Source organism: Chenopodium quinoa, unplaced genomic scaffold (genome assembly GCF_001683475.1).
Source record: "Chenopodium quinoa cultivar QQ74 unplaced genomic scaffold, ASM168347v1, whole genome shotgun sequence".
Classification (NCBI taxonomy): domain Eukaryota; kingdom Viridiplantae; phylum Streptophyta; class Magnoliopsida; order Caryophyllales; family Amaranthaceae; genus Chenopodium; species Chenopodium quinoa.
In genome coordinates, this window is record NW_018742385.1 from 803,336 (window position 1) to 930,196 (window position 126,861).

A 126,861-nucleotide genomic window follows, 5' to 3' on the forward strand; every position below is an offset into this window, starting at 1 on the left:
ATGTTAGTGTGTGCAAGAAAAGTGTGACAAACAATTTTCGCAAAAATTCCGTCATTTTCATTATTGATGGAGGGTATCCGACTCTCTCCCCCAAAAAGAAAAAAGGAAAAAAGGAAAAAAAAAATCGAATAAAATGTCGGGTGTTTGGAATTTAAAATAAAGTCCAAAAAGAATAATATAAATTAAAAATAATAGCTATATTTAATTAATTAAGAAAAAGGATAAAAAAAGATGTTTTGGAATATTAAATGGAGCCATAATGTCATTAACCGACTCGAGTTTAATATTAAAAACGCAAGTTGAGCACGCGCGGCTGGTCTGGCAACTTGGCGCCAGCTGGCGCCACACTATAGCGTGTGGCGCCAGGCGCTACACTTAGCGTGTGGCGCCAAGCGCTGGCGGCTGGCGTCAATCACGGGATTTTAACACCAATTGACGCTGATACCGTATTTCATCCTGATTAAAACTCTTCGCAATTTGTGTACAAATAGCCCCCTGCCCAGCCGATTCTTTTCATAATTCCAGCGAATAAAATTATTCTTTGCTTTAGAAATAATAACCATGTCTTTAGTCACAAAAACCTTCACCCAATATACTCATGAATGGTGTCGATCTCTTAATGCGAGGGAGAGAAAAGAATTAGATTTATTTCACTTGGGGGGAATTTATGGCATCAAAGGGGTAGATCTTGACTTAGATTTCATACATACCGCTCTAGAATTTTGGAATATTGATACTCATTGCTTCAGAATAGGGTATGATGAGATTAGCCCTTTGCCGGAGGAATTTGGTGCTATCTTAGGCTTCCCTGCAATAGACCTTATAGAAATCCCTAGAATATATGCATATTATTATAAGGATTTTGAGCGCTTCTTTAATTTGAAAGAAAGGGATTTATCAAAAATAGTAGATGGCAACATAGTTAATTTGAAAGAATTTGCACGCCATTATTTTGAAAAACCTCTTTCTGAATCTTTTCATATATATAGAAGAAGGGCGATCCTGTTTTGCATGCTTAATCAATTTTTTCTTAGTAGTGGTAAAAATAATGAGGGCCAATCAATTATAACCACTGTTTTAGAACAAATTGAATCAGGGAGAAATCCAATGTCATTGATAGTTGGAGAGACTATGATTAGTCTGGATGAATTGAAAAGGGACCCAAAAGCGCCTTTTCGCGGCTCTCCAATTTTATTACAGGTAGAAAAATAATATTTTTAATTACAGAAATCAAAAAATATATTTTTGTATTGTAATAATAATTTATTTGTATTGCAATTTTTTCACAGATGTGGCTAATGGAGAGGTTAGGATTAATTAGCCCTCCGGACGATATTGAAAAGTATACTCCCAATTGCTTCGTGAGAAGGAAGAAGCGCATCCCTAAAATTGGGCGCCATGGGTGGAGAAAAGTCTTCGAATCACGTGATTTTGCTATCAAGTGGGTCGTCCCATGGTGGAAAATAGAAAGGATGGTTGGTGTTAACAAGCAACCTTTCTGCCGTCTTCCCAGCTTTTCTTGTGTAACTTATTATTACCCCTGCAGGGTAAAAAGACAATACGGCTTGCTTCAGAATATTCCTTCCGGGGATCTTCGTTCTCCCTATGAGTACCCTGTATCTCAAGAAGTAGATAGATTTGATGCTTACTGGAGCGCTAGACCTTTATGGGAAGTGATTACCCAAAAGGTTCCTCCTTCTTTGCCCAATGATGTAAAGAAGTGGCTGCTGAAGAAATCTTCGATTGATCAGGGTAGAACCGATGTGAAGAATCGTCTAGGTGACAGGGTGATTCCTACCAAGGAACGCCTAGGTGCAAGAATTGAATTCAAAACACCTGCAATGCCTAGGAAGAAAGGTGCTACCAAAGACAAAGGGAAAAGGAAATCTAACACCACAAATAAAAAGGCTTGGGTGGAAAAGAAGCATGGAGTGTTAGCTGAAGGGGAGACCATCTACTCCAAAATTGAATGTAGGTCCTCTAAAGGATGCCTACTAGCTAAAGTTATGGATGAGGAGGAGGAAGCAGACAAAAATTGGAAAAGACCTAGAAAAGAAAAGAAAGATTAAGAGCATTGCTTAGCTTTAGATTTATTAGACTTAGATTATTATTTTTATTTAAAGTTAATTTATTTCAGCTTTATTTAAATTCCATCAATAATGTAATTTTATTTTATTAATGAAATTTGAGCTTTCAATTAAATTGTTTACTTTAAATTTATTTTATTAAAGCAATGAAAACCGAAAAAAAAAATTAATTTTACAGAAATTCTTCGAGTACGGAAGTCGAAAATTTTCCGAAAAATACCGAAATTCGCCCAGAGTTTATTTCCGAATTGGCGCCAGTTATTGGCATTTGGCGCCTATCATTTAAGTCTAGCGCCAGGCGCCAATTCCATCGGCTGGCGCCAAGCTCTTCTTTGCGACGCCGATGATTCGCCGATTTTCTGTTGACTTTTTAATTAATTCTGGAAAGCAGAGATGTCGAAAATAAAGTGGCCGCACCCGTAAAGGGTTTCCTACGTATCCTTTCTTAAGGAATCAGGCCGAACGTAGCTCTCTTGAGTATCCTACTCAAGTAATTATGGGTAGTATTTCTTAAGTTGGTCAAGATTTGTCATGTTTGAGAATTCATTGCCATCCATATCAGTTAGTTTTGCTGCACCTCCTGACATGATTGTTTTGACAATGTAGGGTCCAGACCAATTAGGTCTAAATTTACCCTTGGGTCTAAAACATTTTTCCTTAGCGCTTTTAATACCAAGTCTCCTACTTTGATATTTCTTGTCTTGACCTTCTTATTAAAATTCCTAGCCATACGAGTCTGGTAACACTGAGTGTGATGTAGAGCTTCTAGTCATTTTTCGTCGAGTAGAATCAATTCTTCGTATCTTGCCCTAGTTCATTCAGCTTCATCGAGTTTACTCTCTAACGCGATGCGTAGGGATGGTATTTCTAGTTCGACAAGTTGTACGACATCCATTCCATATACCAAGGAAAATGGCGTATTTCTGTTGACGTACGGATTGACGTGCAATAACCCCACAATGCGAAGTGAAGCTTGTCAGGACAATCCTTATAATTTTCCGTCATTTTCTCGATGATAGTCTTTAAATTTTTATTAGCTGCCTCGACTGCTCTGTTTGCTTGAGGTCTATAAGGGGAAGAATGATGATGTTGGATGCCATATTTTTGTAGCAATTCTTCACATTCGGCTTGAAAGTGAGTTCCATTGTCACTTATCATTTCATGTGGGACTCCATATCGACAAATAATATTTCTTTCAATAAAGAGTGCTACATGTTTTGCAGTGAGTTTAGCGTATGATTGCGCTTTGACCCACTTTGTGAAGTAATCAATTGCTACTAGAATAAATTCGTGGCCTCCTGTTCCTGGGGGAGTGATTTTGCCAATGATGTCAATTCCCCATGTAGAGAATGGCCATGGCGACGTGTAGGTGTAGAGCAAAGATGGAGGGATATGTTGTAAATTGGCATAAATTTGGCACTTAGGGCATCTTTTTACGTATTGATGGCAATCCCTATTCATTGTAGTCCAATAATATCCTTCTCGCACTATTTTCTAGACTAACATTTTGCCATTTACATGAGTGTCATAGATTCCTTCGTGAACTATTCTCATTACTCTTTGTGCATCTTTCTTTCCTACGCATAGGAGAGCTCGACCTTTAGGTACCCTTTTATGTAGCTCGTTGTCTATGAGTACATATTGAGAAGCCAAAAGTCTTAATGCTCGCTTTGCTCTTTTGTCAGCATGAGGAGGGTATTCTCCATTGGTGACATAATTGAGTATATCTGTGTACCACGGTTCTTCTTCTTCTTCTTCTTCTTCTTGGACTAAATCGTCGTCTTCTATAGCCTGGATATATGCTGGTTTGTGCCCTTTTTCTATAGTTAGAGGCATTTGCTCGATTTCCGTGGGAATCCTAATCATTGAGGCTAATCTTGCTAAAGCATCGACAAATTGGTTTTCCTCTCTAGGTAGATATGTATATTCTACCTTGTCTAATTGATCAGTGAGCGTTTCCAGGTAGGTTTGATAAGGGGCTAGACTTTCGCTCCTTACTTTCCACCTTTTAGATATCTAATTGATGATCAAAGAAGAGTCTCCGAATATCCTTAACTTCTTTACTCCCAATGCCAAAGTTGTTTCAAGGCCTACCACGCATGCTTCATATTCAGCAGCATTGTTGGTAACGTCGAAATCAAGCTTTATTGAGATTGGAACGTGCTCTTCTTTAGGTGATACTAGTAGTACTCCAACGCCACATCCCTTTTGGTTTGAGGCTCCGTCGAAATACAAGGTCCAAGTATCATCTTCAGTAACCATTAAGTCTTCATCTGGAAATTCATTGTCTTGTATTGGCGTCGAGTCTTCTATTGGAAAATCTGCTAGAAAGTCTGACACCACGGATCCTTTAATAGCTTTCCGTGGCATAAACCTTACATCGAACTGGGCTAGATTGACTATCCATCTTTATATGCGTCTATTGAGTGTAGATTTCTCGAATAGATACTTGAGTGGATCTAATCGGGAGACTACGAAAACGGTATGCACCAACATGTAATGTCTTAATTTAGTTGTGGCCCACACCAAGGCGAGGCACAATTTCTCGAGCGGTGTATAGCGTGTTTCGTATTCGAGCATCTTTTTACTTAGGTAATAGATTGCGTTCTCTTTGCCTTCTACTTCTTGTGCTAGCATGGCTCCCATTGTCTCTTTGGTAACCGTCAAGTATAACCTAAGAGGTATTCCGGGAAGTGCTGGTGCTAATACGGGAGGATTTGCGAGATAGGATTTGATCTTTTCAAAGGCTTTTTGACACTCGTCATCCCATTACCGGTACATTCTTTTTGAGCTTCTTGAAGATTGGTTCACATATTGTCGTCAGTTTTGATATGAACCTACTTATGTATTGCAATCGGCCAATAAATCCTCGAATCTATTTCTCAGTCTTGGGCGGTGGCATTGACATGATTGCTTTAATCTTGGTTGGGTCTACCTCTATTCCTCTAGAGCTTATGACGTATTCCAAGAGCTTGCCTGAGGTGACTCCAAAAGCACATTTTGATGGATTCAACCTCATGTTATATTTTCTTAGCCTTTCGAAAAATTTCCTTAAGGCTAGTTGATGTCCTGGACGGTTTTTTGATTTTACAATCATATCGTCGACATATACTTCGACTTCTTTATGCATCATGTCATGGAGTAGGGCAGTTGCTACACGTTGGTAAGTAGCACCCGCATTTTTTAATCCGAATAGCATTACCGTGTAGCAGTAAGTGCCCCATGGCGTTATAAAAGTTGTTTTCTCCATGTCTTCTTCTTCCATGAGAATCTGGTTGTAACCTGCGTACCTATCCATGAATGAGAGAAGTGCGTGATTTGCCGTGTTATCTACCAGAATATCGATGTGTGGCAAAGAGAAGTCGTCCTTTGGACTTGCCTTATTTAGATCTCGATAGTCGACACACATCCTTACCCTTCCGTCTTTCTTCGCAACTGGGACGACGTTGGCGACCTATTCGGGGTATTTGGATACCTTGATGAAACCTGCAGTTATTTGTTTTTGAACTTCTTCTTTTATTTTAAGTGCTACGTTGGGTTTCATTCGACGCAACTTTTGTTTTACGGGTTTCATTCCTGGAATTAGTGGTATAGTGTGTTGAGCTATTTCTCTGTTAATGCCTGGCATATCTTCGTATGACCAAGTAAATACATCGATAAATTCTTTAAGTAAGTTAATTAAATCGGTTCTTTCTTGTTTATTCAATGTTAATCCAATTTTAACTTCTCTTTTATGAGTTAAATCATTCGAGATATCAACTGTTTCAGTCTCTTCAATTACCGGTGTTTTCTTTTCGAGTGTTTCCATTGCTTTAATAATTTCTTTGTCTTTTTCATCGTTAGCTAACCAATGCTCGTCATCTTGGGTTAGGGAGGAACACAAGAAGTAAGAAGAATGAGAAATATTATTGTACTCTGAGATCATTACATCAAAGAGTGATATGTCCTCAGGGACTGGATCACTAACTATCCTAGGAGAAGCAATAATAGGGGGAGGTGTTACTACTAAAGACTTAGAAGATTCTAAAGGGAAAGACTTTGACTCGGACTCTGACTCAGATGACTCCTCAAACATCGGTCCCTGTCCTGTCGTGATTGATATCTTCCTTCCGCTTAGAGTAGTCACCTTGATAGTCTTGCACCACCCTTGTAGTGATCCTTCAGCTGGAGTAATTAGCTTCGAGGGATCGAAGTTTTCACTTGGTAGGACTGTTTGAATGAGCGAGGAGTTATCTTCTTCATAAGTTGGCTCATTCTTTTCTCGCCCAAACAGTAATCCCATGATGTTAAAGTCAAAGCATGGGGGTGCTTTCTCTTTATGAACAGGAGTTGGGATTTCATCAGTGAAGTAGCAATCCAAGAAAATCTCGAATCCCGGTTGTCTTATGCCGTTTACAACAAATGGCTCGGGAAATTCATGGCATGGATAGTCCTCTCCTTCTTTTATGAACTGACCATTAAGCGTAAGAGGGTACTAATCCATTGGAATTGCTTTCTTTTGAATGCGAGCGTCCCTACGTGCTTTCAACTCTTCCTGGGCTCGCTTGAGATCTTTCCGAGTCGGTTCAAAACCAAGTCCGAAAGTATCTAACTTAGGGAGGCCAGGTGACTCCAACGGTTTTGCCATTCCTTTCTTCTTTCCTAAAGTCATCCCAGGAAAGTGTCCTTGTTTCTTCAGCATGGCGTTGACAATCATGTTGGAATGAGGGTCATGGAAAAGAGGGGTCCTTTCATCCTCCTGGATTAAGGAGACTTCTTCGTTAAATCCCCATAAATATTCATCATCTTCGTCGTGCTCTACGTTAATGATTGGATTCTCTATGGATTTGATTCTCATAGGCGAAGCATCTATGGTGATTGGAATTCCCCCAACTATAGCTTTTACTTGTTGGTGGAGGGATGAAGGGAGGACCTTTAAATCATGAAGCCAAGGGCGTCCCAACAATAAGTTGAATGAAGCTTTGATGTCCACTACTTGGAAAGTAGTATCATGTTCTATTGCTCCTGCCGTTACATTTAGGGTAATCTTGCCAAGAGCTTGACGATGAGTGTTATCGTAGGCCCTTATTCCTTGTGTGGACGGAGTTAAATCTTCGTCCCTTATGCCGAGCATCCTCACAGTTCTAAGTGGACAGACATTGATAGTCGATCCATTGTCTACAAGAGTCATAGGAACATTCATCCTTTTGCAAACTACCGTGAGGTTTAATGCCTTGTAATGTTTGTCACCTTCTGGGGGTAAATCTTTGTCAGAAAAGGTGATCAAATTAATCGGACTAGGAAGGTCACTTGTGAGGAAGTTGGCTAGTCCCTCAGGAGTAGTGTCAGAATCTATCCTGATTTTATCCAAGGCATTCATTACAGCCAACCTATGTTCTCGAGATGTTGCCAAAAGTTTCTACACATTCATCTCAACTTTTGTCTTCTTAAACTGTTTAAAAATATCATTGTCTTCAATGATAGGTATAGGAACTTGGTGTATGGTTGGCATAGGTTGTGTTGAAACGGGAGGTTGCATTCTCCCAGATCTTGTGAGGACATCTATTGATGAGTCTTCTTCACCCCAAATGTCATCTTTGGTGTATGACACAGAAGGTCCTACTATGTCCTTTAGATAGACATCTTCTTCATCACTGTCCCAAACTCCATTAATGGTTGCATCCTCTTCTTGTTGAACTTGGACCAGTTTCTTTTCATCAATCATTTTCTGTACCAAATCCTTGAATTTAAAACAGTTTTCTATAGTGTGACCCCCTGATTGATGATACTGACACTAATATCTATCTGTCCTTTTTAATGACTCGAATGGTCTCGGTTCGAGAGGTTTGACCTCGCCACTCTCGGAGAGCATTTCGAACATTTGCGCATATGGGATCCCTATTGGAGTGTAGATTTTATTGCTCTTCTTGGGTTTTTCAGTGACTTGTAAGGGAAAGTGTTTTGCCTCATAAGTCGTTCTCACTAGTGTGAATTCTTTTTAGGTTCATCTTTCGGAAGTGGAAGCTCATCATATTTCTTACGGAGTTCGTTCATAACTTTGAGAGCTTCGCGTAGTAGTTGCGATACCTCCCTCATAGACAGTGTGAGCAGTTGTATATCATCTTTATTCGCCGGTTCTGGAAGGTTATCCTTGACATCGAAAAAGATCTCTTCTTCTTTTTCTATGGCATTGATTTCTTTGACAGGTCTAATGAGAGAGGAGGGGTCAACCTCGTTTTCCTCATCGAAGATAGCCAGGGTATGAGCTAGAGGTGCATTGTCAATGCTTGGCTTCTTACTGGCAGGGGGCAACGACAGTTTATTATTGTCGATTAGGTCTTGGATAGCTTCCTTAAGCTTCCAACAACTTTCAGTGAGATGGCCCCTACCTTGGTGATACTTGCAGTGTGCATTGGGGTTCCAGTTAACCGACCTCTTCTCAACTGGTGGGTCCCCAAATGGTCCAATAGGAGTTATAAGACCTTTTGCATTTAATCGATCAAATGCGGTGTCATAACTCATGCCAATAGGGGTGAAGTTCCTCCTAAATGGTTTCTTCTGTCCTTGGTTGTTCATGGCAAGAACTTCTCCTAAATTAAAGGTGCTAACATTATTTGAGTGGGAGGTATTGGAAGAAGAAGGATTGTCGTTCTTCTTTCCTTTCCAGCCACTGTTGCAGTTATTGTTGGCAGCTTTTGACTTAGCCAAGTCATCTTCAATATTGATCCCAATGTCATAAACGGCCTTGAAGGTATGGATATTATTTTGATATTTGAGATGCTTGGAATATTTTTCTTGAAGATTTTTGATGAACAGTCTCACAGACTCTTTTTCACTTGGCACCTCAATCATTTTAGCCGATGTTTCTCTCCATTTGTTAAAGAAAGAGGTGAAACCTTCATTCTCTTTCTGTTTGAGGATTTCAAGTTCTCTATGATCAGTCTCGACTTGAATGTTGCACTTGTACCTATCAACGAAAGCGTTTGCTATAGACTCCCAGGTAGAGGTCTTTTCTTTCTCGAGAGAAAAGAACCATTGTTGGCAAACGGTCTCGAGAGATAGTGAGAACAGAGAAGGGAAGACCTTCTTATCGATACCCTTGATACTCATTATTGTTTCAAATTCTCTTAAATGAAAGTAAGGGTTGTCAATTGCTCTGAATTTTGGGATGTCGTTGGCGTAGAACTTCTGCGGAAGAAGCTCTTTGTCCACCGAGACCCCTTGTGATGTAAGATCTTGAAACTTGTAGTCGCTAGACAACTTGCTTAGACTCTCTTGCATGAGGTCCATTTGTTGTTGCTTCACGGGATCATTGATCCTAAGTGCGAGAAGCTTCAGTGTCTCAGTCACGGTAGCCAGTTGGTTCTTAAGATCATTGTCTTCTTCTTGAGTTGCCATTATAACCTTAGCTTTCCTCTTACGAGCTATGGGTTTTTCGAAAAGTTGGACTTGTACGAAGAAGTTGTCTTTGATTAATCGTCCTTCCTTTCTTGACCACGCGCTGTAAATAAACCATTTTGCGTTTTAATTACTCGACTCGAATCATCTTCACTTTACGGTTTATTTTAAGGAAAAAATAAAAGGGTGTACATATTTTTAGGGAACTAAGTATTTTTTTTTTTTTGGAGGATTAATATCCGACTTACCCCCCTAAAAAAAATGACGGAAAAAACACGCACACAAGACTCTCTTAATCAATGGTCAAAGTATGTGTATAGGTGTGTGCGTTGAGTGTAAGTGACATGCTTGGACTCTTGTGCAAGACAATGGGACTTAGTGCCTAAACTCGATCATTGATTCAATTAAATATTATTGACAGCCAAAATTAACCGAATTAAACAGAAGACTGATTAATTAGACCCCAGGTGATGACTCGACCAATAATCCTAACTGTCGGCCAAGCGACAGGACTGGCGTCACACTGTGGAGCTTGGCGCCAGACGACAGAGGTGTCGTCAGGCGCTACACTCCATAATGTGGCGCTACAGCTCAGACCTTGGCGCCAGTATTGGAGCTTCGGTCTGGGACTGTTTTCGGTGTTATTAGTCAACTGGGGTATGCCTAAAGTCGTACTAGGTTAATTCCGATTAAAATATTAGACTTTATTGACTCAAATTAATAAATTAATTAATTAATTAGGCAAAGTTCTTTAAGTCATTAATTTATTTAGTCTCAACACAAGTCAACAAACGGTTAAGAGAAACATAGAATATGTAGGCACAACAAATAATGCACAATTATTCAAGTAGGCACAATATGATGCAATGAGTTTGCAACCTAACCATGGCTCTAGTTCTATAAAATTCGGGATATGGTTTAGTCAATAGAGGGTCCATGGTTAATTGTCCGGATGCACCGCGCGGAAGCCTAACCGTGAAGGGTTGGCGCGAGTGGATGGGACACCGCGAGTTTTAGAAAAAACTCGCTTCCATGGTTTGGTGAATTCAACATCTCGGATGTACCCTTTGTTGCACGGAGCGTTCAATCGGGTAGATGGATCATGAATTCCCCGAGGTTATGTCCATATGTAGAACACATATGGGTTTCAGAAAAGTGAGAAAAAATTCAATCAGGAAGTAGGATCGAGCAAACAATACGAAAACCGGTCGAAATTAGAACGCATATTTCTGGCTCGGTATTGGGGGAAATTGGCGCCAGCAATCAGAGACTAGCGCCAGCTTTTAACTGTAGTGCCTGGCGCCAATACTAGCGTCTGGCGCTATGACTAAAATGCTGGCGCCAAGCTCTGGCCCCTGACGCTACTTCCCACATGCCTCAGTAGCTTTTTGGCTCGATAAAATTTTCCAGTTTCGCGCGGTGTTATTTCAGTCCTAGTTGTGAAAGATATTTCTCAAATTTCCTATGTGTAAAATCCTATTTTTTTAACTCATTACGGATGGTCTTTCCAATGAGATCTTTTTTATGCATATGACAATAATGTTAATCAAAATTACGCACATGAAATACTTAGAACTTTTCGAGTCTCATCCACTAATTCTAAATCATTGCCGAAACAAATTCAGGAATTAAAATAGAAATCCTCCCCAATGGAGTCGCCAAAAACTGTAGGGAATAATTTCAAGCTTTAATCCCACTAGCTTAAACCCCACTGTGATCATACACTAAAGTACAGTGGCGTCCAAAAGGGAAGAAGATAGAGCAAAAGAGTCGCCAACAAGTTTTTTAGAAACTTGTAAACCGTTCACGAGGTGAAGGTTACACCCCTTAACGATCCAAGAGATCGTCAACTCCATAAGGTCTAGAACCAAATAAGGGTTCGGGGATGAAGGTACAAATCCAACCTAAAAGAGATTGAACCTTCCCTAATAATAGGCCTCTACTTTATTTTGATCGTATTCATGTGCGCTTTTTGATTAACATGCAATCAATAGGTTTAACCCTAAACCTGTTTATCTATGTTGGTTGAATTTAATGCACAAATAAACTATCATTGGCGATCACTTGAAATTATAATCACAATTTACCCTAAACAAGATTATTAATTATCTTATTAAGCGTGATTACAAGTACAAATTCCCTTTAACATGCATAAAGGTGTGATTAAGCAATGAAAAAATAGATATCAAGCAACATAATAATAAATAATCATTATAATAATAATAATCATAAATAAAATAATCATCATAAATAAAATCATCATCAAAATTTTAATAATAATAATATTCATAATCATGTTCATGTTAATATTAAAGCATAATAATAGCAAGATCCTAGGCATGATACTAACAAGATTAATAACAAACCCTAGCATGTCACTGAGCAATAAAAATCAAAGCTTTAACCCTAACATGATACTAACAATCATAAATATTAGGAAGAACATAGGAAGCATCGCAGGAATCATATTAAATATTAAAATTACCCTAGACATGATACAAGGAATATCATAATAACAATATAAACATGATTTCTACATCATAACATCAATTAAAACAATTAAAGTACTTACTTTGATGCCTCGTACCTCTTTCTAATAACAAAATACACACGTTAGTAACTTCATGGAAAATAATAAACAAACAATTAAATTAAATAATTGAAATAGAGATTTGGGACCAAACCCTCAGAAATTAAAACCTTTCACGTCTAGGGCGAAGGCAACTTCGAATATGGCTAGGTGTTTCTAGATCTTGTGAATGCGGAATTTTGTATGTGACACAAAGTTTGAAAAAGAGAAAGAAAGATGAAAGAGAGATGAATGCTAATTAAAACTGATTGTAGATCATGAGAATTAGTGAATGATTAAGAGAATTAGAGAATTAATGATTGCGAATGAAAACCGATTGTAGGTGAATGAAAACGAAGATTTTAATACGATATTTATAGAGAAAATTAGCCAAAAAGATAAAATAAACAGAATAGAGTCTGACGCATAAAAAACAGAGCTGGCGCCACCCTTGGCTAACTGGCGCCAGGCACCAACACTAGCGCTAGGCGCCAATGGCTAGCGCCAGGCCTGGTTCCAGGCGCCAAGGCCTGGGGTTAGGCGCCAAGCTTATTTCCAACGCGTTTTCGAAAATCAGTTAAGTTTACCGTACTGGAGGATAAAATCATATAATTTCCTCGAAAATGCTATTTGATTTTGATTAAAACCCCGAAAAGTCAAAAGTCAATTTATCAATGCTAATTGAATTAGGAATGAAAAGAACATTCTAGAAGATTCTAGAAGACCAAAACCATTCCTAATTCCATTAGGAATGATAAATCATATTAGGTCCTCCCCTAGATCATTGGGCCGTATATAAAGCTCAAACCGGGCCCAATTTAGTAAATTGGCCATAACTTCCTCAACATTCATCGGAATTGGGCTTATAATATATCGTTGGAAAGGTCTTTGCAAGCTCCATCCAACTACACTACTATTGGACCCATATCATGGACCAACCAAACTGGATTGGCTGTTTTCTTAAAATAAGTTTTCAAAAAACAGAGAGAAGAGAAAAGAATTAAAACTTTCCGCAACACTAAACTTTCCACACTTTCGCTTCGTTCGATTATGATTCGACGTGAAAGGTACTCATCACCGGGTTTGGTTTTGGGGAGACACATATGGGTGTCTACAGGGAGCAATATTGCACAGGTTAGCTTGATGATGTGAAGTTCGGGATTTGACATACGCATTGTCAAGAGATTGGTGTGATTGAGAGTATTCGATTCTTGTGTTGAAATTATTTATATTTTGCTATTCATCTGTGTTTTGGATTTTAATTATTGGTTTGGTTTTAAATAAGGGCCTTATATGGTTCCAATTTGTAAGCTTTGACTTATTCGTTTTTCTAAACTATGTTATTTTAAAGACTTAAGTTTGATTTTCCGCTGAGAAACTTTGATAAAGCCTTAACGTTTTAACACGTGGCAGTAACATGTCAATGGTTCTCCCCTATCTTATTTAAAGTAAGTGGTTAGGAAAAGGGAGAATTATTGGGGTGTTACATTTAGGGTTTCTCCAAAACCTTGACAGTTTAGGCCGGAAATAGTCTAATTTGTTTGGAAATTAGACTATTTCCAACCCTTTTCCTTAATTTTATTTAGTGTTGCTATTTAGTTTTCAATAAATCTACACAAGTAGCGTAGATATTCATCCGTCTCCCTATGGTGGAGTCGTTAGTTTTCGTTAGTTTAGTTGTTTGTTTGTGTTTGTTTAGGGTTTGTTTGTGTGTTAGGGTTTATCAAAAAGGTAATATCTTTTGCCCTATTGTCAGTTCATTGGTAAAGATTTGTTCGGGATCGCAGCGGTTGTCAAGTTTTCAAATGCGTTCAGGCGAATCAGATGAGAATCATCCTTACGGCTACAACAAATCGTTAGACTGTCTCTCCAAAAAGGTTGTATATTCTAGCGATGTATGTGAGAGATGTACCACAATGCAAGATCTTTTCAACGATCGTAGCTTTGACGAAGGAAACCCTAATTTGATTCAATTTTATGTATTTGTTAATCTAGATTTCATTTGTAGATGCCGGATGACTTTTTATTAATGAATTACTTTGCTTTAAAAAAAATTAAGGGATTGTGTTGATTGTTGATTCTTTTATCTAGTAACAAATTGCTATTACAAATCAATGAATAACACCTACCTTGTAATATGAACAGATGGATAATGATTTTTAATATGTGGATATTAAGGTTAGGTTAGGTGGTGGTGTAGGGAATATTTCAAGCACTATAACCCCAAGCTTGAACCCCACTGTGATCATACACTAAAGTATGGTGGCGTTCCAAAGGGAAAGAAAAGAGAGCAAAAGAGTCGCCAACAAGTTTCGGGAACTTGTAAACCAATCACGAGGTGAAGGTTACACCCCTTAAACGATCCAGGAGATCGTCAACTCCATAAGATCTTGAACAAATAGGGTTCGGGGATGAGGGTACGAATCCAATCTACAAAAGAAAGGGCTCGCCCTATAAAATAGGCCTCTACTTTATTCTACTCGTATTCATGTGCGCTTTCTGACTAACATGCAATCATTAGGTTAACCCTAAACCTGTTTATCTATGTTGGTTGAATATTAATGCACAAATAAAACTATTATTGGCGATCACTTGAATTAAAATCACATTAGCCTAAACCAAATTATTAATTATCTTATTAAGCGTGATTTCAAGTACAAATTCCCTTTAACAAGCATAAAAGGTGTGATCAAGCAATAAAATATATCAAGCAACATAAGAATAAGCATAATGATAAAAATCATGTTAGGGCATAATAAAGCTTAAATATAATAGCAAGATCCTATGAATGATACTAACAAGATTAATAACAAATCCTAGCATGTCACTAAACATTAAAGATCAAAACTTTATACCTAACATGGTACTAACATGATATTATGATAATAAAAGGCACCCTAAACATGATTCTAGAAAGCAATAAATAACATCCTAACATGATACTAGGAATTAAACAATCATAAACATGCTTTCTACATTGCGAAAAAATAGGGAGTAAGCTAATCTACTTACTTTGAATCCTCGTACCTTTTTCTAATAACAAAATACACAAGTTAGTAAACTTCAATGAAAATAATAAAGAATCAAATTAAATAAAGTTTAAACTAGATTTGGACCAAACCCTCAGAAAATATTAAACCTTGCACGTCTAGGGCGAAGGCAACTTCGAACTTGGCTAGATGTTTCTAAATCTTGTGTATGCGGAATTGTGTTAAAAAGCTAGTTTAGAAAGAGAGAGAAAAATAAAGAATAAGCTATATTGCTTAGAGAGAGAATAGAGAGAATTAGGTAATTCTTGAGGAGAGTTGATGAATAAAAACGGAGGTCGAGGACCCTATTTATAAGGAAAATAGTCTGTAAATTGACAGAATTTGATAAGGAATAAAACTACACGTTGTCGCCAGAAATTCACTCTGTCGCCAGGCGACAGGCTTGTCGTTTGGCGACAGCCTGGCTTTCACGCGCTTTCCACGCGGAATCCGATCTTTAACCAAATTTGATCTACGGAATCCGTATAGAAGATAAAACGTATCTTAAAAATAATGATATAATAATAAAATAATAATATTTTATTCCAAATAAAAATCCATCTTAAAATAATTATTAATCCTAACTCTATTAGAATTTAAAAGAACCTTCTAGAAACTTCTAGAAAGTTATAATTAATCCTAATAATTTTCGAAATAATAATTAACATTGGGGCCAACTCTAGATCATTGGGCCGTATGTAAATAGTGAACCGGGCCCAGTTTATTATTTTGGCCATAACTTCCTCAATATTCATCGGAATTGGGCTTATAATATATCGTTGGAAAGGTCTTTTCGAGCCCCATCCAATTACACTATTATTGGACCCTTATCATGGACCAAACTAAACTAGATTGGCTATTTTTAATAAAATAGAGTTGTTTTCAAAAACAGAGAGAAGAGAATTTTATAAAACTAAACCGCAACACTTGACTTTCCTCACTTTCACCTCATTCGATTATGGTTCGACGCGAAAGGGTTTTGATGGGTTCTGTAGGGAATAATTTCAAGCCTTTAAAATCCCACTAGCTTGAACCCAACTGTGATCATACACTAAAGTACGGTGGCGTCCAAAAGGGAAGAAGATAGAGCAAAAGAGTCGCCAACAAGTTTTTAAGGAACTTGTAAACCGTTCACGAGGTGAAGGTTACACCCCTTAACAATCCAAAAGATCGTCAACTCCATAAGGTCATGAACCAAATAAGGGTTCGGGGATGATGGTACAAATCCAACCCAAAAGAGATTGAACCTGCCCTAATAATAGGCCTCTACTTTATTCTGCTCGTATTCATGTGCGCTTTCTGACTAACATGCAATCAATAGGATTAACCCTAAACCTGTTTAATCTATGTTGGTTGAATATTAATGCACAAATAAATCTATTATTGGCGATCACTTGAATTATAATCACAATTAACCTAACAAGATTATTAATTATCTTATTAAGCATGATTACAATTATAAATTCCCTTTAAACATGCATAAAAGGTGATCAAGCAATAAAGAATAAATATAATCAAGCAACATAATAATAATCAACATCACAATAATAAAATCATAATCATCATCAAGATAATAATAATCATCATAAATAAAATCATCATCAAAATAATAATAATAACATTCATAATCATTATAACAATTATAATCATAATCATGTTCATGTTAACATTAAAGCATAATAATAATAGCAAGATCCTAGGCATGATAGTAACAAGATTAATAACAAACCCTAGCATGTCACTAAGCAATAAAAATCAAATCTTTAGCCCTAACATGATACTAACAATCATAAATATTAGGAAGAACATAGGAAACATCATAACAATCATATTTAATATTATAATTACCCTAGACATGATACTAGGAGTATCATAATAACAATATAAACATGATTTCTACATCATAATCAATTAAACCATTAAAGTACTTACTTTGATGCTTCGTACCTCTTTCTAATAACAAAATACACACGTTAGTAACTTCAAGGAATAATAATCAAAACAATTAAATTAAATAATTGAAAGAGAGATTTGGGACCAAACCCTCAGAAATTAAACCTTTCACGTCTAGGGCGAAGACAACTTCGAATATGGCTAGGTGTTTCTAGATCTTGTGAATGCGGAATTTTGTATGAAAAAGCAAGAAAGAATTTAAGAAAGAAAAGAATGCTAAAGAACTAATGTATGAGAATTGATGAATGAGAGATGTAGATGATAAATGATTGTAGATGAATAAATTGTGAATGAAGAGAATTCCTGAAAATTGGTGAATGAAAACGGAGCTTTTGATACGATATTTATAGAGAAAATCAGCCAAAAAAGATAATTTAACAAAACAGAGTCTGACGATTGCAAAACAGGATTAGCGCCAACCCTGGCTAGCTGGCGCCAGGCACCGGTGGCTAGCGCCTGGCACCAAGCCTGGTTCCAGGCGCCAAGGCCTGGGGTTGGACGCCAAACTGGATTTCAACGCGTTTTAAAAAATTTGATAAATTGTTGTACTGGAAGATAAAATAATATAATTTCTCCGAAAATGCTATTTGATCTTGATTAAAACTCTCAAAAGTCAATAAAGTCAACTTATCAATGCTAATTGAATTAGGAATGAAAAGAACCTTCTAGAAGACTCTAGAAGACTAAAACCATTCCTAATTGCATTAGGAATGATAAATCATATTAGGCCCTCCCCTAGATCATTGGGCCGTACATAAAGCTCAAACCGGGCCCAGTTTAGTAAATTGGCCATAACTTCCTCAATATTCATCGAAATTGGGCCTATAATATATCAATGGAAAGGTCTTTGCAAGCCCTATCCAACTACACCACTATTGGACCCATATCATGGACCAACCAAACTGGATTGACTGTTTTCTTAAAATAAAGTTTTCAAAAACAGAGAGAAGATAAAAGAAATAAAACTTTCCGCAACACTAGACCTTTCCACACTTTCGTTTCATTCGATTATGATTCGACGTGAAAGGTACTCATCACCGGGTTTGGTTTTGGGGAGACACAAATGGGTATATTCAGTAAGGTCAAGTGGGAGATTGAAAGAAATGGTGTCCTTCGAACAAGTGTATTATTCTGATAGCGGGTTCAGAATTATTAGAAAGCTAATATATTAAGTAAGGTCAAGTGATCGGAATGCCTGGGTGGAGGCCGCTTCCAATCAGTAATATTAATATAATTAATATTACAGCTTAATCTTGACTGAACCCTTCGGGTCACACCCAAGCAAAATATACGAACCAACTCGACGAATTAATTCGGAAGAAATTAATTCGTCGCCCGAGTGTTAAATATTTTAGACGTCGGTAATTCGAGCTTAGAGCGTCGAAACCGATCGTCGGAAGTCGAGTCAAAATAATAAAAGACGGGACGCGCAAAAATAATAATAAATCGACCATATTCCCAAAATATCCCTAGCATCGGAGTGCCCCTAGCATCCGAATGGTAGGGGCAAAAATGTCCTAGCAAAGGTGGCTAGCAAGCACCAAGCAGAGCCTAGCATGGCTGGCTGGTGTGTGCTAGCGCACCGTGCTAGCAGCCACGGCCAGCAGCAGCTAGCAGCCGCAGCACGTGGTGCGTGCAGCAGCTAGCTGCCGCGGCTAGGCACGCTAGCACAGCAGCAGCCGCGCCGCGCCACAGCAGCAGCTGGGTGCGGGCTGGGCTCGGGCTTGGCTCGTGGCTTGGCTCGGGCCATAGGGCCGTGGATTAAGGGGAAGCATGGAATATGGGAGCAAGTGGGAGAGGACATGTGGCACAAGGAGAGCATTGAGTGGGGAGCAAGTATGGTCCCCTACTCTCCATGTGGTCCTCACCAACCCATCTCACATGGTAATGCCACTTGTAGATTTATTATTAGTTTGCAATTTTAATTTAATTTAGCTTTAAATTAATTTGTGGAATTTCATGATCCCACATTGACGGGATAAAAATTCCCACTCATACTTTCCTCTATAAATACCAACCTTGGCATTTGGAGTGAGGTGCTTGAGTGGGAGTTAAAAAGAGCACTCCATAATTTTTGGGAAAACTCTTAAACTCATATAACACTCGGGTTTTGGTCGGACCTTGCTAACCCCAAGGTAGGGGACCTTAAAGTTGTGTTCGCCCTTTTTGTGGGTGGATTCCTTCGGAGGCGCGGCGCTTGACATGCTCGTAGCTTTCAAGTAAGAGCCCCGGTTTTTTGGCGAAGCTCGATTCGAGGGTAAGATTCATTATCTTTTCTTTGTGATTATTTATTTATGCTTTATGATTTTAATTATTGCGAGTGGTTCCTTGGGTAGGGGTTGTTTCCGCGGTGAGTCGGACTCACCAAACCCCAACAGCGGTATCAGAGCCCCGCTCGTTTATTTTTATAATCATGTTTTTCAAGGTTTATTTTGGCTTAATTTTCTGGTTTAAGTTGCTAATTAGATTAGTAGCTCGGTTTTATTTATTTTAATCCCGTTTTTAATGTCGATTTTGGCCCAGAACCCAGATTTTCGCCCAAGACTAGTGAATTTTGGGTGGAAAACGTGTTCTGGAAAGGTTTTTTCGAGGGGTTTTTGTTTTTGACGAAAAATTTTAATTCTTTTCTAACCTTGAAATTAATGGCATAAATTGTTGATTATATGGTTGATTATTTGCATTATTTTCTGCATTTTTATGTCCCCTTAAAGCACACTTACTTGGTAGTATTTGTTGCTTAAAGGTTGATTTATTTTCACATAATTGCAAACTAATTGCTTTTTTAGTGTGAAAGTTTTATTTTTGAGGCTTCCTAAGTGTTAAAGATTCAATCTTTATTTGTGATAAGTGATTGAAACTTTAAAAAACCACTAAATTCCATGTTATTTTGTGTTAAACTTTGATGTTTTAATCATTTTGAGTTGATTGGAAACATAAAGTTTCGATTTTTGTGATAGAAATTTGGTTATCTTCATGTTGGAAGATATAATTTTCAAGGATTCACAAAATTCAGATGTTGGAATTTTCATTTGAACATTAAAGTTCATATTTTTCCAACTTCCCTTTACTTTGTCAAATTCTCAAGTTTAATTTAAATTGATTAAATTGAAAGTGAGAAATTGCCTCAATTTTATGTTGCACCAAGCTAAACCAATTTAATTAAGAATGGTTCTTGGAATTATTTTGGTTATTTTCACTTTGAAAATTTTATTAAGTTAGACTTGTTTAAAATTTTATTTTGCTCTCTAAATTAGTTCTAAAATTAATTTAGAATTAATTATTGTTGTCTCGCGAAAAGGGATCAAATCCCGAGGCCGTGGCACGCAAAACGAGGCAATGCATCACCTTGGCGAGCCGGGCTGCATAGCAGCCCATATGTGGCTGCCAAGGTGGCAGCGCCGCCTTGCTTGCGGCCACACGCGCGGCAGCAGCACACGTGCGGCTGTGCCGTGGCAGCAGCTCGCGGCCGTGTGCCGTGGGTCGTGTGTTCGATTTTTGGCATGTGCGTATGCTTGGTGCGATGAGGTGACTAGTCGTAGTAAGGCTTGATGTTAATTATTTTGCCGTTTTACTTATTTTAATTAATTTTGTTTATTTTAATCAAAATTTTGGGAGGCTAGGCCTCGGGTTTGAGCGGCATTGGCAAAATTTCATTTTGACAAGTTTGGGTGCTACCGACTTAATTAATTAGATTAATTAAGGAAATGCGGAATTTAGTGGGAGCTTCAATTATTAATGACGTAAAATTATATAATCGGTTAAACAACTTTGACTAGTTTTAATTAGGCGTGTTAATCGGATTAACCACCTAGATTAGTTACTAGTGCGCGCATTGTTTAAATGCATTTTACTTTGTTTTAAATTTGTAAATTGCATGGGCCATCCACAAATAGTGAATGGATGAATGGAATATATATATTCTCTCTCACAGGTTTTATGAAATGGCAACTAGTGGGACCCGACTAGGATAGAAAATACGGACTACGTGCCGTTATGTATTTTTGTAAATCTAAATACGGTCTACGCACCGTTAAGTATTTTTGTACTTTAATATTTAGATTATTCCTAGTTGTAGACACTAGTTTTTGCATAGTTTGGTTAAGTCTTGAAGACGGCGTATCTTGGAAGACAAAGCCTTGAATTGCAAATGAAGACCTTTTGAAGATATGAAGAATTCAAGGGGTCATGCTAGTTGCCAATATGCATCTATAATTTCGCTCTATATTTTATGCTTATATATATATATGTGTGAATTATTTGTTAGATGCATGTTTTAGGTTTTCTTGATGTTGCGATGATTAGTTAAGTTCACTTATATCAACCAACATAGAAATCCTAGGTCCTTAATAATATTGAGTCAAACTTGCCTTTCCAAAACAACACTTACTAACCGGACGATGGTGATGGTAGGCTACGCCAAAGCGAGGTGCCATCACTTCTCCAAGGGGCATAAGGCACACCGGGTGTGCACGTTGGTTTTGGTTTAACTCTTTGGTATGAGTGAGGAGTCCTCACATACCGTGGCAAAAGAGATACATCGTCAAAGATGCATTAGATGCGACGATTGTCTAACCAAGAGTGGCTTAGAGCCATTAGCAAGGCAATGCTTACCCTAGAAGATTGAGTGTTTAAGACAAGCCAAAGCATGCTTAACCACTCTTTGTTTCTTCGGATCCTGGAATCGCCTTATTTTCACAAAATAGGGACAAATTTTACGTGTGAATAAGACGTTAAATAAGTATTGAAAATTTGCATGAATAAAATTCAATCTTATTTAAGTATTTTTGAATGGTTTTTCATTAAAATTCTTTCAATTGTAGAATCATGTCTTCAACCCCAAACAATCAGTTTTCATTACGCTCAATTCTCGACAAAGAGAAGTTGAGTGGTACCAATTTCCTTGATTGGCAAAGGAATTTGCGCATCGTTCTTATGCAAGAACAGAAAGAGTATGTCCTTGATGAGGAAATGCCCGACGTTCCCAATGAGGAGGTAACTCAAGCGGCCCTTAACAGATGGCAAGTAGCCGATCGGGATGTCAAGTGCGTAATGCTAGCCACTATGTCTCCTGAACTTCAGAAAACCTTCTTCGAGAAGGAATCGGCCTATGAGATCATTTCTGAGTTACAGAATATGTTTCAAGATCAGGCTCGAACTGAAAGGTTTGAAACCCACAGGCAGATCCTTGAGACTAAGCTCAAGAAAGGAGAGCCAATCAGCCCACATGTGCTCAAAATGATCGGATTATTTGAGAACATGGGAAGGCTTGATGCGGGGTATTCAATTGAAATGGCTATTGACATCATTCTCCATTCCCTTCACAAAGGCTATGACCAGTTCAAGATGAACTACAACATGCATAGCATGGAGAAAACCCTCATCGAGCTTCATGGGATGTTGAAGCAAGCTGAGCAGACGCTCAAGGATGAGGGAAAGCATGATATGCTCATGATTAAGAAGGGTAAACCGTTCAAAAGGGCAGGCAAAAGGAATAAGGGCTTCAAGGGGAAAGGGAAGAAGAACTTTGCGCCTAAGCTGAAAGCTACCAAAGATAACAAGGAGAAAAAGGTAGCATCTTCTAAGTCTGATTCCGAATGCTTCTATTGCAAGAAGAAGGGACATTGGAAGAGAGACTGCCTCAAAGTCAAGGAAGATAAGAAGAACGGAACCGTTGCTTCTACATCAGGTATTTACGTTATAGACTTTAACTTCACTAGCTCGGCTTCATGGGTATTAGATACCGGATGTGGCTCACACCTTTGTTCCAATTCACAGGCACTAAGGAATACTAGGAGGCTAGCGAAAGGAGAGATCGAGCTCCGGGTAGGAAATGGAGCAAGGATTGGTGCTATTTCCATAGGATCTCTTAGTTTGTCTTTGCCCACGGGGCTAGTTTTGGAACTTGACAATGTTTATTGTGTTCCCAACATTACCAAAAACATCATTTCAATTTCGGCGTTGGACGCCAAAGGTTTCGAATTTCGAGTTAAAGACCAAACATGTTCATTTTATCTCGATAATGTTTTATATGGTACGGCACATTCAGAAAATGGTCTTTATGTGTTATCACTAGACAAGGAAATTTATAACGTTAATAATCCTGCAAAGAAAGCTAAGACTACACAGTCTAGTCAAACTTACTTGTGGCATTGTCGCCTTGGCCACATTAACATCAAACGCAACAAGAAACTTCTACAAGAAGGTATTCTTGACTCATTTGATTTAGAATCCTTTGAGAATTGCGAAGGATGTTTATTAGGCAAGATGATAAAGCAACCATTCTCCAAGTTAGGAGAAAAGGCCGGTGACTTGTTGGGACTAATACACACCGATGTATGTGGACCAATGAGTACACCCGCAAGGAGTGGTTATCGGTATTTCATAACCTTCACGGACGACTTTAGTAGATATGGTTATGTCTATCTAATGTTGCACAAATCTGAATCGTTTGATAAATTCAAAGAATTTCAGAAAGAAGTTGAAAACCAACTCGGCAAGAAAATCAAAGCGCTTCGGATCGAGGTGGCGAATAATTGAGCCAAGAGTTCGATGACCATCTGAAAGAACATGGAATACTTTCAGAGTTGATACCTCCGGGAACTCCTCAATGGAATGGAGTATCTAAAAGGAGGAATCGAACCCTGTTAGACATGGTCCGATCTACTATGGGTCTTAGTGAACTTCCAATCTCTTTCTGGGGACATGCACTTTTAACTGCGGCACTCACACTAAATCGTGCTCCGTCAAAAGCAATGGAAAATACTCCATATGAATTATGGACAAGCAAACCGCCAAGGTTGTCTTTTCTCAAGATTTGGGGATGCGAAGCATATGTCAAGAAACTCATTTCTGACAAACTTCATCCGAAATCTGACAAGGTTTACTTTGTGGGTTATCCAAAAGAAACCAAAGGGTATTACTTCTACAACAAATCCGAGAACAAAGTGTTTGTTGCTCGTGATGGTGTCTTCTTGGAGAAGGAGCATCTCTCCAAAATGACAAGTGGGAGGAAAATCGAACTCGACGAAATTCGAGAGGACGAGCAACAAGGACAAGTTGACAATCAAAGTGCTTACCAAGCAGCTGTTGACATTGGTCAAAGTCAAAATATGCAAAGTCAACCCGACAATGCAAATGCTCAGTCCATTACCCTACGTAGGTCGACTCGGCCAAGATCTCAACCTGACAGATATCTCGGTGTTGTATTAACCGAAGATCTGGACATCCTAGTAGTGGATGGAGATGAGCCGGCAACCTACAAACAAGATATGACGAGCCCCGACTCTGCAAAATGGCAAGAGGCCATGAAATACGAAATGGACTCCATGTTTGAAAATCAAGTATGGGACTTGGTTGATTTACCCGCACGTTACACACCTATCGGATGTAAATGGATTTTCAAGATGAAAACCGACAAAGATGGAAATGTATTTATTTACAAAGCAAGGCTGGTAGCAAAAGGTTACAGGCAAATTCACGGCGTTGATTATGATGAAACCTTTTCTCCAGTTGCTATGCTTAAGTCCGTTCGAATTCTTCTAGCAATTGCTGCATAATACAATTATGAAGTATGGCAGATGGACGTCAAAACCGCCTTCCTCAATGGGATTTTGGAAGAAACTGTGTATATGACACAGCCTGAAGGTTTTTTCGACCAGAATAATCCTAAGAAGGTATGCAAGCTTAAGAAGTCCATTTATGGATTAAAGCAAGCAAGCAGAAGTTGGAATCTGCGATTTGATGAAGCCATCAGTAAGTTTGGTTTTATCAAGAATCCAGATGAGTCTTGTGTCTACAAGATGGTCAGTGGGAGTGACATCGCCTTCCTAGTCTTATATGTCGATGACATTTTGCTCACTGGAAATAGCATTCCATTGCTATAGTCTGTAAAGGCTTGGCTCGGGAAATGTTTTTCAATGAAAGACTTGGGAGAGGCTCAGTACATATTAGGCATCAAGATCTATAGGGATAGATCAAAAAGGATGATTGGAATGAGTCAGAGTACTTACATCGATAAGGTACTGGCTCGATTCCAAATGGAAGGAGCCAAGAGAGGGCACCTACCCATGTCACATGGCATAACCTTAAGCAAGAAGCAGTTTCCAAAGACACCTGATGAGCGAGAAAGGATGAGTCGAATTCCGTATGCTTCGCTTATTAGATCGATCATGTATGCCATGATATGTACTAGGCCAGATGTATCGTATGCCTTAAGTGCTACGAGCCGATACCAATCAGACCCAGGAGAGGCGCATTGGACTGCGGCCAAGAATATTCTAAAGTACCTGAAAAGGAACAAGGATAAATTCCTGGTCTATGGTGGTAAAGATGAATTGGTTGTTGAGGGATATACCGACGCAAGCTTCCAAACAGACAGAGACGACTTCAAGTCACAATCAGGATACATATTTTGTCTCAATAGAGGAGCGTTTAGTTGGAAGAGTGCAAAGCAAAGCACAACCGCTGATTCTTCAACTGAAGCCGAGTACTTGGCAGCTTCTGAGGCAGCCAAGGAGGCAGTTTGGATTCGCAAGTTCATTGATGAACTTGGTGTTGTACCCTCCATCAAGGGTCCAATAGACCTCTATTGTGACAACAATGGAGCTATTGCTCAGGCTTGAGAGCCACGAGAACATCAGAAGGTCAAACATGTCCAGAGGCGATTTCATATGATTCGAGAATGGAAGTCAGAAGGTGAAATCAGAATTTGCAAAGTTGGAACAGATGACAATGTAGCCGATCCACTTACTAAACCTTTGTCTTAAGTGAAGCACAACAAACACATTGAGGCAATGGGAATCAAGCATGTCGTGAACTGGCTTTGAATTCCATTTTATAGTGTTTTAATCAAATTTTGAACAATGTTGATGTAAAGCACCATGATGAACCATTCAGTTTTGGAGTAATTAAAATTTTCATGCAATTTAAATCACTCCGTCTCTATTTAATTGTGGTTTAGAATTAAATAATGAGTCCATTCGATTTTAATAAATATTCAAAATAGGGTACCAAGTCAATGGCTTGGATAAAGAAACACCTATTAAGTGAACATTGAATATTTTAATCGAAAATTATCCCTAATCAAGGTCATATTTTGTGGACGATTGATGACCATCAGACATTAGTGTGTAGTATGATTTGTAGCAACGTTTCTTGTGCTATGAGGATATAAATCATTTGCACAGGTATTGGTTTAGAACCATACTGGATCGACCTATGAGGATACTTTAAGAGATTTAAAAATCGTCATAAGTATTTTCTCATTATTACTATCGGAACTCTTTTCCTTTGACCATGAGTAGTGGGAGATCTCTTGTTTGAGTATTGATCCGCTTTGGTATCCACCAAACGTCTGTCGTAACTGGGGATTATAAAAACAGATATCAGGCGGGTGAGTCCTCTTAGTAAGAGAAGCTACATTACAAGACTGGAAATGTCCCCCTACTAACAATAGGGAACATGTCTTGTTGTTTACAAGGCCTCTCGAAGAGCGAGACTGTGAAAAATGCATGGCCGTGCTCAGATGGATTTTAGAAATCATCTGCTTATTAACAGTCAAACTCGGATTTCGAGAAACACTTCTGGACGTAACAGAGATGACTAGTAATCTTACTCTGTAGTTCATGAAGAGACATGAAGAGACATAGGATAAAGGCTATACACTAAATGCACACTTGTCCGGAAGGACAAGTGGGAGATTGAAAGGAATGGTGTCCTTCGAACAAGTGTATTATTCTGATAGCGGGTTCAGAATTATTAGAAAGCTAATATATTAAGTAAGGTCAAGTGATCGGAATGCCTGGGTGGAGGCCGCTTCCAATCAGTAATATTAATATAATTAATATTACAGCTTAATCTTGACTGAACCCTTCGGGTCACACCCAAGCAAAATATACGAACCAACTCGACGAATTAATTCGGAAGAAATTAATTCGTCGCCCGAGTGTTAAATATTTTAGACGTCGGTAATTCGAGCTTAGAGCGTCGAAACCGATCGTCGGAAGTCGAGTCAAAATAATAAAAGACGAGACGCGCAAAAATAATAATAAATCGACCATATTCCCAAAATACCCCTAGCATCGGAGTGCCCCGAGCATCCGAATGCTAGGGGAAAAAATGTCCTAGCAAAGGTGGCTAGCAAGCACCAAGCCGAGCCTAGCATGGCTGGCTGGTGCGTGCTAGCGCACCGTGCTAGCAGCCACGGCCAGCAGCAGCTAGCAGCCGCAGCACGTGGTGCGTGCAGCAGCTAGGCACGCTAGCACAACAGCAGCTGGGTGCGGGCTGGGTGCGGGCTGGGCTCGGGCTTGGCTCGTGGCTTGGCTCAGGCCATAGGGCCGTGGATTATGGGGAAGCATGGAATATGGGAGCAAGTGGGAGAGGACATGTGGCACAAGGAGAGCATTGAGTGGGGATCAAGTATGGTCCCCTACTCTCCATGTGGTCCTCACCAACCCATCTCACATGGTAATGCCACTTGCAGATTTATTATTAGTTTGCAATTTTAATTTAATTTAGCTTTAAATTAATTTTTGGAATTTCATGATCCCACATTGATGGGATAGAAATTCCCACTTATACTTTCCTCTATAAATACCAACCTTGGCATTTTGAGTGAGGTGCTTGAGTGGGAGTTAAAAAGAGCATTCCATAATTTTTGGGAAAACTCTTAAACTCATATAACACTCGGGTTTTGGTCAGACCTTGCTAACCCCAAGGTAGCGGACCTTAAAGTTGTGTTCGCCCTTTTTGTGGGTGGATACCGTTGGAGGCGCGGCGCTTGACGTGCTCGTAGCTTTCAAGTAAGAGCCCCGGTTTTTGGGCGAAGCTCGCTTCGAGGGTAAGATTCGTTATCTTTTCTTTGTGATTATTTATTTATGCTTTATGATTTTAATTATTGCGAGTGGTTCCTCGAGTAGGGGTTGTTTCCGCGGTGAGTCGGACTCACCAAACCCCAACACTCACAAGTCCCAACATCCACCACAAAGCCAGGCCAAGCATCAACAACAACATCTACCACCACATCTGCACCAATAATGACACCAACAATACCAAGAACGCACATCCAAGAGCCAAGTTGCAAGCTATTGGGGGGGGGGGGAAGAAAAAAAAACCTAGTCTATCTTGTGAAGTATATGTATATTTTGTAAGGGGGCTTATTTTTTGCAACATATGAAAATAATTAGTATGGTTCAAATGTTCTTATGTCAAGTATTTTTTTCAATAACAAAGATGAAAAAAGGGCATGTATATTTTGTGCACTTGACAGTTGAAATATGCAATATGAATTAGCTAGCTTTTGCAACAAATAGTTGTTAATTTTTCCATTCCAACAACAAAATAACAAGTTTAGCATTACATTGCAACAAATCAGCAAACTATTAGAGTATAGCCAATGGATGACCATTGACATGTTGGTTATCACATTTTTTTTTAATCAATTTCTCTCTCTTCTACCTCATTCATGGCCAACTCTCATGCCCACTTATGTCCATGCCCTTCCATTGGTTGCCCTCTAATTTTGTGGTCATTGATTTTATCTTTTCTACTTTTACCCCACCCCACCACTACAATTAGTAAATCAATGAATTAAATAATTAATAATAAATGATTACATTATTTAATCATCATTAATTAAATATAATTATTAATGTAAATTGTGATCTAATGATCGTTAATTAAGTAAAAAAAATTGATAAGCTGATACGATAACATATTATTTGACAATACGATAACATATTATTTGACAATACGATAACAAATGTTAAAAATACAATGATACATAGTACGTTCTAAAAAAAAGAAGGCATAATTAATTAAATAAAGATAATGCTTAAATTTCTAGATGTTTATACGATTAAATATTTAATTATGATACATAAAACGTTCTAAATAAGAAGGATGAATATTTCGATTATTTTGGAGTTGTGATGATTTTTTGGATTTTGTGGGATTTTTTGCCTTTGGGATTTTGGGTTATTCATCCCCAAAAGTTTTAATTTCACTAAGAATTACCATAAAATTTTGCTTATTAAATATAGGAGTAATAACTGATGAAAAAAGAAATGGGTTAAAATACCTTTTTTTTTATTTCTTACTAAATATAGGAGTAATAACTGATGAAAAAAAATGGGTTAAAATACCTCAAAGTTAGAGGGAAAAATTTAGAGTCGTTGGTATAATTTTTTTATTTTTTTTTACAGTTTGTATTTTAAAAGTAATTACCGTTATAAATTTTACAACGTTCATATTTTATTTTAATTTCAGACCATTGGATTCAAAATTGCAAAATGAACAAGATGTTGCAAAGTGTCACTTCCCAAGCAAGTTTACCCACCTTTCTCCACTCCTCCAATTCTCACGTGAAGTCATCAACATTAAAAAAAATCTCCGGAACCACTCTCTATTTGACAAGTGTCACAATAACATTCAATGCCCATAATTCTCAAATGGGCATGGCTATAACCTGGTCATGGACCATTTCCCCCAAAAAGTATTTTATATTATTATTTATAGCTTTTTTTCTCTCTCTTCATGACCACCCTAATTATGGGCAACTAATGGTCATACTCTTACTACTAAACTCCATAATGTGACAAATTAAACTCTGGCTCTGATACTAAGTTGTAGGGATTTGAAGGGAGTCATTACTACACTCGTAATGTCACACACAAGGCAATCAACCAACAACTCAATCTAATCAACCTAACTTCTCACACAATCAAATCACACAACCAAAACAGCAATAATGCAGTAGCAAAAATCAACAATAATAGGAACAAATGATAACATACAACAAACACATATTATATGTGGAAAACCCCTTCAAGGTGAAAGATAAAACCTCAAGACCGTTTAAGGAGTCCATCCTAACTTCTCTAATTAATAAATCAAGGGAAAAGAACCTCAAATTAATCTACAAAAGATTCACAACTCACCAACAATAAGACACCAAAATTAAAGAGCAAAAGGTGTAGAATTCACCCCAAAACAGCAATCCTGTCGAGAGACAATTTCAACTAAACCAGAGCTCAAAATAATTATCCAACTATTCAAAATGCATCCCTTGATGTCAGAAATAAGTTTTTAAAATTTGAGCACGATTCAAAGGTGGAATTCTAACAACAACTAAGTTTGTGAAAGTTGTGCTGAAAATTCTGAAAATGGGTACCCTCTAAAATCCCTCATTGTATCACTTATTATCTCTCTATTTTGTGCGCGTATTTGCTACCGCCTTCACTCACTCTTATTACCCTTAGCTTATTACCTCAAGGATTTCTAGAACAAGCTTACTCAAGAAGCCACAAGATATTACTCTAAAGACTTCCAAAACAAGGCAAACCCATGAAAAAAAACCCCCAAGGAGGACTTACAAAACTAGTGAAATGTCATAGATGACAAAATAAGTGGAGCAAAAAGAAACCCATTTTACTACCTATTGAGCAAGACCTATAACAGTTTTCCCATGGACTAATGGACAAGTCATCCTACACTCCTTAATAAAGTTGACAAATTAACTTTGAAGCAATTATGATAAACCAACTTAGCTTAAATACCAACATATATGAGTCCATAACATGTCCTCTGTACTTTGATCATCTTTAAAGATCATTATTATTCTCACCACCCATTTTACTTTTCTCATACTCATATGCACAAAAGTTAATGCAAATGAAACATTAGAAATAAAGAAATTGGTTGGTAAAATGGTAAGCGTGAGACCTAACTCAAATGATTTTTTTCTTGAGAAGGAAATGGATAATCAAAATGGGAAACTCCAAATAGAAGAATGGGGAAGTAAATTGGGACCGAAGAATTAGCATCAAATTTTCCATGGAACCAAACAATTATATTACTTGATATTAAAAAAAATATTATATGTTTCTCAAAATTGCAGTAAAGGGAAAAAATAAAGTTGAGGATGATCTAGCAAGCTCTACAACACGCCTGCATCTACCTATTCTTCTAGCTACAAGCGAGCAAGTGTACTGTGGTGCAATTGTTTCCTTGGTTAATCAACGAGCACAAAGATGTGAAATCTTCCGCTATTAATCACAACCTCTTCCAAGGCATTTATTGAAAAAAGACATCACTTCAATGTTCGACAAGATAAGAGACGGATGTAGTTAATTTTGTGACCTAATGTATTTATTTTCTCTTGTTTTTTTTTTTGGTGTTTAGAGAGCCACAAGGGCAGGTGATGAGAATCGATTCCAAGATCTCTTGGAATCGGGAGGGGAGCTCTAACCACTTGAGCTATCCCTCACTCTCTTATTTTCTCTTGTTATTATTACTTTTCTATCACATCCTTTATTTTTTCGTAGTATGGTAGTAATAATCAGGCCCGACCCTTAGCATGTGCAGCCTGAGCGGCTGCACAAGGCCCAATATAAAGGAGGGCCCATTTTTATTCTTCTTTTCTTATTAGAATGTGTAAGAGTGTAATTATAATTTTGGAAAATAAAGCTGCTAATCTGATGGCCAATTGACCAGATTGGTAAATAAAAAAGAGCCCTAGCGACAATCTAAGAAAAAAAAAAACTTATTCCGCCAACAATTTGGTAAAAAAGCTAACCATCTACAACAATTTAATAAAAATCATTAACTCCGTCAACATTTAGACCAAAAAATCTATTTTTTCCCGACAAACTCATTAAAAATTCTAATTTGATTAGTTTTTGTGTTTTTAAATTTATTTTTCTCATTTAAAATTTTGGATAAGTATGTCACCCCTTTTTTATTTCCAACCCTTTTTTAAAAAAAATCGTTAATAAGGGGTATGAAACTTAAGTGAAAATTGATACTTAACATTTTTTTTTCTTCAAATTGTTTTTTCCATAAAAAGGGTTGGTAAAAAAACAAGAAAAACAAACTAAATTAAGCATTCGAGAGTAATTTATCGGAATTTTTTGTATTTTTTTTGGTTCATTGTCGCCTGAGATTATTTTATTTACCAAATTGTCGCATAAGGTTAATTTTTTTTTTGTACCAAATTGTCGCCAGAGTAAGTTTTTTTACCAAATTGTCGCTAAGGGTCTTTTTTATTTACTATTTTGGTCAATTGACCCTAATTTGCCTCCTTCTCTTGCTCAACATTAATTCCAATCAATAAATTAATATTCCTATCAAATCTTGCATTTTAATTTCCAATGAATGAATGTCCTATATTTATTATTTATAATTTTTTTTTTTTGAAAGGAATTTATAAAATTCCAACTAAATCTATTTGAATCTTTATATTTTCTTTAAAAATTTCAAGACTCCTCCCCAAATTCAAAGAGTTAGAAACTCTATTATCCTGAAGATTTAATTTGACAATCAATTTCATATGGCTAAATTTTTCAAAATATATTCATCCAATTTCAAGCTCATTTCATCAATTATTCTATCTTAATATTCACATAATTAATAAATATTTGGGGTATTTTTTCTAATTTTCTCATTTAAAAAAATAAACGATTTCGGCAACGCTTGTTCCGTTGTTCGTCACAAACTCGACAAGAACTTTCATGTTTGATTCAGATAATATATCTCATATGAATACTAATTAGTAATTACAAATACAGATATTTCACCAAATGTCACTAAGTACTTTAAAATTTCACCAAACTCCATCGGGTTTTTCAAAATTCACCAAATGCCACTAACAAACATTATATTGTCATGGCGTGCCATTAATGAGTTCTAGCCGTTATCTATCCGTTACTGCAATTCTTGATTCACCAAATGCCACTAACAACTTTTGATTTTTCATGAAATGTCATAACGTATATAAATTATTACACAATATACCTCAGACTTAATGAGTTATAACAGATAGTTAGTTTCACCTTTTTTGAATTTTTTTTAAAGTAAAGTAGCCGTTACACCCAATTGGTTATATAAATTTGAAACTTAGAACACTCTCTATTTGTATAATCATGAGTATTGCCCGTTACAAATACTCTTTTTGTAACGAATTTAATTGTATCCATTACACATTAAATGAGGCGTTACGAATGAGGTGCATCAACATAAAGTTCTTAATTGTGTTTTTAAATTAGGTGTACTGATGTGTGTAATAGTTGTGATCGTAATGGTGAAGTGAACTATTATAATTGCAATTAAATTGGATAAAGTGGGAAATTGAACATCATTTAAGCATAATTGCTTATTGTTTAAATCATGTGCAAGAAAAATTTATTTCTCGTTTACATCAAAATGCCCAAAACATAACAGAGAATCCGTCCATAAAAAAGATACCAAAAAACACAACACACTGTTTGTTGGGGATTTTGTATTCAAACAAGGATCACAAAGAATGCAAACAACATTAACGAAAAATTATTCGAGGCATGAATGAGAGTTTACTACTCCTTTATTTGCGCTTATTACTTGTTTAATTAATTGCAGCACCATTTCCTAAGCAAATAATTAAACACCATGAAATTCATCTCAAATACTCTAAATTATTCAACATTGTTGGCTTTCAATGTTAAAAAACTAGAATGGTATAACAATATAGTCGTGCATTCAAATTCATACAACAAATTGGGTGTAACGACTAGCTTACCCCTAAAAAAATTTAAAAAAGGTGAAACTGACTAGCCGTTATAACTCATTAGGTCATAGGTATATTGTATAATAATTTATATAAGTAATGGCATTTCATAAAAATCAAAAGTAGTCAGTGGCATTTGGTGAATTAAGAATTGCAGTAACAGATAGCTAACGGTCATACCTCATTAATGGCACGTCATGACAATATAATGTTTGTCAATGGCATTTGTTGATTTTTTAAAGTGCTCAGTGACATTTGGTGAAATAGCCGTTATAAATAATTTCTTTAAAAAACATGATCACTGTACATAAACATGATCACTGTAATTTTCAAACGTACTAATGTGGCCCTCAAAATAAGATATACTCATCTCCAAAGTTAGAATTATTTGCCTTCACACAAACTGGTCAAGTAACAATGTAACATTATACGTACATATCTAACTAACAATGTAACATTATACGTACATATATATATATATATACGTATAATGTTACATTGTTACTTGACCAGTTTGTGTGAAGGAAAAGAAATACGTATATATATATACATATATGTACGTATAATGTTACATTGTTAGTTATATATGTACGTATAATGTTACATTGTTACTTGACAAGTTTGTGTGAAGGCAAAGAATTCTAACTTTGGAGATGAGTATATCTTATTTTGAGGGCCACATTAGTACGTTTGCACAGGGCCTCCAAATTTAGTCGGACGACTATGGTAATAATCTATTACTATATTATCTCTATTTTAGTATTCCGTATCTTTAATTCACATCAAGCTCCACTTAAACAATATTTCGGGGCCGTTTGGTTAGGGGTATTCATCAAAGAGAAAGGGAATTAACCACCTTGATTCCCTTTGTTGCCGTTTGTTAGCTGATTTTTCCCGTTCCTTTTACCCCTTCCATTCCCCCAAATCCTTCCAAATTCATTCCCCACCCCCCTAGTGTAGACACCCATTTGTGTCTCCCCAAAACCAAACCCAGTGATGAGTACCTTTCACGTCGAATCATAATCGAATGAAGCGAAAGTGTGGAAAGTCTAGTGTTGCGGATAGTTTTAATTTCTTTTCTTTTCTCTCTGTTTTTTAAAACTTGTTTTAAGGAAACAGCCAATCCAGTTTGGTTGGTCCATGATATGGGTCCAATAGTAGTGTAGTTGGATGGGGCTTGCAAAGACCTTTCCAACGATATACTATAAGCCCAATTCCGATGAATATTGAGGAAGTTATGACAAATTTACCAAACTGGGCCCGGTTTGAGCTTTATATACGGCCCAATGATCTAGGGGAGGGCCTAATATGATTTATCATTCCTAATGCAATTAGGAATGGTTTTAATCTTCTAGATTCTTCTAGAAGGTTCTTTTCATTCCTAATTCAATTAGCATTGATAAATTGACTTTTGTTGACTTTTCAGAGTTTTAATTAAAATCAAATAGCATTTTAGAGGAAATTATATGATTTTATCCTCTAGTACGGCAAACTTATTTGGTTTTCTAAAACGCGTTAAAACCAGGCTTGGCGCCTGACTCCAGGCATTGGCGCCTGGAACCAGGCCTAGCGCTAGCCATTGGCGCCTGGCGCTAGTGTTGGTGCCTGGCGCCAGTTAGCCAGGGTTTGCGCCAGCTCTGTTTTTTATGCGTCAAACTCTGTTTTGTTTATTTTATCTTTTTAGCTGATTTTCTCTATAAATAACGTATTAAAAACTCCGTTTTCATTCACCAACTCTCATCAAGATTTTCTTGATTATTCTCTCTCTTTCTCTTTTTCTAAACTAGCCTTTTCTCAAATACAAAATTCCGCATTCGCAAGATTTAGACACACCTAGCCAAGTTCGAAGTTTTCTTCGCCCTAGACGTGAAAGGTTTAGTTTCTGAGGGTTTGGTCCCAAATCTAGTCTAAACTTTCTAAATCTCTCTTTCAATTATTTAATTTAATTGTTTTGATTATTATTTTCCATGAAGTTACTTACGTGTGTATTTTGTTATTAGAAAGAGGTACGAGGCATCAAAGTAAGTACTTTATTGATTTATTGATATTGTGATGTAGAAATCATGTTTACATTGTTATTATGATATTCCTAGTATCATGTGTAGGGTAATTTTAATATTAAATATGATTGTTACGATGCTTCCTATGTTCTTCCTAATATTTATTCATGTTAGTATCGTGTTAGGGTTAAAGATTTGATTTTTATTGCTTAGTGACATGCTAGGGTTTGTTATTAATCTTGTTAGTATCATGCCTAGGATCTTGCTATTATTATTATGCTTTAATATTAACATGAACATGATTATTTTTGTTTAATTGTTATAATTTATGATGATTATGAATATTATTATTATTATTTTGATGATGATTATTTTATTTATGATTATTATTGTTTTCATTATAATTATAATTTTATAATGATGATTATTATTATGTTGCTTGATGCTTATTATTTATTGCTTGATCACGCCTTTTATGCATGTTTAAAGGGAATTGGTATTTGTAACCACGCTTAATAAGATAATTAATAATCTTGTTAGGGTTAATTTGATTATATTTCAAGTGATCGCCAATAATAGTTTATTTGTGCATTATATTCAACCAACATAGATAAACAGATTTAGGGTTAATCCTATTGATTGCATGTTAGTCAAAAAACGCACATGAATACGATCAGAATAAAGTAGAGGTCTATTTTTAGGGCAGGTTCAATCTCTTTTAGGTTGGATTTGTACCTTCATCCCCGAACCCTTATTTGGTTCTAGACCTTATGGAGTTGACGATCTCTTGGATCGTTAAGGGGTGTAACCTTCACCCTGTGAATGGTTTACAAGTTCCTAAAACTTGTTGGCGACTCTTTTGCTCTATCTTCTTCCCTTTTGGATGCCACCGTACTTTAGTGTATGATCACAGTGGGGTTCAAGCTAGGGGTTAACACTTGAAATTTATTCCCTACAATTTTTGGCGACTCCACTGGGGAGGATTTCTATTTTAATTCCTGAATTTGTTTCGGCAATGATTTAGAATGAGTGGATGAGACTCGAAACGTTCTAAGTATTTCATGTGCGTAATTTTGATTAACATTATTGTCATATGCATAAAAAAGATCTCATTGGAAAGACCATCCGTAATGAGTTAAAAACATAGGATTTTACACGTAGGAAATTTGAGAAATATCTTTCACAACTTGGACAGAAATAACACCGCGCAAAACTGGAAAATTTTATCGAGCACAGAAAGCTGCTGAGGCATGTGGGAAGTAGCGTCAGGGGCTAGAGCTTGGCGCCAGCATTTTAGTCGTAGCGCCAGAAGCCAGTATTGGCGCCAGGCGCTACAGTTAAAAGCTGGCGCCAGTCTCTATTTGCTGGCGCCAATTTCCCCCAATACGGAGCCAGAAATATGCGTTCTATTTTCGACCAGTTTTTCGTATTGTTTGCTCGATCCTACTTCCTGATTGAATGTTTTCTCACTTTTCTGAAACCCATATGTGTTCTACATATGGACATAACCCTCTGGGAATTCATGCTCCATCTACCCGATTGAACGCTCCGTGCAACAAAGGGTACATCCGAGATGTTGAATTCACCAAACCATAGAAGCGAGTTTTTTCTAAAACTCGCAGTGTCCCATCCACTCGCGCCAACCCTTCATGGTTAGGCTTCCGCGCGGTGCATCCGGAAAATTAACCATGGACCCTCTATTGACTAAGCCATATCCCGAACTTTAGAGAAATAGAGCCATGGTTAGGTTGCAAACTCATTGCATCATATTGTGCCTACTTGACTAATTGTGCATTATTTGTTGTGCATACTCTATGTGATTTTTCCTAACCGTTTGTTTGACTTGTGTTAAGACTAAATAAACTGATTAATGACTAAAGGACTTTGTTTAATTAATTAATTAATTTGAGCTAATAAATAAATATAAAATCGAGTCATAGTTCCTTTAAGTCAACCCGGATTTTTTTATTCCCGTATACTGCACAAATGTCAACTTGTTTTGGTCATAGCCGGAGTTCTAGGAAGAACTACGAGTCTTAAAACCTATGGATCTGTAGCCCCGAGTTTTATCTTTAATTTGGCGTTGGTTTCATCCAAATCATAGTCACAGATAAAAAGTTATTACTAAACTACCACAGTCTATCCAGTTTAATGCATATACGTGAAGTCTTAACTTAATCTTTGCTTGAGTCTAGTCATATAGTCTAGCCACATGGTCATGACACGAGTCTTAACATGTCATTTAAACTCACTAGTCTTAGCAAACACTTTGATTACACATCACCATAACCATGTCTTAGGTTCATGCATGAGTCGGTCTTTTCCGTCATTTGAGTTGGGGGTACATTCTATTCCTAATTCTTCATATCTCTCCATCTAAATCTTCTTCACATTCTCTTCCAATCTTTCTTCACTTCCTCCTTCCATTGCATGTTGAATAAATTTTGAGTCAAATAATTAACAATAAATATCCCCAAATTCCTTTTCCACAGTACTTGGTCGAGGAGAGAAGGGCAATTAATTAAGGACAATCTCTTTATTCAAGTCTCACTTTTTGATAAACCAATTCGTCAAAAGAGGAAGGCTAAAAAGATAATGGCAACTCAAGAGGAAGTCAATGATCTTAGGAACCAACTGGTTACCGTGACTGAGACACTGAAGCTACTCACACTCAAGATCGATGATCCCATGAAGCAACAACGAATGAACCTCATGCAAGAGAGTCTAAGCAAGCTATCTAGTGACTATAAATTTCAGAGCATGAGTTCACAAGGGGTCTCTCTGGACAAGGAACTTCTTCCGCATAAGTTCAACGCCACTGACATCCCTAAATTCAAGGAAACAGATAACCCTTACTTCCATCTAAGAGCTTTCGAAACTATAATGAACATTAAGGGTATCGATAAGAAGGTTTTCCCCTCTCTATTCCCACTATCTCTTGAAACCGTTTGCCAACAATGGTTCTTCTCCTTTGACAAGGAGAAAACCTCTACCTGGGAATCGATAGTAAAAGCTTTCGTTGATAGATACAAGTGCAATATTCAAGTTGAAACCGATCATAGACAACTTGAGATGCTAAGACAAAAAGAGAATGAAGGTTTTACTTCTTTCTTTAATAAGTGGAGAGCACTACTAGAAATAGGCAAAATAGTGACGGTTTACTTCCGACGGACGGTTTTTTCCGTCGCAAAATTCAAAAATTACGACGGATTTTTTTCCCTCGCAACTTTACGACGGATTTAAATATCTACGACGAATATTCCGTAGTAATTTTGCGACGGAAATATTTTCCGTCGTAATTTTCTATTTACGACGGAATATTTCGTCAAAAATATATTTGCGATGGAATATTCCGTCGTAAATAGAAAATTACGAGGGAAAAATATTCCGTCGCAATATTATACGTTTTTTAAAAAAAAACCCAAATTGGGGACTAAACGGCTAAACCTAAAAAATCGAATTAGGAACAGAAGAAAGAGAAGGAGAGAGAAAGAGAGAGGGAAAGAGAAAAAGGGGCATCCTCCGTCGCCAGCCATCCCGATTCCGGCGCCGGTCGTCACCAAACTGCCGCCGACGAAGACCAAAACGAAAGGAGGACGAAAAGGAGAAAGAGAAAGAGGTCGAGCCTTCGTTTTCCGGTGACCCTCCGTTGACGCTCCTGGTTGTTGCCGGCGCCGCGTCTAAGTAAGTTGTTTTTGTTTTTTGTTGTTTTTTTTATTTTTTTTATTCGGTTTTTTTTTTAAAACACATTCAATTGTGCAGCCTTCCTTGACACCACAACCGCAGCCTCCCTTGACCACCGCAGCCTCCGGCCTCCTCCCTTCCCTCGCCGTGGCTGAAGCAGTTGGTAAGTTGTCCTTTCCCCAATTTTTTTTTTAATTTTTTTTTTTTAATAATAAACCCTTATTTATTTAATTTAATTATTGTTTTTAAATATTTTGTATGTAGGATTTGTACAATTTGTCAAAAAGAAGTGCAGATCTAAAGGTTAGTCACATTACAAACCCTAATATAATGTGTTTTAGTTTAGTTTAGTTACTTTTTTTTGTGTAAGTATGTTAGTTTAGTTTTCATTTTAATGTGGTTTAATTTAGTTTAGTTTTACTAAAGTATATTAGATTAGTTTAATATTATGAAACTTTAGTTTAGTTTATTTTAATATAATGTGGTTTAATTTAGTTTAGTTTTACTAAAGTATATTAGATTAGTTTAATATTATGAAACTTTAATTTAGTTTATTTTAATATAATGTGGTTTAATTTAGTTTAGTTTTACTAAAGTATATTAGATTAGTTTAATATTATGAAACTTTATTTTAATATAATGTGGTTTAATTTAGTTTAGTTTTACTAAAGTATATTAGATTAGTTTAATATTATGAAACTTTAGGTACGTTTTGTTTGTTTTGTTTAATATGATGTATGTTAGATTACTTTAGTTCATTATAATCTAGTTTAGTTTTGTTTAGTTTAATATAATGTTTCTTACTTAAGTTTAATTTTTTATAATGCATGTTACTATATTTAATATTATGATATGTTAGTTTAGTTTGGTTTTGTTTGGTTTGATTTGTTTATATTAATGTTAAGGTTTTATGATATGTTTTTTTATGGTAAGTTTAATTATGATATATTTGTATAATTTTTTGTATGTTAGTTTAGTTTTAATATCTTTAAAAAAAATCATTTGCATAATCATATGCCTAGATACCCGTTCAAGGCATACACATTAGGAGTATGTCTTATATAGTCCCCGGTTGGGACTGTCCTTGTACGTTTATTCTCACTTAGGTGGTGAATGTATTCCTTTGTTTTAATTCTAAGGAAGATCCTTGCTTGTCATTTCTCTACAATGTTCTCTAGGTACATATATAGGTGTTTCTAATCGCCTATATTGTGTACTCGGGGAACTGTAGGAAGATGCTGCCGGATTTTCCATAGAATTGAAATTCTGGCATACATTCACTAGTGAGATTGAACGTACAAGGATGGGTTAGGTTGGAGTGATAAGGACCCTTGGAAATCATTTCTCTTCTCATTTGCATTTCCATAACAGTTTGATCTATAATGAATATATATTGTGCTTTTATGACTAATGTGATTAATGGCATATGTGTTAGTTGTGTAGAACTTGTAATCATGAAACGAAAAGAACGTAGCTGGATGTACGAAAGGAAGGTTGTGAATTCTATTAATCCCGAGTTCTTGAAGGGGGTAGATGAATTCCTTAAATATGTGGAAGATCATCCCGAGAGTAGCAACCCGAATGAAGTTAGGTGTCCATGTTTTAAATGCAAAAACAAACGTCTCTGGGATCCAGATACGGTCAAACTTCATTTGTATCGCAGCGGTTTTTTACCTAATTACTACGAGTGGATGTGTCATGAGGAAGGGTTTCCAAGAACTCGTAGAAGGGAGTCAAATGAATATCGTGAAATGGTTTTGGATGCCTTTGATCAGTCTCAAGATCAAGGCCATTCCAAAGAGCCACCTGTTTCATTAGAGGAGGAGCCTAATGCACAAGCCAAGCCATTTTTTGATTTGTTAAGGGCTTCTGAACAACCGTTGTACAAAGGGAGTTCATTGTCTGTGTTAGAGATGGCTTCTAGAATCACTAGCCTAAAGTGTGAGTATAATTTGCCGCACAGATGTGTTGATGGATTTTCTTCTTTGGTTAATGAAGCGATTCCTAACAACAACCACATGGCCGAGACATTCTATGAGGTCAAGAAAATTGTTAAGGGGTTAGAGCTGCCCCATGAAAAGATTCATGCATGCCCGAAAGGATGTATGTTGTTTTGGAAAGATGATGCTCAATTATCTACATGTAGGGTCTGTGGCAGCGACCGATACAAGAAGACTTCTAAAGGTAGCTTAGTGCCTTTGAATGTTCTATTTTATTTCCCTATCACACCTAGGTTGCAAAGGCTTTTTGCAACTAAAAACATTTATAAGGAAATGACATGGCATGCTAAAAATCCTCGAGTTCAAGGCACAATGGCACACCCTAGTGATAGTGAAGCGTGGAAACACCTAGATAGTTTCTTTCCTGAGTTTGCCTCTGAACCTCGTAATGTTCGACTTGGCCTATGTACGGATGGATTTGCTCCACATGGTCAGTTTGGGGGACAGTATTCATGTTGGCCTGTCATTTTGACCCCTTATAACTTGCCTCCGTCAATGTGTATGAAAAGACAGTTCATGTTTCTTTCGTTACTCGTTCCTGGTCCTAAAAACCCTAAGGGCAACTTGGATGTTTACATGCAGCCGCTCATACACGAGTTGAAATAGTTGTGGGAAGTTGGGGCAAAATACTTACGATATTTCGAGAAAACAAAATTTCAATCTTCGAGCAGCCATCCTATGGACCGTTAGTGACTTCCCGGCTTATGGTATGTTATCTGGTTGGACCACAGCCGGTAAGAAGGCTTGTCCATATTGCATGGAGAAAAGCAAAGCATTTTGGCTCGAATATTATGGTAAGGTTTCTTGGTTTGACTGCCATCGTCAATTCCTTCCGACAAATCATCCTTTTCGAAATAGTAAAAATGCATTTTGTAAAAACAAAGTCGAAAAAGGTTCACCGCCTCACATCATGTCAGGAGAGGAACTTTGGGAATGTGTGAAAAACCTCCCGAAAGCAACAGATGGCCCCGAGGCACTGAAACGTGTCAAGAATGCAAAAAAAGGATGGTTCAAGCAAAGCACTCTATGGGACCTTCCATATTGGAAACATCTGCTTGTTCGTCACAACTTAGATGTCATGCACGTTGAAAAAAACTTTTTTGATCAGTTGATTCACACTATAATGGACGTGAAAAAGCAATCTTGTGACACCCCATCATCTCGGAATGACATTGCTAAATAATGTAAACGGCCCCAGCTACATCTTCAAGAGGATGATAGAGGAAAAGAATTCATGCCAAAGGCTCCATTTGCTCTTGACAAGGCTCAGAGAAAGGTTTTGTGTGAGTGGGTCAAACAGCTGCGGTTTCCTGATGGTTACGCTTCCAATTTGAGCCGATGCGTTGATTTGCAATCAGGTAAGTTACATGGAATGAAAAGTCATGATTGTCACGTGTTCATGGAGAGGTTGTTGCCCACTACTTTGAGATAATTGCTCCCTACCCATATATGGAATACAATTACAGAGATAAGCCAATTCTTTCGCGATTTATGTTGTTACACAATTACAGTTAGCGACATGGAGCGATTGGAAAAAAACATAGCTGAGATCTTGTGCAAGCTTGAGAAGGTTTTCCCCCCATCTTTCTTCAACTCCATGGATCATTTACCAATTCATTTTCCATATGAGGGCAAGTTATGTGGACCTGTTCAATATCGGTGGATGTATCCTTTTGAAAGGTAAATCAAAGGTCCTTTATCAACTCTTACTTTCATCTCTTTCATTGATTTCCGTTACTTATACTTCTACGGCTACATAAACATAATTACAGAAAATAGGCATGGTTTAGCCATATAGGCCAAATTTTGATAATTTTCTATGAGTTAGGGTTGAAAATTGACATATGTGCTTATTTCTCTTAATTTCTATCCTTAGGCACTTAAAAGTATGTTATATTGGAATGTTATAGAAAGAACGAGTCCATTTGCTTGAAAACTTAGAAAATAGGCATGGTTTTAGCCATATAGGCCAAATTTTGATAATTTTCGATGAGTTAGGGTTGAAAATTGACATATGTGCTTATTTCTCTTAATTTCTATCCTTGGGCACTTAAAAGTATGTGATATTGGAATGTTATAAGAAAGAACGAGTCCATTTGCTTGAAAACTTAGAAAATAGGCATGGTTTTAGCCATATAGGCCAAATTTGGATGATTTTGGATGAGTGAGGGTTGAAAATTGACTTATGTGATTAGTTCTCTTAATTTCTATCTTTAGGCACTTAAAAGCAATTAATATTGGAATGTTAGAAGAAACAAACCTTACATTTGCTTGAAAACTTGGAAAATAGGCATGGTTTTAGCCATATAGGCCAAATTTGGATGATTTTGGATGAGTTAGGGTCGATATTTGACATATGTGATTATTTCTTTTAATTTGTATCCTTAGGCACTTAAAATCAATTGATATTGGAATGTTAGAAGAAAGAAACCTTACATTTGCTTGAAAACTTAGAAAATAGGCATGGTTTTAGCCATATAGGCCAAATTTGGATGATTTTGGAGGAGTGAGGGTTGAAAATTGACATATGTGCTTATTTCTCTTAATTTCTATCCTAAGGCACTTAAAAGTAATTGATATTGGAATTTTAGAAGAAAGAACGAGTCCATTTGCTTGAAAACTTAGAAAATAGGCATGGTTTTAGCGTTATAGCTCAAATTTGGATGATTTTGGATGAGTGAGGGTTGAAAATTGACTCATGTGCTTAATTTTCATAATTTCTATCCTTAGGCACCTAAAAGTATGCGATATAACTCCATATTGTTGGTTGTTTTTTTAACAATATTTTTTTTATCTTCAATAATTTGTAGGACACCTACCAGAAGAAGTTGAAGAAACAAGGAGTCAGGGGATTCAGAAGAGTCCCAATGAGTTGTACTGGGAGTCGGTGGGTGGGCGCAATAAGAAGGGGCGTGTGAAGGGACTTGGCCAAAGTGCAAAGCTCTACTATGGCAAACAGGGTCGAGGTTCCCGTTCTTCACAGCAATACACGTCGTCTGTCATTTCTCAAATGCAAGACCAGATGGAACACAGGAAGCAAACTCTCCAAACTCAAATGGAAGCCCGAATGGCTGAAATGGAGAGGAGATACAAGGAGAGTTTCGATGAGATGATGAGTCGTCTCAACAACAACGACTCATGTTCCACCATTCATCCTCAGCATCGAGACCCTAGGAACGACCCGGGTGGTGGTGGAGCAGGCCAGGGTTTCCAGGCGATTGCGTAGCTTAGCTTTAGTCTAGCATAGAATCACTCTAACCTAGCTTTTGTTTGGTATAGATACCAAAATGTGGACTATCTTTTGTACTAGGACATAATTATTATATATATGTACATAACCCTAATTTCGTAGGTTAGTAATTAATTTTTTTAAAACAACAATTTTAGGACTCAATATTTAGTTTTTTTTTTTTTGTCGATTTATCATTAAAAAAAATTCAGGTTTGAAAATGCAGAAAATTACAAAAATTTGTTTTGGGCTGGAAATACAATTTGCGACGGAATATTTCGTCGTAATTTACATATTTGCGACGGAATTTTCCGTCGCAAGTTATAATTTGCGACGGAATTTTCCCTCGCAAAATATGATTTACGACGGAATTTTCCGTCGTACAAATATACATTGCGACGAAATATTCCGTCGTAAATTATAACTTGCGACGGAAAATTCCGTCGTAAAATTATATTTTGCGAGGGAATTTTCCGTCGTAAATTGTATTTTGCGAGGGAAAATTCCGTCACAAAATATATTTTGCGAGGGAAAATTTCGTCGTAATGTAGCTTTGCGACGGAACTTTTTCCGTCGCAAGTTTGCGACGGAACTTCATCAAAGGCCAATTCCAAGTCCGACGATATTATTTCCGTCGTAAATTCCGTCGTAAAGTTGGTTTACGACGGAATTTCCGTCGTAAAATGGCCATTTTCCTACAAAGGGTTTTCCGACAACCATTTACGACGGAATTCCGTCGTAAACCAACTTTACGACGGAATTTACATAGTTTACGACGAACTTTTTCCGTCGCAATTTTGCTGTTTTCTTGTAGTGGAGAAACTTTCGCTAAGATGATTGAGGTCCCCACCGAAAAGGAGTCTGTGAGGATGTTTATCAAGAATCTCCAAGAAAAGTATTCAAAGCATTTAAAATATCAACATAATCTGAATACTTTCAAGGCCGTTTATGACATCGGAATTGAAATCGAAGATGACCTCGCAAAGCAAAAAGCTACTAACAATAGTAACCACGGTGGCTGGAAAGGAAAGAAGAACGACAATCCTTCTTCTTCCGAAAACTCCCACTCTAGTAATAATGTTAGTACCTTTGACAATAATGGTGTCTTAGCCATGGACAATCAAGGATCTAAAAGGAAACCCAGGCGAGAGTTCACACCCTTTGGAATGACCTACGATGCTGCTTTCGATCGTCTCTATGATCGAGGATTAATCAAACCTATTGGCCCTACCAAGGATCCAACACCAGAAAATCGATCTTCGAGATGGAATCCCAACTCTTATTGCAAGTACCATCGAGGGCGCGGTCATACTACTGATGAATGCTACAGGTTTCAAAACCTCATTCAAGATCTCATAGAGGCGAATAAGATCCCATTGCCTCTAGCTAGCGAGAAGACTGGATGATGTCGGAGTAAACAACACAAGACAAAGGCGAGCTTCAACGACAAGATTTCATGACCTTTTTCATTTTTTCCTTTCCCCAATAAGTCTAGCATAGGCACCTTTTATTTTCCTTTAGATTAATTTTGTAGTTTTTTTCCCCTTTTTAATAAAATGAGCATTTATTTCCTTACATATGATCATTTCATTACATTGCATTAAAACATATATATATATATATATAATAAAAAATAAAAATCATTGTCGAATTAAGCACAAGGTATACCAATGATTTAAGGCACCCCTTGTAGCTGCATCATATGTCCTTTCACCTTTCAAATATGCAATCCTTTCTTCATAAACCACTTTGAGCCTCGTCTAACGATAGACCTTTCTTTTTTCAACCTACATCTACCTAACCTCGGGATGGGATTGTGTGTAACTTATGCAATTCTAAAAAAGAGCTTGAGTAATTCAAAAGATCAAAATAAAAATAAGCAAAAATAAAATAATCATAAAAGTTTACAAAAGGGCAAGTGTTCTAATGTCTTTGATATAAAAATATCTTTGATATGAACACGTCTCATATTGCGTCTCTTATCGAGTGCTCGATACCGTGCCAGAGAAACATGAATGCCAAGTGAGTGATAGACCGCATGATCGGGATTTCCCACACTTACTAAAATAAAATAAATGCTAAAGCAAAAAGAGCTAAAAAAGAGTAGGAACTCAAGCATAAAAATATAAAGATTCAAAAGCGAGGTTGCACACCTTGGGGGCTTATCTAGGGTCTTGAGCCTTTATCCCTTCTTCTTCAAATCTTTAGCCTAACCACGTTACAACCCTTAAAAAGACCTTCTTGAGTTATACACACTTGTGCGGGGTTCGGCTAGAGCTACGTTCGGCCTGATTCCTAACGGATACGTAGGCAACCTCACATCGAGGTGCGGCCGTAATAAAAATGCATTCATATTCACATTCACACACTTACACCATGATCATATCAAGGGATCTCCTATGCTCATCCCTATCTACTTAGAGCTAGACTTGGGGGCTTGATCCCTACATCATTAGCTTACCTAGCCTAAGAGTCACTATCATTTGACTCTTCTAAAAATAATATCTTTCCACACACTTAGCTTTTGCGGCCTAGCTTTAGTGTCAATTTCACACACTGCACAGATACATGACCAAATATACTTCCCTTAGGAACCCTTTGTCATGAAATCTTAACATTGAAGCATGCCTTGTCATATCAACATCACATCACTCATCAATCATCATTGCATCACAAAGTATGAAGTACTTAGCCTCCGTGTCTAAGTTACCCAAATACTTTCATCATGGAGTCAACCATTGAGATAGCCTAGGATGGATTAATCCTTGCACCTTGAGAGATAGTAACAAACAACATTTGACTAAACTCATTCAACATGCATTTTCAAACTTTCGATTCTTTTTTGCGTCTTTCTTTTTCGGGAGAAAGTCGGTACCCTCCACAAAAATGACGGAAAATTTTTGCTTTTTTGCATTTTTCGAGTCGCACGATCACATTACAATGCACACACGAGTCATGTACACATTGAGTCATGTCATGTCATGTCATATCACTTTGATTTGAGTCTAACACATGTGTCATTTAACTTTGAGTCGAGTCAACCTCGAGTCAATCATATCGAGTCAAGTTTATACCTTGAGTCGTGTCAAGTCGATGAGTCAAGCAATGCTAAACCTTAGGTCAACCCCATGATGATTAAAGAAATTGGCAAAGTTCTATAGTCAAAATAAATACAAGTGCAGCGGAATAGGGAAGACCCTATCACAGCGTTCGGCGACAAAGTCAATTCTTGGCGCCAGAGATATTTCAGCAGCAACAGAGCTCGAAGCCTATCAGAAAGGTGATTTCGACCTCATACAACAATTTCGGGTTCCTTGGTACGCCAGTTAGCCCCTATAAGCAATTTGACATGATTAAGTAGTCAGTTTGATTACAATCGCAATAAGTGGTTGACCTGATGAAAGATCGTCTCACTTAGATTAAAGCGCTTAAGAATAGGCTCATCACGGAAACACCGACATACTGGTTTTAGCGGAAACAAAGTTCAGGCGAGCTTTAGAGATCGACAAACGTTGGTCTTCAGAATTTTTTCTTCAGAATATTATCGCAACAAACGTTCAAGTATTGAAGCTCTTTTGTTCAGAGACGCGTGGACATATCATCAAAGATCTCCTATTTTCAAGCTCTATTGTTCAGAGACGCGTGGACATAACAAAAAAAGGAAGCTCTTTGTTCAAAGACGAGTGAACATCGAAATAGCAAGATGGAATTCACTAAGATTGTGGAAGTTGTCACCAAAGATTTGAGAAGATAGCACGAGATGGGCGGTCTTCGATGACATTCGCTAAGATTGTGGAGGTTGTCACCCAAGATTTGAGAAGATAGCACGAGATGGGCGGCGTTTGCTAAGATTGTGGAGGTTGTCACCAAGATATGAGAAGAGCGGTTCATGATGAGGCGGTCTTCGATGACTTTTGCTAAGATTGTGGAGGTTGTCACTATGATTCAAGAAAAGGCTCGAGATGTAGCAACATTGATCGACGGCGTTCCCTAGATTGCGGAAGATCGTCAAAACAAGCAGCAAGATGGCGTTCCATAGATTGTGGAAAGTTGTCAAGAAGTAACTGAAGGTGATTCCCTTGGACGTGGAATATTATCAAAGCGGAGGAGGATCGTTTCAGGCGAAGCAATCTTCCAAATTTGGAAGCAGTTACAGGCGTAGCGGTTTTCAAGCGGGATGACATTCTCTAGCTTGCAGGAGGTCATCAAAACAACAGTAAAGCGGCAGCAAATCGATTACTTTCAGAGACGTGTGCTCGACGGTGCAAGATACGCATTTCTTAACTCTCTTATCTGTTTAACTAACGCTAGTTTTGCAGGTATTGGCGTTACAAGAGTGATTTAGGATCGCAGAACGTTCTGAATCATTCTCCGTCCCTATCGCTACTTTGACTTTTGTTTTCGAAACTTGCGCTTCTCCAAACTCAGTCAAAGTGGGGGCTTCTGTAGACACCCATTTGTGTCTCCCCAAAACCAAACCCAGTGATGAGTACCTTTCACGTCGAATCATAATCGAATGAAGCGAAAGTGTGGAAAGTCTAGTGTTGCGGATAGTTTTAATTTCTTTTCTTTTCTCTCTGTTTTTGAAAACTTATTTTAAGAAAATAGCCAATCCAGTTTGGTTGGTCCATGATATGGGTCCAATAGTAGTGTAGTTGGATGGGGCTTGCAAAGACCTTTCCAACGATATATTATAAGCCCAATTCCGATGAATATTGAGGAAGTTATGGCCAATTTACCAAACTGGGCCCGGTTTGAGCTTTACATACGGCCCAATGATCTAGGGGAGGGCCTAATATGATTTATCATTCCTAATGCAATTAGGAATGGTTTTAATCTTCTAGATTCTTCTAGAAGGTTCTTTTCATTCCTAATTCAATTAGCATTGATAAATTGACTTTTGTTGACTTTTCAGAGTTTTAATTAAAATCAAATAGCATTTTAGAGGAAATTATATGATTTTATCCTCCAGTACGGCAAACTTATTTGGTTTTCTAAACGCGTTAAAACCAGGCTTGGCGCCTGACTCCAGGCATTGGCGCCTGGAACCAGGCCTGGCGCTAGCCATTGGCGCCTGGCGCTAGTGTTGGTGCCTGGCGCCAGTTAGCCAGGGTTTGCGCCAGCTCTGTTTTTTATGCGTCAGACTCTGTTTTGTTTATTTTATCTTTTTGGCTGATTTTCTCTATAAATAACGTATTAAAAACTCCGCTTTCATTCACCAACTCTCATCAAGATTTTCTTGATTATTGTCTCTCTCTCTTTTTCTAAACTAGTCTTTTCTCAAATACAAAATTCCGCATTCGCAAGACTTAGACACACTTAGCCAAGTTCGAAGTTGCCTTCGCCCTAAACGTGAAAGGTTTAATTTATGAGGGTTTGGTCCCAAATCTAGTCTAAACTCTCTAAATCTCTTTTTCAATTATTTAATTTAATTGTTTTGATTATTATTTTCCTTGAAGTTACTAACGTGTGTATTTTGTTATTAGAAAGAGGTACGAGGAATCAAAGTAAGTACTTTATTGATTTATTGATATTGTGATGTAGAAATCATGTTTACATTGTTATTATGATATTCCTAGTATCATGTGTAGGGTAATTTTAATATTAAATATGATTGTTACGATGCTTCCTATGTTCTTCCTAATATTTATTCATGTTAGTATCATGTTAGGGTTAAAGATTTGATTTTTATTGCTTAGTGACATGCTAGGGTTTGTTATTAATCTTGTTAGTATCATGCCTAGGATCTTGCTATTATTATTATGCTTTAATATTAACATGAACATGATTATTTTTGTTTAATTGTTATAATTTATGATGATTATGAATATTATTATTATTATTTTGATGATGATTATTTTATTTATGATTATTATTGTTTTCATTATAATTATAATTTTATAATGATGATTATTATTATTGTTATGATTATTATTATGTTGCTTGATGCTTATTATTTATTGCTTGATCACGCCTTTTATGCATGTTTAAAGGGAATTGGTATTTGTAACCACGCTTAATAAGATAATTAATAATCTTGTTAGGGTTAATTTGATTATATTTCAAGTGATCGCCAATAATAGTTTATTTGTGCATTATATTCAACCAACATAGATAAACAGATTTAGGGTTAATCCTATTGATTGCATGTTAGTCAAAAAGCGCACATGAATACGATCAGAATAAAGTAGAGGGCTATTATTAGGGCAGGTTCAATCTCTTTTAGGTTGGATTTGTACCTTCATCCCCGAACCCTTATTTAGTTCTACACCTTATGGAGTTGACGATCTCTTGGATCGTTAAGGGGTGTAACCTTCACCCTGTGAATGGTTTACAAGTTCCTAAAACTTGTCGGCGACTCTTTTGCTCTATCTTCTTCCTTTTTGGACGCCACCGTACTTTAGTGTATGATCACAGTGGGGTTCAAGCTAGGGGTTAACGCTTGAAATTTATTCCCTACACCTAGGTATTTCCATTCCCATTCTCTGGCCACCATCACACCACCACATCACCACCGGTACCTTCCTACCTACCAACACCACCGGAAAACCAGCCCACCTTCATACCAGACCCTCGCCGCCCCTCCCCTCCCCTCGCTGCCCCTCCCTTGACCATCGCCGCCCCTCCCCTCCCCTGCAAAACATCTCACAACCCCCCGTAAAACCCTAGAAACCCCTCCCAATCCCCGTAAAACCGTCGCCAGCCAATCCCTCCACCCTGGAAACCCTAGCGATTAGGGTTTTGAGGGTGGTGGGAGGGCCGACCGACGGTTTTACGGGGAGAGGGAGTTGATTTTAGGGTTTTGCTGGGCTAAGGGAGGTTTTTTCGGGGGAGGGGAGATCTGTGAGGGCGCGGGGAGCAGCGGTGAGGGCAGGGGAGATGCGGCGAGGGGCGACGAGTGGTGGAGGAGGCGCGATGAGTGGTAAAGTGGCTGGGTGGTGGCTAGAAATTGTGGGAAGTGAAGCAATGTGGTGGTATGGTGTTTGGACTGGTAACATTCCATTCATTCCATTCCTTTGTTATTAAAAACAAACAACATAGCAAAATTGCGGGATTTTCATTCTATTTCGATTCTTTCCCTCTATTAATTCCATTCCGATTACCCCGTCAAACCAAACGACCCCTTACTCAATTCAACTTCCTAAAAGTTAATTAAGGTGGTAATGACTAAGGCCCTATTCACTTCACCTTAAAAAAAATAATATTCAGTAGAAATAATTTCAGTTTAGGAAAAATTAGTTTTTTTTAGCAAAAATAATTTCAATTCAGTAAAAATAATAAAAATAATTTCAGTTCAGTAAAAATAATTTAAGTTCAGCAAAAATTATTTCAGTTCAGTAAAAATTATTTCAGTTTAGTAAAAATAAGGTGAATTGAACGGGGCATAAGGAATACTTAGGGGTGTAAATGAACCAAGCCGATCAATAAACTACTCGGGTTGAAGCACGGTTGAAGCTCGTTCATGTTCGTTTTTTTTTATTTATTTATTTTTTTTTTTGAGATTTTCATATGTCAAAGTACCAAGCTCGTTTATTACTAAACTCATGCATGGAACGCTCAACTCGTTTAATAAACGAGCCGTTCACGAACCGTTCGCGAACATATAGCATACTAAATGAGCCGAGCTTGAACATATTTTTGAGCTCGCTTGAAAGCTCGGGATCGTTTTCGGACTCGCCTAAGTTAATTGAACTTGAACATGAACAAGGTAGTATTCGGTTCGGTTCGGTTCATTTACACCCATAGGAATACTGTAAAACTTTTGACAGTTTCTTGTTGATCAAGCCTAATTTGAACTCTATAACAATTTTTTTTTCAATTTTTTAATTTAATTATTTTTTTTTTAAAAAAAATTTAATGTTGGAAATATATATTGAGCAGTCATTAGGCAATAAACACACGTTTCCTCTTCACTGTGTTCTTCAATCTTTACTCTCTGAATTCCTCCGTCTAAGCAGCTTCTCAGCTTTCTCTGCTCCATTGAAGCTGCTTCATAGGTTCGATGTCTATCATAATCATCGAATTTCAATTTTTCATTCTACTTTTAATCGTCAATTTTATTCAATTTAGGGTTCTTCTAAGGTTGATTGATTATTTATTGAATTATAATTTAATTACTGAAATGCTAGAATTTTGCTGTTCATTTTCGTTAGTAAGAAGAGTTTAATTTGATAATTTAGTCAAGTCTTTTGCTGCTTCAGGTTTTCAAGCAAACCCTAAATTTTCGACGACCATTTGCGATGGCGGTGAGTTTCTAGATCTTTAATTTCATTTCATTAACTTCAATTTTGTTCTTTGCAACAATAACACGAATTACCATTTTTGATTGGATCCAGATTTAGAAAACATAAACTGCCGATAATAAAACCCTTTTTGCTTTATCTAATTGTCCTAATTTTAGGCAGTATATCACCAAATTCGAAATGGGTATATATTCAACTATCCGATTCTGTTGTTTATGATAAATTTATTTAGCTGTAGCTCGGAATTAATTGTTAAAGTGTCTATACCCAAATTCGAAATGAAGAGGTCGGAATAAAGGAGGTTGCAATGTAGCTTATCAGAGAATAAACTCGTATTTGTTGGGAGGGGAAGGGGGATGGTAATCATGTAGTTGCATGACTTGTATTTACAATTTTGGAGCTTAATTTGTTCTTCGTGGTTGTAGATGACTCGGTAATTGGGTGGGGGGAGTGGGAGGAGTTGGTTGATAAAAGTAGAAGGGTTAAGTTCACACGTCTCTCTGGGAGGGGAAGGGGGATGGTAATCATGTAGTTGCATGACTTATATTTACAATTTTGGAGCTTAATTTGTTCTTGGTAGTTGTAGATTCTAAGACTCGGTAATTGGGTGGGGGGAGTTGGAGGAGTTGGTTGACAAAAGTAGAAGGGTTAACTTCACACGTCTCTCTGGCAATTCATCTTCTGCTCCTTACTCCAAGTGTCTATGTTGGATACTCGATACTTGGATACTTCCACTTCGTATTGGACCTAAAACATGCAAAAGGTTCATAGGATAGCCGTGTTTGATTTTTCTGGCCAATTTACATAGTTCACCACTATTTGATAAGTGATGACCTCTTCCAATTCAAGTATTTTGCTAGATTGCCGGCTGACTTGTTTATTTCTACAATTTAACAGATGTTTTTGCACTTAAGGTTTTTTCTTTCAGTGTTCTTATGTTTGGATGGGGAGTGGGAGAATAAAATTAGAAGCACTGTTCAGTTCACATGTCTCTCTAGCAATTCACTTTCGTCATTATCTGATGATTAATATATTTTTTTCTCGTGTTTGTATTATATGGTTAGTTGAATTACACTGATGTATCCTTCCCTTTTGATGTCTGTGGGTTCTGACGGGGGTTGGGATTTGCTTCATTCCAAAAATATAGAACTAGGAAAGCTACCCCATCCTGTAATTGGTTTGCAATCATGGAAGTTACAAAACGTAGCTTGTCTCAAACTTCTACAATGAAGCCTTTTTGGTGATAAAATGAGATTTATGCACTTAATTACATTCTTTTTTGTTCCCAAAATCAAAGTTTTATGTATTGGATTTTTGGTGATAAAATGAAATTTATCATGCTTCCTTTCTTTGTTTCATTCTCCTTGTTAACCTTTTGACCTGTTCTCTTATTGGACTTTAATTTGCAGGACAATCAAGGCAATCTGGAAGCACAGATAGATGCATTATTGAATGTCGAAAAGCAAATGAGGCTTGCTGGAGATGTTGCTGGAACTAGAAAAGCTGCGTGTGACATTCTGCAGTTATGCTTTGAAGCTAAAGCCTGGAAAACCTTGAATGATCAGATTGTTGTTCTGTCAAAGCGCAGAGGTCAACTCAAACAGGTACACATTGTTAATTTTGATGTAATGACATTTTTCTAGTTGTTTGCTTAGTGTATATTGTACTTTAGTGAATTTTATCATGACTGAAGCAGCTATAGTCATAGTTATGTAATCTTTGATAATATCTGTGGCTCTGTGCTATAAATGTACAATTCTGTGAGTCAGACGGATTTATCCTTAATCTGAATATTTCAAGGTTAAGTGATATCACATTTTAAGTGATTAAGTATAGCTAATACCATCCATCTTTCTATAAGGATAAAATTTTCCTTACCCCACTGGTGCCTAGAATGTTTCATTCTTGTTCTGTTTTTGTTGCTCATTGAGTATATACCTTGAGTTGCAACATTGGTGAATTCTGTTGTAGCATATCCCTAATCACATTTACTGGACCACACTATGTTTCCATATTGAACCTAACTTGCTATTCTGCTAGATTGCCTAGATATGCACTTTTGTTTGCAAAACAATGCGTAGAATACTAGAATCAGGTGAGAATTCTCACATTTATCAGGAATAGGAAGCTTGTTAACTGTGATATTGAATATATACATAAGAAATTAGAGAAAGCTTAGGCTCTACTCTCTAGACCTTAGCACTTTGTTTGGATAGAAAGAAATGGAAGGAAAAGAAGAGAAGAGAAAGGGAGGGAGACCAATTCTCTTGTTTGGGTAAAAGATTGGGGGAAAGAAGGGGAAGGTGAGGGAGGGATCCATTTTCCCTTTCTCTGTATAAGCATAATCCCTCCAAATTTGGAGAGATTTGGAGGGAAAATGAAGCTCACCTTCCCCTCCCTTTCTTTTCCCTTCCCTTCCTCCTTTTTCCCTCCCCTTCCTTTCCTTCCTTCTTTGCTATCCAAACAAAGTGTAAAAGAAACATAATTGTATAGCAAAACTGCTAAAGTTAATGTTAAAAGGGTGTATATGAGCTTTAATTAGTAAAAATGATTCAAGTTTAGTAAAAATCAGTTTTAATCAGTAATTATCAGTAACTATAAAGATCAAACAACATATTAAATCAGTGAAAATTCGGTAAAAACCCTGCTTTTGTTAGTCAAAAGAATGTTATTTTAGTAAATAGGAAATAAAATTTCTGCAAACTAAGGCGAATAGAATAGGGCCTTCGATATAATTTGTATAACTAGAAGATTAATTTTATCAGTAGGGGTGTGTTACCTCCAGTAGATTTTCTCTCGCTACAATAAGCATGAGCCTCATATGAGCATTATAACATCAGCTGCACTACTGCCTTACTGCACAATTTTACCTTTTACAAACTTCTGACAGTAACTAACTATTTTATGGATAAATTATATTGTCTTAGGGGTCTTGGATTAAGCCATCACCACTGTAGGCCTAGTTTTGTTTGCAGCAAGCCAGCAACTGACTTCTTACTATTGTATCATGTTGATATTCTTGGAATTTTTACTAAAACTGTGTAGTTCATATGGATTTATGATTTATAATTTTTATGGTTCACCAGACAGAAATCAAACTACATAGTGCACTATTCTTTTCTTAGTTACCTACCTTTTAATTTTGGAGTCATCATTCCTTCGTGAAGCATTTAATCAGGAGGTTCCTTTATTTACAGGCTGTGACAGGAATGGTGCAGCAAGCCATGGGTTACATTGATCAAACACCTGATCTTGATACTCGTATAGAGCTCATTAAAACACTGAATAGTGTATCTGCTGGGAAGGTAACCAGATATTACCATGTTGAGCTTGTCTTTTGTTAATATTTTATCTTTCATTTGTTTCATGTCGTTTTCGGTTTGTTACAGATATACGTTGAAATAGAAAGGGCACGTTTGATCAAGACCCTTGCTAAGATTAAGGAAGAACAAGGGCTTATCGATGAAGCTGCTGAATTGATGCAAGAGATAGCGGTAAGTGTAGTTGCTTATGTGTATGACTCCTTGTGTATTTCTTAAAATATGTTTCAGGACTATTTTTTTTGGTAAAAATTGCGTAATTGATCATCATTACACATATTTGTGATACTGCAGGTTGAAACCTTTGGTGCAATGGCAAAAACTGAAAAGATTGCTTTTATTCTTGAGCAAGTAAGATCCATTTTTCGAGTTTTGTTGGTTCCATTATCTCTTCTCCTGGCAGTAATAGTTTACTGTTGGAGATAAATGTTTCTACTTTATTATTTTAGCTGTGTTTAAATGTTGATGATGAGTTAAAATTTGGAAAATTATTCTGTTTTGCAGGTTCGCCTTTGTTTAGACCGTAAAGACTTTGTTCGGGCTCAAATCCTATCCAGGAAAATCAGTCCCAGAGTTTTTGATATTGATCCTTCAAAAGAAAAGAAGAAACCTAAGGAAGGTGATGCCATTGTAGAAGAGGCCCCTGCTAATATTCCAACATTGCCAGAATTGAAGCGTATTTATTACGAATTGATGATTCAGTGAGTTCAAGATTCTCTTTTATGGAGTACTTCTTTAATTCTGTTCTTGCTAGGACATCTGTGGGGTTTGAATTTTTTTGATTTGCAGTAATTGGTTTTTTTTTTCTTTATCTCTTGGAGATTGAATGTAAAAATTAGTTTCATTTCTCAATAAGTAGATTTTGCCTGGCACCATGACTTGTTTTTGGTTGCAAATAGTCAAATTAATGTACTTTCTTCTTGAAATCTTGTGCTTGGAAAATTTCTGTGCGTTCTGTTGTTTCTTTCGTTGATATTTGGGGATTCTTTTACATTCTTTGAGAGATTAAGATGGTAGAGAGAATAGACTAATGGCATAATTGGAGCCGAAGTATAAATTAAGGGGTAAAATTTATGGGGTGACTTTCTAGGCTAATTATCCTGGAAAAATTCTATTTTTTCCATAAGCTTAGTAGACAGCCATATATTCCTTTTATTCCCTCTAGCCTCTAATCTCATTCTATCATCACTCCATCACATTAGTGTGGTAACTTTACCACCTAATTCCACACCCAGTTGCTTCTTTTTGTCTCTCTCTGCTATCATTTACCTCTACATCTCAACCATCATCCTTTCTGCAATCTAAAATCACATGCACCATCCCAATTTTCTTACGCCCCAAGACTTTTTATGGAGATAAAAGTTTAGATCGCAAAATAGAGAAGTTGCTTGCATCCTTTGGAGGCTGTTCTAGCCTCTTAAGGTTCCGTGATGACTAGAACCTCTCTAGAATCTTGTTGCTGGTGAAAGCACTTTGGTGTCAACTGTCAACAGTGTTGATAATTATTGAAATTGCTTTGGGGGAAGCTACTTGTAGAAAAGTGAGATGCTGAATTGAGTGGAAGAATTGATGTTGGGAATGGTGGAAATTGGTGTGTTGGGAGGATGGAGGGAGTGTTGGAAAGAACTCAAAGAAGAATTATTTCTACTTTTCTAGGTGGGAAGAGTGGGAAGAGTTTTCCTTCCATACAAGTGAACTTAACAACCCGTAATTATATTTCTCAGTTCATACACCTGAAGTATCCAAAAATACTAGCCCTTGGCATATAAGTATATAACCCCCTGCCCTTTTAAGGAAAGCTGATCAGGGAGGACAATTGAAGAATCTTATCAGTCCATCATAAGATTCATAACAGAACTATCACTCTCTTGTCATAGGAAGAGAACTGCCCTTGCTTATTCAAATCAAGCTTAAATTAATATCCTATAGTGTAATGGGTTGTACCAAAATATCCTTAAAATAGATTGGTTATTGTTATGTTAAATTTAAGGTTGCCATACTCTACTAGCACGACTTTTTTTTTTTTTTTTTTTCCAAAACTTTTCTGGTGTTGCTTTTGTGTATTTTGTAATCTCTCTTGTCTAGACTACTATGGGCATGGTTGTTTTTTGTTTGATTACCATATCTATGCTATTGAATTGGTTTTTTTTATTCTTATTGTTGTTTTGACATTTTTAATCGGAAGTTGATATTCTGAGGCCTCAATGAGTTTCTTTTGTTCAGATACTACAAGCACCACAATGACTACCTTGAAATATGTCGATGTTACAAGGCTATCTATGAGATCCCATCTGTCAAGGAAGAGCCTGAGCAGTGGACTCCGGTAAACAATGCTTCAATATTACCATGCTGCACTTTCTTGTGGATCTCAAAGTTTATTAATATGGTATTTTGTGCAGATTTTGAGGAAAATTTGCTGGTATCTGGCTCTTGCCCCACATGATCCAATGCAGTCAAGCCTTCTAAACTCTACTCTGGAGGATAAGAACCTTTTTGAAATCCCCAAGTTCAGGTATGTCATTTACTGCCTAAATTGTTTTCTTCCTTTTCAGTTATACTTCTGAATATGTATGTCACATTGTGGTATGGGTTCTTTTGATGTGTTGCTGCAGGTCACTATTGAAACAGCTCGTGACAATGGAGGTTGTCCTTTGGACCAGTCTTTGGAATGAATTTGAGGGCGAATTTGAGAATGAGAAGAATTTGCTTGGAGGCTCTTTAGGCGACAAAGCTGCTGAAGATCTTAAACAAAGGGTCATTGAACATGTAAGCTTTTCTACTATCGATCTATATTACCTATAATTCTCAGAAAATAAGGTTGATATTCATATTTCGGTTCTTTGCTCTCCTTGCAGAACATACTTGTTATTTCAAAGTACTACTCAAGGATCACCTTGAAGAGACTGGCAGACTTATTATGCCTTAGTATTAAGGTTTGTTGCCATTATGAGCTTGAATCACTTGCACATCCTCTATAATTTCTATCTTGAACTCATCTAGACACATAAGACAACTTTTTGGGTGGTTCTGAAAATCCTTGTATAAAATTGATGTTTCAGTCAGCAATTCTCAGTAATTCTGATGGCAATAATGTTTAATATGCTAGGAATGCATGTTGCATGTATTCTTTAAATTCTTTAAATGGAATTGGGAATATGTATATGCTCTAGGCCTAAGTTAAATTTAAATTTGGGCGTTGGTATTTTCATGTGCTTGACTTAGGTTAATTGAACTTGCAGGTAACTTGTCCACTTTGAGTCTTTGACATGATTTTGTGTATGCCGTCTTTTCTCACTCTGATCTGACTTGTACATGTCTCAGGAAACGGAGAAGCATCTATCTGATATGGTTGTATCTAAGGCTTTGGTGGCAAAGGTAGACAGGCCAATGGGGGTCGTATGTTTCCAGGTAGTTAAGGACAGCAATGATATTCTCAATTCATGGTCAATGAACTTGGAGAAGCTGCTTGACCTTGTTGAGAAGAGTTGCCATCAAATACACAAGGAGACAATGGTTCACAAAGCTGCTCTTAAAGCTTGAATGAGAGAATGACCGTGTATGTTCATTCCAGGTTTAATCACTAGGGTTGTGAAGAAATAGCCGCTTCTTTGTAATGCTTTTGATCCTTCTTTGCTCTCTCAGTGATATAGCTGTTCTGCATACTTAAAAGGGTACATGTTTAGGCGGCTATTAGCTCTGGGATTCATGAGCCTGATGCTGTCAGGTCGAGTAGCATGTATCGTGTGACTTCCAACTTGTCTAATATTCATTGTCTACGAACATCCAGGACAAGGAGAATAGATGTACTTCAATCTCATGGAATTTGATCAGCTATTGTTTGTTTGTTTATTTATGATATTTCGGTGACAAGTAATTAAATTTCTTTTTACAGCTTTTTAATTGCAAAAACAATATGCAACAAAATATCATTCAGATTTATGCTCCTTGAATATTAGTATAATTTTCCAAATTATTGGGATATGCTGATTTATGCTAAATAGAGGTGCAGCTTAGAAGTTTGATTTTCCATGTATGGATGCATATTTTGGGTTATTGAGTTGCAACTGGTTGTATTCGAAGACTTTAAAATCAAAACACGAGTTTGTATGTCAAAAAATGGTGGGAGAAGTGAATCTACCAAAGCCCCTGGATTTCACAAGGGCCCGATAAACAATCGATGTTTAGGCATAATGATCTCCCTCACCATTTAACTTTCACCTTGAATAAAGTACTTAACTGCATCCCTCTGATCTAAGTTTTTAACAACCAACTTCCCAAGCCATACAAGTTACCATGCCTACTTCCAATTTTTATTTCTCAAAAACTTGAACACAACTTATTTCACCGAAACCTGTACGGTTGTAAACAATTATTTCACATAAACTTGTACACATTCTTTGCTAATTGTAGCAAAATCTTCATATTGGAATGGCTGTAACTTGATTCTCGTATGACTATTGTTTAATTCACCTTACAAAAATGAATGGGATGCAAAAAGAGGCCACTTGGATAACTGTAGGTTTTTGTTTCTTTATATAATGGCACTTTAACTGCCAATTTGTGTGATTTTTCAAATTTGCAGTAGGCAATCATGTCCAACATTAGTTAGAAGTATGATCTGTGGCTTTATTTGTTTTTTTTTATAAATGAGGATAAACCCAAATCTAAGGTGATTTTTAGAGCCAGTAGAATCATTTTCTGAACAAGTATAAATACATATATGCACCTTTTTATTTGTTTAGTTCACATATCTCAAGGGTAATTTTGTTTACAAAAGGAGCAAGAGGTTTGATACACAGCTCCTCTAGGATGCTCTGGTAAAGACATACGTAATCCTGGAAGATAAGTTTGCTGGATAGCGTACATTTTATTGAAGCTGCAAATCACCGGACTGCCAACCAAATTGTGCAACAGACGGTTCCCTATCGAATTCTCCCCTGCCTGTCACAAAAAACATGTCCAAAGCTAGCTTCCGAGTGATCAACATATACTCGAATACAATGTTATGATACATGATGCAATGCTATAAACTATAATTGTATTTCTATGATGATGAATACTTGATGATATTTACAAAAGTACATATAAAAGATAGGTTTGTAATAACGAATGTGCCTAGTTAATTATGTCAAAAACTTACCTTTAAAGTTGATGTTCTGAAAATTCATCAGGTAAGTAGACATGAGACTAAGGTTACATAGTATATACTGAATAACAATCAGATTAGAATCATAGTAAACTTACAGAGCTAATTTAACAGTTCTAATTTTCAGGGAGCAGTGTTCTTCAGGGAGTAGTAATCAGAATTAGCCTGGCTAGGACCAATCAAGAAACGAGCTAAATCGAAAGGGTCGTAACAAGGAGATCAACTCAGCCCAACTTGGCCAGCTCAAGCTCACAATATCCTCTAAATGAAGATCATAATCATCATCACTATCATCAACATTATGCCCATAATCTGCAGCTTGAAAATTATTTCTGACGCTGTTATTTTTATTACTCGAACCTTGCTGTAATGGGAGCTGGTAACGACATACAGGACACGTATTGTTAATTTGAAGCCAAGACATAATACAATCGGAATGGTAGAAATGGTTGCAGGCCAATTTTCTTATTTCTTGGTTCATAACAAAGTCTTCTTTGCAAATTGGACATTCTGAGTCACTGCACAATGCATCAGCTGTTGCTCTGACGTCTGTCATACACGAAGTAGTATTGTTCTCTGCAGTTTGATTCTGAGGCATCTGATCAGGCGGCTCTTGTTCTGCTATCCATGACAGTGCATTTTCTTGTGGTGATACAGGCCTTGGTAATGGTCGCGAAGAGGATATGTGGGTGGTGAATTGTGGCCTCAGAGTCAGACGACGAGGAGAAGACAGATTAATGATCTGAGCCATTGTGTCTAATAATTGAGCAGCTGATGCAGAAGTGGCAGAGGATCCTGCTCTAAATGATGATAGATTAGAATTCCTTGAAACGTCGATTTCCTGGCATACAAGGTTATAGCAAAGTGGGCATAAGAAATTGTGTAGGGGGTTGGGAGAAGCTGATGCAATCCTAACTGTTCGATCACAGTGACTACACCAGAAGAAACGATAGGTTCGTGTTCTTCTAACTCCATCGATCACAACCCGAGGCCTGTTAATCAAAGGCATGGTTGATTATTAGGCCTGGGTTGTGATGAAATGGGTGAAATTAATGGAAGAAGAAATTTGAGTTTGGTGTTAAGGAAGAATTAGGTATTTATAGGTCATGTGAAAGGAATAAAATGGTGAAGAAGAATAGAAAGTTAGTTTTTGTATGACTTGCATGCCAATCTTGTTGATTTAAGCAAAGGATGAGTAATCTACAATAACAAGCAACTATTGTTACATAAAAAAGCCTTCCATTTAATTTTGTATATTCCATCCATTTATTTATCAAATATGCCTTAATTCCTCCCTATTTATAAATGTGTGTAGTATTTAAATAAATAATTTGTATATTAATTAAATGATTTTCCCTTTTTCTTTTTCTTTATTACTCCGTACTTTTCTTTCCCTTTGATTTTTGTTTGTTTCCCACCAATTGAATATCGCATTTTTTTTATTGGTTGTGAAAACCTTAAGGGCATAATAGGATCTTTTACATGCTCTCAAGAACTTCTCCATTGTAATCGTACAACATTATCAAATGCATTATGGAGTAAATTATTACCTCTATTTCTTGTTAAGTGCAACAAAGGAATATTTTAAGTTTCACAAATAATACCTTTTTGTTACACATAATAAGAAATGGAGGTATTAATATAAATAAATGGGTTGTTTGGTAGAAACTATGAAGTGGATGAATGTAATAGAGTGTTGAAAACCTGTAGAATGACACCAGCCTGATTTAAAGTTATTAGAGTAAGATAGGTCTAGAACCAAAACAATGGGTAGACAACAGAGATAGCATGTAGGTACATTATTATAGAATTCACATCATACTCACCTAAGTTAGAGAGGGTACGGACATGATTTTGGTGGATAGTGGGAGTACGGATATCAAAAAGTCATTTTCGCCACAAATATTAGGTAGGTGGTGGATTTAAAATCATACTCGCCTCTTATCCACTCACTTGGACACCCACCTACTCATCCAAATACCCAATTTTCACCTTACTTTTTTTTTTTAAATTTTATTTTAAATTTTATCTTAATTTTATTTTTATTTTATTTAATTTTATTTTTTTACTTATAGCTACCCACTTTTTGACAATCTCTTACTATTTTAAACTTTTTTTTAATGGTATCATCCACTTTAATTTTGTTCATATTTATGCATATTTTTTTTAAGGAATAATATTTTGTTAGTATTTAGTTAATGACTGAATGTTACTCCCTCCATTTTTAAATACTTGCTCCACTTTTCATTTTCGACCGTTTTTAAATACTTGCTTTATTTCCTTTTTTGGAAACCTTTTACAATATTTAATTCATTTCTCACACCTAGTGGTCCCAACATAATACTCTCTCTCCTCAAATTCTTCCACTACTTTTGTTTTTTACAATTTTTATTCTCCAAACTACCCCACTACCTCCAAATTTTATTACTTTCTCCAATTTCGCCTAAAACTCCGTGCATGGAGAAATGGAGCAAGTATTTAAAAACGGAGGGAGTATATGATAATTGATGATGTTATATTGTTTGATGATTAACTTTTTTTTTTTACCAATAGCAATTAAATACTGAGTGTGCTACTACCTCTGTTTCACATTTCTTACAACTTTAAAGGGTGCACGGACTTTTAGGCAATTTTGTTTGTGAGTGTAAGATAGAGAGAGAAAAATAGGAATGCATTATGCATGTGATGAGGAGAGAGATATAGAGAAATGACAGCCTAGAAAGAAATGAAAACATTAGTTGAAAAATAATGTGTTGCATCCATTTTTGGCAAAAGTTGCAAAAAAATACTTCCTCCGTTTTCTTTTACTTGCAACACAGCTTTGTGGCACGTGGTTTGAGGTCGGGTTTATGTAATGTAAACGGACAAATTTTTCATTATAATTTTTACAAATGATTCTTAACCCTATTCTAATTTTCGTGTAAAAATTATATTGATAAAATCGCTCGTTTACCCTCACTAATCATCTCCTAAAACTGCGTACTTAAAAGGTGTGTTGCAAGTAAAAGAAAACGGAGGAAGTACGAAATAGAGGTACTAAAAAAAATTACAAAGGAAAAATAAACAAACAACATTAAAAAAAATTTCACAATTCTTAACAACAGTTGTGGCTGTAGTTTAGTGGTTAGAATTCCACGTTGTGGCCGAGGAGACCTGGGCTCGAATCCCAGCATCCTTTTTTTTTTTTTTTTTTTAATAATTTATTTATTTATTTATTTATTTTTTATATATAAATCCATCGTTGACACTTTGTCAACTTCAAAAACCCCAGAAATTAGTCTTCACTCTCTCTATCACTCTCCTCCTCCTCCTTAAACTTCTAATTTTGGTTCCTCCTCCTCCTTAAACTTCTAATTTTGGTTCGTAGATTCACCTTCATTACATTCCACAATCTAAGGTATGATCAATATTTAAACCGAATTCTATTATACATTCGCATGTACCTCACTATGATTATTTATTTTTAAATTAGCTCGAAATGAAAAACTAAGCCACTAATTTAGACTTGGGTATATGTGATTGTATAATGGACATCGATCAATCCCTTCTATTTACATTTTTGCATCTTTATTGTTTCATTTCATTTTCGATCTGAATTTTTTCAATGCATGAATTTCGATTTGTTTGTTGTTTTTTAATGTTAATTAATTTAGTTTTGGAATTATTGAAGATGGGTTTTTGTTGATTTAAATGTAGGTTAAGAAAAATTGTCGCTTTCAATTGCAGTTTTTCAATTTTTTCTGGGTTTGTCTGGTTGTGCAGAAATTGATGATGTGAATTTGGGGAAATAAGATATAAGAGAATTGAAATTGAGTAAGATGTTAATAAATTGCAGGGATCGCATAGCGGAGTGGATATCGCATTAGACTCCGAATCTAAAGGTCGTGGGTTCGAATCCCACTGCGATCGCCTTTCTTTTTTCATTTTTTTGATATGATAGTACAACTGAAAGTTAATTGTTTGCGGTTTTTTTGTGGGTTTTGTGTAGGATGGAGGACAACAGTAGATTGGTAAATTTATTCAGTAGGGTGTTTAGTTTAATAAGCAGTATAAGATGTGATATAGTTTAAGGCATTATCTATTTAATATGGAGTTATGCTGCTGGTGCATTTTTAAAGGATTGAGTATGGATGTCGTTTTGACTGTTAAGTCGGCTGTCTAGTGTGACAGATTTGAATTTGTTCGGTTGACTTTGGAGTGTGCGCGCTAGATTTTGTTCTTAAACATAGGTATTGAGATTGCTGTTAGGTAACATGAGTGAATTGGTTGTGTAAGTTGCGTTGAGGGCTTGAGGCTACTCCACATGCTTAATGTGTAAGTAGAATAAGTTTATAATTATGCTGAGTGTATACATGATGTAGCTAATTAGACTGGCTTATGCTAAGTGTTTTAGGGTGGTCTGAAATTGAGACTCTAAGTGGGGTTTAACATTGGATTTTATTGGTAATGTTTCAAGTGGGCTATTAGATATCATTCATGTGTTTGGCAAAGTATTGCAAAGTTTAGAACCGGAGATATAGACCTGTGTCACATCTTTCTGTAGTCCATGCTCACAAAGAGGCTATACATCATGGGTATTCTCATTTGATCTTTGGTTTGAACCCTAGGCTGGAGGTTGAGGACCAAAAATCTATTTATTTTGTGGTGTTATGTTATGATGAACCAGAGTATAGGATGTTGCTGGTCCTGTTATTGTGATATAGGATTAGCTGTTTGAGTTGGCTCACACTGATACAGGACTATTTTGTAGTCTCAAGTAGATAATTTGAACTATTAAAATATGACTCCTGAAATCAGTAACTTTTCATTGAGGCCAACACAAGGTTTAGTATTTCACATTTGAGGTAAAAGGTCCAAATTTTTACTACGAGGTGCTAACTTGTTTTCTGTAGACTGAAACTCTAGGCTTATTCCATTGTATATGAGAATTCTGGTGTCAAACCCGTTTGCATGTTTTGACTTATATGAACACTTGACGTAAGATTTTATGAAATGACCAGTGAGCAGGCAGTAGCTTATCAAAGGATCCTTGTCACTGTTTAAGAAATGACAATTTAATATATTCTGCAATATGTAACAAAAACTGGCCTACTTGGCTCTTTCTTTGGCACTGCAGTGTGGTTTAAGAATTTTTGTTTGATGCATATGGATCCAAAAGATGTGTAATAATGAAGGGTCACCCTTCATGGTTTTGCTTTCATCTGTTCATTCCGTAATTGATGGCTACTTCCTGTTAGACCAGGGGAGAATGTGAGAACTATGTGCATACTTTGTTGAGAAACAAGTATTATGCATATTAGCATACCTTTGTTATCATGTAGGATTACATTTTTCAAGTGCGTACTTACTCAGTATCTGCTAAATAAATATTATTCATGGTAGCTACCATGCTAAATTTTGGTTAGACATGATCACGACTGAATTCCTTCTTTGGTCTTATTGCAGATGTTTGACGATCAGATGCTTGGATTTTTGGCCAATTCACTTGGAATCAGCTTGTTCATGCTTGTCATCGCTTACCATTATGTAATGGCCGATCCCAGATATGAAGGCAATTGAAGATATACAGTGTTTATGGAGGCACTTAACAAAATCTATATTTGATAGGTTGTAGATGATTTTTAATACAGTTTGGGTTCGTATAATGCATACACTGTCATGTAACCTTTGGCTGAAGACAGTTTTGATAGATAAAAAGATGGCATATCCTTCCTGACCTGTTATGCCTTTTAATACATGAAGCCAAATTATTGAATGTGTTGTTGAACACTTTCACACTTTCACAGCAAATTATTGCAAATCAAATACATAAAGCTGTGATCTCAATTGTTTTGATCTTCTCTCTCTGAGTTTCCAATCAAAACTGTAAATTTATGGTTGGCCACCAAAACCTTCCATCGCAGTTTAAATGTTTTTTCCTCTAAAAAAATGTACACCGATGTATAAACATGTTAAATACAAATATATAGCATAATTAGAGAGTAAAAATATAAGTAAATAGTCTTGCCTATTTTATAAGATTTTTTCTTAGCATTATTTCAAGTGAATAATTGGAGTGAATCTACCAGAAATGTATCTGGAAAAACTTGGGAGAAGGATAATTTTTTTTGGTATTATTTACGATTTTTTTTTTTTGAAGCCATTTATGAAATAATTTGAAATTGGAAAAATCCCATTAAATCTTCCTACAATTTATAAGACACATAAATACATAATGCAGCAGCTGAGAATATTCATCATTGCGAAAGCATATACTATCCTTTTGAGACTAGATTGAAATTCGCATATTCAAATTCGCATATTCAAAAGTATACTGAAACAAGTGAACTATTTCAAAAGAAGCCAAAAAATTAAACATAAGTGTGGCCTGAAACCTGCATGCCTTTATTTTGGAAGCAACTATACCATCCAATCTGGAACATTTTTATTTCCGACTTCTTCCACTGTATACAATTTCTATACACGAAAGATATAACTTCTGTTCATCAAGAAATCGTCAAAAACAGGTGAAGATTTTACAGGCTACCAACCAACTCTTTTGTACAAATTAAGGCCTTCCAGGCTATGAAACCGAACAGTCAAAACAATGTATAGCAGCAGAAGGAGAAGGCCGATAATGATGCTTTTCAATACCTTATCACATTTAATAAATTTGAAGTCATCAGCACGGTAAGCAGGATGGGATGAAACATTCTCAGCCTCATATCCTATAACTGGTCCAACAGCATTACTCTCTTTACCAATAGAGTTTGAGCATCTTGGGCACGAGCAGTCACCGCCCAGGAATGAAGGAAGCACCTGAAGATACTCTGACAAAACCTTTTGGTAGTCCTCCCCCAAAATTCGAATTTTCCGCCTTGTTCCTGGTCTCAACACCAGGTAACAGCACAAAACAGTAGAGTTATTAACTCAACTGCAGATAGAATTTGATTTCCTTCTGAATGAAAAGAAATTGAAGCTGAAATTGTTCGATTACAACTCAAAGGTAATCCACTGAGACCAAACTCAAAAGTTATCCACTTTTTACTTTTTCATTAACAGGCCATAGTTGTCAATAATTTAACCCAAATGCTACAGTCCTCCCCCATCTAAGGGGCATATGCAATCTAACTCTTGCAATCAGTCAAAGTGAAAAATCCTTGATCGAAATAGTATTTTCATAAATCAATGACACTAATATTTACAACAGTACATAGGTAAATGCTCACTTTCTGAAAACAGAAAGGAGAATCTGTCGTGTATGCCCCATTTCTCAGGTGATCACACTTTTAACCATTCCAAATTCAAATTACATAGTGTGGCCTAGTAACTAATTAAAGTCTCAATCTTTGTATTTTACATATGTATTGGTAAAATAAGATTTTGAGTAAAACTTCATAACGCATTAACGCATAGCTTATTTTTCCTATAACAATAACCAAGATGAGTCCTTTTATCTGTCTTTTAAGGTCTCATTGAGATATAGGCCGTGTTGGCCTTCTACATCCCAATCCTCATATAAGAGCAGTGGAATTCAGAAGAAGGAGCAGTAGCAAAATCATCATACCTGTTGTCCCACACTAAAACATATAAACACTGAATCCCTGGAAATCCTAAATATTTTGTATGAATATGTGCATACTTGCAAAGTTAATTGATGCAATAGATAGTTGGCATAAAGGTTTAGACATATCCCTTCCTTGCCACTGATTGTAATGACTGTCTCTTTACAGTACAAATAGCAGATACCCATACTTCAGAAGTTCAGATTATAATAATCTGATAAGTGTATGGTTATAATAATCTGACAAGTGTATAATGTAATAATGACACTGGAAACCATACATAAAGCATAGGAAGAGATAATGGCATGAATAACATCAGAAAAGCTTACTTGAAAAAGTGTTTGTGCAATCACACGAGCGATGGGAGGCAGTCGAACAACAAATAAAGCAGCAAGCCGATTTGGATAATGGTCTTGCAAAAGCATAGCACAGGATCTCATCATGTGTATAGGGAAACCAAATGGACTTAATCCGTCACAGTCCATCAGTACTGTGAGTACAGGATCTTCTGCATGAACTAGGTGGAGAATCCCATACTCTATCTGAGAAACTAATCAAGAAGAAAAAGTAAGCAATCAAAGTTAAAAAAAAAAAAAGAAAAAAAAAAAGAAAAGAAAATTGCAGTGCTGATAGTATATATTCCAAATGTCCCATGCTATTTGCATGGTGTCGGCCTATTGTTTATCCCTTAATGTGCCCTAGGAAATTGACTTTGCCCCATGTCAATTTTGAACAGTTTGGGATGTACTAAAATGAATTTCCAATCACACGTTATTGCCATAGGATTTTGCTTGAGTTATTCTAGGCCAACTAGCTACAAGAAATAATATCTAATGAAAAATAAAAGCAACATGTGAAAGTCAAAAGAATGTTTTAAGTTGCAAGTCTTGCAACCACTTCTTCTAGGCTAGACATGGGTATTAAATACAGCTGTGTATCAAGATCCTATACAGTAATTCTATACCTCAAAGACGCTAAGGCACTGTCACTAAGTTGGACACGCAGGAAGAGCATGTCACTATAAAAATAAAAAATAAAATAAACAGACAGTACAGTTTGTTTTTAGTATCGCAGCATTAAAGGTATTGCCCGTATAGGAGAAGCATATTAAAAAGAAGAGTAAATAGTACAATGCTGAAATCAAATTGGAAAAAGAAAGTAAATGGAGGAACTAAAAATTGACCAATCATGGTATCTTTTTATAATCAAGGGAAACAGGGAAAATGTTAACCACTTAACCTTACTTCATCTAACAAAAAAGTTGCCCCTTTCTTATATTACCATATAATCTGAGCTAAAACTAGAGGCTACAGCCGAGCCCACCCCCACCTCCTCTCTCCTCACAATTCTCTCCTCCATTTATTTTACACGTAGTTCTAAAATGAATAACATTAATTGGTTGATCATGGAAGTACCGAAGTTCTGTTACAAGGTGGACTAGATAAACAACTTCCTCCATTTTGTGGGATATAGAACTACCTTGATATGTGTTTTTTTTAATGGAGTATAAATAAGCACATAATGGAATAAAATCAAAGTATCAGACAAAAACAAAAGCAACTCAAATTTGTCAGTGTCATACAAATATATGTGGAGTACAATATATGTTTTAAGTTCAAACCAACTATTCTCAACTTTGAAGAAACTCTGAGAGCCTGTTGTCAATCAAGAAAGGAAAAATATATTGCGCTACACAATAACAAGCATTACTATGTTTTATATTCATACCAAGTACTTCAGGCAAGCGATATCTTTCCCCAGACATCATAAAAGAGCATGCAGCTTGAACACGAACAATCAAGCAAGGGTGTCTCTTAATATCATATCCATGCCAAAACACCATCTCCGACGATTCTTCAAGCTCTTGCACCGACATAAACCTATAATTTTGCCTCCAGCTGATTGTTCTTTTGACCGAAGATAAGAATCTTGAGAAATCACCTTTCGCAACATGATATAATCTACGAAGGTCATCCTCAGTAATCCTGCAGAAAGGTTACATCAACATTTTTATAAAAATCTTCCTTGTTACCTAAAATGGAAAATTTTCCCACTCAAACATGTGAAAAGGACTCCTTCGCTAAATTTATTTCTTTCACACTCTCAGCCCATCCTACCAAACTCCTAAATGTGTGTGTCCAAACCTAAAATGAAGATTATTTGAGGACGGAGGGATTACTTTGTATGGCAGAACATGCAGCACAGTTGCAAGTCTTGCAACCACAAGCTCGTCAACCATATTATCTCAATTTATACATTACAATTCTACGACAATGCTTTCCCTACTCAATTTGGGTTTAAGCAGATCTTTTATGAGAGAGAAAAATAAATAAAATAAATAAACACTTCTCTTGAGGTAAACTTTTGCCAATGACTTATTCTTTCTCCAACATTTTCCTGAAAATGGCATATCATAGTTAACATACTAAAGCACCGTTTGGTAATTTGGTTCATCTGAGTTTGTTTAAATTTATATTATATTGTCTGAACTTTTTTTTTTTTTTGGTGTTTAGAGAGCCACAAGGGTGGGGGTGAGAATCGATCCCAGGATCTCCTGAAACCGGGAGGGAAGCTCTAACCACTTGAGCTATCTCTCACTCTTTGTCTGAACTTATTTAAACTTACATTATTTTGTCTGAACTTACTTTACCTGAATTTACATGATATATTTGAATTAATATGAAATTTTTTTAAAAACTTAAATATTCTGAACTTATCTATATGTACTTTTTCTTAACATGTTTTGTCATCTCTAAGCCACCTTAAAAAACAAATAGAAACACAGCCACAGCAGCAACAGGATTGAATATGCACGTCAGCCAAAATGGAAAATTTTGGCAATCAATGGTCTTTCAGTTTTGAGGGTAATGGAGGTTGAAGGTTACAGTAGTCATGATAACATGGCGATCTTTTAGCCTTGCACCATGGTTCAGGTTAAAGCAGAACCCCATATGCACGGCCATTTATAGGAAAGCCATATTTATTAGTACAGAATCAATTTATTTCATGACTATAAGCAAGTTGTTTTAATACCACTAAACTCAAATAATTGAGCAGGAAAGCAAGAAAGAAAGAAAGAAAGTAAGATGCTGTATAAAAGATTTCTCTTTGAAGCCTAGGCACTAAATTGATAGTAGGAACAGCTACAAAACCATAAAAATATCATAAATGAAATGTAATCACCTCTCTGGCAGAACAATTCCCTCCTTTTCTAGCTCAGCAAAAAGTTGCAACATCCATTTCTCCGGGGCTTGAATTTCAATTACTCTGCTGTCAGATATCATAAACAAAACAAAGAAGGTGATGAGTGTAAAATGGAAAGTGTAAAGATAATTTTGGGACGACTCCAAAATGTGAAAGAGAGAAGATAGTGATGGAAAATCATGGGATGGAGAAGTAACCCTTTGAGAGCTAAATAGAATATAAGTATGATGAAAGTCAAAAGTAGATACACATCCGAATGATATCCGAAAATTTGCAACATTGATCACCTTGAATCTGATGCTACATTGGTCAAGGAATCAGGTTGTGGATCAGTCCTTGGCTGAAAAGCATCTGAAGATTCTGAATTTCCTGGATCTTCTTCAACATTGTCTGATTGATTAGAGAAGGGTGTCGCAACTGAGAGAAGTAAAAGTGGTCTCGATAAAGCCTATCACAAAACAACATGATTGTAGAAAAATAAATCAAAACAAAGAAAATCAAATCACACCTATATGCAAGAATAACTAATAATTAGCAACTTTCTGTAAAAACAAGTAAAAATCAGCATCCCAAGGGAAAAGCTTTCACCTTACAAGAGATAAACAAACATTGTTCAATTTGCTCACTATGAGTTACTCCCCTACAAAAGCCATTAAATAATTTCTCTTCAGCATATGGGTTCATGCTTGGGGATGTGTTGGTACAAGCACTAAGGAATTTTTTCAACATTCAGTTTACCATTCAAAGTTCTTCAATTAAACTGTGTGAGCCTAAAAAGACTTTTTAAACAGACTCATCCGGTCATCCCTTTGTCTTATTTCTCCCTTTTTCTCTTTTTAAGTTCCTTGGTTTTCTTGAAGATTTTTTTTTTTTTTTTTGTTCTTTTTAGCCTATTTCTCATACTGCGAGACTGATTGCAAGAATGACCAATGCCAACAGCCCAAAAATTCAAAGTTATCTCCGTCAAAAGAACTGTTGTTTAAGAATAGCAGAAAATATAAATAAGCAAATATGCAAGAATGCCACCAATGTGACAATAAATCCTTTTGATGCACCTGATATCGTATTGTACTAATTAAAGATGCAAAGACAGAAAGCCTCCTTTAACTTCAACCATCAAACCCTTTTCTATATCGAAGCTCTCAGGAGTTTCCAATTATGTATAGAAACCTAAGATTGTATCGTATATGATTTTATAAAATAAATCACACCATTAAGTACAATACACACATATGCCTAAAGAGTAGTGGACCAACCTGCATGGACTTAACCAAACCCCTAAATAATCCCCACTTCTGAATCCACTTAAGTGGGGGTAAACAAAGAAATTGCAAAGCCTGAAGACTGCGCCACAAGAACGGATAGTGAGCCTGAGAAAACCTCCTCACTGCCTCCAGAATTGCAACTTTCAGGAGGAAAAGTCCAGCTTCAGTGAAAGTGGCCTTGCCCAATATATTTTTTTCCACATTAACAATACGTTGCAAAGCTTTCATTGAGTTCTTTGGGATGGACGCAACCAAACATTTTAAGGGTGGAGTTTTTCCATAAACCACAATACGCTTGAGCCCCTTTCTATTATTATCAGGAGCACCCAAGGAATCCTCCATCGACAATGGTAGAAAATTTCTAACTCACTTTCCCCACAAGCACACTCAAGAAGTCAATTCACAGCATGAAAAATAGGATAGCAACACCTCAGATTCAGAATCCATAATGGGAAGTGTTTTTGCGAGCACCGTGCCCAAAATCAAGAACTCAAATTCTGATTGTCATATAAAACCCTCATCCCTGATGGAGATGTCATATTCTTCAGCATCAACTGCCACACGCATGGACAAAAAATGAACACATGTAAGAAGAAAACTTCATCTAAATCAACAAAACATCTGCTTATTCACAGAAAACAAATAACATTAAATAGATTAAATTCTTAAGATTATTTTAAAAAGGCTGGCCTTTGGAAACACACCAAGTTTACACAAGAAAATTGTTCAAAAGCATTTTGCTCAGAAACAAGAATTCATCACTGAGCTCAGCTAGCTAACAGACTAAAAAGCGCGAAAATTGCTAATATTTCGTAGGCAAGTGTTGATTTGTATTCCAAATTCATCCAATGTCAATGTGTTGATTTACTAGAATGAGTAGACAGCTAAAATGACATAGCCTAAACAAAATTTCAAAATCTTAAGGATACCTACAATGCTTAAGTTGATAAATGGAGTACAATTTATTCAATCATCATAATTTTCAACACCAAACAAATAAATACACGCCTAGATTATCAGAATGAACTCACCAAAATACTACAAACATAAATCATCAATCACACACAATTCATCCCATCCAAAATATAAATTTAAAGGAGCTATACAAATGAAAGATAATTGAACAACATCTACAAGAAGAAAGAAAAAATACAAAATTAAATTTCGGGGAAAGGAAATTAGAAAACCTAATCAGAAAATTATTGGGAATTAAGTAAAATTGAAAGCAAAGTAAGGAATAGATATGCTGATGAAATTATCAAAGAATATCAAATTAGGAATAATAATAACTAACCAATATTAAGTAATGGATTCGAATAATTCAGAAGAAAGGTGAAACAATTTGGCAAAATTGTGAATTGGGTATTGTTTAAGAACTCTAAAAGGTTAAAGTTTTTGATGAAATTGGGGGAAATTTTGGTAATGTGGCAAGAATTTAGAAATTGCAGTTTGTAGTGCTTCTTGAGAAAAAGAGAGAAAGACCGAGAGAATTGAAAGTGAGACAAAGACAAAGGATTGTCTTACCTAGTTACCTTCAAGTGTTCGACCCGCCAATTATGGAGTGAATATTACCAGAAAAATGGATTGGACATCTTTGTTTAAAAAAAAAGTCGGCCCATGTGTATCACGATTCGACTAGGCAAAACTGACCCATAAATTACCCGATCCGTGATACGGAATACTCCTTCTGTTGACTGTGCGCGGTCTTCAACACGTGTATTAAAACGTTTATATCTTTATTTTCATAAACGTAAAAATTATAAAAACATGATATTAATAAAATATACAATGAGACGAATCTAACAAGACCACTCATGACTATATTATCTTTTATAGATTAACGGTAAATTATAGTCAAAGTTTTTAAAGTTTGACTCAAAAAGTTGCAATAAGGCAAAATAAAGGGACGGAGGGAGTATTCGATTTTAGATTTAAGTTTTACTTGAAATTAATTAATCGGAAAATTTGTCAATTGTAGTCATTTAATAAAAAAGAAAGTTGCAAATTGCAGCCCAAAAGTACTACAAACAACTTGTTAATTATCATCTAATCTAATTTTTTTCTCGATTTACGTGTTAAAAAAATGTTCCATTTAGGTTTTAGAGTGGTCATTTTACCCCTTAAGAATCCACATTAAGCACGGAATCGGAAAATAATTAACATAAGTGTCTCGTTTTGCATACAAAAAAATGTATTGTTTTGTGCGCAACTATATTTTTGCCGCAAAAACGAGACACTTACGTTATTTTTTTGCCAATTCTGAGCTCAATTTAGTTCCTTTAAAACTAAAATGATCTCTGAAACCTTACCGAACATTTTCCTACACGCAAATCGAGGGAAAATAGATTAGGTAGCAATTAACAAATATTTAGTACTTTTGGACTACAATTTGCAAAGTATAAACTTTAAATGGCTATAATTGGCAAATTTTCCCAATAAACCTTATCTAAACTGACCCGTTTTGAACCAAACTGGCCAAATAATAATCAGTATTTAACAATGATTATATGGAGTATACAATATAAGTACTACCTCCGTTACAGGTTATGTGCAACGATTTGACATAAAGCAGAGAGGGAAAATGTTTAATCGTTACACATAACCTGTAACGGAGGTAGTATATCGGTTGAAAAACAAAATATCCGACTCTAAAGCTAAACTCTATCTCTGAAATCACTTCACTTGAACTGAACTACCTCGATGTTCAATGTTTGTAATAATGATTTTATATTTTTTTCTCCGCACATTGGCAATAAAGCCAAAAATGACCAAGTTGTACCAGTTTGAATCCAAAATTAACCCAAATAAGTTTTATACATCCGACTCGAATTAACCCAATCTAAATGTGTAGACATCAAATCGTGTCTCCTGAAAAATATGCGATAATTGAATACGTATCACTATTCACACAATTCACTTTGAATCTATTGCTATGATATTAGACTACGAAAAAATAGGAACAAAGAATTATTTTCTTTCTTTTTTCTGTTTTTTTTTTTGAATCGGCGGAGGGAGTATTAGATTATAAACAAATTAGTGATCAGTTTTATTTCTTGGAGAGAATCGGTCATGACAATTTAGGTAGATGAGCTAGTTGTATCTATATACTGTTGTCAGTAATTTTATGTACTAGAGTGTATTTGTGCTAATGCACTGATTATATATAGACAATGTTGTTCTCTTCAACTTATTTCAGATACTTATTACTTATTCTGTTAGGGCCTATTATTGTGTATAGTGTATAGTTATCGGGCCTATCTCATGAACCCTAATCTATTTGTTAGGTTGTATATATACGCTTGCTATATTCTAATGAAAACCACGGAAAATTATTTCGTGACATGGTATCGGAGCCAAAATCATTCTAATCCAAAATCAATTTCTATTTTCTAAACTCTAATCCCTAAATTAATTTCTATTATAATCTCTACAATTAATTTCTGAAATTTTTCTTTTTCCAATCAATTTGATCGATCAATCAGGTTGTTCCCCAATCAATTTATGAAATTTTGGGTTTTTCCCAATTCGATTTCTATCTGCTGTTCTACATTGCATTTTGGGTTTATTTCTTTGGTTGCGTTGTTGTGGTGTGTGTAGCTTCTCATTCTTCTATACTACTTCTTCTTGTTCAATAATGGTGATTGACAACAATTCGGTGTCTTCTTCTCTTACTACCGCATACACTGATGAATTGCCCACCAATTCTCTACATAAGCAACAATGCAAGCCGATTTTGTATTGCACTCATTGTCATCGTACGGGTCACGATTACGGTCGATGTTTTCTTGTTCATGGCCTACCCGAATGGTGGCTGAACAAATATGGCCGCTCGGCTGCTTCTCCATCGGAGACCGGTGCTGCTGATCCTACTGCTCTACCTCCTAATGTTCTACCTGCTACTGCCCCATCTGCCGCTGCTACTCTGCCCCTACGCTACTGCTCTACTGCAGCTGTGATAACTCGTGTTGTAGAGGACATCCACAGGCAGTCCGTGGCAACCCCTGCCAGCCACAGGCAGCCCGTGGCCTCTACTGCCACAGTTGCCCCTTCTCTCCCTACTCAAGCCGCTGCTGCTATTGTTCTGCTTACATCCGCTGCTCCTACTTCTTTGTCTTGGATCATAGACACGGGTGCATCTCATCATGTTACCGGCGATGAGTATTCTCTACAAGACGTTCAATCAATTATCCCCTATCCCGTTGGTCTTCCCGATGGTGCTAAGGCCTTGGCTACTAAGGAGGGTCGTGTTGTCTTGGAGGATGGCATTACTCTTGAAAATGTTCTATTTGTTCCGCAATTAAATTGCAATTTGATTTCGGTATCTAAGTTGATTGATGATTCTAATTGCTTTGTCCGATTCACTAATTCTCTTTGTGTTGTACTGGATCAATCCTCGGGGAGCTTAATTGGAGGTGGTGAATGGATAGATGGACTATATTATTTCCGGCGTCTCCCAAAAGTATGTGCACTCCCGGGTCCGGAGATTTCTACATTTGAGTTGTGGCATCGTCGTTTGGGGCACCCATCGGAAAAATTGTCAAATTGCTTCCTGCTATTCGAGGTACTACTGGTACTAAGTGTTTACATAAATCTTGTGAAATTTGTCCTTTTAATTTTCTAAACAGACCCGAGCCAGTTCTGATAGTGATAGTTGTGCTAGTCGTATTCTTGAAATGATACATTGTGATTTGTGGGGACCATCTAACACGACTTCTACTTGTGGTGCTCATTATTTCTTGACGATTGTTAATGATTTTTCACGTGGCGTTTGGCTTTATTTATTGAATGACAAAACCGAAGTTCTTTTTGCTCTTTCTTTGCTATGGTTAAGTGTCAATTTGATGTCAATGTTAAGTGTGTGCGGAGTGACAATGGCACAGAATTTAAACCCATGATCCCATATTTTACCGAAGATGGCATTCTTTTCCAAACCTCTTGTGTTGGAACACCTCAACAAAATAATGGTCGGGTAGAGTGTAAACACCAACATATATTGAATTGTGCTTTGATATTTCAAGGCAATTTGTCGATTGCTTTTTGGGGTGAGTGTGTCCTTGGGGCGGTTTATTTGATTAATCGTACTCTTTCTACTTTGCTAGCCAATAAAACCCCATATGAAATTCTCTTTGACAAAGAACACGATTTTGATGCTTTGAGGGTGTTTGATTGTCTTTGTTTTGCTCATAACCAAAAAGCTAAGGGTGACAAATTTGCAATAGGAAGTGTGTGTTTGTGGGTTATCCTCATGGCAAGAAGGGTTGGAAGTTTTATGATTTGGAAACCGGTGATATTTTTGTTTCCCGTGATGTTAAATTCCATGAGAATGAATTCCCGTTTGTGAAAGATGGTGATTCGGTTTCTTCTACTGTGGGTGTCGAGAGTGTGCCTAATGACTATGTTGGTGTTGATCACAATTTTCTTGATGATTTGGAATATGTATTTGAGGTTGGTGAGGGTTCTCTTGTGCCTGAAAAACTCTTCACAACCCCGTGCTACTGCTTCTATCCCCCACGGGTCACCTGAGGCTGCTACCCATGACCACAGCAGTCCCGTGGTGTCCCCTGCCCCCACTGCTGCCTCCTCGGCCACTGGTACAGGCAGCCTTGATGTGGTTGTTCTGGATCCCTCTTCTACTTCTCCTATTGTGTTGGACCATGCTCAACGTCCAAGGCAACCCCTGGGGTGGCACCGGGATTATGTTGCACACACTATATCTCTACCTAGTCCATCTATCTCGCAATGTTCATCGCCTACTCCCTCCTCAGGTACTCCTTACCCCTTAGCACATTTTGTGAATTGTGATAAATTTTCTGTGCAACACTGTGTTTTTATTGCAGCTGTTGATACGGTAGTTGAGCCTGGTAATTTCAAGGAGGCAATGCAAGATGAGGGGTGGAAAGCGGCTATGCAAACAAAAATTGATGCATTAGAAAAAAATGGCACATGGTAATGGAAAATTTGCCTCCGGGTAAGAAAGCTCTTGGGTGTCGATGGGTTTACAAGGTCAAACTTAATTCTGACGGCACACTCGAGAGATTGAAGGCTCGTCTTGTTATCTTTGGTAATCATCAGGTTGAGGGTATTGATTACAATGAGACTTTTGCTCCTGTTGCTAAAATGGTCACTATTCGTGCTTTTCTTGCTGTCGCTGCTGCAAAGAATTGGGAATTGTATCAGATGGATGTCCACAATGCATTTCTTCATGGTGATCTTGATGAAAAAGTTTATATGAAGCTTCCCCCTGGGTTTCATGGCTCTCAACCTGGTATGGTGTGTCGTCTTCTGAAGTCGTTGTATGGTCTTCGACAAGCACCTCGTTGTTGGTATTCTAAATTGGCCGCCTCTCTGAAAAGGTAAGGATTTGTGCAATCGTACTCTGACTATTCTCTTTTTACTCTGCAATCTGGGTCTATATAACTTAGTGTTCTGGTGTATGTTGATGATTTGATAATTTCTGGTAATGATTCTTTTGCGATTTCAACATTCAAGTCATACTTGAGTGACTGTTTTCATATGAAAGATTTGGGTGTTTTGAAGTATTTTCTTGGTGTTGAGGTTTCTCGTAGTCCGGAAGGCATATTTTTATGTCAACGGAAATATACACTTGACATTATTGCAGAGTCTGGTTTGCTAGGTGCTCGTCCGGTAGGTACTCTTATTGAGCAGAATCATACTCTGGCGAAATCAGAGTCCTCTTTCTTTTCTGATCCAGAGCAGTATCAACGGCTTGTGGGTCGTCTAATTTATTTGTCTTTTACTAGACCGGATTTGGCATACGCGGTGCATATTTTGTCTCAATTTACGCAACACCCGCGTCAGGACCATTGGGGAGCGGCTCTTCGTAAAGTGCGGTACTTGAAGGGATGTCCGGGTCAGGGAATCCTTTTGAGTTCAGAGTGTGATTTACATATTACAGGTTGGTGTGATTCAGATTGGGCAGGTTGTCCCTTGTCGCGCCGTTCTATCTCTGGCTGGTTGGTGTTTCTTGGTGCTTCTCCTATATCTTGGAAGACTAAGAAAAGGACACTATGGCCAAGTCTTCTTCTGAGGCTGAATTCCGCTCAATGTCTAAAAAAAACTGATGAGTTGAAATGGTTAAAGGCCCTTCTTCTGAGTTTGGGTGTCTCGCATCCCCGTGCTATGAGTTTGTTTTGTGATAATCAATCTGCACTACTACAAAAATGGGCAAAGAAATCTATTAAAAGAGACCTGTTATATAATCTAACAGGTCTCTTTAATTAATGAGACATGTTTTCAGTATTAACAGGTCTCTTATGTATTGATGGCGGGAAAATAAACAAAGAGACCTGTTGTTGTTGTTAACAGGTCTCTTTTATGTGTTATCATTTTTTAATTATAAAATATTAGTATCATTGTATGATACAAGGCAATAAACACTATACTTTATGCTTCAAAAAAAAACAAAAAGCAAATAAAAACCCACTTCTCTGCCCAAAAGAGTAGTTTCGCTCCAAACCCTTGAATTTCCATTGTTCTCACTTCTCAAGGTCGGTTCATTACCATAGTTGAAGGCCATTGTTTCTCATGGTGTTTCCACGCACTATCGTTCTATTTGCAAGGTCGTCGTCCCCACCTCTGTTGTATAGAGCGATTATGAATGGGTGTTTCGTTCAATCGTTTCTCCTTTTGCGTGTTTGTTGTACGAAGCGACCTGCGACCACGACCAATGTCGTCTTTCGGCGCAACTCACCACCATCTACTCTCGTTGTTTTGATATGGACATGTCTTGGCTCTCATTTGTTGAATCTATGCAATATCCTTTGAAAAGGTTTCCCCACTTTCTCTCTCTTAGGGTTTCATTTTTTTTGTCAAATATCCATCTAATTGTTCTTGATTTCAGTTTTGTTGGTAAGTTCAAGATCGTAAAGTAGGAGATATATCCGATGGTGATATGAAGAGGTTTATTGTGAATTGTGATTGCAATTGTGATTATGCAGATTGTTTGATGAAGAAATCGTAATAATTTAAAGCTGAATTCAACAAAGAAATTAAGCAATTCAAGCTTAAGAGAGATGCAGGTTCGATAATATTAACATTGATCAGTTAATTAGATTGATTAGCATAATTGCTACTATTATTACTCTTTTAACTTGCTCCAATTTTTTACTTTTTTTTGGTTTAAAGTTTTGATTAATGGTGGATCAGTGAATATTGCATTGTTGATTTTGACGTAATTTGTTCTCAAAGTGGTAAAATTGGTGAACGTGAATGAATGGGTTTAATACAATTTTGATTTTAGAATGTCCACTAGATTGAGTAGTAAATTGGTGAACATTAGACAAAAGTTTGATTATGTTTTATTGCTTTTTAAGTGCTAAATTGGTGAATTTGGAGTAATGAGTCTGAAAAAGATTTGATTTATTAGCATTAATTTGGTGACTTTTGTAAATGGGTTTGATTAGTTTCAGTTTCTAAGTGTTAAATTTGTTAATTTGGAATTTTGAATAATTGGGTTTAATCAAATTTTGTTTCTTATTTATGAATGGGTTTGGTAAATTTGGTTGATTTCTTCCAAGTAGTAATCTCACTAATATGGTGAATTGGAATCATAGCTGATTAGATTTGGCTTTTAAGTGGTGAATTTGAAATCATGATCTTAATAAATTTTGGTCCATGGATAATATCAAGGAATTTTGCATAATGGGCTAGCCAAAAGGCTTTGATTAGTTGGTTTGAAATGGTAAATTATTGATATAAGATTGATCAAATTTTGGGTTTGAGCTCTAACGGATGAAATTAGATTATTGAGTTAGTCTAAATTAAATTTTAGTAAGGATTAAGTTGATTACAATTATAATCATTTATATTTCCTTATTCTTTGACCTGCAATTGTAACGAGAGTTGTCCCATGAAATTGTGGTTAAGCTTGTGAATGTGATAAAGCTTGCAGGTTTTTACTAATGACATCAACTCACGGTGAAAAAGCATGTGTTTAAGGTGATAACCTGCTTAAGTTATATTTTTTTCAAGTGTCGGGGGTTGATGTTTGATTTATTAGCATGTTCAATAAAGAGATTGTAGGTTGTTGTTAATAAGTTGTCGCACATTCGATTATTAGTGCTCTGGTGGTTGTAAACAACCATGTGATTAGAGAGATTTTCGCTTTGCCTCTCTTTAAGAATCGTTACTTTGATTGTAGGTTATACTTTTTTCTCTCAACTCATATATGTTTCTATAAATGGAGGGTTATGTTTTTTTAGTATTTTGATATTTTATTATCTGATTTTGTTGTTTTCGAGTGGTTTATATTGGAATTTATGGTGAACTTTTACATATTTTGAGAATTTTTTTTTATTGTTGTTAGTGGTAATATTATGGTGTATTTTGATTTGATTGAATCTAATTTGATATAGATTACTTAGACGGCCAAGAGGTTCGGTTCAGTGTTATGTATCTAAAGGTTGTATTTTGATTGTTTTGAATAATTGAGGTTGAAGGGGGGGGGGGGGGGTATTTATGTATTAGTCTATTTTGCACCATGTAAATAGTGTTCATGGATTTTTGTATGTGAAAATGGGAAAATATTGTTTCTGCCATGTTTAATAGTGGTAAGAAAAATTCGATCGAGGGAAAGATAAATTCAATCGAGGAATTAATAAGTTCAAAATGCAAGTAGTAAGCTATGGAGGATGAGGCAGAAGAGACATGTTGCTGAATCACTTGTTGTGGCTTTTTGTTGTTGATATTAAGTTTTTTTGTTACAAGAATTAAGCCTTGTTTTTAAATTGTTTTCAATTGTGTATAGGAGGATGATGAGCAGTTCAAGAAACTCGGTCAAGGAAGTTGATGGATGAAGGGGCTAAAGAAATTATCAAGAATGTGTTGGATTCACTTTTTATAAAATAAGACAGTTGTTGGTTATGGTTGGTTGTAAATTATTTATATAAGCTCATATATACAGTACTTGTAAATTGTGTAAACAATTTTCTTGTATACTTGTAAATTTTAATAATAAGTTTATATATAATTTATTCTTATTATACTATTTATTCGCCATTTTAGTACAGTAATTATAAAATAATAAATAAATCATCAAAATTTATATTATTAAAAAAATAGGTTAAAAGAGACCTGTTGTCTTTCAAAGCAGGTCTCTTTGATGGCGTCAAAGAGACCTGTTATGTTCAATAACTGGTCTCTTTCCCTTCATGAATATAAAAGGTAATTACATGCAAAGAGACCTGTTGGCTTACATAACAGGTCTCTTTGGCTCAATTAAAGAAACCTGTTGACTTGAACAGGTCTCTTTATCAAAGAGACCTGTGAGCTAGAGACCTCCTCTAAACAGGTCTCTTACGCCTCTTATAACAGGTCTCTTTGACCTTTTTTGTAGTAGTGCTGCTTTGTATATTGCGAAGAATCCGGTTTTCCATGAGCGTACCAAGCACATTGAGGTGGATTGTTATTATCTTTGTGATGCGATTCAGGATGGTATCATTAGTTCGTCTTATGTGAAGACAACGGACCAATTAGCGGATATTTTCACCAAGGCTTTGAGTAAAAGTCAATTCATGTATTTACTTGGCAAGTTGGGCATTTGTGATTTGCATGCTCCAACTAGGGGGTGTTAGGGCCTATTATTGTGTATAGTGTATAGTTATCGGGCCTATCTCATGAGCCCTAATCTATTTGCTAGGTTGTATATATACGCTTGCTATACTCTAATGAAAACCACGAAAAATTATTTCGTGACATATTCCTTAATAAATTCAGATCAGATCAAACCAGATCAGAAAGATTCAGATCAGACCAAATCAGAACTTTTGATTATCATTATCGTTAATTGCGTATTAATTTTTTTTTTAATAAAATTACTTATTTAAAAAGTTTACGATGAGACGAATCTAAGACCATCTCCAATGGTGAGATTCAAATTTGAGTATTGAAATACAAAATGAGTTGTTTTTTACCTCCAATTGTGATACCCAACCCACTTCTCAATTTAGTAACTCATGTGATGTCTAATTTTCCAATGGTGAGACTTTCTAAAGTATACTAATGTCACTTTCAATTTATGGCCCACCAAATCATATTATAAGTTTCTTTTAGAAAAAAAAAATTAAAACTTAAATAAATTACAAAACATATTATAATATTGATAAGGGCCCACACTTTTTTTTCAAATGAGACTCAGAGTTGAATATCTAAACTTAGTAACTTTCTTTTAGAGTTGCTAAGTTTGAATACCAACTTATTGATATTCTTTGCAAAAAAAAATATTCTCTCTCTCTTTAAAAAAACTCACTCAAGTCTCACCATTGGAGAGGGTCTAACAAGATCCATTTTGATAATGTTTTTCTTTATAGATTAGTATTAAAATGCGGTCAAAGTTTAGTCAAATTGTTAAATCAGATCAAATTAAATCAGACCATATCCAAAAAATTCAGATCAAACAGATTAGACTTTACAAAATTCAGACCAGATCTACTTATTTCAGATAAAGAGAACATGTCTGTAGTATGTGTATATCAAAAAGAAAAGAAATAGTAGATAAAAAAAATGAACTAACGTAAAGGATTGGGATTTTAGAGTGTTGTGATTAGAAGTTAGAAAAAAAAAAACTCTTAAATTATACAATAGATTTATAAATTCTTTATAGTAGTATACTCAAATGATATGTCTAGTATTTTGGATGGGATCTGATATCCGACTTGGCTACCCCTGATCTTCCTGTTCATCGTCTTTCCCCTTTCTAAACTCCCCGTTTGAAATGCTCCCCGATTTTAAAATGATGTAATACAAATACACAACATTGGTTCGAGAGTCAAGCTAAATCAGTTCATATATTGCCCTATTTTCATGCATTTGGTATAGAAATAACAAAGTCACAAATAGTCAAATAGAATAATAATACTAGGTTGGGAGTATGATTTTCCATGAAAACCATTGATTGCTAAAACGGCTCATGTTTAATTTTCATTGAGTCAATAATAGTATCCTAACCGTCTCTATAAATGCATAAAAGACTAAAAAATAAAAATAAAATAAAATAAAAATACTTTATGTGACGTCAATGAAAATTTCAAAAAGATACAAAAGACCATCTAGAATTTCTAATCTAAGGTCACTAATTTCAGCAAGTGCATGCTACTACTACTACTAGTCTACAACCTCAAAAGTCTAAGGGTAAAACATGTGTTCCTACTTATAACACTCTCTCTTCTTATTAGTATAAATAGCAAATCAATTGATCATTCTTTCATCATCTTCACTAGCTAATAATTTATCTTAAACACAATCTCCTCCTTCAATTCATATTATCCTTTCTATTTTAAGAAGTTATGGGTGTCTTCACATACACAATGGCCGAGCTCACGAGCCCGGTTGCACCGGCTCGGTTGTTCAATGCTTTCGCCATTGACAACCATAACTTGTTGCCTAAGGTTGTACCTGAGTTTATTAAAAGTATTGAGTATGTTAAGGGTGACTCTACTACTGTTGGATGCATCAAAAAGATTAGCTTCCCCGAAGGTTAGTTTCATATTCCATATAAAGTTATAAACCTTAGCTAATACTCTGCTTTTATAAATTTTCTACTTGTAATTTTGAGTAGGAGTCTTCGTTCTCACATAAAATCTTTTAGACATAGAATAAATAATATAAATTTTTAGTCTAGATTTGGGTTTTAAGTCCATTTTTTTTGTAGGCCTTTTCATTTTATGTTGTAACTTGTACGTATGTATATATAACAATCTTATTAGGGGTAACGATAAATATAGGTAGTCCTTACTGTTACCAATAAGTATAATAAATGTAACAGTACAATTCAATGTTGTATTTCATTTACATTATTTCACTGTTTGCTCTTTATAAGAAGAACTGAGGATTGTTTACATCATTTTCCTTTAATAGATAATTCATACGGAGTAGCATACTAGCCTTTTGAGTTTTGGACTAGGAGAAAGAACTTGGAAGAAAGTAATCAAAGTATGCTACTTGGTGTATCAGTTAAAGATAACTTCCTTTTTAAAAAAAATTATTGATTTGATTGACTTTTGTTTCTCAAACTTCTCTCACTCTTTTAGCATATATTTGCTTAATTTAAGCATATAAGCAAATATTTGCTTGATTTAAAAATAATTAAAAATTTTATTTTTGTTTACTTGCTACAAAATATCTTTAATTTCCTAATTAAAAATTCATATAATTTTATATTTAAAAGTACGCATTAATACAAATTTAGTTGCATCTCATTAGATGATTATATACATACTTTTATGATTGATTTACAATAAAATCAAAATTTAGTCAAACTCAAAAATTAGATTAGAATAGAAAACATCGTATTAGATCAAGTAAAACCGAACATAGCCTTAAATGAGGACTAATAAACTATTTAATCATTGTTGCAGGGGCTCCATTCAAGTACGTAAAGGATAGAGTGGACGAGATTGATACAACCAACTTCTTCATCAAATACACTAGCATTGAAGGAGATGTACTTCGTGATACTTTGGAATGTGCAGTTTACGAGCACAAGTACGAGCCTTCAGGCACCGGAACTAACTACAAGATGGTAGCACACTACCACACCAAGGGAGATAATCAAGTGATGACTGATGAGGAAATTGCTATGGGAAAAGAACACATTAAGAAGATTTTCAAGACTGTGGAAGAGCATCTCATTGCTAACCCTCAACTCTATGCTTGAGGCACTTTATTCGGGTTCGAATGAATAATGTTGACTACACTGCATTACCTTAGTTCAAATTAGTTGTGGTCGATCGTGTTAGTTCAAAATACAATAATCAACACGATTATTAATTTTGGATAAAGGGGGTATAGTTCAAATTTACGAATGAGTAATATGACTACCAAAATGTTGTAATGTAATGTGTGTAATGTTGTACTTGTTTGCTTTTTAATTGGGAGGGGGTGCTGCCGTGGGAGATGATGCATGGTTGTTGAAAAGAATAAAATGTTTGGTAATAATTACTATATTGTTATTGAGTTTGGTCTTTCATGGTTTCTCCTTGATTAAACACCATCATATATATAGCTGTTGTTTCAAAAGAACATCATTTGGTTCACAAAGTGATATAGATTTTGTAATTAATAGTCCTGAAATTAGAGTGATAAGGGGTTGGAATTTGATTCTTAATACTTTATATTTGGTCGTGTCGTTATTTAAGAATGAACTTATTTAGACCGGGGGAGGAGGGAGAGGTACAAGAGGGGACACTTGTCCCCTCACTTATTATAACTATGATTTTTTTTTTTATTTATGTGTAACATTCTTTTATTTATAGGTAATATTCTTTTATTTATATATAATGTTCTTTTATTAATAAAATAATGTTCTTCCAGGTGTACGATGCGCATGATACATCTGCCCGTACAAAACAATTATTGCGTAACAATGGGTTGGATTTGACAAGACCCAGCCAAACTCGGATATTTGAAGGTGGATCCAGATCCGACTCATATTCACTGGGCCTAAATAATTAGCCTCATACCCAAATAAACTGTGTTTAATTTAGCGGGTTTTGGGCCTAACACGGGTCTAAAAATGACTTTTTATTACTTATATTTATTTATACTTTATAATTATTCTGCTATTTATAGGCGTCATTCCGAAGTATGCCTACGTTAAGCATGTGTGAATATGCTTGACACTCTTAAGAAGGGGGATTTGAGATACGATTAGAGACAAAGCAAAGTAGAGAGCCGACAACAATTTTGTAAGGAACTTGTAAAACGTTCACGGATCATTCAAAGGCAACCATGAGTAAGGGACAACGAAAAGCAACAACGATTCACCCGTGAAGGTTACACCCTATTCATAATCCATGAGATTACTAACTTCATATGGTTTGTTACCATGAAAGGAGGATCGGGGATGATGGTACGAAGTGAGTCATGGAGTCACATTCGCCCGTATTGGCCTCTACTCGATTCTTATTGTGAAAAGTATTTTCTGTGATCTCAAAGGCATACAAACAAAGATTCAATTTGCTCCATACTATTATTAAGCTAAATTGGTTGAATGTTAATGCAACATATGATTCTGAAAATTGTGATCACTTCAATTACATAACAAGATAACAAAGGAACCTAAACTAGAGGTGATAAAAAAACGGGCCGGGTCGGGCCCAACATAAAATTTTGTGCCCAAACCCGTAAAATAGTGTCAGGCTTTTCGGGTTTTATTCGGGTCAGGATCGGGTTTTGAACTAAAAATGCAATTTTAGCCTTGCCCAAACCTGCACTTTTTTTCGGGCCGGGCTAGCGGGTCGGGCCATTGATGATCACCTCTAACCTAAACCGGTTGTCCAAATTATCTTATTAGGCGTTATATTCAATTACATATTCTCATTAAACATGCAATATAATGATCAATACAATAATAAATTCATCATTAACATTGAAAGCAATTTAACCATAATAACGTTAGTCAAATCAAAGCATAATAATAACCCTAATCATGATATGAGCAGTAAGAATAATAATAAGAGTAATTAAGTGAATTAATTACTCACGTTCCGGGCTTATTCAAATTGCTACATCGTGAATAAATTGTTAGTAACTTCAATAATTATATATATTGTATTGAAATTAAATTAAATAAAAATAGAGTTGATTTGGTCCAAACCCTTAGTCGGTTCTACCTTTCACGTCTTTGTTTAAGTACGGAACTTCGGGTATTAAATGGACTCCGGGGAGTGCTTAGGGAATGTATGATGAAAGAATAAGGAAGACAAGTATGTAGGCTAGAGCATAAGAGAGAAAAAGAATCTGAATTGGTGCCCCGAAACTGAGAAATCAGTCTTGTATGTATAGAAGAAATGAGCGGGGTAAGGCATGAAACCCAAGAAATGAAAGCGCCGTGAATAATATACTCTAGAAATTTCCGCGTCAGACAGAAATAATTACCGTGACATGGTGCTGTTTGTCGTGACACGACAAACCCCTTTCTTGGAATTCCATCTAAAGTCATTTTTATCATTTTATTTAAAATTAAGCACGTGATAATTTAGGCGTCGTTTCAATGTTCCAGACTTATTTAGGTTTAGGGTATTAATATTTATTAATCAGGCTTAATTAATAAATAAAATGAAATGGATTAAAAAGGTTTGGGCTAAAATGAGGGTTGGACTATGCTTTGACTAAATACTTAATTGGACTGATTTGTGAAATGTGTTTGACCAAATATGGACTTTAAGCACTCCCGAGATTAAATACTTTACCCTGACAATAATTGCGGTTAAAGGTTGTTCATCATCGGGGTTGGTTTTGGGTAGACATTTTTAGGTGTCTATAGCAACCCCCACTTTGACTGAGTTTGTAGAAATGTAAGTTTCGAAAACGATAGTCTAAGTAGTCGATTGGGACGGAGAATGATTTACGACGTTCGGCGATCCTAAATCACTCTATATGTATACGCCGATACCTGCAGAAAAAAGTTAGTTCCACAGATAAAAGAATAAAGGGATATTATGCGTATCGACACTAGTGCGTCGCCAGCAAATATATTTGGTAGCTTTCTTCGCCTCGAGAAATCTACCGGATGATAGTCTTCCGCGCCTCGAGAATTCTGTTGTGAACCACTACGCCTCAAGCGATCCACTAGATAAAAGGTGACAAGCTTTCACGCCTCGGGAAACGTGTCGTAGACTCCTACGCCTCGAGAAATCTACTAAATGATGATCTTCAGAGCCTCGTAAATAATGATGAATGATAGTCTTCCGCGCCTCGGGAATTCTATCGTGAGCTACTATGCCTCGAGCAACTCACAAGTGAAAGGTGACAAGTTTCGGCGCCTCGGGAATGTCGTAGACTTCTACGCCTCGAGCAGCCTACTGAATGATGATCTTCTGCGCCTCAGGAAGACTGATATGAGATAGTATCCGCCTAAGGAATCCTATCATGAGCTCCTATGGCTCGAGCAAGTCACAAGTGAAATTCCATGCCCAGGGAATAACACTAAGTGTTCGCACCTCAAGACACAATTGTAGACCTCTACGCCTCGAGAAGTATTCAACAGCTGACCATTTTCCCTGCCTCGGGAGAACATGTATGATGATGAAAGTTACAAGCTTCTACGCCTCGAGAAACTTTCAATGTGTTGTAGATGATGATAGAATTTACCAAGTGACCATAATGGTGGTTCGTTTACCCCCAAACGAAGGTGGTAGATGATGATAGAAATTTCCAAGGGACTGGTATAAACTGTGATTGACTTACGACTTGACCAAATGACTCGACCAAGCTTGACTAGACATGACATGTGTATGACTTGTGATTGTGTGTGTAAATGTATAGTTTGAGTGTGTGCGCAGACACAAGCAACTGAAAATACGAAAGTAAAATTTCTGTCATTTTTTGTCATGAGTGGCGGGTACCAGCTTTCTTATGAAAAAGAAAGATATAAAAAAGTAAAAGTCCTTGAACTTCCCTCGTTAAAAAAAAAAATTGAAGAAGTTTTCAAACTTCCCTAAAAGCTAAGAAAAATGATGAAATATGGAATAAATTTTGAACTTCATCTTGAAAATAATGTATGCATGATGAATGTTCTTAGGCTAGGAGGCTAAGGACAATTACATCATGTGACACGATCAATGAATGGATTTAGGTCAGTAAGCTAAACACAGTATAATCGTATTTATTGTCGATCTATGTTGCTTAGGTCAGGAAGTTAAGCATCATGTTACTCTTGCAGGCCGTTTATCAAAATCATCACCACCATCACAAGTAACAAAATCAGTAGGCCGTTTTCCGGTACGACTAGAAGTAGGAGACACAAAATCCTCTATTTCAAATTTCCCATGGTACTCTTGCAGTAAATCATACAACAAACTCCTTATTTTATCCACCTTAACATGAGCTTCATCACCATATATTTCATTAAAATAAAACTCCACACATTCCAACTTATTTCTAGGGTCTAAAATTGCAGCAACAGACAAAATTCCATTGATATTCGACCAATATTTGTCAAACTTTTCAACCATTTTTTCTGTCATATCCCTAATTACTTGCTCATTACTATTTGACCAAGAACACAAAGCTAATTTAATCTCACAAACTTGACGAAAGAACAAGTTGGTAGTGGGATATTTTCTACCAGAGAACAACTCAGTCACCTTATGAAACCTTTTCAATTTATCACATATAATTTCAGCCAACTCCCAATCCCGTTGAGAAGGAACCACAAATTTAAACTTTGGATTTTGAGTTTTCAAGTTTGCAAAAACACTCTTATATGGTAAAGCACTTTGAAGCATTAAATATGTCGAGTTCCACCTTGTCTTACAATTAAGGGACAATTTTTTAGAACAATCAACTTTCGAAGATCTAGCCTTATCCTCAAACTTTTGAAGTCTATTTTGAGTTGAACTCCAAAAAACTACACAATTACGAATCCTCTCAATTCCAGACCCTATTACCTCCAAACCATCCTGAACAATTAAATTAAGTATATGTGCACTACAATGCACATGTAAAAATTCCCCACAACAAAGTAAACTATCATAGTCAAACTTTTCTTGCAAAACATCAATTAGAGCATCATTAGTAGTACAATTATCAAGAACCACAAAAGATATTTTCTCAGCTATGTTGTACACATTCAAGGTATCCACAAGAACTTGAGCAAGCATGTTGGCAGTGTGTGGACAAGGAACATAAACAAACCTATTTTGCAATAACATAGATGCATAAAAATTCAATCCAAACTTTGTAAAAATGCATAAAACTAAACTAATTATCAAATTCTTAATAAAAATAGCTTTAAAATATTAATACCACAATGTTTTGTTCCTTAAAACCCATTGATCATCAATGAAATGAGACGTGACAGCCATATATCCTTTCTTCTGGTGTGAAGCAGTCCACATATCAGTTGTAATGGCTACTCTGCCCTCATGACCATCAAACAACTTTTTGAGATTTGCTTTCTCAGTAAAAAAACATCTTCATAATGTCACTTTTCAAAGTGTTACGACTTATTATTTTGAAATTTAGATTAAGGCTATGAACAAATCTCCGAAACCCAATATGCTCCACAATTGACAATGGGTACTCATGAAGAATAACCATATTAGATAACTCCCTTCTTGATTCTTCTTGACTAAATACATGGTTTTCTAGCCTTACACTTGAATCTTGTCTACGATTAATAGACAAGATTTTTTTATGAATGTCAACCTTCATGTGCTTCTTAGTGCATCTCAGTTCAATATGGTCTTTCAAATGAGAGGTCCCCTTCTTGCTATTGCCGGAAAATAGATGATTACAATGTAAACATCTAGCCTTTGCTTCACCATTGATAGTAGTCTTCTCAAAGTGATTCCACACTTCTGATTTTAGTCGCTTAGGTGGACGTGGAGGTAGTGGCTCATTCATTTTTCCCTCCTCCTCAATATTGTGGTTTTGTTGTTCAGGATGGGAAGACATTGCCTTTGGAAGTGGCAATTCAGGAGATGGAGATGGGGAAAAAGAGAAAGACTTAGAGCCTGCACTGCTGTCTTCTGTGTCCATGACTGTTATACATCAACAAAATAATAAATTAGATGTATAATAGTTTAGGCGACATCAATTAAAGAACTATACATTCATAAATCAGTTAATTTTATTAGTAGTAGTAAATATCAATAAATACCCTAACAAAGAATCTATGTACAAAATATACAACATTTTCGTCTAAGAACAAAGTACAAGCTTCAGATTTCACCAAAAAAATGAATCACAAAAGCAAGTTACATATTCAAATTATACAAATTCTCTAATTATGATACTAACAAAATAAAAAATAATAAAAAAAAAGAACAAATTTACATACATTTCAAAATTATACAATACTCATATCAAAATTGAAAAAGTTTGCATATTTACAAGTAGTACAATCACAAAAATCAGAATAAGATGATAAACTAGATAGAAAAATAATTTCATTCCAAATTTCCAAATAAATGTTGAAGATGAATAAAAAGAAACATATACTTACAAGATTGCGGATGAGTCGAATAATTAAATGGTGGTAAGTACTTCAAGGACGCCGATCTGTAAGAATTTTGCACGTTCTGGTCAGAGGTGAGGAGGTTGGAGGCTCGGAGCGTCGCCGGAATTGCAGCAAGGTTGGAGTGTCTTAGTGAAGGAGAGAGAAAGTCTTGTGGAGGCTAAAGAGTGAAGTCGGATTAGAAAAGGGATGAAAATAAAACCCTAACTGTGCTTTTTCTTTTTTTTTAAAGACTTGATATATTAAAATATACATATATATTATTATAAATATTCGGGTGGATGGGTGGGTCGGGTGATGGGTTGGATGTACACCAACCCGAATCCGACCCGATCCATCACCCGATCCACCCGTCACCCGATTGAAATCCGTGATTTGTTGGGTTTTCATCCATTTTTTTCGGGTCGGGTGGATCGGATATTCATCGGGTCAGCGTGAAATTGCCAGCCCTACTAATATTGCAATTTGAAGGATTTTAATTTAAGGTATGTTTTTCTTTTCGATTTTGTTTAAATTTCTATGAAATTAGCATGATGTTGAATGGATTTTGTTTTTCTTTTTGATTTTTTTGAGTTGATTTTCGAAAATTTTGGGTCGAATTTTTGAACTGTTATTTTTTTTTTCTTTTCGATTTTTGTTGAAAAATTTTATATAGTTTGAAATTTGTTTTTCTTTACGAATTTTCGAACTGTTTTTCTTTTTTTTTTGTTCGATTTTATATTTTTTTGGTACGATTTTATTTTTTTTGGTTCGATTTTCTTTTTTTTTTTTGTTCGATTTTGTTTATTTTTTTTGTTCGATTTTCTTTGTTTTTTGTTCGATTTTATTTTTTTTTGTTCGATTTTCTTTGTTTTTTGTTCGATTTTCTTTGTTTTTTGTTCGATTTTATTTTTTTTTGTTCGATTTTCTATTTTTTTTGGTTTGACTTTTTTTTTTGTTCTATTTTCTTTTTTTTGTTCTATTTTTCTTTTCTATTTTTGATTTTCAAAATATGTAGTTCGGTTTGTTTTTTTTTTCGATTTTAGTTCAATTTTTGCCAATATTTTGATTTTTGTTCAATTTTAGTTCGATTTTGGCTAATATTTTGATTTTTGTTCAATTTTAGTTCAATTTTGTTCGATTTTCTTTGTTTTTTGTTCAATTTTCTTTTTTTATTTGTTCGATTTTCTATTTTTTTTATTTTCCAATTTTTTTTGTTCTATTTTTTTTGTTCTATTTTTCTTTTCTATTTTTTATTTTCGAAATATATAGTTCGATTTTTATTTCGATTTTAGTTCAATTTTTGCTAATATTTTGATTTTTGTTCAATTTTAGTTCGATTTTTCTCTATTTTTTCTATTTTGCTACTTGAAAAAACTGTCACCCGTATTTTAGGTCGTGAGAAGTCAATTTCTATCATCAGATTGCAGGAGAAAGCAACATTCGGCTATTTTTCAAGTAATTTTTCTTCATTAATCCGATTTTTTTGGTGTTTGTTTTGTTGATCATGTTTAGGTTTTGCGAAGGATTGATGCAAAAGCAATTTCTTATACTAGAAATTACTTTCACTTGAATTCTAAATTCTTTGAATTTGTTGATTTTCTGTAAAAAAAATTGGGAATTCTGATGAAAATATGTTCAAATGCCGCAGAAAATGCAATGAAATTAGTTTGTATGGCTCTAATTTGCTTTTTTCCTGCAAAATTTTTTAGTTGTTTTAGAATTTACTGGATAATATATGCTTTCAATCTGAAATTATGTTTGTTATCTTGAACTATTAAGCAAAATTGATACGATTTTGTCGTAGAATTGTACGTTATATTGCTTTTGAATCAATTACTAAGACATTTCATTGTATGTTCGGTTTCATGTTTTTATTGGTAATGGCTATATATCTCTATGGAGTTTATGTGAGCGCTTGAGTGGTTGGCATCAATTTTTTTTATTGTTTATTGATATATGGTTATTTTTATTAAGTCCTACAACTCTTGTTGGTACCAGATGCCTGTAATTATAACTTTTTGCTATTTTCAGCATGTTCTAAACTATTCTTATGTTTAAAATATATTACTAATGTAGGAATGTTACTAATGTTTTTTATTTTATAAAATTTCAGCAAAATGCAAAGCCAAAATGAAGAAAAATCAGAAGAAGAAATTACTATTATACCGGATGAAAAAATTACTTAAGGAAGAAAAAGGTAATTAAAGTTTTCCTTTATGTTCTAAAGTATTTTTCCCTTATGTTCTAAAGTTTTCCCTTATGTTTTAAAGTATTTTTATTATGTTCTAAGATTTTCTATTATGTTCTAAAGTATTTTTATAATGATCTAAAGTTTTCTACTATGTTCTAAATTATTTCTATTATGTTCTAAAGTTTTCCCATATGTTCTAAAGTTTTCTATTATGTTTTATTATATTTTTTACTTATGTTCTAAAGTTTTCCCTTATGTTCTAAAGTATTTCTATTATGTTCTAATATTTTCTATCCATATGTTCTAAAGTATTTCTATTATGTTGTAAAGTTTTCCCTTGTTCTAAAGTTTTCTATTATGTTCTAAAGTTTTCTATTATGTTCTATTATATTTTTCCCTTATGTTCTAAAGTTTTCCCTTATGTTCTAAAGTATTTTTATTATGTTATAAGTTTTTCTATTATGTTCTAAAGTATTTCTATTATGATATAAAATTTTCTATTATGTTTTATTATATTTTTCCCTTATGTTCTAAAGTTTTCTTTTATGTTCTAAAGTATTTCTATTATGTTTTAAAGTATATCTATTATGTTCTAAGAGTAACTATTATGTTCTAAGTATTTATATTATGATATAAAGTTTTATATTATGTTCTAAAGATTATCATATATGTTCTAAATCATTTATATTTGATTTTAAAGGAAAGTTGTTGAAAATGATGCGGAAGTAATTGACAAAGTTGAATTTGAGAAACATGTGCAAAGTCAGAAACGAAAAAAAAGTGCCAAGCTTTCATCAAGGATTCAACCAACTAGAAAAATGAAAAAAAGGAAGAAGAAGATGATGATGATGATGAAAATGATGATCAACATGATATTAATGATGAGATGGATGAACCAAAGTTGGAGGAGAAAGATGATAAAAGAGATGGCGTGAATGATGATAGTAAAAAGGTTCTAAATTATATGCTAATGTCATAAATTTCATGTTTTAATTAATAAGTAAATGATTTTTGTAAGTTAATTCTTACATTTCTAAATTGATGTTTTAATTGTATACATATGTTCTAAACTTTATTTTTTATAACAATAATTTATCTACTAATTCAAATTCTTTCTAATGTTTTACTTTTTTCAGGTGGCTTTGAAAAAAAATCAGAAAAATAAGAAAAGAAAGATTGAAAAAGAAAAGGATGATGAAGATGTCAAAATAATCAAAGTGGAAAAAATAAGGGATCGGCTTATCAAAGAGTTACCGCTAAGGAATTGATGAAACAAGTGTTGGTAAATCTTTCTGATAAGCATAAACAAGCAATTCAAAAAATTGGATTTGGTGCTTTTTTGAACTTGGATGCACCACATTATGTGGATTCTTGGTAAGCATTAGTGTTCTAAAGTTTTCTCATATGTTCTAAAGTTTTCCATTATGTTCTAAAGTATTTCTATTATGTTCTAAAGTTTTCCCTTATGTTCTAAAGTTTTCTCATATGTTCTATTATATTTTTCCCTTATGATCTAAAGTTTTCCCTTATGTTCTAAAGTATTTCTATTATGTTTATGATTTTCTATTATGTTCTATTATTTTTTTCCTTTATGGTCAAAAGTTTTCCCATATGTTCTAAAGTATTTCTATTATGTTCTAAAGCTTTATCTTATGTTCTAAAGTTTTTTATTATGTTCTATTATATTTTTTTCTTATGTTCTAAAGTATTTCTATTATGTTCTAACATTTTCTATCCATATATTCTAAAGTATCTCTATTATGTTCTAAAGTTTTCTATCCATATGTTCACATGATATATGTTCTAAAGTTTTCCATTATGTTTTAAAGTATTTCTATTATGTTCGAAAGTTTTCCCTTATGTTCTAAAGTATTTCTATTATGTTCTATGATTTTCTATTATGTTTGAAATTATTTATATTACATGTCAATCTTTTAAAGTACTTTTGATTATAAAGTATTTTCTATTATGTTCTAAAGTTTTTCTATTATGTTCTAAAGTTTTCCATTATGTTCTAAAGTATTTTTGCTTATGTTCTAAAGTTATTCTGATTATGTTCTAAAGTATTTTTGCTTATGTTCTAAAGTTATTCTGATTATGTTCTAAAGTATTTTTTAATTATGTTCTAAAGTATTTTTTATTATGTTCTAAATTACCTATCCATGTTCTAAATTACTTACAGGGTGCTCCAACAAATGCACAATTGATTAGTAGGATTCAAAAGGTGAAGGAGGTAGATAAAGAACAAAAACAAGTTTCGGATGAATTCATTTGGAATTTTTTGGTTTGTGTGGTTAATAGTTGCATCCGTTCAACTAATAACAAGCAACTATACATTAAGTTTTTGTATAGTTGCAAGGATACAAAGAATATAGTTAAGTTGAATTGGTGCAAATTTGTTAAGGAGCACTTGATGGAAACTACTAAGAAATGGCTAGATGGAGAATCTTTCTTTACGGGTCCTTTAATCTTTCTTATGGTAAGTTCTAATGATGTTCTAAATTATATATCTATGTTCTACTTTATATATCAATGTTCTAAAGTATTTCTAATGATGTTCTTTTAGGTATCCTATTTTGATCGGGTACAAAGGAAGGAGTTCGAGATACCACGTCAAGTTCCATTAATATCATTGTGGAACCAAGAAAGGTTCCATACAAGATTGAAGTTTGAGAAAGACCTTGGATTTGGAAAAGGAAAAGTACTAAAAAGAATGAAATTGAATGTGGTATGATTTTTGTATATGCTTATGTTCTAAAGTTTATACTATATGTTCTAAACTTTGTAATATATGTTCTAAAGTTTATTATCGTTTTACATTTATCTATACAATATATTTATGCATGTATTCTAAAATTTATAATGTATATTTAAAAAGGGATTGGAAAAAAGGCAAGAGAATGACAAAGGCAAGAAGAAAGAGCAACCCTTGACAATTAGAGAAAAACAAGGGGAGAAGAAAGTAATAAAAAAGCAAGGGAAAGACAAAGGAAAAGAGAAAGTTGTGGAAAACCAATCAATGACATGTGATTCTATCACGTCTCCAAATGATATGATGGTATAATGTTTTAATATTTTTTTTATTAATTTATTTACTTATTTCTATAATATTTTAAATATTCATTATTTTATGTTCTAAATTATTAGGGTTTTTTAAGCAAATTTGGAGATTTGGCAAAAAGTCTTGCATCGAATGTAAAAGAGATGTATAGCATGTTGGAACAAGCAAAGGATATCTTTGTTGAGGAAGAAACAACGGGGAAAATGCATCATCTTATAGACAACATTTGGTGCAAGTATACCACAAAGGTATAATAATCATGTTCTAAACTATTTTCAGCGTATGTTCTAAAGTGTAATTTTTATATTTAATGTTGGTTCAACATATATAAATGTCTTATTGGATTCTAACTTATGTATTCTTATATATAGCCATTGGTAAATCAAGAAGAAGAAAAGCAACAGACAAAAAGTCCTTCCATACTTAGTCAAGATCAACATTTCTTCGATGAACCGGCATTCATAGAAGAATTGGATATGTTGATGAACATTGCATGGAAGAAATTTAATGTTGAAAAGTCACCAAAGTCATTGGGACATGGTAATTACATGTTTAATTTCTAAATTATACCTATGTTCTAAATTATGCTCTTAAATCAAGTGTTTATGTTCCAACTCAAATCTTTATGATATAGTTAAGTTCTAAAATTGTGTTTTGTAATTATTATGAATATTTGCCATCAAATGAAGGAGAAAGAGAAAAGAACAACGATGAGAGAAATATCAATGAAAAGATAGATGATAGTATCTCTTCACCTATACTTGGTAATTTCCAACTATTTTCAAACTCATTTCTTATTAATGTTCTTTTAATTAATTGATTTTAAAAAGGAAAAGTACTAAAAAAAAATGAAATAGAATATTTGTATATGCTTATGTTCTAAAGTTTACGCTATATGTTTTAAAGTTTAAGCTATATGTTCTAAAGTTTGCACTTTATGTTATAAAGTTTATGTTAATGTTCCAACTCAAATTCTTATGATACAATTATATTATATGTTGTGTTTTATAATTATGTTTTCAAGATAAAGAAGAGAAGCAAGACCAAGGACAAGAGGATAATAAAAAAGAAAGACAAGAGGCAAAGGAAGGAGAAAGCCAAAAGGAGAAGGAAGGAGAAAGAGAAGAGGAACAAGAAGGAGATTTGGCAAAAGGTTATGATCTAAAGTATTTCTATTATATTCTAAACTAAAGTTTTCTATTATGCTCTATTATATTTTCCCCTAATGTTCTAAAGTTTTTCCTTATGTTCTAAAGTATTTTAAAAAGGAAAAGTACTAAAAAAAATGAAATAGAATATTTGTATATGCTTATGTTCTAAAGTTTACGCTATATGTTCTAAAGTTTAAGCTATATGTTCTAAAGTTTGCACTTTATGTTCTAAAGTTTATGTTAATGTTCCAACTCAAATTCTTATGATACAATTATAATCTAATATTGTGTTTTATAATTATGTTTTCTAGAACAAGAAGAGAAGCAAGACCAAGAACGAGAGGATAATAAAGAAGAAAGACAAGAGTCGAAGGAAGGAGAAGGACAAAAGGAGAAAGAAGGAGAAAGACAAGAGGAGCAAGAAGGTGATTTGGCAAAAGGTTATGATCTAAAGTATTTCTATTATGTTCTAAACTAAAGTTTTCTATTATGCTCTATTGTATTTTCCCCTTATTTTCTAAAGTTTTCCCTTATGTTCTAAAGTATTTTAAAAAGGAAAATTACTAAAAAAAAAGGAAATAGAATATTTGTATATGCTTATGTTCTAAAGTTTAAGCTATATGTTCTAAAGTTTGCACTTTATGCTCTAAAGTTTATGTTTATGTTCCAACTCAAATTCTTATGATACAATTATAATCTAATATTGTGTTTTATAATTATGTTTTCTAGAACAAGAAGAGAAGCAAGACCAAGAACGAGAGGATAATAAAGAAGAAAGTCAAGAGTCGAAGGAAGGAGAAAGACAAAAGGAGCAAGAAGGAGATTTGGCAAAAGGTTATGATCTAAAGTATTTCTATTATGTTCTAAACTGAAGTTTTCTATTATGCTCTATTATATTTTTCCCTTATGTTCTTAAGTTTTCCCTTATGTTCTAAAGTATTTCTATTATGTTTTAAGATTTTCTATTATGTTCTAAAGTTTTCTATTATGATCTATTATATTTTTTCTTTATGTTCTAAATTTTTCCCTTATGTTCTAAAGTATTCCAATTATGACATAAAGTTCTCTATTATATTCTAAAGATTATAATATATGTTTGAAATTATTTATAGAACATGTCAATATTTTAAAGTACTTTTGATTATAAAGTATTTTCTATTATGTTCTAAAGTATTTCTATTATGTTCTAAAGTGTTCTATTATGTTAAATTTTATTTTTCCCTTATGTTCTAAAGTTTTCCTTTATATTTTCAAGAACAAGAAGAAAAGTAAAAACAAAGACAAAAGAATAATCAAGAAGAAAGGCAAGAGGCGAAGGAAGGAGAAAAAGAGGCAAAAAAGAAATTTGAAGCAAAGAAAGGGTAATCAATGTAACTTAATAATAGGAATATTTAATACATTGGTTTTGGTTTAGAACATATGTTGGACGATTTGGTAAAACTTTAATATAGGATTAATGGTCTGTGTTTTCTAGTTATATATATTGGTTTTGATTTGGGTTTGTTATTAGTATTTCAAATATGTTCCAAAGTATTTATGTTTATGTTCTAAAGTATTTCTAATTATGTTCTAAATTACTTGCCCATGTTCTAAAAGTAATTTTGATTTTGTTTAGACAAAAGAATAAGCTTAAAATTTTCTTGCGTACAACAAAGAAGAAAACGAAAAGGAATGACGACACACCAAAGACACCAATTCCTCCAAAAAAGATGCATAAAGATATTTCACCTCCAAGCTTCAATTTGTTGACGCCCTCACCAATAGTTGGTAAGTTTGACTTATTTTAACTTTATTTTTGTTATATTTATATTGGAAATTTATTATATTTATTATGTCAAAAGTTCTTTTAATGTTCTAAATTTTTTTAATCTAGATCATCCACCTACATTGAATGAAGAAGAAGAGGACAACAAAACCAAAAAAGAAAAGAAGAAGCATGTTGAAGAAAAGAACAACAAAGAGAATAAGCAACGATAATTAGATTTAGGCTGTGGCGGTTGTTTGATTATTATTTGATTTTAGTTGTTGATTTTTTTTAATTCAATTGAATAGGAAGCAAAAAGAAGAAAAAAAAGAAGAAGAAGAAGAAGAAACAAGGAAAAAAAAAGAGGAAAGGATAAGCTTCCAATGTACTTGCGTTCGCCTTTTATGGTTAATCATGAAAAACTCTTCAACAATGTAGATCATAAAATGATAGCTGAGTATGCTTTTGCTCAAGGAGATAACGCGTAAGATTTCATCCATCTATATTTATATGCTTATAATAAAAGTATTTGATTATGTCATAAAATATATATATTTATGTTTAAATATTGTATTTATCTTCTAAGGTAGAAACTTATGTTTTAAAATACATGTTTGAAATTCCCATCTTCGTTTTCTAATCAAATTCAATTTTGATGGTTATATTCTTCCTAAGTAAATGTTCTAAATGTTACAAGTTTATGTTCTAAATTACTATGCTTATGTTCTAAAGTTGTATGTTTATGTTCAAAATTACGTGCTTATGTTCTAAAGTATTATGCTAATGTCCAAAATTATGTTTTGATTAATATAGTTTATGTTCTAAAATATTTCTGGTCATGTTCTAAAATTTAGTTCTAAAGCACTATGCTGCTTATGTTTAAAATTATGTGCTTATGTTTTAAAGTATTTTGTTTATGTTCAAAATGTTGTTTTGATTTAATGTAGTTTTTGTTCTCACTTTAGGGAACTTTTGTATGCTGACAAAGCGGCAATGGTGATTAGGAGAGATGAGATGGATAGTCTTTCAGGATGTAGTCACATGTTCAACAACATTGCAGATGCTTATGCTTTCATATTAAATTGTGAAAACAAAAGGCGTGGTGTAGACAAGAAGAGTAGATTTTTTTTCTCTACTGAATGCTATGTATGTTCTAATTATCTTACCATTATATTCTAAATTACATGTCAATGTTATAAAGTATTTCAAAAGATATTATAAAGTAGTTCTGATTATGTTCTAATTTATTTTTATAATGTTTTAAAGTATATGATTATGTTATAAACACATGTTTGATTATGTTCTAAAGTCTCTGATTATGTTCTAAATGTAGGTTTTCTTTCCGGCTGTTTTACCGGATCACTATTATTTGTTGTGCTTCAACTTTATGGAAGGTACTCTTGATGTCAATGATAACATGATTCTTCCACCAAATGTTTCGGTTGAAGACAAATATGGGGATGATTTTACAAAAATGGTAAAGTGTAAAGTTTTGATTTAGTTAATTATAATTTTTTTATTATGCTATAAAGAAATTTAGGAACATTGATATCATATGGAACATTAACCTTATTTGGAACATTAACCTTATTTGGAACATTAACATAATTTTAAGTTATTTTTATTAAGTTCTAAAGTTTTCCCATATGTTTTAAAGTATTTCTATTATGTTCTAAAGTTTTCCATTATGTTCTAAAGTTTTCTATTATGTTCTATTATATTTTTCCCTTATAATCTAAAGTTTTCCCTTATGTTCTAAAGTATTTCTATTATGTTCTATTATTTTTTTCCTTTATGTTCAAAAGTTTTCCCATATGTTCTAAAGTATTTCTATTATGTTCTAAAATTTTCTCTTATGTTCTACAGTTTTCTATTATGTTATATTATATTTTTTTCCTTATGTTCTAAAGTTTTCCCTTATGTTCTAAAGTATTTCTATTATGTTCTAACATTTTCTATCCATATGTTCTAAAGTATTTCTATTATGTTCTAAAGTTTTCTCATATGTTCTAAAGTTTTCCATTATGTTCTAAAGTATTTCTATTATGTTCTAACATTTTCTATCCATATGTTCTAAAGTATTTCTATTATGTTCTAAAGTTTTCTCATATGTTCGAAAGTTTTCCCTTATGTTCTAAAGTATTTCTATTATGTTCTAAAGTTTTCTTTTATGTTCTAAAGTTTTCTATTATGTTATATTATATTTTTTCCTTATGTTCTAAAGTTTTCCCTTATGTTTCTAAAGTATTTCTATTATGTTCTAACATTTTCTATCCATATGTTCGAAAGTATTTCTATTATGTTCTAAATTTTTCTCATATGTTCTAAATTTTTCCATTATGTTCTAAAGTATTTCTATTATGTTCGAAAGTTTTCCCTTATGTTCTAAAGTATTTTTATTATGTTCTATGATTTTCTATTATGTTTGAAATTATTTATATTACATGTCAATCTTTTAACGTACTTTAAATTTTATATATATGTTATAATTTACATAGCAATGTTCTAAATTATTTCTAATGATATCCTAAATTATACATCAATGTTTTAAAATAATTGTAATTGAGTTCTAAATTACATGTCAATGTTCTAAAGTATTTCTAATTATGTACGGATAGCATAATCAACCTGAAAAAAAAAAATAATAATTAGAACATAAACACATTATAAATTTTAGAACATATTTGATGCATTTTAAAACATAAAGTATTAAGTTTAAAACTCAAATTATTTATATAATATGTTTTAAAGTATTTTTATTATGTTATATTATATTTTTTCCTTATGTTCAAAAGTTTTTCCTTATGTTTCTAAAGTATTTCTATTATGTTCTAACATTTTCTATCCATATGTTCTAAAGTATTTCTTTTATGTTCTAAATTTTTCTCATATGTTCTAAAGTTTTCCATTATGTTCTAAAGTATTTCTATTATGTTCGAAAGTTTTTCCTTATGTTCTAAAGTATTTTTATTATGTTCTATAATTTTCTATTATGTTTGAAATTATTTATATTACATTTCAATCTTTTAAAGTACTTTAAATTTTATATATATGTTATAATTTACATATCAATGTTCTAAATTATTTCTAATGATATCCTAAATTATATATCAATGTTTTAAAATAATTGTAATTGAGTTCTAAATTACATGTCAATGTTCTAAAGTATTTCTAATTATGTACGGATAGCATAATCAACCTGAAAAAAAATTAATAATTAGAACATAAACACATTATAAATTTTAGAACATATTTGATGCATTTTAAAACATAAAGTATTAAGTTTCAAATTCAAATTATTTATATAATATGTTTTAAAGTATTTTTATTATGTTATAAAGTTTTCTATTATGTTTTATTATGTTTTTCCCTTATATTCTAAAGTTTTCTTTTATGTTCTAATGTTTTTATTATGTTCTAAAAATTTCTATTATGTTTTATTATATTTTTCCCTTATGTTCAAAAGTTTTCCCATATGTTCTAAAGTATTTCTATTATGTTCTAAAGTTTTCCCATATGTTCTAAAGTTTTCTATTATGTTCTAAATTATTTCTGTTATGTTCTAACATTTTCTATCCATATGTTCTAAAGTATTTCTATTATGTTCTAAAGTTTTCCCTTATGTTCTAAAGTTTTCCCTTATGTTCTAAAGTTTTCTATTATGTTCTATTATATTTTTTCCTTATGTTACAATAAAATGATGTTATATTATAATTGTAAACATAAGAATATAGATAATAATTGGACAAAAAATAATATGTCATTATGTTCTCAAAATAATAAAAAAAAAATATAAAAAAAAATTTACACAAATTTTTTTTTTTTTGCGCTATTTCCTATAAATAAAATGTCCCATACGGTTGTACGAATAGCATAGTCAACCTGAAAAAAAAAAATTAATAATTAGAACATAAACACATTATAAATTTTAGAACATATTTGATGCATTTTAAAACATATACAAAATGTTTAAATTAAAAATTCAAAGTATTAAATTTAAATTCAAACATATTTGATGCATTTTTTTTCTTATGTTCTAATTAGTAATAATTTTAATTTATTACTAATTAGAACATAAGAAAAAAATGTTTACTTACAATATCACTTGACTTTCCCTGGACAATTACGACTATCATGATGACCAAGCTCTCCACATGCTCTACATAATCTTTTCTTCTTTTGACTTTGTTCAACAACTTTTTCTCTGTCACTCTTCATTCTCTTGTCACTATTTGGAACATGCGTATCATTTGGAATAGGGGTATCATTTGGAACATTAACCTGATTTGGAACATGAACCCCTGTACCTTTGTTTTTTGAAATTTTTGGAGCTTTGATCAAAACTTCAGAAGGTAAACTAGCTCCAATAAGCATTTCAATGTCTTTAACTTTGCTACAAAAATTGTTGCTTCCATTTGTTGTTTTCTTCTGTTCCAAATCTATTCTCATGGCTCGAAGTTTTTTGACAAGATCACTTAGATCATCTTCATTGTTTTTCACTAAACTCACACAAGCATGACTTTCACACCACAAATCATTTAATAGCATCTTTTTATCTACTGCATTAAGACATTCTTCTAAAACATTACCCTCTAAATAAAAAATGGGCTTCTTATAAGCCATTGTACACCATCTATTTAGAACGTAAGTCTTGGGAATTTTTTCTAACATCCTTGCTTTCCACACCCAAATCATATGCCTACAAGGCACACCATCACGTTCAAATTTTTTACAAAAACACTTGGTATCTAAGGTAGTTGGATAAAAAACAACATCAAAAGCCCTCCTCCAAGATCCTTCCCTTAATTTGAAAATGTAAATCTCATTGTCATTCTTCATCTCCTCAACACCACAATTAAAACATCCAATTTCAAACTCATATTGAAATTCATAAAAAAATTGTTGTTGTAAACAACTCAGAAGCATCTTTTTCTAAAGGAATTGGAGTCTTACACTCTAGACGTTTATTCTCTGAATCATTATCCATTTTATTTTGAATGTGCCTTTGAGCATCCAATGCACATTCAAACCTATAGAAAATAAAAATTAACTTTAGAACATAGAAAATAACTTTAGAACATAAAGTGAATTACATTAGAACATATTAAAATAATACACATGATCTAAATACTATTAAAACATTAAACTAAAACTTAAAAACATTTAAGACAAAATTTATAAAATAAAAGAGAGTTGAAAAAAATGGTAAAACTATAAAATAAAATTAAAAAAAAAATACTTTAAAGCATTAAAGAAAGTTGAAAAAAGTCATTCTTATTATGTTCTAAAGTTTTCCTATATGTTTTAAAGTATTTCTACTATGTTCTAAAGTTTTTCCTTATGTTCTAAAGATTTTTATTATGTTCTATTATATTTTCTCTTTATGTTCTAAAGTTTTCTATTATGTTCTAAAGTTTCTATTATGTTTTAAAAATTTCTAAAAATAAAATTTTTTCCATGTGCTATTTCCTAAAACTATAAAATAAAAGAGATTTGAAAAATATGGTAAAACTATAAATAAAAAAAAACTTTTAAGCATTAAAGAAAAACTTTTGAACATAAAGATTAAAATTAGAACATATTTAGACATTTACATATTACCTCATGTAAAACTCAATCAAAGTGAGATGGGGATTTGTGAACATAGTGAAAAAATTATTTTCACTTTCGGATCTAGATGTGGTCCTCATGATGCCACCTAAAAATAAATCTCTGAAATACGCTGGAATCCACATATCACGTATGTTGAACATGTGAGCCAACCACTCATGATCGTTCAAATTGAATTCTGAAATAACTTTGTTCCACTTTTCTTCAAATTCTGCTGGCTCAATCTCTAAATGCCAAACACATGCACAAAGTTTTTTCAAAAAATCAGTTTCTTGGGTAATTTCCCGACTTACTTTTTCAGGCACCTTTTTCATAATATGCCACATACAAAACCTATGTTCTGTAGTTTGAAAAATATTACGAACAACAACTTTCATTGCAGGGTCTTGATCAGTAATCAAACACACAGGCTCGTTATTTCCCATTGATTTAAGAAAAGTTTTGAAAACCCATTCGAAAGATGATATATCTTCATGAGCTACAAAAGAAGCCGCAAAAGTAACGCATTTCTTATGATGATCAACTCCAGTAAATGGACCAAAGATCATATTATATCTGTAACATACACAAATTATATATGCAGAAAATATTAGAACATAAGGATTAACTTTAGAACATAAAGGTAAATTGTGTAGCATAAAGGTATACTTTAGAACATTAAGGATAAACTTTAGAACATAAAGATAAATTGTGAAGCATAAATGTATACTTTAGAACATTAAGGATAAACTTCAGAGCATAGAAATTTAATTTAATTATTAAACTTGCCAATATTTTAGAACATAATGCATCTATGTTTAGTATATCAGCAATATATGTTTAGAACATTAGCAATATATGTCTAGAACATAAGACATACATAATTTAGAACATAAGAAATATATGTTTAGAACATCAAAACATGATAGATATTAATTTAGGAACATAAAAAAATCTACATTTAGAACATCACCTGTTTGTTTGGAACGTTGTATCAAAAGAAACCATATCACCAAAAAGTGCATAATTTTTTCGACAAATAGGATCAGCTCATAAAGCTCTACAAAGTCTACCTTCTTCATCAACATCATAGTAAAAAAAAAGGCACTCCAAAGCAATTTCTTATTTTGAAAGTTATCCACAAACATTTGGGCATCTGATCCAGCAATATAAGCCTTCAAATCTCTATAAAAGTTTTTGAAATCTTGTTTAGATGCACCAACATTATCATGTGATCCAGCTAATTCTTTCATCATTGTATAAGACCTCACAGGACCAACATTTACCTGTGTACAAAAACAAAGAGAAAGAAAAATTACTATGATTAAAGATCAACTTTAGAACAAAGAAAACAATATTTGGCAAATAAAAATAAATCACCTTTGAATTATCAACAATCAACTTCTTATGCATAATATGCATTTTTCTATTATCCTTTTGAAATTTTGCACAACTTGGAGTATATAAACAATGATTATGTTCTTCTTTGAATTGACTAACAACATAATTTCCTGCATCATATCTCATACATATGTGAGCATTGCATCCTACACGAGTCAATAAACGTTTCCTAGTAATACGAACTTTTCCTTCTTCATCAACGGTTTGTTGAGCAATAGGTTTTTTTGTTGCCTTGAAACCTTCCTTATTACAAACTCCATATTGAAAAGCAATTATATCTTTGTTATTCTTCTTCCTTGTAGTAGTAGATTTCCTAGAAGTAAACCCAGCGGCATTTGCATATGCTTTATAAAAACTAAGACCCTCTTTGGGATCTTTGAATATCATCCCCAAACGAGGTTTTAACTCTTCGGGAACACTTGGAATCCATTCCTTAGTGGTACCACCAGGGCTAAATGATCCAACAACCTCAGGAGTACGATAAATAACACCAACTGCATTAGAACATAAAAAGAAAAAAAAAATTAGAACTTACAATAAAAGTCATTAAATATGAAGAAAATATTGGAACATTAAGAATAAACTTTAGAACATAAAGAGAAAGAGAAACATACATAGAAAACTTTAGAACATAATGAAAAAAGTTTAGAACATTAAGAATAAACTTTAGAACATAGTAAATTACTTTATAACATACATAATAAAATTTAGAATAAAGTGAAAAAATTTAGAAAATAAAGAATTACTTTAGAACATAACTAGAATTTTTTTTGAATATTAAACAAATTTTGAACATAATCAACAAATTTACAAAATTACTTTAAAACATGTAAGTAAAGTTTAAAGTTTAGAATATGTAAGTAAAGTTTAGAACATGTAACTAAATTAAAATAGAATAAAGTGGAAAAGTTTAGAACATAATGAATTAATCTAGAACATTAAAACAACTTTTAAACATAATCCACAAATTCACAAAATTACTTTAAAATATACAACTAAGTAAAGTTTAGAACAAGTAAGTAAATTGAAATTAAAGTATTAAAACAATGAAAATTACCTGAATGAGTAACAGCGGAAGAAGGAGAATTATCTTGAACATCATCTAAATCCATGAATATGCCAAAACCTAATTATCATAAATAAAATTGTAGTAAAAAACCAATCTGAAATTACTTATAGAAGAAAAAGGTAATTAAAGTTTATGTATTATTTTTCCCTTATGTTCTAAAATTTTCCCTTATTTTCTAAAGTATTTCTTTTATATTCTAAGATTTTCTATTATGTTCTAAAGTATTTCTATTATGCTATAAAGTTTGCTATTATGTTCAAAAGTATTTCTATTATGCTATAAAGTTTGCTATTATGTTCAAAAGTTTTCTACTATGTTCTATTATATTTTCCCCTTATGTACTAAAGTTTTCCCTTATGTTCTAAAGTATTTATATTATGTTCTAAGATTTTCTATTATGTTATAAAGTATTCTACTATGTTATAAAGTTTTCCCTTATTATGTTCTAAAGTTTTCTATTATGTTATAATGTTTCTATTATGTTCTAAAGTTTTCCCATATGTTCTAAAGTATTTTATTATGTTCTAAAGTTTTCCCATATGTTCTAAAGTTTTCTATTATGTTTTATTATATTTTTTTACTTATGTTCTAAAGTTTTCCCTTATGTTCTAAAGTATTTCTATTATGTTCTAACATTTTCTATTTATATGTTCTAAAGTATTTCTATTATGTTCTAAAGTTTTCCCTTATGTTCTAAAGTATTTCTATTATGTTCTAACATTTTCTATCTATATGTTCTAAAGTATTTCTATTATGTTCTAAAGTATTTCTATTATGTTCTAAAGTTTTTACTTATGTTCTAAAGTATTTCTATTATGTTCTAAAGTTTTCCCTTATGTTCTAAAGTTTTCTATTATAGTAAAAAAACAATTTGAAATTAAAATCCAATAATAGAAAAACTCTAGCAAGAAAAAATAATTTGGAAAAAAAAAATTGAAAATGAAAACTAGAAACTTTAAAAAAAGCAAAAAAAATTAGGGAAAAAACAGAGGGAAAAATTGAAAAATAAAAAATTGAAATCGAAAAAAAAAACTGGAAAAAAAAACGAAAAATAAAAAAAAACTTGAAAAAAAAATTGAAAAAAATGGAAAATCGACAAAAAAAAACTAGAAAATATAAAAAACAAAATGGAAAATCGAAAAAAAATTGAAAATAAGAAATAAAAAAAATGGAAAATCGACAAAAAAAACTGGAAAATAAAAAAAAAAATCGTAAAAAAAAATTAAAAATAAGAAATCGAAAAAAATGGAAAATCGACAAAATAAAATGGAAAATAAAAAAAAAAACTGAAAAATAGAATAACAAAATGGAAAATCGAAAAAAAAATCGTAAAAAAAAATTGAAAATAAGAAATCGAAAAAAAAATGTCAAATCGACAAAAAAAAAACTGGAAAAAAAACAGGAAAATCGAAAAAAAGAATCGAAAAAAACAACTTGAAAATAAAAAATCGAAAAAAAAACTAGAAATTCGAAAAATATATTCTTAAAAATCGAAAAAAAAAACCAAAAATAAAAACTTTAAATCGCCAAAAAAAATCAACAAAATCGAATCAAATATAAAAACAATCGAACTTAAAATGGCAAAAAAAAAAAACGCAAAAAAAATAAAATTAAATAAACTTATCAAGTTCCTTGAGGTAGAGGAGAGAGAACAGAGTTAATGCTGAGGAGAGAGAAAATGCTAAGGAGAGAGATTTAGGGTTTTCTTTTGTTTAAAGATTGAAAAAAAGTTATTAAAATTACAAAAATGCCATTACTAAAGGGGTATTTTAGATAGTTAGATCAAAATCATTGAACGGTTGAGTGGATTTATATATAAGATTGGATTCTTATATAGAGAAGGGTTCTTATATGAGCCTTCCTCTATTATATATATATATATATATATAATATATATTGCGAATGAAAACTGATTGTTGACAAAAATTGGTGAGAATTGGTGAATGAAAACGAAGTTTTTAATACGTTATTTATAGAGAAAATAAGCCAAAAAGATAAAATAAACAAGGAAATTCTCTTTGGTAAACTCCAACTTTTTCATTTTCTAAGTGGTAAACAAAGGTTTATAAAATTATCTTTGGTAAACTCTCACTTTTATACTTATTACTTATGACATTAATTATTATATTTTATTAAAAATTTAACTATAGTTAGGTTTTTTTTTAACAATAGTTAGGTTTTTAATTATTTTTAACAATTTAAAATTATACTAAAATTAAAAAAATCAACCACCCCTTCCCCCACCCACTGCCAAGCCTCCCCTCCCCCTGCCGGCGGCCGGCACCCCTACCAAACCCCCGATGCCGACCGACGTCTGACCCGAAACCTCTGACCCATCCCGACATCTCCCAAACCACCACCTCTAACCCCCCACTAATGAGCCACCTTAGCCCAACAACCTTCCCACAACACCCACCTAGCCTCCTCGCCACCACCGACGCCTGACCCGAATCCCCTTTGTCGGCAGCCCAAGTCTCCACCCCTAGGTCCACGTCGTCGCCGTCCAGCCAAAAATCACCACGCGAAACCTTAAAACCCTAAAATCGAAGCCCTAAAAATTGATTTTGGGGCTTTTAATTTTGGGTTTCGACGTGGTGTTTCAGAGGGTGGAGATGGTAGGGGGAGGGGCGGTTTGGGTTCGCCGGTGCGGGGTTGAGAGTCTGGACACCGGCGGTGGGGAGGAAAGTGGTTTTCGAGGGAGTTGTTGGTTCATATCGGGGGAATGGGTTTGGGTTTTAGGGGAGTGTGGAGGTGTCATAGGTAGAGGAGAGGGAGGAGGTAGGGGTCGCCGGAGTTAGTGGAGGTAGTTCGCAGGGGCTGGGTTGGGGGAGGGGGCTGGGCAGTGGGTTGGAGGAGGGGTTGGTTTTTTTTTTTTTAATTATTTTTTTAAATATATTCAATATAATTTAGAAAATAAAAAACTAACTATAGTTAAGGAAATAACACTTATCAATGGTAAACAATAATTTAGGTTTACCATTGATAATAAAATTTAAGAATGTTTACCACTTAGAAAATGAAAAGTTGGAGTTCACCAAAGAAAATTTAAAACGAATATAATTTAGGTTTACCATTGATAATAAAATTTAATAACAGAGTCTGACGCACAAAAAACAGAGCTGGCGCAAACCCTGGCTAACTGGCGCCAAGCACCAACACCAGCGCAAGGCGCCAGGCCTGGTTCCAGGCGCCAATGCCTGGAGTCAGGCGCCAAGCCTGGCTTTAACGCGTTTTTGAAAATCAGATAAGTTTGCCGTACTAGAGGATAAAATCGTATATTTTCCTCAAAAATGCTATTTGATTTTAAATAAAACTCTAAAAAGTCAACAAAAGTCAATTTATCAATGCTAATTGAATTAGGAATGAAAAGAACCTTCTAGAAAAATTTAGAAGACTAAAACCACTCCTAATTGCATTAGGAATGATAAATCATATTAGGCCCTCCCCTAGATCATTGAGCCACATATAAGGCTCAGAACCGGGCCCAGTTTGGTAAATTGGCCATAACTTCCTCAATATTCATCGGAATTGGGCTTATAATATATCGTTGGAAAGCTCTTGTCAAGACCGATCCAACTACACTACTATTGGACCCATATCATGGACCAACCAAACTGTATTGGCTTTCAAAAACATAGAGAAGAGAAAGAAATTAAAAACTATCCGCAACACTAGACTTTCCACACTTTCGCTTCATTCGATTATGATTCGACGTGAAAGGCACTCATCACTGGGTTTAGTTTTGGGGAGACACAAATGGGTGTCTACAGAAGCCCCCACTTTGACTGAGTTTGGAGAAACACAAGTTTCGAAAACAAAAGTCAAAGTATCGATAGGGACGGAGAATGATTCAGAACGTTTTGCGATCCTAAATCACTCTTGTATTGCCGATACCTGCAAAATAGCGCTAGTTATACAGATAAAAGAGTTAAGAAACACGTATCTTGCACCGTCGAGCACACGTCTCTGAAAGTAACCGATTTTCTGCCGCTTTGCTGATTTTTTTGATGACCTCCTGCAAGCTAGAGAATGCCATCCCGCTTGAAAACTGCTATGCCTGTAACTGCTTCCAATTCGGAAGATTGCTTCGCCTGAAACGATCTCCTTCGCTTTGATAATATTCCACGTGCAAGGGAATACCATCGAAGATTATTTCTCTTGAAACAATCCTCATCCGCATTGATAATATTCCATGTCCAAGGGAATACTATCGAAGATTATTCCTCTCGAAACAATCTCCTTCCGCATTATGACCATCTTCCATGCCTAAGGGAAAACGATCGAAGACAACTTCGCCTGAAATTACCTTCAGTTGTTTGTGACAACTCTCCGCAAGCTAGGGAATGCCGTCGAAGATATCCTCGCTTGAAGTCATCCTCATTTGATGCGATAATCTTCCTAAGGAAATTACCGAAGACCCACGCTTGTCGATCTTTAAAAGTTCGCCTGAACTTTGCTTCCGCTATGCCAGTATGTCAGTGCTTCTGCTGCTTTGAACCTGTATGTCGGTGCCTTTTGCGAATGACCATTATGTCGGTGGTTTTTTTCGCTTTGGAACCTATACGTCGGTGTTATTTTTTATTTTTATTTTTTTTTTTATTTTTTTTTTAATGAGCCAATGCTTAGGAGCTTTAAGCTAAGTGAGACGATCTTTTATCAGGTCGATCACTTTATGTAATCAAGCCGATTTCTAAATCATGTCAAATTGCTTAGAGGGCTAACTAGCGTACCAAGGAACCCAAAAATATGCTGCAGAAAGGTAGAACAACCTCACTAAGTGGCTGGGCGTTCTGGTGCCACTAAAAAGCCATCAGCGCCACACAATTAGCCTTAGCGCCAGGCGCCAAGCCTAATTTTTGACGCCAATGCCTAGGGCTTGGCGCTAGCACGGGGATTTCCTTAAATACCCCTTTCTTCATTTTGCTGCTTGCTCGTCACAAAACTGCTTGAAAAACCGCAGAACTTCAATTGCTCGGTTCTTGCTCGTTTCTCAACCGAATTCACTCAAATTCATTGCAAATCAAAGCTCTATTCATCTACTTTCCCGATCTATGTAAGTTTTCTTCAAACTCACATCAGTTTTTATGAATTTTTGGCATGTTTATTCACGAATTTCATGTAAATCCGAAATTAAAAATGCTCAATTCGCTTTGTTTATCAAGTTTTATGCCATGAAATTGCTTTATTATGTTTATATATTGCCTTGGGAATAATTTGAGACTTGTTTGACTCAATTTGGTGAAGAAATGAGCAATTTGCCATTGTTGGACCTCCTAAGGTCGTGAAGAACAATGTGACTTGTTCTTGATGTTTTTATTAACAATTCTTGTCCAATTTGTCACAATAATTACTATAGTGTTGCAAGAAATTGTTTGATTGCTTGAAAAATGCCGTTATGCTCATTTGAATTTGTGCTCTGTTTCAGTACTACGTACTCTGTTTTTTTATGATGATTTTGCACAATGTAGTATGGCTAGACAGCGAGGTTTGAGTTCACGGTCCCGAAACACCCGACGGGAGCATGAGCTCGTAGAGGATGACGTCACATCTTCTACTTCGCTTGGTCGACTTCCCGAGTGGGATGAGCAGACCCTATTCTTCGCCCCCGTCCACCACATTTCCGAGAGGGTGAGACGGGGCATCACGGTCGGGAGGACGCGCTATCACGGTTCCGGCTGTGATAGTTTGGGCGATCTATACAAGATGTACATCGCCAGAGATCGGGAGATGAGACTCCTATGGGAGTCTTGCGGACTGTCCACCCTGTTCGAGACCTCCGAGGCTATGGTTGCCTCCAGTGGGGGTCATCATATAGTGCGCACTTTGGCAGAGTTCTTCTGGGACACCACCAACACTTTCCACTTCTCCTGGGGCAAGCTGATGGTCACCCCTACGGACTTCAGTCTCATTACGGGACTGGAGTTCAACCCTGTGCCACTGCCGTTCGATAGTTGAATCGATGTCTTTTCTGCGGAGGTCGAGGAGCTGTTGGGGCCGATCGCTATTCGGGCCCGAGCTGAGGTCGAGACGACTCAGTTTAGTGCTAGGGGAATTCGCCGCTCGACGCTGGCAGCGGCTTTTGATGACGATGCGACTACCCGAGAGCAGCGGGTGCGCATCTTTGCACTGATGTTGTTGTCAGGGACATTCTCTCCTTAAAAGGGTATCAAGGCGTTGCTTTACTACCTTCCTGCTGTCCGCAATCTTCACCGGATCGGGACTTATGATTGGGCGAGCTTGGCCTACGCTGACTTCGTTCGTGAACTAAGGAACTCGTGTTGGCACCGGTCTTTTAGGACGAATGTCGCTTTGTCTTCTTTTTGGAAGGTCGTAGAGGTAAAAATTATTCCCTATAAAGTTTAGCTCTACATTTTAGCTAGCATTTACTCACACTTTTTACTCCTTGCAGATCTGGTTCTACGAACACTTCCCCTATGCTGCACCGGCGAAACCATCGCCGCGCGGATTTCTTGTGAGCGCTTCTTGGGGCGGCCTCCATGTGGATATGTCTACCACACAAGTCCGGAACTGGATCATCCCGGTACAGCTTTTTGTTATTTATTTGCTTTTTCACGATGCTTTAGGTACACTCTCGCCTGATTGATGTTCTTTGTAGAGGCTCGAGGTGGTGTACCGGCCGTGGGGCGGCTGGACAGTCCCTGGGTTAGCCGCACAGTATTCTGCTGAGCGTCGTTATTTCCTGGGGACTTATGGGGCGATCGTGTACTTAGGAGAGAGGGTTTCTAAACAGCATTCCTCTGATGTCTTCGTCGTTCCTGCTGCTCCACCACGTCACATGTTCGAAGATGCACAATTATTGAGCATGTCCGAGGGAGCTGGTACCCCTTGGCGGTCCTACGCGATCCCTGGGCAATGATATGGTGAGGAGCTACTGCCGTTATTAGCTCCAGCCCCCGTACCGGCTGAGGATGTGAGGGTAAGATTTTTCAGCTTTTTCTTTCCATTAAGTAGCCCCCAAGTAATCTTTTATTAACCTTTTGGTTTATCAAGACGGTGCTACTAAGTTCGTGCCACCCCGTATGTCCATCCATTACCAGGGGACATATGGGCCGATCGAGGAGATGATTCCTCCGGCTCCCGAGGGTGAGCACTTCGTAGAGCGGTCGATTCCTCGCCACCAGACTCGAGTAAGCCTAGTTATTCACAATGTTTTGTCCATATATCATGCATATTTATTGATTTATTGCGTGAGGTGGTTTCGGCGATGGCACGATGTATAGATGCCTTCCGGAGCCAACTCGTCCGGATGAGGAATGCAGCCACCTGCCGTCGGGACGACGTCATCCGAGAGGTAGTCTTTCTTTATATACTTTTTGCATTACCGCTTTGATTTTGCCTTATTTCTGATTTCATTCCTTTTGCAGGGCCAGCCTATTGCTTCTCACACCCGCACGAGACCTGAGGCGCGGAGGGATCCGGCGAGGTCTAGCTCGAGACGTTGTCGTACTACGTCAGGGGGTAGAGGTGGTAGTTCCGAGGCTGCTCGTGCTGACGTTGCAGAGGGCTCAGGATCTTCTTTTAAGGGTGCTCATGCTGCACCGGTAGGCGAGCGAGAGGCTACCTTGGCTTTAGAGGTGGTGGGATGTACGAGATAGGCTCGTCATCGCAGCACCCTCCGCAGCCTCAGCCTCAGGTTGATCCTAGGTGGAGTGGACCGACATTGAGTTTTCCTCCTCCTGCGGAGACTGGAGCTGGAACTTGAGCTAGAGCTGGTGGAGAGGTGACTCCTCGTACGGCGCAATTTTACGATATGATGGGTATACGTCCTCCGGCGCCGTAGTTTGTTCCTGTGATTTTTTTATTTTGACTTTTCATAGTACTTTGCCTTAGACTCATTATTTTTTAGACACATTTTGTATATTTATGCTATTATGAGTTTATTTTGTTTGCTATTATTATGTGTATGTTTGTGTGTGCAAGAGAAGTGTGACAAACAATTTTGCGCAAAAATTCCGTCATTTTTATTATTGATGGAGGGTATCCGACTCTCTCCCCCCAAAAGAAAAATAATAAAATCAAATAAAAGCTTGTGTGTATAAAAACTTGAAAATTATTCTAAATAAAATCCAAAAAAAGAATAATATAATTAATATAATAGCTATATTAATTGAAAAAAAGGATAAAAAAAAGATGTTTAGAAAAGATAAACGGAGCCGTAAAGTCATTAGCCGACTCAAGTTTAGGATAAAAAACGCAATTTAAGCAAGCGCGCCTGACGTGGCAACTTGGCGCCAGCTGGCGCCACGCAATGGCGTGTAGCGCCAGGCGCTACACCCGGCGTGTGGCGCCAAGCGCTGGCGGCTGGCGCCAATTACGGAATTTGACGCCAATTGACCCTGATTCTGTATTTCATTCTGATCAAAACTTCTCGCAATTTGTGTATAAATAGCCCCTTGCCCACCTGATTCTTCTCATAATTCCAGCAAGTAAAATAATTCTTTGCCTTAGATAAAATAATACCATGTCTGTAGTTACCAAAACTTTCACCCAATACACTCATGAATGTTGTCGATCTCTTAATGCTAGAGAAAGAAAAGAATTAGATTTGTTCCACTTGGGGGGAATATATGGAATCAAAGGGGTAGATCTTGACTTAGATTTCATACATACCGCTCTAGAATTTTGGAATGTTGATACTCATTGTTTTAGAATAGGGTATGATGAGATTAGCCCTTTGCTAGAGGAATTTGGTGCTATTTTAGGCTTCCCTGCAATAGACCTCATAGTAATCCTTAGAGTATATGCATATTATTATAGGGATTTTGAGCGCTTCTTTAACTTAAAAGAAAGGGATTTATCAAAAATAGTAGATGGCAACATAGTTAATTTGAAAGAATTTGCACGCCATTATTTTGATAAACCTCTTTCTGAATCATTTCATATATATAGAAGAAGGGCGTTCTTACTTTGCATGCTTAATCAATTTTTTCTTAGTAGTGGTAAAAATAATGAAGGCCAATCAATTATAACCACCGTACTAGAACAAATTGAATCAGGGAGAAATCCAATGCCATTGATAGTCGGAGAGACTATGATTGGTCTTGATGAATTGAAAAGGGACCCAAAAGCACCTTTTCGTGGTTCTCCAATTTTATTACAGGTAGAAAAATAATATTTTTAATTACAGAAATCAAAAAATATATTTTTGTATTGTAATAATAATTTAATTGCATTGCAATTTTTTTTACAGATGTGGCTAATGGAAAGGCTAGAATTAATTAGCCCTCCGGACGATATTGAGAAGTATACTCCCAATTGCTTCGTGAGGAGGAAGAAACGCTTCCCTAAGATTGGGCGCCATGGGTGGAGAAAGGTCTTCGAATCTCGCAATTTTGCTATCAAGTGGGTCGTCCCATGGTGGAAAATAGAAAGGATGGTTGGTGTCAACAAGCAACCTTTCTGCCGGCTTCCAAGCTTATCTCGTATGACTTATTATTATCCCTGCAGGGTAAAAAGACAATACGGCTTGCTTCAGAATATTCCTTCTGGGGATCTTCGTCCTCCCTATGAGTACCTTGTTTCCCAAGAAGTAGACAGATTTGATGCTTATTGGAGTGCTAGACCTTTATGGGAAGTGGTTACCCAAAAGGTTCCTCCTTCTTTGCCCAATGATGTGAAGAAGTGGTTGTTGAAGAAGCCTTCGAAGGATTCGAAGAAAGATCAGGGTAAAACTGATGTGAAGAGTCGTCTAGGTGACAGGGTGATTCCTGCCAAGGAACGCTTATGTGCAAGAGTTGAATTCAAAACACCTGCAATGCCTAGGAAGAAAAGTGCTACCAAAGATAAAGGGAAAAGGAAAGCTGACACCACAGATAAAAAGACTTGGGTGGAAAAGAAACATGGAGTACTAGCTGAAGGGGAGACTATCTATTCTAAGATTGAATGTAGGTCCTCTAAAGGATGCCTACTAGATAAAGTTATGGATGAGGAGGAGGAAGCAGACAAAAATTGGAAAAGGGCTAGAAAAGAAAAGAAAGATTAGGAGCATTGCTTAACTTTCAAATTATTAGACTTAGTTTATTTTTCATTTAAAGTTAATTTATTTCAGCTTTATTTAAATTCCACCAATAATGTAATTTTATTTTATTAATGAAATTTCAGCTTTTAATTAAATTATTTACTTTAAATTTATTTTATTAAAGTAATGAAAACCAAAAAAATTAATTTTACAGAAATTCTTTGAGTACGGAAGTCGAAAATTTTCCGAAAAAACACCGAGATTTGCCCAGAATTTATTTTCAAATTGGCGCCGCTTATTTGCAACTGGCGCCTGCCAGTGCAGTCTGGCGCCAGGCGCCAATTCCATCGGCTGGCGCTGATGGTTGTTGGTAGGCGCCAGAGCTTACTTTGCGACGCCGGTATTTCGCCGATCTTCTGTTGAATTTTTAATTAATTCTGGGACGCAGGGATGTTGAAAAAATAAGGTGGCCGCACCCGTAAAGGGTTGCCTACGTATCCTTTCTTAAGGAATCAGGCCAAACGTAGCTCTCTTGAGTATCCTACTCAAGTAATTATGGGTAGTATTTCTTAAGTTGGTCAAGATTTGTCATGTTCGAGAATTCATTGCCATACATATCAGTTAGTTTTGCTGCACCTCCTGACAGGATTGTTTTGACGATGTAGGGTCCAGACCAATTAGGTCTAAATTTACCCCTTGGATCTAAAACATTTTTCCTTAGTGATTTTAACACCAGGTCTCCTACTTTGATATTTCTTGTCTTGACCTTCTTATTAAAATGCCTAGCCATACGAGTCTGGTAACACTGAGTGTGATGTAGAGCTTCTAGTCGTTTCTCATCGAGTAGAATTAATTCTTCATATCTTGCCCTAGTCCATTCAACTTCATCGAGTTTACTCTCTAATGTAATGCGTATAGATGGTATTTCTAGTTCGATAGGTTGTACGACATCCATTCCATATACCAAGGAAAATGGCGTATTTCCTGTTAATGTACGGATTGACGTGCGGTAACCCCACAATGCAAAGTGAAGTTTGTCAGGCCAATCTTTATAATTTTCCGTCATTTTCTCGATGATAGTCTTTAAATTTTTATTAGCTGCCTCGACTGCTCCATTTGCTTGAGGTCTATAAGGGGAAGAATGATGATGTCGAATGTTGTATTTTTGTAGCAATTCTTCACATTTGGCTTGAAAGTGAGTTCCATTGTCACTTATCATTTCATGTGGGACTCCGTATCGACAAATAATATTTCTCTCGATAAAGAGTGCTACATGTTTTGCAGTGAGTTTAGCGTATGATTGCGCTTCGACCCACTTTGTGAAGTAATCAATTGCTACTAGGATATATTCGTGGCCTCCTGTTCCTGGGGGAGTGATTTTGCCTATGATGTCAATTCCCCATGTAGAGAATGGCCATGGCGATGTGTAGGTGTAAAGCAAAGATGGAGGAACATGTTGTAAATTGGCATAAATTTGGCATTTAGGGCATCTTTTTACGTATTGATGGCAATCCCTATTAATTATAGTTTAATAATATCCTTCTCGCATTATCTTTTGGACTAACATTTTTCCATTTATATGTGTTCCACAGATTCCTTCGTGGACTATCCTCATTGCTCTTTGTGCATCCTTCTTTCCTACACATAAAAGAGCTTGACCCTTAGGTATCCTTTTATGTAGCTCGTTGTCTATGAGTACATATTGGGAAGCCAAAAGCCTTAATGCTCGTTTTGCTCTTTTGTCAGCATGAGGAGGGTATTCTCCTTTGGTGACATAATTGAGTATGTCTGTGTACCACGATTCTTCTTCTTCTTCTTCTTCTTCTTCTTCTTCTTCTTCTTCTTCTTCTTCTTCTTCTTCTTCTTCTTCTTCTTCTTCTTCTTCTTCTTCTTCTTCTTCTTCTTCTTCTTCTTCTTCTTCTTCTTCTTCTTCTTCTTCTTCTTCTTCTTCTTCTTCTTCTTCTTCTTCTTCTTCTTCTTCTTCTTCTTCTTCTATAGCCTGGGCTAATCTTTCCAAGGCATCAGCAAATTGGTTTTCTTCCCTAGGTAGATATGTGTATTCTACCTTCTCTAACTGATCGGTAAGAGTTTCCAGATAGGTTTGGTAAGGGGCTAGGCTTTCGCTCCTTACTTTCCACCTTTTAGATATATGATTGATGATCAAAGAAGAGTCTTCGAATATCCTAAACTTTTTTACTCCCAATGCCAAAGCTGTTTCAAGGCCTACCACGCATGCTTCATATTCAGCAGCATTGTTGGTAACGTCGAAATCAAGCTTTATGGAGATTGGAACATGCTCTTCTTTAGGTGATACTAGTAACACTCCAACGCCACATCCCTTTTGATTCGAGGCTAAGACGGTATGCACTAGCATGTAATGTCTTAACTTGGTTGTGGCCCACACCAAGGCGAGGCACAACTTCTCGAGCGGTGTATAGCGTGCTTCGTATTCGAGCATCTTCTTGCTTAGGTAGTAGATTGCATTCTCTTTGCCTTCTACTTCTTGTGCTAGCATAGCTCCCATTGTCTCTTTGGTAACCGTCAAATATAACCTAAGAGGTATTCCGGGGAGTGTTGGTGCTAATACAGGAGGATTTGGGAGATAGGCTTTGATCTTTTCAAAGGCTTTTTGACACTCGTCATCCCATATTACTGGTACATTCTTCTTGAGCTTCTTGAAGATTAGTTCACATATTGTCGTTAGTTTTGATATGAACCTACTTATGTATTGCAACCGGCCAATAATCCTCGAATCTGTTTCTCAGTCATGGGCGGTGGCATTGACATGATTGCTTTGATCTTGGTTGGGTCTACCTCTATTCCTCTAGAGCTTATGACGTAACCCAAAATCTTGCCTGAGGTGACTCCAAAAGCACATTTAGATGGATTCAACCTCATATTATATTTTCTTAGCCTATCGAAAAATTTCCTTAAGGCTACTTGATGGCCTAGACGGTCTTTTGACTTTACAATCATGTCGTCGACATATACTTCGACTTCTTTATGCATCAAGTCATGGAGTAAGGCAGTTGCTGCACGTTGGTAAGTAGAACCCGCGTTTTTCAACCCGAATGGCATTACCGTTTAGTAGTAAGTGCCCCATGGTGTTATAAAAGTTGTTTTCTCCATGTCTTCTTCTGCCATGAGAATCTGGTTGTAACCTGCGTATCCATCCATGAACGAAAGAAGCGCGTGATTTACCGTGTTATCTACCAGAATATCGATGTTTGGCAAAGGGAAGTCGTCCTTTGGACTTGCCTTATTTAGATCTCGATAGTCGACACACATTCTTACCCTTCCGTCTTTCTTCGGAACTGGGACGACGTTGGCGACCCATTCGGGGTATTTGGATACCTTGATGAAACTTGCAGTTATTTGTTTTTGAACTTCTTCTTTTATTTTAAGAGCTACGTTGGGTTTCATTCGACGAAACTTTTGTTTTAGGGGTTTCATTCCTGGAATTAGTGGTATAGTGTGTTGAGCTATTTCTCTATTAATGCCTGGCATATATTCATATGACCAAGCAAATACATTGATAAATTCTTTAAGTAAGTTAATTAAATCGGTTCTTTCTTGTTTATTCAGTGTTAATCCGATTTTAACTTCTCTTTTAAGAGTTGAATCATTTGAGATATCAACCGTTTCAGTTTCTTCAATTACCGGTGTTTTCTTTTCGAGTGTTTCCATTGCTTTAATAATTTCTTTGTCTTTTTCATAGTTAGTTAAGCAATGCTCGTCATCTTGGGTTAGAGAAGAAATAGGAGGGGGAGGTGCTACTACTAAGGACTTAGTAGACTCTAGAAGGAAAGACTCAGACTCAGACTCAGACGACTCTTCAAACATCGGTCCTTGTCCTGTCGTGATAGATATCTTCCTCCCGCTTGGACTAGTCACCTTGATAGTCTTGCGCCACCCTTGTAGGGATCCTTCAACCGAAGTGATTAACTTCGAGGGATCGAAGCTTTATCTTTGTAGGACTGTTTGAATAAGCGAGGAGTTATCCTCTTTATAAGTTGGCTCATTCTTTTCTCTCCCAAACAGTAATCCCATGACGTTAAAGTCAAAGTATGGGGGTGCTTTCTCCTTGTAGACAGGAGTTGGGATTTCATCAGTGAAATAGCAATCCAAGAAAATCTCGAATCCCGGTTGTCTTATGCCGTTTACAACAAATGGTTCGGGAAATTCATGGCAAGGATAGTCCTCTCCTTCTTTTTTAAACTGACCATTAAGCGTAAGAGGGTACTGATCCATTGGGATTGCTTTCTTTTGAATGCGAGCGTCCCTACGTGCTTTTGACTTTTCCTGGGCTTGCTTGAGATCTTTCCGAGTCGGTTCGAAACCAAGTCCGAAAGTGTCTAACTTAGAGAGGCCAGGTGTCTACAGCGGTTTTGCCATTCCTTTCTTCTTTCCTAGGGTCATCCCAGGAAAATGTCCTTGTTTCTTCAGCATGGCATTGACAATCATGTTGGAATCGTGCTCCACATTAATAATTGGATTCTCTATAGATTTGATCCTCATAGGCGAAGCATCGATGGTGATTGGAATTCCCCCAACTATAGCTTTTACTTGTTGGTGGAGAGACGAAGGGAAGGCCTTTAGATCATGAAGCCAAGGGCGTCCCAACAACAAGTTGAAGAAGCTTTAATATCTACTACTTGGAAAGTAGTAGCATGTTCTATTGCTCCTGCAGTTACATTTAGGGTAATCTTGCCAAGAGCTTGACGAAGAGTGTTATCGTAGGCCCTTATTCCTTGTGTAGATGGAGTTAAATCTTCGTCCCTAATGCCGAGCATCCTCGCAGTTCTAAGTGGGCAGACGTTGATAGCCAATCCATTGTCTACAAGAGTCATAGGAAAATTCATCCTCTTGCAAACTATTGTGAGGTTTAATGCCTTGTAATGTTTGTCACCTTCTGGGGGTAAATATTTGTCAGAAAAAGTGATCAAATTAATCGGACTAGGAAGGTCACTTGTGAGGAAGTTGGCTAATCCCTCAGGAGTAGTGTTAGAATCTATCCTTATTTTGTCCAAGGCATTCATTACAACCATCCTATGTTCTCGAGATGTTGCTAGAAGTTTCCATACATTCATCTCAACTTTTGTCTTCTTAAACTGCTTAACAATATCATTATCTTCAATGATAGGTATGGGAAATTGTTGTGTGATGGGCATAGGTTATGTTGAAACGGGAGGTTGCATTCTCCCGGATCTTGTGAGGACGTCTATCGATGAGTCTTCTTTAGCCCAAATGTCATCTTTGGTGTATGACACAGAAGGTGTAGGTCCTACTACGTCCTTTAGATAGACATATTCTTCATCACTGTCCCAAACTCCATTAATGGTTGCATCCTCTTCTTGTTGAACTTGGACTAGTTTCTTTTCATCAATCATTTTCTGAACCAAATCCTTGAATTTGAAACAGTTTTCTATAGTGTGACCCCCTAATTGATGATACTGACAGTAATATCTATCTGTTCTTTTCAATGATTTGAATGGTCTCGGTTCGAGAGGTTTGATCTTGCCACTCTCGGAGAGCATTTCGAACATTTGTGCGTATGGGATCCTGATTGGAGTGTAAATCCTATTGCTCTTCTTGGGTTTTTCAGTGACTTGTAAGGGAAAATGTTTTGCCTCACAAGTCGTTCCCTTGCTAGCTAGGGGTAATGAAATTTTATTAGTTTCCACAAGATCTTGAATGAGGTTTTGAAACCTGTAGCATTCATCAGTGGTATGACCGTTTCCTCGATGGTACTTGCAGTAGGATTTGGGATCCCACCTTGGAGATCGCTTTTCTAATATTGGATCCTCTGTTGGACCAATAGGTTTGATTAGTCCTTGATCATAGAGATGATCAAAAGTAGCATCATAGGTCATTTCTATGGGTGTGAATTCTCTTTTAGGTTTATCTTTCGAAAGTGGAACCTCGTCATGTTTCTTTTGGGGTTCCTTTATAGCCTTGAGAGCTTTACGTAGTATATGCGATACCTCCATCCTAGATAGTGTGAGCAATTGTATATCTTCCTTACTTGCCAGTTCTGGAAGGTTATCCTTGACATAAAAAAAGGCTTCCTCTTCCTTTTCTGTGGCATGGATTTCTTTGATATGTCTAATGAGAGATGAGGGGTCAACCTCGTTTTCCTCATCAGAGATAGCAAGGGTATGAGCGAGAGGTGCATTGTCAATGCTTGGCTTCTTACTTGCAGGGGGCAACGACAACTTGTTGTTGTCGATTAAGTCTTGGATAGCTTCCTTAAGCTTCCAACAGTTTTCGGTGAGATGGCCCCTACCTTGGTGATACTTGCAGTGTGCATTGGGGTTCCAATTAACCGACCTCTTCTCCACTGGTGGGTCCCCAAATGGTTCAATAGGAGTTATAAGACCTTTTGCATTTAATCGATCAAATGCGGTGTCATAACTCATGCCAATAGGAGTGAAGTTCCTCCTGAATGGTTTCTTCTGTCCTTGATTGTTCATAGCAAGGACTTCTCCTAAATTAAAAGTGCTAACGTTGTTTGAGTGGGCGGTTTTGGAAGAAGAAGGATTGTCGTTCTTCTTTCCTTTCTAGCCACTGTTAGAGTTATTGTTGGCATCTTTTAACTTAGCCAAGTCGTCTTCAATATTGATCCCAATGTCATAAACGACCTTGAAGGTATGTAATTTTGATACTTGAGATGCTTGGAATATTTTTCTTGAAGATTTTTGATGAACAACCTCACAGACTCTTTTTCACTTGGCACCTCAATCATCTTAGCTGAGGTTTCCCTCCATTTGTTAAAGAAGGAGGTGAAGCCTTTATTCTCTTTCTGCTTGAGGATTTCAAGTTCCCTATGGTCAGTCTCGACTTGAATGTTGCATTTGTACCTATCAACAAAAGCGTTTGCTATGGACTCCCAGGTAGAGGTCTTTTCTTTCTCGAGAGAAAAGAACCATTGTTGGCAAACGGTCTCGAGAGATAGTGAGAACAGAGAGGGGAAAACTTTCTTATCGATACCCTTAATACTCATTATTGTTTCGAATTCTCTTAAATGAAAGTAAGGGTTGTCAGTCGCTCTGAATTTTGGGATGTCGTTGGCATTGAACTTCTGCGGAAGAAGATCTTTGTCCACCGAGACCCCTTGTGATGTAAGTTCTTGAAACTTGTAGTCGCTAGAAGCTTGCTTATACTCTCTTGCATGAGGTCCATTTGTTGTTTCTTCACGGGATCATCGATCTTGAGTGCGAGAAGCTTCAGTGTCTCAATCACGGTAACCAGTTGGTTCCTAAGATCATTGACTTCTTCTTGTGTTGCCATTATATTCTTAGCTTTCCTCTTACGAGCTATGGGTTTGTCAAAAAGTTGGACTTGTATGAAAAGGTATTCTTTGATTAACCGTCCCTCCTTTCTTGACCACGCGCTGTAAATTAAACCATTTTGCGTTTTAATTACTTGACTCAAATCAACTTGACTTTACGGTTTATTTTAAGGAGGAAAATAGAAAAAAGGGTGCATATTTTTGGCAAAAATAATGTACATATTTTTAGGGAACTAAG

General features: G+C 35.4%; 9 protein-coding genes and 1 non-coding gene across 15 annotated transcripts; 7 read left to right on the forward strand and 3 right to left on the reverse strand.

The window, feature by feature from the left end:
• Positions 1-40,618: 40,618 nt before the first annotated feature.
• LOC110699264 lies at positions 40,619-41,842 on the forward strand. Its single transcript, XM_021876761.1, has one exon. It carries the CDS (start codon positions 40,619-40,621, stop codon positions 41,840-41,842), a length of 1,224 nt encoding a protein of 407 aa, XP_021732453.1.
• Positions 41,843-52,325: 10,483 nt separating this feature from the next.
• LOC110699074 (26S proteasome non-ATPase regulatory subunit 12 homolog A-like) lies at positions 52,326-59,972 on the forward strand. Its single transcript, XM_021876569.1, has 12 exons — positions 52,326-52,462; positions 52,667-52,711; positions 54,118-54,312; positions 55,906-56,013; positions 56,098-56,202; positions 56,323-56,379; positions 56,533-56,729; positions 58,252-58,351; positions 58,428-58,540; positions 58,641-58,794; positions 58,884-58,961; positions 59,350-59,972. Exons 2-12 carry the CDS (start codon positions 52,706-52,708, stop codon positions 59,566-59,568), a joined length of 1,332 nt encoding a protein of 443 aa, XP_021732261.1. The 5' UTR covers positions 52,326-52,462; positions 52,667-52,705; the 3' UTR covers positions 59,569-59,972.
• Positions 59,973-61,343: 1,371 nt separating this feature from the next.
• LOC110699272 (E3 ubiquitin-protein ligase RING1-like) lies at positions 61,344-62,183 on the reverse strand. Its single transcript, XM_021876773.1, has one exon. It carries the CDS (start codon positions 62,181-62,183, stop codon positions 61,344-61,346), a length of 840 nt encoding a protein of 279 aa, XP_021732465.1.
• Positions 62,184-64,160: 1,977 nt separating this feature from the next.
• On the forward strand, positions 64,161-67,000 carry LOC110699109 (dolichyl-diphosphooligosaccharide--protein glycosyltransferase subunit 4A-like). 2 transcript variants are annotated; one of them, XM_021876606.1, is made up of 3 exons: positions 64,161-64,571; positions 65,010-65,055; positions 66,620-67,000. In XM_021876606.1, the coding sequence occupies exon 3, from the start codon at positions 66,620-66,622 to the stop codon at positions 66,731-66,733; it is 114 nt and encodes a 37-aa protein (XP_021732298.1). In that variant the 5' UTR covers positions 64,161-64,571; positions 65,010-65,055; the 3' UTR covers positions 66,734-67,000. The 2 variants fall into 2 exon arrangements, with proteins under 2 accessions (XP_021732298.1, XP_021732294.1); XM_021876602.1 differs by lacking the exon at positions 65,010-65,055 and having other exon boundaries at positions 64,170-64,571.
• On the forward strand, positions 65,011-65,083 carry TRNAR-CCG. Its single transcript has one exon. It is a non-coding gene; the product is annotated as a tRNA-Arg (tRNA).
• Positions 67,001-67,443: 443 nt separating the features above from the next.
• On the reverse strand, positions 67,444-74,730 carry LOC110699079. Of its 5 annotated transcripts, none has more exons than XM_021876578.1 (7): positions 74,712-74,730; positions 73,179-73,741; positions 72,210-72,370; positions 71,902-71,988; positions 70,447-70,703; positions 69,048-69,268; positions 67,444-68,037 (listed from the first exon to the last, which is right to left on the reverse strand). In XM_021876578.1, the coding sequence occupies exons 2-7, from the start codon at positions 73,527-73,529 to the stop codon at positions 67,882-67,884; spliced, it is 1,233 nt and encodes a 410-aa protein (XP_021732270.1). In that variant the 5' UTR covers positions 73,530-73,741; positions 74,712-74,730; the 3' UTR covers positions 67,444-67,881. The 5 variants fall into 5 exon arrangements, with proteins under 5 accessions (XP_021732270.1, XP_021732276.1, XP_021732267.1 ...); XM_021876584.1 differs by lacking the exon at positions 74,712-74,730 and adding an exon at positions 74,482-74,704 and having other exon boundaries at positions 71,902-71,985; XM_021876575.1 differs by lacking the exon at positions 74,712-74,730 and adding an exon at positions 74,482-74,704.
• Positions 74,731-76,821: 2,091 nt separating this feature from the next.
• LOC110699281 lies at positions 76,822-79,137 on the forward strand. Its single transcript, XM_021876786.1, has 4 exons — positions 76,822-77,757; positions 77,813-78,012; positions 78,407-78,642; positions 79,025-79,137. Exons 1-4 carry the CDS (start codon positions 76,822-76,824, stop codon positions 79,135-79,137), a joined length of 1,485 nt encoding a protein of 494 aa, XP_021732478.1.
• A 6,199-nt stretch (positions 79,138-85,336) lies between these two features.
• LOC110699121 (pathogenesis-related protein STH-21-like) lies at positions 85,337-87,222 on the forward strand. The gene is made up of 2 exons (XM_021876614.1): positions 85,337-85,679; positions 86,561-87,222. The coding sequence occupies exons 1-2, from the start codon at positions 85,490-85,492 to the stop codon at positions 86,857-86,859; spliced, it is 489 nt and encodes a 162-aa protein (XP_021732306.1). The 5' UTR covers positions 85,337-85,489; the 3' UTR covers positions 86,860-87,222.
• A 9,002-nt stretch (positions 87,223-96,224) lies between these two features.
• Positions 96,225-99,008, forward strand: LOC110699300. Its single transcript, XM_021876808.1, has 6 exons — positions 96,225-96,290; positions 97,521-97,817; positions 97,905-98,066; positions 98,217-98,396; positions 98,486-98,647; positions 98,771-99,008. The coding sequence occupies exons 1-6, from the start codon at positions 96,225-96,227 to the stop codon at positions 98,960-98,962; spliced, it is 1,059 nt and encodes a 352-aa protein (XP_021732500.1). The 3' UTR covers positions 98,963-99,008.
• A 6,387-nt stretch (positions 99,009-105,395) lies between these two features.
• On the reverse strand, positions 105,396-109,396 carry LOC110699311 (protein FAR1-RELATED SEQUENCE 5-like). Its single transcript, XM_021876820.1, has 6 exons — positions 109,342-109,396; positions 108,264-108,778; positions 108,030-108,169; positions 106,896-107,459; positions 106,208-106,324; positions 105,396-105,993 (listed from the first exon to the last, which is right to left on the reverse strand). The coding sequence occupies exons 1-6, from the start codon at positions 109,394-109,396 to the stop codon at positions 105,396-105,398; spliced, it is 1,989 nt and encodes a 662-aa protein (XP_021732512.1).
• Positions 109,397-126,861: the final 17,465 nt, after the last annotated feature.

Coding starts and splice junctions, on each gene's coding strand:
- LOC110699264 (XM_021876761.1), top strand. CDS start 40,619: ATGAATATATATTGTGCTTTTATGACTAATGTGATTAATGGCATATGT.
- LOC110699272 (XM_021876773.1), bottom strand. CDS start 62,183: ATGCCTTTGATTAACAGGCCTCGGGTTGTGATCGATGGAGTTAGAAGA.
- LOC110699121 (XM_021876614.1), top strand. CDS start 85,490: ATGGGTGTCTTCACATACACAATGGCCGAGCTCACGAGCCCGGTTGCA. Junction 85,680..86,560: donor AAAGATTAGCTTCCCCGAAG/GTTAGTTTCATA, acceptor TCATTGTTGCAG/GGGCTCCATTCAAGTACGTA.
- LOC110699281 (XM_021876786.1), top strand. CDS start 76,822: ATGGTGATTGACAACAATTCGGTGTCTTCTTCTCTTACTACCGCATAC. Junction 77,758..77,812: donor TGCTATTCGAGGTACTACTG/GTACTAAGTGTT, acceptor TTTTCTAAACAG/ACCCGAGCCAGTTCTGATAG. Junction 78,013..78,406: donor TTTGCTCTTTCTTTGCTATG/GTTAAGTGTCAA, acceptor AATTTGCAATAG/GAAGTGTGTGTTTGTGGGTT.
- LOC110699300 (XM_021876808.1), top strand. CDS start 96,225: ATGGATGAACCAAAGTTGGAGGAGAAAGATGATAAAAGAGATGGCGTG. Junction 97,818..97,904: donor GTCCTTTAATCTTTCTTATG/GTAAGTTCTAAT, acceptor ATGTTCTTTTAG/GTATCCTATTTTGATCGGGT. Junction 98,648..98,770: donor GGTGCAAGTATACCACAAAG/GTATAATAATCA, acceptor TCTTATATATAG/CCATTGGTAAATCAAGAAGA.
- LOC110699311 (XM_021876820.1), bottom strand. CDS start 109,396: ATGGATTTAGATGATGTTCAAGATAATTCTCCTTCTTCCGCTGTTACT. Junction 107,460..108,029: donor GCTGGATCAGATGCCCAAAT/GTTTGTGGATAA, acceptor TGTATGTTACAG/ATATAATATGATCTTTGGTC. Junction 106,325..106,895: donor TTGATTGAGTTTTACATGAG/GTAATATGTAAA, acceptor TATTTTCTATAG/GTTTGAATGTGCATTGGATG.
- LOC110699074 (XM_021876569.1), top strand. Junction 56,014..56,097: donor ATAGTGTATCTGCTGGGAAG/GTAACCAGATAT, acceptor GGTTTGTTACAG/ATATACGTTGAAATAGAAAG. Junction 56,730..58,251: donor TATTACGAATTGATGATTCA/GTGAGTTCAAGA, acceptor TCTTTTGTTCAG/ATACTACAAGCACCACAATG.
- LOC110699079 (XM_021876578.1), bottom strand. CDS start 73,529: ATGGAGGATTCCTTGGGTGCTCCTGATAATAATAGAAAGGGGCTCAAG. Junction 72,371..73,178: donor GTTTGGTTAAGTCCATGCAG/GTTGGTCCACTA, acceptor GTTTTGTGATAG/GCTTTATCGAGACCACTTTT. Junction 70,704..71,901: donor GGAATTGTTCTGCCAGAGAG/GTGATTACATTT, acceptor ACCTTTCTGCAG/GATTACTGAGGATGACCTTC.
- LOC110699109 (XM_021876606.1), top strand. CDS start 66,620: ATGTTTGACGATCAGATGCTTGGATTTTTGGCCAATTCACTTGGAATC.